Source organism: Tetranychus urticae, chromosome 3 (assembly GCF_039701765.1).
Source record: "Tetranychus urticae isolate SD_2017Ah chromosome 3, NJAU_TeUrti_SD_1.0, whole genome shotgun sequence".
NCBI classification, from domain to species: domain Eukaryota; kingdom Metazoa; phylum Arthropoda; class Arachnida; order Trombidiformes; family Tetranychidae; genus Tetranychus; species Tetranychus urticae.
Window position 1 is genome coordinate 20,848,746 of NC_142960.1, and position 104,833 is coordinate 20,953,578.

At 33.0% G+C, this 104,833-nt stretch overlaps 22 protein-coding genes across 37 annotated transcripts; 11 read left to right on the top strand and 11 right to left on the bottom strand.

Annotated features, from left to right (window-relative positions):
• Positions 1 to 3,249: 3,249 nt before the first annotated feature.
• LOC107364680 (DNA (cytosine-5)-methyltransferase 1-like) lies at positions 3,250 to 4,736 on the bottom strand. Its single transcript, XM_015932105.2, has 3 exons — positions 3,867 to 4,736; positions 3,605 to 3,774; positions 3,250 to 3,377 (listed from the first exon to the last, which is right to left on the bottom strand). Exons 1-3 carry the CDS (start codon positions 4,604 to 4,606, stop codon positions 3,250 to 3,252), a joined length of 1,038 nt encoding a protein of 345 aa, XP_015787591.2. The 5' UTR covers positions 4,607 to 4,736.
• Positions 4,737 to 5,367: 631 nt separating this feature from the next.
• LOC107364864 (ER degradation-enhancing alpha-mannosidase-like protein 1) lies at positions 5,368 to 10,024 on the bottom strand. 5 transcript variants are annotated; one of them, XM_015932305.3, is made up of 7 exons: positions 9,844 to 10,024; positions 8,482 to 8,552; positions 7,292 to 7,660; positions 6,579 to 7,218; positions 6,055 to 6,503; positions 5,874 to 5,970; positions 5,368 to 5,788 (listed from the first exon to the last, which is right to left on the bottom strand). In XM_015932305.3, the coding sequence occupies exons 2-7, from the start codon at positions 8,511 to 8,513 to the stop codon at positions 5,495 to 5,497; spliced, it is 1,881 nt and encodes a 626-aa protein (XP_015787791.1). In that variant the 5' UTR covers positions 8,514 to 8,552; positions 9,844 to 10,024; the 3' UTR covers positions 5,368 to 5,494. The 5 variants fall into 5 exon arrangements, with proteins under 5 accessions (XP_015787791.1, XP_089125621.1, XP_015787793.1 ...); XM_089269495.1 differs by lacking the exon at positions 9,844 to 10,024 and adding an exon at positions 8,728 to 8,763; XM_015932307.3 differs by lacking the exon at positions 8,482 to 8,552 and having other exon boundaries at positions 9,844 to 10,014.
• Positions 10,025 to 10,046: 22 nt separating this feature from the next.
• Positions 10,047 to 13,270, top strand: FIG4 (polyphosphoinositide phosphatase FIG4). The gene is made up of 3 exons (XM_015932303.3): positions 10,047 to 10,318; positions 10,398 to 10,657; positions 10,738 to 13,270. Exons 1-3 carry the CDS (start codon positions 10,271 to 10,273, stop codon positions 13,103 to 13,105), a joined length of 2,676 nt encoding a protein of 891 aa, XP_015787789.1. The 5' UTR covers positions 10,047 to 10,270; the 3' UTR covers positions 13,106 to 13,270.
• A 358-nt stretch (positions 13,271 to 13,628) lies between these two features.
• On the top strand, positions 13,629 to 19,634 carry Xbp1 (X box binding protein 1). 2 transcript variants are annotated; one of them, XM_015932312.3, is made up of 2 exons: positions 13,629 to 13,822; positions 18,233 to 19,634. In XM_015932312.3, exon 2 carries the CDS (start codon positions 18,310 to 18,312, stop codon positions 19,102 to 19,104), a length of 795 nt encoding a protein of 264 aa, XP_015787798.1. In that variant the 5' UTR covers positions 13,629 to 13,822; positions 18,233 to 18,309; the 3' UTR covers positions 19,105 to 19,634. The 2 variants fall into 2 exon arrangements, with proteins under 2 accessions (XP_015787798.1, XP_015787797.1); XM_015932311.3 differs by lacking the exon at positions 13,629 to 13,822 and having other exon boundaries at positions 17,435 to 19,634.
• LOC107364866 (uncharacterized) lies at positions 15,007 to 17,071 on the bottom strand. The gene is made up of 3 exons (XM_015932309.3): positions 16,126 to 17,071; positions 15,525 to 15,676; positions 15,007 to 15,458 (listed from the first exon to the last, which is right to left on the bottom strand). The coding sequence occupies exons 1-3, from the start codon at positions 16,972 to 16,974 to the stop codon at positions 15,287 to 15,289; spliced, it is 1,173 nt and encodes a 390-aa protein (XP_015787795.1). The 5' UTR covers positions 16,975 to 17,071; the 3' UTR covers positions 15,007 to 15,286.
• Positions 19,635 to 20,589: 955 nt separating the features above from the next.
• Positions 20,590 to 23,899, bottom strand: LOC107364865 (all trans-polyprenyl-diphosphate synthase PDSS2). The gene is made up of 3 exons (XM_015932308.3): positions 22,357 to 23,899; positions 20,917 to 21,066; positions 20,590 to 20,845 (listed from the first exon to the last, which is right to left on the bottom strand). Exons 1-3 carry the CDS (start codon positions 23,284 to 23,286, stop codon positions 20,678 to 20,680), a joined length of 1,248 nt encoding a protein of 415 aa, XP_015787794.1. The 5' UTR covers positions 23,287 to 23,899; the 3' UTR covers positions 20,590 to 20,677.
• An 8,067-nt stretch (positions 23,900 to 31,966) lies between these two features.
• Positions 31,967 to 34,114, top strand: LOC112539133 (uncharacterized). The gene is made up of 4 exons (XM_025161386.2): positions 31,967 to 32,807; positions 32,905 to 33,173; positions 33,460 to 33,633; positions 33,704 to 34,114. Coding segments are annotated over exons 1-4 (615 nt in total). The 5' UTR covers positions 31,967 to 32,806; the 3' UTR covers positions 33,875 to 34,114.
• A 2,263-nt stretch (positions 34,115 to 36,377) lies between these two features.
• On the bottom strand, positions 36,378 to 39,953 carry LOC107365018 (uncharacterized). Of its 2 annotated transcripts, XM_015932484.3 has the most exons (3): positions 39,402 to 39,949; positions 39,040 to 39,317; positions 36,378 to 38,189 (listed from the first exon to the last, which is right to left on the bottom strand). In XM_015932484.3, exons 2-3 carry the CDS (start codon positions 39,202 to 39,204, stop codon positions 36,636 to 36,638), a joined length of 1,719 nt encoding a protein of 572 aa, XP_015787970.1. In that variant the 5' UTR covers positions 39,205 to 39,317; positions 39,402 to 39,949; the 3' UTR covers positions 36,378 to 36,635. The 2 variants fall into 2 exon arrangements, with proteins under 2 accessions (XP_015787970.1, XP_015787969.1); XM_015932483.3 differs by having other exon boundaries at positions 39,040 to 39,953.
• A 1,823-nt stretch (positions 39,954 to 41,776) lies between these two features.
• On the bottom strand, positions 41,777 to 43,914 carry Caper (RNA-binding protein 39-like protein Caper). Its single transcript, XM_015932490.3, has one exon. It carries the CDS (start codon positions 43,022 to 43,024, stop codon positions 42,074 to 42,076), a length of 951 nt encoding a protein of 316 aa, XP_015787976.1. The 5' UTR covers positions 43,025 to 43,914; the 3' UTR covers positions 41,777 to 42,073.
• Positions 43,915 to 44,057: 143 nt separating this feature from the next.
• On the bottom strand, positions 44,058 to 46,458 carry LOC107365025 (uncharacterized). Its single transcript, XM_015932489.2, has 2 exons — positions 46,112 to 46,458; positions 44,058 to 45,998 (listed from the first exon to the last, which is right to left on the bottom strand). The coding sequence occupies exons 1-2, from the start codon at positions 46,338 to 46,340 to the stop codon at positions 45,079 to 45,081; spliced, it is 1,149 nt and encodes a 382-aa protein (XP_015787975.2). The 5' UTR covers positions 46,341 to 46,458; the 3' UTR covers positions 44,058 to 45,078.
• Positions 46,459 to 48,458: 2,000 nt separating this feature from the next.
• LOC107365015 (uncharacterized) lies at positions 48,459 to 53,272 on the bottom strand. Of its 6 annotated transcripts, none has more exons than XM_015932477.3 (6): positions 52,900 to 53,272; positions 51,954 to 52,174; positions 51,669 to 51,858; positions 50,393 to 51,588; positions 49,758 to 49,914; positions 48,459 to 49,268 (listed from the first exon to the last, which is right to left on the bottom strand). In XM_015932477.3, exons 4-6 carry the CDS (start codon positions 50,427 to 50,429, stop codon positions 48,596 to 48,598), a joined length of 867 nt encoding a protein of 288 aa, XP_015787963.2. In that variant the 5' UTR covers positions 50,430 to 51,588; positions 51,669 to 51,858; positions 51,954 to 52,174; positions 52,900 to 53,272; the 3' UTR covers positions 48,459 to 48,595. The 6 variants fall into 6 exon arrangements, with proteins under 6 accessions (XP_015787963.2, XP_015787962.2, XP_025017158.2 ...); XM_015932476.3 differs by having other exon boundaries at positions 52,894 to 53,272; XM_025161390.2 differs by lacking the exon at positions 52,900 to 53,272 and adding an exon at positions 52,529 to 52,830.
• A 221-nt stretch (positions 53,273 to 53,493) lies between these two features.
• Positions 53,494 to 54,928, bottom strand: LOC107364681 (uncharacterized). 2 transcript variants are annotated; one of them, XM_015932106.3, is made up of 2 exons: positions 54,640 to 54,928; positions 53,494 to 54,245 (listed from the first exon to the last, which is right to left on the bottom strand). In XM_015932106.3, exons 1-2 carry the CDS (start codon positions 54,770 to 54,772, stop codon positions 53,713 to 53,715), a joined length of 666 nt encoding a protein of 221 aa, XP_015787592.2. In that variant the 5' UTR covers positions 54,773 to 54,928; the 3' UTR covers positions 53,494 to 53,712. The 2 variants fall into 2 exon arrangements, with proteins under 2 accessions (XP_015787592.2, XP_089125624.1); XM_089269498.1 differs by lacking the exon at positions 54,640 to 54,928 and adding an exon at positions 54,330 to 54,494.
• A 783-nt stretch (positions 54,929 to 55,711) lies between these two features.
• Positions 55,712 to 59,129, bottom strand: LOC107365020 (lysosomal-associated transmembrane protein 4A). Its single transcript, XM_015932485.3, has 3 exons — positions 58,811 to 59,129; positions 57,326 to 57,820; positions 55,712 to 56,927 (listed from the first exon to the last, which is right to left on the bottom strand). The coding sequence occupies exons 1-3, from the start codon at positions 58,904 to 58,906 to the stop codon at positions 56,556 to 56,558; spliced, it is 963 nt and encodes a 320-aa protein (XP_015787971.1). The 5' UTR covers positions 58,907 to 59,129; the 3' UTR covers positions 55,712 to 56,555.
• Positions 59,130 to 66,055: 6,926 nt separating this feature from the next.
• LOC107364879 (IST1 homolog) lies at positions 66,056 to 69,134 on the bottom strand. Its single transcript, XM_015932326.3, has 5 exons — positions 68,641 to 69,134; positions 68,227 to 68,546; positions 67,131 to 67,657; positions 66,870 to 67,058; positions 66,056 to 66,812 (listed from the first exon to the last, which is right to left on the bottom strand). The coding sequence occupies exons 3-5, from the start codon at positions 67,621 to 67,623 to the stop codon at positions 66,256 to 66,258; spliced, it is 1,239 nt and encodes a 412-aa protein (XP_015787812.1). The 5' UTR covers positions 67,624 to 67,657; positions 68,227 to 68,546; positions 68,641 to 69,134; the 3' UTR covers positions 66,056 to 66,255.
• A 77-nt stretch (positions 69,135 to 69,211) lies between these two features.
• Positions 69,212 to 71,085, top strand: LOC107364878 (uncharacterized). The gene is made up of 2 exons (XM_015932325.3): positions 69,212 to 69,345; positions 69,551 to 71,085. The coding sequence occupies exons 1-2, from the start codon at positions 69,343 to 69,345 to the stop codon at positions 70,946 to 70,948; spliced, it is 1,401 nt and encodes a 466-aa protein (XP_015787811.2). The 5' UTR covers positions 69,212 to 69,342; the 3' UTR covers positions 70,949 to 71,085.
• A 35-nt stretch (positions 71,086 to 71,120) lies between these two features.
• Positions 71,121 to 74,642, top strand: LOC149093590 (uncharacterized). The gene has a single exon (XM_089269504.1). The coding sequence runs from the start codon at positions 71,429 to 71,431 to the stop codon at positions 74,441 to 74,443; it is 3,015 nt and encodes a 1,004-aa protein (XP_089125630.1). The 5' UTR covers positions 71,121 to 71,428; the 3' UTR covers positions 74,444 to 74,642.
• On the top strand, positions 74,634 to 80,985 carry Kdm2 (Lysine demethylase 2). Of its 2 annotated transcripts, none has more exons than XM_015932323.3 (6): positions 74,634 to 74,848; positions 75,780 to 75,919; positions 75,985 to 76,120; positions 76,206 to 76,611; positions 76,674 to 78,792; positions 78,869 to 80,985. In XM_015932323.3, the coding sequence occupies exons 2-6, from the start codon at positions 75,887 to 75,889 to the stop codon at positions 80,720 to 80,722; spliced, it is 4,548 nt and encodes a 1,515-aa protein (XP_015787809.1). In that variant the 5' UTR covers positions 74,634 to 74,848; positions 75,780 to 75,886; the 3' UTR covers positions 80,723 to 80,985. The 2 variants fall into 2 exon arrangements, with proteins under 2 accessions (XP_015787809.1, XP_089125628.1); XM_089269502.1 differs by lacking the exon at positions 74,634 to 74,848 and adding an exon at positions 74,959 to 75,065.
• Positions 80,986 to 81,126: 141 nt separating this feature from the next.
• On the top strand, positions 81,127 to 83,309 carry LOC107364942 (V-type proton ATPase subunit d-like). The gene is made up of 3 exons (XM_015932397.3): positions 81,127 to 81,418; positions 81,487 to 81,996; positions 82,064 to 83,309. Exons 1-3 carry the CDS (start codon positions 81,295 to 81,297, stop codon positions 82,489 to 82,491), a joined length of 1,062 nt encoding a protein of 353 aa, XP_015787883.1. The 5' UTR covers positions 81,127 to 81,294; the 3' UTR covers positions 82,492 to 83,309.
• Positions 83,310 to 85,694: 2,385 nt separating this feature from the next.
• On the top strand, positions 85,695 to 87,122 carry LOC107364684 (V-type proton ATPase subunit d-like). The gene is made up of 3 exons (XM_025161406.2): positions 85,695 to 85,821; positions 85,890 to 86,399; positions 86,469 to 87,122. Exons 2-3 carry the CDS (start codon positions 85,991 to 85,993, stop codon positions 86,894 to 86,896), a joined length of 837 nt encoding a protein of 278 aa, XP_025017174.1. The 5' UTR covers positions 85,695 to 85,821; positions 85,890 to 85,990; the 3' UTR covers positions 86,897 to 87,122.
• A 123-nt stretch (positions 87,123 to 87,245) lies between these two features.
• On the top strand, positions 87,246 to 90,257 carry LOC107364941 (uncharacterized). 3 transcript variants are annotated; one of them, XM_015932395.3, is made up of 7 exons: positions 87,246 to 87,526; positions 87,988 to 88,127; positions 88,198 to 88,445; positions 88,544 to 88,625; positions 88,704 to 88,823; positions 88,895 to 88,977; positions 89,055 to 90,257. In XM_015932395.3, exons 2-7 carry the CDS (start codon positions 87,991 to 87,993, stop codon positions 90,065 to 90,067), a joined length of 1,683 nt encoding a protein of 560 aa, XP_015787881.1. In that variant the 5' UTR covers positions 87,246 to 87,526; positions 87,988 to 87,990; the 3' UTR covers positions 90,068 to 90,257. The 3 variants fall into 3 exon arrangements, with proteins under 3 accessions (XP_015787881.1, XP_015787882.1, XP_025017173.1); XM_015932396.3 differs by lacking the exon at positions 87,246 to 87,526 and adding an exon at positions 87,559 to 87,911; XM_025161405.2 differs by lacking the exon at positions 87,246 to 87,526 and adding an exon at positions 87,612 to 87,743.
• An 11,191-nt stretch (positions 90,258 to 101,448) lies between these two features.
• LOC107364685 (uncharacterized) lies at positions 101,449 to 102,632 on the top strand. Its single transcript, XM_025161417.2, has 2 exons — positions 101,449 to 102,089; positions 102,155 to 102,632. The coding sequence occupies exons 1-2, from the start codon at positions 101,449 to 101,451 to the stop codon at positions 102,630 to 102,632; spliced, it is 1,119 nt and encodes a 372-aa protein (XP_025017185.2).
• A 22-nt stretch (positions 102,633 to 102,654) lies between these two features.
• Positions 102,655 to 103,752, top strand: LOC149093591 (uncharacterized). Its single transcript, XM_089269506.1, has 2 exons — positions 102,655 to 103,234; positions 103,318 to 103,752. Exons 1-2 carry the CDS (start codon positions 102,705 to 102,707, stop codon positions 103,640 to 103,642), a joined length of 855 nt encoding a protein of 284 aa, XP_089125632.1. The 5' UTR covers positions 102,655 to 102,704; the 3' UTR covers positions 103,643 to 103,752.
• The last annotated feature ends 1,081 nt before the right edge of the window (positions 103,753 to 104,833 follow it).

A 104,833-nucleotide genomic window follows, 5' to 3' on the forward strand; every position in this document is an offset into this window, starting at 1 on the left:
TGAAGTTGAAAAGTGTTATCGGCGGGTTAGCAACATCATTAGAATGAATGGTTATTTCTCGGGAAATCGTTTCCCAATCATCCTTGAAAGTTCGCAACACATCAACTTCTCCTGGATTCTGAGAATCCGTATTTTCACTTGGTATTCTCGGAATACCTGATGTTCCCGGAACATCACCAGTGGATACTCCCGGAGTATCGGTTGTTCCCTGAACATCCCCAACATTAGCTGCATTAACCACAGCGTTTCTTTGTCCTTTTAATTGCAAAGCGTTTGCCCTTGCTTTCGCAGCATCGTATGTATCAGGACAATTTCGCTGGTAATGACCAGTCTTCATACAATTATAACAAGTCACATTCGTTGGATCGCGTCTTCTGAAAAATGGCTTACGTTTTTCTTCAGGAGATTTCTTTTCAGGTTGTGATGGCGTTTTCTGGTTTGGTTTTACATCAGGCTTCTCAATTTTCTTAGGTTTGACAAATGAAGCTAACTCAGGGTTCAGCTTCTCATTGACCGTATCATTAATATCAATGAGTTCTTCGAGGGCTTCCAATGTCCTATTACCACGCAAACCAGTTGCAATAATATTTTTCATACCGGGCTCTAAACCTCTTAGTACACTATCGATGATCTCATCTTGTGACATATCAGGATCATAGTCCATACACAATGATAACATTTGAAAGTAATACAAAGATATCCTTTCGTCTTTTTGTTGAACCCGGTTCATCATCCTCAGAAATGCCAAATGTCTATCTCCAGCTTTATGATAAGTTTTCAAGAATTGCTCTTTGAAGGTCGTCCATGTAAACCCCTTTTCAAAATATTTGGGACCATACGAGTACCAATACCATGTCGACGCAGGACCTTTCATGCATGCACCAACTCCCCTAATTAATTCAGCTTCCGTCCAATAATTTAAAGCAGCAGCTTCTTCATAGGCTCTCAACCAGCTTCTAGCTTTCTCATGTTCTCCATTGAACGTAGGCAAAGGTGCAGGCTTGATAATGGCAGGTCTTACTCTCTCATTTTCAGTGTTCGGTAAGTTATCAAGAAAAGAATGAAACTGAAATCTTGACTTACGAGAATCCGATTCTCTAGACGTAGATTGTTCCGTTGCTGTTAAGTTCGTCGCATTCGCTGTCGTATCGAGTAGATCTGTCACAGTAGCTTCCGATTGAACAGCTTCAGAGTTGCTTTTCCCAGCTTCACTCAACCTAAGTCGATGAATCAAAGTTGCATGATCACCTATTATTGTCCGGATATCTCTTATCTCCATTATATTTTGTTTCTGAGCTTCAACAATCTGGTCCTTAAACGATGTGTACTCTTTCGTATGTTCCATAAATTTTGTAATCAGGAAATTCATTTGTTCTGATAGGGTCTGTGGCGGTGGCCTATTGTCAGTATCACCCATCGAAGCTAACAGCAAAGAATTCTCGGAATTCTATTTCTAATTCACCAATTCCCCCACACTTAGAACAAAACACCAACGAAATAACAGGATAACTCGCTATTCACAAAAGAAAACCAAAATCGAACTTCATCTCCACCAAATGTTGTATAACTAATGGCTCCAAGCCTGAAACACTAATGTCTAAGCTATATTTCCAAAGCCTCAGCTTTATAGCCTTAGAATCTCTATTCCTGACTCAACCCGGTTGAGTCAATTTTACTCACAATTCAACTCGGTTGAATATAAGTTCAGAACTTGAACCAATGTAGCTATAACAATAACTCACAAGTATAACAATTACACTAATAGTCCAAGACTATTGAAACACAATGATTCAACAATAGAATCTTCCAACCAAGTTGGAACACTGAGTATTCCCGGAATACTCTTAACCGATGAGAAGGTTCTCGGAACCTAATGAAGCTTTTAGACACACTTGATTAATCACAAAATATCTTTTACTTAACCAAAGGTCAGCAATCACAGAAGCTTAATTAATTACAATTTAGATTCACTATTTATACAAATTATAAAGGAAATACATTTAAAGGAAATACTTTTTAGAATAAGGAAATACCGAGTATTTCCAGTAGCAACAGCTATTGATGGCAACCGGGTTGCCATCCTCAATAAGCGCGAATCTTAAATCTTACAACAATTTATTAAAGCATATTTTTTCATGACACTCATTTTCCTGACGTAACTTTTTATAATCAACCAGAAAATGAACTTACATTGAAAAATATAACTTTATGTTTCTTGTAAAACAGATCAGTTCGATTTTCAGTTAAACCGAACTATTTCTGTGACCTTAAGAATTAGAGAGCTGAAACTTATTTGGCGTGTGTGGATATTGTTGTTGCAAATCATAACGTGAATAATTTTTTTGATTTAGCGACAGTTCTCTCGATTTTGGACATTTACCTGTAAACTTATCGATATCGATATTTCGAGAATGGTTGTACGGACAAGCATCATTGTTTAGACAATCACTAGATTTTATTATGAACTTTGGTATACTGAAATATCAGATCAATCAAGATCCTGCAAAAAAAGTAATAGCATTTTATTACTTTACTGTCAGATTTGGTTCTTGATTTACAAAAGTAATTGTTTACTTCTGATTTGTTAGAAGAATATTGATTATTAAATAAATTAGCTCAGATTTTCTTCGATATTCGATCATATATTGTTATAACCCATAACAAAATCTAATGATTAGCCAAAGAATAATGATTGTCCGTGCAACCATTCTCGAAATATTGATGTTCAAAGTTTTACGGCCAAAGGCCAAAATCAAGAGAACGGTTGGTAAATTGGAAAAAGTATTCAAGTCATGACCTATGGCAACAATTGCCCTGAACAAATAATAAGTTTCAGCTCATTGATTCTTACGGTCACAGAGAGAGTTCTGTTAAACCTAAAATCGAACTGATCTGTTTTAAAGAGACAGAGAACTTTATTTCATGCAATAAAAGCCACTTTCTGGTTGCTTATCAAAAATCACATCAGGAAAATGAGTTTAATGAAAAAAAACTGCTTCCATTGTTGCACAAAACGCGATCGAAATTTTAGCCGCGAACTCGATTTTCTCGAGAACTATTGATCGGAGAAACTTTTTGATAGCACAAATAGATTCTGTTTTTATGTCTTAACAAACTTACAGAGTCCAAACGTGAAAGAAAATTGTTTTTACCTGTTTTTGCCCATTTGATTTCAGTGTTCGTGTCAATTTGTGCATAAATGCAACAATTGTGTTGCTTGTGTCTTTTTAGTAACAAGTTGTGATGTATTTACCAAAGGAAATCGATGTGAGCAAACTTCTGTCCATCATGAGTCTCGAATAATCCAATGAGCCGTCCAATTCCGGTGTTATCTTCATGTTCACTTCTTTTATTTCTAGCCAAGGTAACAAAGTCGCCTAAATAAAGCTGAAACATTGTAAATTAGAACCACTAAAGTTGAAAATTAAAAACTAAAGATTTACCTCAATCCCATTGATTCTGGTAGACTCATAATAAATCCTTTTTGAAAAAGGATCTTTATGCTTTGCTTTGCTGGTCCAAATGATTTTAGTTGCCATTAAATTGATCTTGGCTTTTCCGTAACCTCGACTTCCAAGTTGTTTGTAAATTGATTTTGATTTACTTGCATCTTGTGTTGTATTCAATGCACCTTTAAACTGTTTCTCGAAAAATGTAGCCACAAGCTCGGTACAAGTAGCATAAGAGTCTCTGTTCATTCCTTTACGAGCACCACGACGAATGATGTTTCTCGATGGCCCGGCCTGTTGAGTCGATTTACCAGCAGATTTCGTTCTGTGAAAAGTTAAAGCATTTGTTAGATTTTATTGGTTTTAGATCAACATAAGTATCGTTTTAACCAGAAGACTTTCTTAGAGATTGCTGACCTTAACTTTAAAGATCCTTGTGATGCTGTTTCAATTAACTGTCTTATGCATGGAGTTTCAAGAATTTTAAGATCACTTGATGTTCCAGCTTCATCATAGCTGAGGATTTGATCAACTATAAATGGTAAACTTTGATATAATCGAGATAGCTCGAGATTTGGACACTTGACTGTTAAATTATGCAGCAATTGGGAACAAGTTGATTGCGGTGAAGATTCAATCCATTCAATGATATATTTGGTTAACGTTATTTTAAATTCCAAGCTTTCACAAATTGCTTTATACTTAAGATGAGGAGTTAACAAATTGTAACAACAAATTGATGATTGAACACCAATTAAAACTCGTTCGCCTCCGTCAAAACCAGAGATCCACCATTGTTCAATCGGTCCAATATCTCGTGCTGGAACAGATTGACTCAAATCATCCTCCAGATCTGTTAGAGGTTTCAAATACCCTTTCATATAAACAGCTTTATCTGATTCAATTAGACCAGAATCAATTGAGATAAAGTGGCCATTTTCATCATACAGACAATAGTTAGTTATATTCAATTCCAATGACTCCTCACATTGTTGGCCCTCAAAAAATTTCGTTAATCTAGAGTCGGATAAGGCAATTGCCTCTTCTAAATAGTCACTATTATCATCATGTAATACACATTTATCAACCGGTTGTCCACACTGATCACAAATTACAAGATCTTGAGAAAGTTGTCGTTTTCTGGATGATGCAGCCATAACATGGATGGTCTTCAAATATTTACAAATCCCAGTGACTTTGGGTAAAGAAATAATTCAGACAATATATTAAACTAAATTATATTTTAATATTATTTTAAATAGTTGAAGTATTACAACAAATCACCGAGAAAAGGTATTTCAAATATACGATGGAAATTATTTACATTGAAAACAGTTCATCGCTTTAAGATGAACAAAAGGTCACCTCGTTTAAAGGTAAAATGTCAACCAATACCTTTACGGGAACAATATGGTAACAAAGGTTCCATTGATCAAAACAAGGTCAGTGACAGTGGCTTACTTTGTAATGTTAAAGGTAAGTTTAAAGCAGAGCGGTCAGGTTAACCGTAAAAAATAAGTATCGATCAAAGATCAAATCTTTAATATCGGTATTAGGCCTGATAATAATTTTGATAGAAAATAGATTTTATTGTGACTACAAGATAATTAACTTTAATGTAATTCTTAGAGACACTTTGTTTAATTTCACGCGAGATTTGACGAGATGATTTGAGTCTTTCGTTGTTTTAATTAGTAACCCATTCGATTTAATTTTATTTTATATCTTACATATATCATACAAATTGTATTGCCTTCGATAGTCAATGAAAAAATAATGTAATGAAATTACAAATGTAATGTCAAATGATCAACGAGTTCAATATTTTATAAAAAATGATATTTTCAAGCTTTTCTTTCATTGAATTTGTGCTGTAACTGGTTTCTATGAAAATAAAGTTGAAAATAATTTCCATGCACTTTGTATTTAAATATGCATATTTGTTAATAGTTAAATAAAACATAGTTGTTGATCATGATAAAGCAACACATTTACATGTTTGAAAGATAAAGAAAAAAACATCATGATTGTTTTGGACAGTTTGGTCAGGCTTCTGAACCCAAGGCATGTATAACTTGGTGAAGGTATTCATTCTTGATTGGCAACATGTAATGTCTCTCTTCGTTAATTTTAAGGCATGATTTAGTTGAATGATTAGTTTCTGCTTGATTTGAATCACTCTTTTTATCTGAAGACAAGTTTGATTCATTTTCTCCCTCAAAATCGTCATCTTTCCAAGTTTTCCTACGATATCTCCATGAAACTGGAAATATATGTCCTTCAGTACTGAAGATAAATTTTGCAGCATCTTTATTCAAAGGATTGTCAACATCAAAAAGCTGGATAAAATAGAATAGAAATTATTAGAATTTATCTAAAATCAATTGAGTTTAGTTGTGATCATAACAACTTGTTTTTACTTACAAGGTAAAGATATTTACAGGTCTCGCTCAAGAAAAAACTTTCCATTCTGTCTTCAAGACTTTTATCTTGAACATTATGGATTGTTGCATAACCGCATCTAAAAATAAAAATTAATTGGAAGAAAATATTAATTTTGGCGAAATTCCGATGACTCGATTATTTAGATAGCGAAATAACTTACTCGGCTTTAGTATGATTGTTAAGACTATAAAGGATATCTCTTCCCACATGAAGATAGAAAGGATTTTTAGTAGCTTGATATAATAAATAGGTTGATTCGATAAGTTCAGGTCGTAGTGGATAAAAATAGAGATCTGGGCTAGAATGTTGCCAGTTAAATCTTTCCGGTAAGGCATCGAAGCGCTTCCAAATAGCATAATAAAGTGCATGAGTGCAAATGGCTTCCTCAATATCACCATTAAGAACTTGTATCCCAGCAAAGGCAGCTTGTAATGAATCAATCCAAAGAGTTGAGGTTCGTCCATCGATCATATTAACATTAACATAGACCGGGTGATTACCGACTCCTTCGTTGCATTCATCTCGTCCTCGACGTAAATAACGTTTAATCAATCGATAACTTTCATTAAACATTCTGAGATCTTCTGCTTTACCAAAGACAATGTATGACTGTAACAGAATAGAATTAAGTTTTAATTATGCTTTGATAAGCAGTTAAATGTAACTGGTTGAAAATAAATTTACCTTTAGCAAGTATTCATAAAATGAATCGAGACCAGCACCAACTCCACTCATTTTACCAATCCATTCGCCAGTCTCTACGTCAATGACATTACCTAATAAGCCAGTATTTTCTGATCGCCGATACCAGAGAGTTCTGGCCGCTCTTCGAGCAACACTTTCAAATACAGGATCACCTAATAGACGACTTAATATTCCAAACTCCAAGAGTAAAGATCCTGCACCGGCAGTACATGTATGAGTGGCACACCAATTACAATCTTGACTTTTTGGAACTCCATGTCTTAAATTAACTCTTGGATATGGTAATCCAGTTGAGCTATTGTCAAAGGCAGGGAGAAGGCGAGTTGCTAAGTCATGAGCAAGTTCCATTAATTGTCCATTGTATCCAAAAGGCCTGATAGGTCCAAATGGCTTCTCTGGATCCATAATAAGTAAATGAGCTGAAAGTAAGCCTCCTAATAATCTAATATTGGCCTCAAAAACTTGAACAATCACATCTTTATCGAATGAAACTTGATCTATCACAAGTTGAACAGCTTTCTGAAACTCAGATACATTGCCCATTATTGCCAAGGTATCCAAGGTATCGACTAGAGTTAAGGAATAGTTACCAAGAACATCATTAATATTGATATTAGATCTGTGGATGAAAAAATATCAGCATTAAATTGACTTTCTATGACTAATAGGCCAAGCTTTGCAAAAAAACTTACGGATTCAAAATATCAGGCCCTCTGCCTGTGCAAAGGATTGGATTAAGTTCGTCCTTCGGGAATGCATGTTTCATGTAATTATCATAGCCAAATTGGAACATTTCACGAGTTTTCTGAAGCATCTCTAAACGCATTGATTCTGAGAAAGTAGCATATTTCCTATCATAAATACCAGGTCGAGATAAAAATATTGATAAACCATTTGTAGTGCATTGATTATTCGTTCGATCAATAGAAACATTGTCATAATCAATTGAGATCACTTGATTAAACTGCTGATCCCTTTGTTGGTAAGCTTGTATCACAATCAAAGGTAAGGCCAACAAAACTAAGCTTAATAGCTTCAACGGTTTACCCTCTTCCATTTGACTTGGCGATGATGTTATTATAACCATGATTTATAGTGAGAACATAAAATATGTAAAAATAGAACAATTGAGTTTGAAAAAAAACAGATGATTAACAAGGTGATAAAGATGATGAATGTTTGTAGATTAGAGGAATTTTAACTTAAATAAAGATAGGTTTTAGGTAAAACAATAAGTCGTTTATTTTATCATTTTACTCTCGGTCAAAGATCAGTTAAACAAGTCAAATATCAGCCAAACGCCATCGTATGTTGAGTTGACCCAACAGAGAGACATGAAAGCATGATTAACACCAAAATTAGGATTACATTATCAATTTCTATTAAACAACTTAATCATATTTGAACAAAGTTTAAAAATTGCAAGTGAATACTGACTAAAAGGTAGAGTTTTCACATTAATAACAGCCAACAGAACATTTTTTTACTGACACAATAACAATGTCACGTGATAGGCGCTTTTTTCAATTGTGATTAACCTAACAAAGATTAACAATTAAGTCTTTTTTAATAAATTTCAATTGAATCTAATTGTTGACTGCAACCTAAAACAATCTAAATAAAAGTAATCATTTCATCAAGTAAATTTCTTGTAAATAAAACACAAATAAACAAAGCTTGACTTTGATACAAGTTTAAATTACAGTGAGTTATTATAATTACATTATTGGTGATTCAGAGCAACAGACATAATAAATCAACTTCTAGTAATGATATGTGATATTTGGATGTTTGGATATTTGGTTACTACTCAATGAATGGTTAGTTAATCAATTAGATTTGGTTAGATGATTTAATGATTAGTTAACCGCTTTTAACATACCCATTATTAGCGGCTTGGTCAAGTATCTCCATTGAATCCTACCGTCTCAAACACTCATGAAACAACGGAGACTGTTAATGGCACCAATAAAGGTAACAACAAAAAATCAAGTTGGATAGATTAAATGAAAGCATGATTATTAAGCATTAAGATTTCCTGATAAACAAGGAAAAATGAAATGATTGTCAAAAGGCTACAGTTCAAATTAAAAGGAACAAACAAGTTCAGCATGAATTGAACACTCACAGTAACAGTTAATAGTAATTTGAATGAAGACAGTATTTATATAAAATGACAATGAAATCAACAATCAATACTCTTGATTGAAAATGAGATTTACATTGATAAATATAAGGACTGTTGGGGTGGACAAAAATATTCAATGGTCCAGCTACAAAGACTATTGGTTTCAATTGGCTGCTTCATTGGTTTTATTGATTAAAATGGTAATCAGTATTAATGATTGGTAATGGACAATATTTCTTGTAATTTATGCAAATCAAGTTATTCAATTAGCCGTTGATGATGAATTAGTAAAAGCCTGAAAAGTGAGGGAAGTTCAATTTTCAATATTTGTTGTTATCTGAATGATCCATATAATCCAACCTACATCAATCAAGAACTGGATTTGTGAGATAAGAATGAATTTTAACTGTTGGGATTACCGAGGCAAAAAATTAAATTGCAGTCGCAGTATAAAGGTCAGTGTTATGGATACTATGTATACAAATATAAATGTTAGAGATCGATTATCATTAAAATTTAATGAGGTGACAAACTTGGATAGATAATGGCTGTTATTTTTTCATTATTTATCTGATTTACATAAAATGGTCCAAAATTTAATAAAGCAATATCATAATGATCAAAATATAGATTAATAACAGGCCTCGATTCTTTGCTAAAACAACTATTGATTGGAAGAGGGCTTCAACATGGATAAACAATATTGTTTACTTGCTTTATGAAGAGTAATGTAACCTGTAAATTATTCCAATATAGCTGGTTACAATTCAACAATCAAATGATAGTTTGTTGTTGTAAAAGAGACCATATTCAACCAGATAAGAGCTATTAAAATAAAATACTAAATCGTTTGGAAGTTTGCTAAACCTTTAAAATCAACATGATGATGGATTCCAAAAACAGGGAATCAGGATGAATGTAAATATTATGTTATTATCTGGTTAGATCGATACTTAGTTAATCTGTTTTGCTAAGTGTTGGCTTTTAATCATGAGATACACATGGTTGGTTTCATAAAAATGTCTTTTCAACATTGAAAAAACTTGGTCAAGCTTTATCTATGGCACCATAACCTTTAGCCAGCAAAGTTAACATATTTTAAGATAGATAACTTACGAGCATATTAATATCGGTTGTCAGGCGACTTTTTCGAGTAGACTAAAATCAAATCCTGATTGAGACCAAAACTGTACAATAATATGAATACAAGTCAGTTATTCTGAAAAAGAAGGGAAAACAAGTATGAAACAGAGTTCAGGATAAATGAAAATAAAATTGTTGAAGTTGTAAAGGAGGAGTTATAATTTTGTCAAAACAGCTGTTTTTGGTTGTTGATTAGCTGATGTTTTTCTGTGTTTTTCTTTGACAGTTGATCAACCAAATCATCCAATTTTGAGTTTTATATTTTAGTGTAATTGACAACAAAAATAAAATCTGCTATTGCAATCTGGTTCACCGTTCTAATGGATAAAATTTTAAATCTAGATGAAACTTATCAGTAAATTCATTTAAGTTTGCTTAAGGCAACTTTAGCTTGAATAACATGATTATCAGTGGAGTTCAAAAGATCGTTCTTTATGAGACCAAAGCGGTAAGTTGACATTCATAGATATGATTTCCGAAGTATATTTGCAATTTTTCATGTTCTGTATTTTCTTGTTGTTATCTAGAGATACTTCATTGTTGGTTCTAATAATGCGGGTACCACATTTAGAGTGATTAAGATTGATCGCACTGAACCTAAAGAGCTTGTCTTGGTTGATGATGGCGTTAAATATAACAAGAAGGAAATTACTGAGTTATTGGCTCGCATCACAAATGGGAACAAGAAAAAAACGCCTCAAACACCGAATCGGATCTCAGCTTATGGAATATTTGGCTTCGTTCGGTTTCTCGAAGGTTATTATATGATTTTGATAACAAAGAGAAGGTAAATACATCAACACTTTACCGTGCAATATGCCACAGGCTTTTAATTGGAAAATCTGTTTCTTACGATTATTATTCTAGAAAAATTGCTCAAATTGGTCACCATAACATCTATAAAATATTGGATACGAGTATGCTTTACATTCCTAATGATATTGAAAGAAACAATCCAGATGAATCAAAATATTTGAAAATGTTTCAAAATGTTGACCTTTCTAGTAATTTTTACTTCAGTTATAGTTATGATTTGACTCATACACTTCAACACAATTTGTTGCCTCTTAATTATAATCACCATTTTGTGCAAAGAGCAGATCAAACAATATGGCAAGGAAAATTAGAACTGGAAAAAGGTCCGTCATTGAATATTGAAGCCATCAGAACCCAGCCTAATTGGAAATTTGTTTGGAACGAATATTTGTTGAGTCGAGTCATTCTGCATCCAGATTGGCTTCTATATGTGATTCATGGTTTTGTGAGTCAGACGGATATCTGTGTTTTTGGTAGACCCATCTATTTGACTTTGATTGCTCGTCGTTCGAAAAAGTTTGCCGGGACTCGTTTTCTAAAGCGTGGAGCAAATTTAGCCGGAGATGTAGCCAATGAAGTTGAAACAGAGCAAATTGCATTCGATGCATCGCTTTCATCTCTTGACGTTGTCAAGTACACATCTTTTGTTCAAATAAGAGGTTCGATTCCATCTCATTGGTCTCAAGACAGTTTCAAAGTTGTTCCAAAGCCACAAATCACGACAGATTTTGTTGATCCATATTTTCAAACAGCAGGTCGACATTTCAATGATCTTCTCCAACGATATGGATCTCCTGTAATTGTTTTAAATTTGGTCAAGAAACGTGAAAAGAAGCCTCATGAAAGTGTTTTATCTAAGGAGATTAAAGAGGCTATTCAATACCTAAATCAATTTGTACCGCAAAAACATGCCATTATCTATATTGGTCTGGATATGGCTCGAATAAACAAGTCCAAAGATGTTAATGTGATGGAAAAATTGTCTAACATTGGATATAGAATGCTCAAATTAACAGGAATTTTTCAAAGCAAACAATCAAATAATCTCCCTAATCCATCATATTTAAGTAAACTTGGCGGTGTTGCTATTTCAACTGGACAAGTAGTACAAACTGGAATTGTTCGAGTTAACTGCGTTGATTGTTTAGATCGAACCAATACAGCTCAATTTGCGCTAGGAAAGTGTGCCTTGGCCTATCAATTATATGTTCTTGGTGTTCTTTCCACTCCTACTTTAGAGTTCGATACTGATGCTATCAGAATGTTGGAAGAGATTTATGAAGATCATGGTGATACATTGGCTCTTCAATACGGCGGATCGCAATTGGTTCATCGTATTAAAACATATCGTAAAATAGCTCCACTCTCATCTCACTCTAGAGACATCATGCAAACCTTATCTCGATATTATAGTAATACATTTTCTGATGCTGATAAACAAGATGCTATAAATTTGTTTCTCGGAGTCTTCAGACCTGAACCAGGTTTACCTTATATTTGGGATTTGAGCACTGATTATTACTTACACAATGGAGAGATACTCGTTAAAACACTGTTCAACCAATCATTAACTCCAATTACACAGTGGTGGGATGACAGAATCGCTCAATGCTTACCTAGATCATCACTAGAAATTTTCAAAGGATCTCCCAACAACATATTTTACGATGCATCTATTAAAGATGTTGACATGATGACTGATGGTTTCTGTGAACAATATCGTCCCCATGAGTTAACAATTTTAGCCAATTATTTTCTCTTCGAAATTAGTCACACGGAGAGACATTTTATGCCCAACTGTACTGTAATTAAAGAACATAGTCCATTTTTTGTTCGTCAAAGGCCTGGAAAACGAAAATCATCTTTACCTACCTCGAACGTTTTGCCTCCTAATCCATCTGTATCTGGACATGTTTCCACTTCTTCCAATTCTACTGATGATGAAGGTGATGACGATTATTCGAGTGATGAAGACATCAGCTTATATGGTTACAAGTATTCAGCTCCATCCGTCTCATCTATCAGCTCCAAGTCAGATTCCTTTGATTACTTTAATCGTGAATGTTTTCAAGTGAATTATGGTGCCTTGTATAAAACTCCAGAACCAAAAGACATTGATTTGTATACAAAATATGTCAATGATGGTATCGCTGCTGGTGAATATGGAATTAAAAAATCAACTTTAATGGAAACTGATAGTAAATCAGTTTTTTCATTGAGATTCGATGGATTCAGTATCTCAAGCATGAAATTTGATTCCAAAATTACTCAAGCTAGTCCAAAAAGTAAATTTATTTATGAAGAATACGTTAAACAAAATGTTATTGGTTATTCAACTCCAACCCCACAAACACTGAATTTTTACCAAGAATATGTTTCTACTGTTACAGATAAATCGTGTGTTTATCAATTTTATTGATAACATTATTATTATGTCAATATTTTATACAAATGTTTTACAAATTTTATAATATTATCAATTATGTATTCTAAGAATTTAGTATCTTTACTAATTTCTATAGCAATCACCATTTATTATTTATAGCATCTTGCCATCTGGAAAATTAAATGATTTGCATGGAAACAGTGTGTTTAAAATTCATTACAAACCTTCGAATCATAATGTTGCAGAAATATTTGCTTCATTGGCAAATCAATACATGTTCTGGTTGAACATCTCACTATCACTTATCAAACTATCAGTCAATAAATGGTCAAACATTGGGTAAAACCTTTGGTCAAAGAAGCGTAATTTTCTAATCTTTAGAATCTTCATAATTTATGATAATAATTTTGTATGTATGCATGTTTAGATCACAAAAAGCCAGAATAAATGATCGCTCGATTAGATGTATTAAACTTGCTTGCATCAACAGAAATTATAATTGCTCTCTAATTGAAACTCTCAAACTGCAAATGATTTTCTCTCTTCATTCTCTACAAGTTATCTCAATTCTCATGTTTCCGTCATTTTCTCGCCTTCACTTTTTTTGTGTGACTTGAGCTTTTGATGTTATTATTGTTTAATCATTCTCTATGAGGGATTATTTTTAAAACGTATTCATTTAAGCCAATTCAACTATAATATATTCAACCATGGTCAACCTTTGTGATTAATATTAAGTCAATTTACTTGGTAAGTCATTAATTATTATTCCTACCACCAGAAACCCGGCTTTGTAGCTTTGTTTACTTGTGACTTTCTGTTTCTTGTTACCTTCATGACCGTTCTTGACTGCTTCATTTGCCAAGTCTCAGATTTAAGTCTATCATATTTTTTAAGGTTCAGTTATTTCGAGATGCTTACATCAACAATTATGTGATCTGCTACTTAATATTTAATAGTCAAGTAGTCATTGACATTCATGTTTATTTCTAGAGTTGGCAGTTTTATTAAAGGTTGGTAACAAGCAACATCTTACATCATAAATACAAGTGCAAGTTGTTAGTTTTACGGATCAAGTTGAGTTATCCAAATTTGACTCCAAACATGTGTTCAATAGCTTATCCAGATTCACTTTTTTTACTGAGATTTGATAAATCCTACTTATCTAATAACTTTTTAGTGATTAGTGGTTAATTTTATTTATATATCTAATTGTTATATCGATAAATTATCTACATAATCCAGTTACTCTTATTTCTCAGCTAAATTACAAGTATGAGAGATTCTAGTGTTTTCTTGCTAGCTGCTAATGCTCTGCACAAGTGTTTTCATTGTTAAACCACAATTCTCATTAAATCAGTCAGTGATTTTTTTGTTGAAAACATTGCGGCTCACAATTAACATTAGATATCATTGTTTTCAATCATATTGACTCTCTTCTACATGAACCTCTCATGACTGTTCATCTTTTACCATTGATTACACAGTATTTCAAGTAAAAGCAATTCAGTTTCCCAGTCCTTTAAGCGTGATTGTCAACTTTAAAGGTACGCACCGAATGGACGTAATATTACAAAATAACAATTTTAATCATCTTGACGAATTAATTAGCTTGGTATGTCAAGACAATCACATATACAATGTGACTAAATCCGGATACAGCATAAAAATAACATCTGATAGTCAGAAACAATACGAAACAATGGCCTATTTTCATCAACTTGATTAACTCTAAGGCTTGACGCCAATCTGCTTGCCAGAGTAACCTTCATAAATATCAGCCTTTTATCACTTTCAGTTGATTATTTTTACATAAGACTAACTTGATTAGCAAAAAAGAGTCTTCCTTTTAATTAGATTCACACTCATTACTGTTTGAGTTGAAATAGATGAAAGCAATCTAACTGAATTTACAATGGAATAAGTTGACATCCTTTCTAGATAATGATTATTTATTAGATTATGAGATCCGTTTAATAAAGCGTTCAATCCAGAATTGTCAAAATCAGATTAAGATTAAGCGATTATGATTGAGCATTGAGTGATTTGCATTCATGACACACAATGGATTTCAAGTAGAATGTAAAAATATGATTTGATTGGGAGATGATTTAAGTAAAACTCTGTCACTTGACATGACGTCGAAATATCGGGTTTTCAAAATACAGTTTCAGCATTTTTTCAGCAATTTGGGTCCATTCGAAGCCAGAAAATCTAATCTTGAATTCGTCTAAATTGTTCAATGTACATCGTCTGCTGTCGTATAATCATGATCTTCTCGATAGTGTAGATCAACTTGTAATGTTCCAGCTTGGCTCGTTCAGCATTGCCTAATGTGTCTTCCAGGAATCTTTTCAATAAATAAATATATGAATATTGTTCAAATCTAGATAATGAGAATGAAGACAATTAGTATAAGCTTAAAATGGAATGAAATAGTTTCAATTTTTACCGAATAAATTCAATTGCTTGCAAATTCACAAGATCTGGATTGTAAATCATGATTGCGACCAAAATACAAAATACAGTAGGGTTAGCGCAAAGGTCATAAAAGGTCGAGTGATCAGATGCAGGGTTTGAAGAATCATGCTTTTGATTTCCATTCTAAATTGCAGTAAAAAGATAAAAACAATCGTTAGCATTTTTCAAGTAATGATGGTGAATAGATTAATTAATAACGATTGTTTTTAATGGACAAAAATTGAATTAAATTCATGACTAATATCAAATTCAAAGTATATTCTGTGATCAGAGCTAATAGTTACATTGTTGCTTGGGTTATGATTAGTGAATGTTTGTTATGCCAAACGCAATAAAGCAAGCTAATAGTCAAGATAAAGGTTAGGTTTACTTTAAGGGATGTAGAAAGGCTGATAACTGATTTAATATTGATTAGAGTCATTAAACTTGATTTATTATTTACTTAGCTCTGAAGTAACTCATTTGTAAAAAAAGTAGTTCCTACTTGAATGAACAGATGAATATATTGAGCATTTCAAAAAATTGAGTCTGAAACAAAAAAGTTAGCTGAAGGTAAATAAATTTTCAATTACTTGCCAAGTGTTAACTCGCGCTAGCTTTAAAAGATGATTTTTAACCGATAGTGCATTTGCCCAGCCATAATTTGCCAACATGTATCGATCTGTGAAAGATAATTTAGAGTGTCCAGGTAGATACATACATGCAGCCATTAATTTTTCACAGCAAAATTGGTTAAATTTGAGAGGAGAGAATTCGGCAGAATTGAGTCCAGCAAGGGATGGCGGCTGGTTCAACCAATTGAATACATTGTACAAACATCTAACGGTTGATTCTTCGAGTTGAGTCAAGTTTAAACCTTCATGGTTACCTTTCTTTAGTGGAAGTGGGGCTAAATCAGTTTCTTGCAATTTCTTAGCAATCCAACCTTTAATAAGAAGTTCTACTTTATTTTCCTCGGCACTGTTTTCGGACGAAAAAGGCATCGATGACCCTGGTAACCCTGGTAAACCAGGAGCCAAATTACTAGATCCAGATTGACTAGCTGGACTGAAAGGAGTTGGTTGGCCTAATGTTGCTGTAGCTGAAGGAACGTTTGGTCTCAACCTTGCAGTTGAATACATATAATCGACAAACCAATCCAATTGCTTGTTTATCTCCTCCATACTTCGATTAAGTCCAAATGGTCCCATATTATATTCTGGCATTCTAGGCATTGATGTGTTCGGTGGAAATTGATTAAGCCTTGGTACCATTGGCATGGAATGAACAGGTTGTCTGTGGTTAAAGACTGATGGGGGTGTTGGTGACATTGGCTGGATTGAAATTGGCTGGATTGAAATTGGCTGCATAGACATTGGCTGGAATGACATAGGCATGAAAGGTGGTCTACGGTCAAAAGGTGTTGAAGGTGTTGATTCCATTGTCACAGAACGAGTTGAAGATGATGATGAAAGTGATTAAAATGATGGAAATAATAAAAGTGTGAAAGTTGAAAAGATCTACACAAACTTAAACTCAAAGTAAAACTAATCTTCTGATCCAAGTTGAAGGGTTCTTATGATCCAGATATTTTACCTAAGAGTTAATCTTAATCTTTTCCGGAAAACTGGAATCCTTTGAACATCCGGAGTTTTCATGTTGACCCTGACCGGGGGAAGGTAGGGGGAAAGTTTAAGGGATTTACATTTTGGACCAATAAGCTGGACAATGTGGTAAAAAAATTAGTGGATATAGTGGATTAATTGGACGACGGATTATCATTTTGAAAGTGTTGTGTGACGTGATTATGTCACATAATTTTCAATTAACTTATCTCAACGATTATTGAAAAATTGATAAAGATGGAAATGGTCAAGATATAGACGGTAGAGGTGAAGAAGTCCATTGGCATCGTTATCATTTTTTAATTATCATTGAAATAGATAATTGTGAAAAGATAAAAAGATAATTGTGAGCTATTTCACGCAACACTTGTTATTTGAAGAGCAAACAAAGCTTTCTTGATGCTATTTATCAATCTGGAAATATTTTGATATTGTTGCCTCATTTTAAGTCTTTTATTCTTTATTTTTTGCATAATTATCATTATTGTTCAGTGTAAACATGGAGAGATAAGACTTTTGTGTATAAGTTTACCGTTTTTTAAGCAACTTTCATTGAAAGTTTCAATGAAACCCAAGCCTTGAATGAATAACCAGCTTCAGCTGACTTCCCTCCTAGTTACTATCCCCAGCATTTCAACCAATCACAAGTTGACAACACAGCAATATGTCTGCATTTGCTTGCTTTGGTTTAAAGGGAAAGTGTGTTGACGTTGATGATTAAAATGATGCAATTGATTAACTTAATTTCTTGTTTTCAAAATTTATCTTGATGCAAGATTTGACCCATTATATCAGTTTGACGAAGTAATCACGACTGTTTAGATGCTATTCTGTTTTATACTTTGTTTATCCACTGTTTCTTATGTTGTTGACCAACACCCTACAACGCATCAAAATGTCTCCACTGTGAACCCTATGTCTATCCCTTTATCTATCCTTAATTCTGATTGTTAATTTATTTACTTCATAAATTTATTCAAATTTATTATTTTAAACATGTTATCTGTAAAAAATTTCAACATCGATTCTAATTTAAATTGTTCACTATCATCTTCACCTATGTCTCCTTCCTCAGATACATCAAATGAGGAAAACTCATTTCAACATAGCTTGGGATTCGGTGTTAATGAAAGCAATCAACATATTAGTCTAATGGGTGATGGTATTACAAGTTTTGCCGGTACCATTACTGGTAATGGTACCTCCAACAGTGGGTCTTCTGGTGTCAAAAGGAAAAGGGAAAAACTCGATCATCTATCTGAAGAGGAAAAGTTGATGAGGAGAAAGTTAAAAAATCGTATTTCTGCTCAAACAGCAAGGGATCGTAAAAAAGAGAAGTTATCTGAATTGGAATGTAAAGTTAATCAAATGAGTAAAGCTAATTGTCTACTCTTAAAAGAAAACGTTGAATTGAAAAAGAAGTTGGATCTCAATAAACTAAGTGAACTTCTAAAGCATAATGAACAATTGCAAGCTGAAAACAAGCAACTCAGAGAAAGGTTGGATGCATTAGAAAGTAGAATCAACAATGATTCTATTCGAGGAACAGCTCAACCATCCGTTCGCAACATGTCTCAAAAATCAAACAAAGTTAAGGTCGAATCTAATAGTGAAAGTTTAGTCACTGAGAAATCAAAAGTTAACTCCATTGAATCTGCAGCATTCATTAGTGGCTCTCTGCCGAAGAACCAGGAGCGAACCAAAGAGATCTCAGCGATTTGGACCAAGCTATTAGTTCCCTTATTAATTTTGATGGGGATGAATGCGAAGAAATCATCAAATGGTTACACCGATGTTCAGAGCAACTATTGGACCAAAATATCGACCAACTATCCGAAGACTCTGGAATTGAAGATGGTGGATCCCATTCTGATGAAGCATCTAACCGATTATCTCCAGCTTCGGAGGAACCAAAAGAGAGAGATTTGGAATCAATCAGGGACTTGATCACATTTGATCACATGTACCATCGAAATGATTTTCTGGTGCAGCCACAAGTAGATGAAATGACAGTCACCACAACGTCCCCTATTACAGTTGAAACTGAATCCATTTTAACAGATAACTGTGTAAAGAATACAACTTCTTTCTCCGAAAACTCCCCAAAACCATCAACATCCAACACAAGCTCTCTCTGCTATCCATCATTACCTCAACCAAATGATAATTTGGTTAACAAGCCTTTAAACTTTTTCAATCCAATAGATTCCAGTATATTATCCAGTGAAAGCGCTTTTTACGAATCAAATCTTAATCTATTTGATGACTTGTTTCCTGAATTGATTTAAATATATTTGCCTATACATTTCCGTACCCTTTATTTTATACCCTGTAATCAATTTTTTTTGGTGTCTCCTTTACTGTTAATTCCCTCTTATATAATTTAACTTATAATCGCATGTCATGAATTTTTCTTGTTCTGTGCTTATAAATCATTCTACAAATCATTCTTAAAGAATGCAAGATTGAAAATCAAATTGACTCTTTTTTTCGGAAAAAATTCTTTCGCGATAAAATATCAAGGTACTTCAAAGAGTAAGGTACTCTGCTCTTTTATAACAGATAATATTTACAATGTGAACATTATCAAGACAAACAGTTGATTTTATGGTTAACTTTCAGGTTTTTTTGCAGATAATTACTTGCTGCGTCAATAAGTAATGACAAGACTGGAATTTTGTTTACCTGAAAAGTATCTAATGTTTTGAGCTATTCAATTAACTCTTCATCATCCAGTTGTTCAATTCCGTGAATTTAGAAACATTGATAAACTTAAATCACCCAATTTGATTGTTACTTCAATTCTGTGGTTGCTTACAGTCGATTATAACTTCGGTGGATGATGAGATGAACCTGGACCAGGACCAGAGCCTTTTAGTCTATTGTTGGTTGGAACCCAAAATTGGTTGACATGCTGCTTGGACTTCATCTTACATGAGAAACCTTAAGAGGTCCAGGAGCTGGATTATGGCTATCGATTTGCACTGATTTTTGCTTTCACTGTACTTGAAGGCTTTGGTCATCCTGATTTAGATTCATCCAGGGAATGAACATTACTGAGGCACATAAATAATATCAAGAAGAAATATTCAACTATGACTTTCGCGGTAAGAGTTGAGAGTTGAGACTCAGTGCGTTTGAAGGAGACCATCAAAATCGAGTCCATTTTTTTAAAATTGAAATAATCATTCTTTCAACAATTTAATATTTACTATGGCTAATAATAACGCAAAATATCGCCAGAGACATTTACAGAGAGATATTTTGAATTTGATATTTATATGAAAAATAAATAATAAATCACACTTAATTTACCATTGAAAGATCACTCTACAAAAAGGGATGGAAAGCGTTTTAACCAATACAATACAACAATTCAAGTAATTTGTAAATTAACAAAAGAGTATGAATTGAAAATAGTGATTCTAAAGATTTAACAGAAAGATTTTATTCCCGGTCTTGTGAATTTAACATGTGAGCTTCTTATGAACAATAATTTAATAAAATACCTTCTCATTGCTTATAATTTGCTGTTAATTAAATTTGTTTCTTGGGCAATCGACTCCAAGACACGTTGACTCGGACAATCAGGAAACAATTGAAGGATCTTCATACATTTGTCCGAGTATTGTTTGGATAGACTTTGGCATTCATCAATAACATCAGTTTGTAAAATAATTTTCTTGATCTGAAACAATTTAAACAGAAAACGAACAATTAGAATTGAGTCATTTAAATACAATAAACAAATATAATTACTTTATTGCTAGTTTCGTCCTTTTCCCAGTCTAGTGCGGCAATAAAATTGATAAAACCAGGATCTCGTTCAATGTATTTGATTATTGGAGCCGAGATTGGACTCAATCCTTTAGCATCTTTCTCCAGGAACATTTGAATGTCTTTTTCCATCTGTGAAAGATAACCAAATTAGTAAATTATATTTGCAAAATCAATAAATATCAATTTCCCTTGGAAACCATTGGTTTTCAAAAAGCTTTCATTTCATTCAATTACATGTTAAACGAGAAACTGTCAGATTGTTCAAAAGACAATAAACATTTTTAAATTGTTTGATGGTTAAAATATGGTATGAAAGTATGCTAATCAAATAGTATTACATGATTTATACCATTTACTTGATAATTGGTGGACATCATTTCAGCCACTACTAAAGTACATACAAAGTTAATAATTGATATTGAATGAAACAAACTAGTCCTTCTTGATTCTATTTATATGATCAACAATAAATAACGATGATTAAGGGCATTCACTTGAAGGAACCAATTGTATATTCATCATCTTCTTCATAAAATTCATTATTTTCAATAATTTTCTCAATCATTATTTTGAAACAAAAATAGAGATTAAACTCAATCATATTCAGCTTCGAGTTTGCTTTCCAAGATTCCTGTTTTTTGTGGACCAAAATCAAATAATCTAGTCTCAATAAAATCAAATTTCAATGTTTTTGACATTCAGTATCAAGACTTGACTGAAGTGGACTTGAACCACAGGAAAAAGACTGCAAAGTAAACAGCTTAAGATCGAATGATTACAATGCAAACAACAATCAACACTAAACAATGAATTATTTGAGAAATAAATGGAAATAGATTGAATCAAAGAGTAAAGAAGAAGAGATAGCTCTCAATAGGATTCAATGAGAAGTTTAGTTAGCGGTCCTCAACGAGAGGCGCTCAAATCAGTCACTTTTTCAATCTCTTTCAATTTAATTTCAATCTTATTTTTTTATCTAATCTATTAAAAATACCTTTAAAGCGCCCTCGCCAGAGCCACTTTGTAAGCTTCACAAAATTGTGTTGAGAGAAACCTCTTCTCCTTTACTCTTTGGATTGAATGTTGAATTGAAACTTCAAAGGCAAATCTAATCTAAGGAGTTAAAAATGAAAAATCTAATTAGATGTTCATACCTTTGGAAATCAATTTAAATTGATTCATTCATTTGTATAAATTGTTCGCTGAACAATATTAAAATACAAAAATTAATGAACATGGAAAGCTACATAGATGTAAATTAAAGTTATTATTGAGTTTTGAAGCTTCACCCGCTAAAGTAGATCATTTGAAAGTGGTGTTTACAAACAGTAAACAGAAGTAATTTGATGATTTTTTTATTCAAATAAAAGCTTTAATTTCAAATGAAACTGATTCTTCTGTTGATTGTAATTTACTTACATTCCATTTGAGCTTTAGATTATATCCAAAATTGAATGCTGCCTGTTCAAATCTGATTGAGGATAGATTTGTCATTACGGTAATGAATTGAGCAGAGTAAGCAGCTAACTTGGCTGAACAATAGCCGCCATACTTTTCCCATGTTTCCATTGTCATTCCTGATTTGGGTAGAATCCAATTATTAATGTCTCTTTGATAATTATCAAAATGGTTAACACAAAATTCATCAATTGAAGCACCAATGAAGTCAAAAACATTTGCACGTCTAACTAAACTAGCGAGCCGAATGATGCCAAATGAGAAAAGATAATCTCCTCCGAGGACAGCAAGTTTATTACCATTGTTGAGTATGTTTAAAGTTCTGGTATCATCCGATTCCAGGGGTAAATTAATTATGGATTTATGATGAATGTACATCGCTTTATCAATCATTTCATAGCATTCAGCGAAAATCTTTTGTTTTTCCCAGACTTCTTGGTTAAAAGTAAATGAAGGTACAGATTCAAGTGACTTAGCGAGAAGAAGAAGCGTAAATCCACCCAAAGAGTCGATCAATTTTGTATCAGAGTCTTGAAATATTTCTTGAGCCACCGAAATGATTGGATGGTGAGTGGAGGAAAGTCCTGATTGAAGAGATGAAACCTTTTCCAAAGCAAATGAGGATAAAATTGTTTCTTCACGAAGTAAATTGCGAATATCAAAATGGCTTATTGAAGTATTAACCAGTTTACCAGCAGACTCAAGATCCAATGGGGTTAATGGGATTGTCCGATAATTCAGATCACTATCACTAGTCCTTGATATTGAGGAGGTCGATGTTGAAAAGATTCTCGTAATATTGGTTGCAAGATTATCCCGATGTTTCGATGACAGCTTAGGCTTGATGACATTTTTAGCCAATTTTATTGACCGGGCAGTTAAGCTCGTCATTGAAGTGAACTGTGTTGAGAGGCGAGAAGGTAAACAATCAAATAACAAAAAAAAAATAAAAGTCACATAAAACAATTCATCGCACAAAATTGACGGAAATAATGGCGCTGAACGATGAACGATGAGGATAAATGAGAAACTATGACCAAAAATTGTTGAACTGGTGGACAGGTTTTCATGTTAGATGTTAGTGTCACAAGTTGAAGAGCTCTTTCATCTTCCTTCTCCTTCAACTCTCTCATCTTTTTACTCTCTCTAAATCTTCTCCACTCCCTACCTTCCTCATCTTTCACCTTTCAGGATTAAGATCGAAGCTAAAAGAGAAAAAACAAGATGAAAAAAAGGTGGAGAAATATCATGTTTTTCAATAAAATGCATGATGTAAATAAAGAAGTTTATTGTTGAAACCAGCCGTTAGGGGCTCCTCTTTGGGTTAACCGTTGTGTCGTCATTGGGTCAACGGTTGTTTTTACCCATCTATGGAATGATTTGTTTTTACAACAATTATCTAACTTTACATTGTCACCTCAATTAAACATTACGATTTTACTGTTTTATATTGACTTATCTTTCATTTAAGGTACCAGCGAAAATTGTGTTGAGGTCAAAATGTGCTTTTAAAGTGGCTTTGAGCTTGTTTTCATCATTTCTTCATCCTACAGTTGTTTCATTTGTTTCACCATCATCATCATTCTTGTTTATTATATCCTATCAGTATCATCTTCATCTCATTCCTTGTCCTCAATAAAAATTTCAGCATCTCCTGGAGGCGATACTATTTCAAGCCAATCTTGATATTAACAGTTAACTTTGAATACTGGCAGAGCCAGCGCAAGGGAAAAAAACAAGCTTCACTCAACTTTACCCAATATTTATCAAACTCGTGTTCATAAGTGATTTTATCTTTAAGGTATCTTCAATGTTATCTAACCCGGAATACATATCTATCATCACTCAAATACAAGTCACTAGTTATTGGATCACTGTTATACATGATTTACTGGACCAGTTAGGAAATGCCAAAATTCAAAGAATTTTTTCATTCTTTTTACCCTTTATTTTCAATTCGCATTCTTTATGCTTTCTCTGTTTTCCAATATAGATTGCTGATCCAAATTGGGCTAATGATGGATTGCTTAGAATCAATGGTCTCTCTTCGTTATTAACATCATTAACTCTCTTTTAATCCGTTTCTCCTTCATCATCAAATCTTGAACATTTACAAAGTTAATCATCCTCATTGCAATTCATTGAACTTCTTCTAACCCAGACTCGCTTATCTTGGATATAAGTCTACTTAAACTACTTTAGAAGCTGTAAATCCATTTTACTTTCTAATTTGTTTTTTAATTTTCATTTTAAATATTTCACTCATAACTCATGTTTAACACCTTTAAAGGTCACTCAAACTATTCGGTTAATTGTGCAGATTGACCTGAATTTAGAGCCATAATCTTCCTACTTCATGTCTAATAAAGACTTCGACCAAGACCTTCGACCATTTTGCCAATTAATACAAAATTTTTACATAATTGGCTCAATATCTTTGACTTGAATCTATTTGATTTGAATTAAAACGATTATATTTGATTGAATATTTGATATCCTTTTAGCTATTCACTTTAATTACCAATCAAATGAATGCTGAATGCATAAATTATTGAATTAATTAAATGGATATTTGTTGTGACTGAACAAATCCAGTCATTCAATTTCATTTCTTCCTGGTTTTCAGGTACAATTGGAATGTTTATATTTCATGTAAAATTTTCAACCATTAAACTTTCGAACTCTTTTATAAGCAAAATCGAGTGGATTTGGCTGATTTATGTTGTCAAAAACTGACACCAAATCCACTCGATTGAACTCGAAAGTTCATTGCAATTGACCTTTTTCCCGATTTTCATACAAACTAGCAAAATTTGCCTTTTACTTTCTCTCTTGATCGCTACTGAATTAACTCAATCATTTTCTGTCTACATGTAATTTCAATTTTAATAACTGGCTACAATTGATTGTATAAATAGATTGGAACAGTTTCCTGACCAATCAAATGAACAGAAAGACGACAAGTTTAAGGATAATTATCAAATTGAAAAAATCACAAGATGAATTTAACATTAATTTGAATACATCATACATGATACATGATTATTGATGAATTTGATAATGTCAAGTTGATGATGAGTTAATGATTATAATTGAGATGGGTCAGATTCGTGTCTTGTGATGCCTTTATTTGTATGTATCATTGATCATTAATAACGATTCATAATCAGGTTTTAACAATATTTTGAATCCGGTTATGAGAAGCAAAGTGAATTAAATTAACAATGTCAGCTGTAACAATCAGATTTATTTCTCTGGACCGTTTCCTGATCCTGATGAAAATATAATTCAGTAGTAAAGGTTGACTATGGACCGGAATGGGAGGAGACTATTTTCCCCCCAAATAGGGGGACATAATGTACAAAATAAACCCAGCGCCCTCTTCATTTTAAAATGTTAAGTACTTACTCTACAGCAATAAGTTCTTGTTGTGAGATCAATACTAATGACTAACAAGGGATGTGACCTTGCTTGTACGATTATTTTCGATTTTTTTCCACTTTATTTTGTAGAGGACAAAAAATAATTAGACACGTATTTTTGCTTTTTTTACGCCGGTGCGCGGTTTTTGATATTTAGGTACTTTTAATTGAAAATAGTAATGAATTGCAGTCACTGAGAAGCAAGTAAAACAATGAAAAACAGAAAAATGAAAAAATCTTAATAAAAATTGTGAAACACTTTTCAGTGACTCCAATAGATTTCAATGCAATATCCTCACTTAAAAGTACCTAAATATCAAAAACCGCGCACCGGCGTAAAAAAAGCAAAAATACGTGTCTAATTATTTTTTGTCCTCTACAAAATAAAGTGGAAAAAAATCGAAAATGATCGTACAAGCAAGGTCACTTCCCTTGTAAGTTAATTTGAAATTATTTTAATCATTTTCATTATACCATATCAGACTTCATAAATATTGGTTACAGAGATTTATTTTAGTGAACTGTTTCCAGAAGAACAACTTAGGCTAACTTTTTACTTCAATGTTAGGTTTATATTTGTTGCAATAAAGCAAGACATATTCACAAAATGCATCTCCTCTAGATATGAACTGCTTTAAGTTGTTTCCTCTTGACGTAAAGTCACATCTATCGAATTCTTTTGACCTCAATTCTTTGTCTTCATATGATCCAGCCACTTCAAAACAAAGTTCTCGCAGTTTATAAACGTAAATTTCCTCTCCATTAGCACAACTGGTACGCGGGGTTGGTCCTAATTTGAGAAGCCGGTCTTTTGAATCACACTGGCGTACTCCAGTTGTTCCATTAAATGAGTAAACTGGTGAATTCCGATCGAAAACTGAAGAATCACAATATCGCTCGGCGTATATACAATAAATTCTAGCAGATTGAAGTTCTATATCTACACCACGACCGGTAAAAATTTTAGTAAAAGATGAACGAACCTCTTGGTAAGTAGGTTTATGTCCATCTTCACATGTGTAAGTACGTGGATCAATACAGTAATTGTAACCATAATTACTTTCAGTAAATATTATAATGATTGCTAAGAGGATGTAAATAAAGTTGCACCATAACATTTTGCTTATAGATTTATAACTGAGCAATTAGTATCAATATCGAACCGTTTGAATGAATTGAATTGTTTCAAATTAGTTGCTTTTATCCAATTTTATCATCGATGAACCCACCCTTTTGCCTTCAATTTATGCTTTTCAACACTCTGTGAAAATAAATGATTAGTATACGACATGAGACATACAATGTGCGTAAATATTTGTAATTATAGTAGTAATTGATCAAATTTCTACCGCTGATGTTGCAATGCAGTTAAAAAACAAGAACTTGTAAATTGAACTTTTCCACATTGTAATCTCTTTCGTCGCATTGAGATATTTTATTGCAAATGATTAAATCAATTTAAAAAAGTCATACTTCAATAATCAAGACCAATTGATTTTTAATACATTCATGCGCTTTATATTTATAAAATATGCAAGTTGATTATTTAAGTATGGAAACGGAAATAACAGAATTTGTTTGATCACATTATCATTTACTGTCATTGAACAAATAAAACTTACTTTCTGATATTTGCAGATCTTTTGACAATTCAGCAATGCATTTCTAGTGTAAACGAAAAGATAAAATTCTTAGTGCCAACCACTGAATTACTGTGGCCTTAACGTCAAATATTGAGAAAAGGTGATGAATCTATCGGAATTAACGCTTGTCAGAAATCATATGCAACTCTAACATGGGAACTTAACGAGATGCCTAGAGCCGATTTCAATCAATGAGATTTCAACCAATAGAAAGCATCGAGTTATGAAAAACTGTAGAGGCCTTCCGTGCAAACGAAGTGGTTCCTAAGATATTTGAGTATAAAATTCGGGCAATAATAATAATTTTGTAATAATCGTATCTAAAATTAGTGAAAATGTGAATTGGAGCTTAGCTCAGTGGTTAAAGGTGTGAGGGTAACAATGTAGGTTTTGGTAGCCTCACTCCTTTTATTGAATTTTATTTTCTCATTTAATGCATTCACTTTAATTATTTTTTGGCAAAAATTAAGAAATAAATGATCTTTAAATGAATCAATTAAAATGAAAAATATTGATAAATATTTCTTGATTTTTACCCATTTTTATCAATTTTAGATATGATTATAACAAAAATCCCCGAATTTTATACTCAAATATCTTAGGAACCACTTCGTTTGCACGGAAAAGCCTTGGCAGTTTTTCATAACTCGATGCCCTCTATCGATTGACACCTCATTCCTCGGCTCTAGACATCTAGTTTAGTTCCCTTGTAAAAGGGTTTTGTTCACTGAAACTATGTTAAGAGTGTTAAACGTGAGATATACAGTGATGTGCCAGATAATGAGAATAGGTGGAAATAGCTTATTTCCACTATTCGTCGGGCACTTGAATCTTGCTTAATAGATTGATTTCGCATAAAATTATCATTGCTATCTGCCCTCTTGAGTTTTTTGATTGATATTTCCCGAAAGAAAATCAAATTAAGTTAATTAATAACTGAAAAATTCTAAATAAAATTTAACTCTTCTTCAATAGGGACCGTTGAAAAAATTATTCTCATTATCTGGCATTCTCATTATCTGGCACATCACTGTAGTGCAATTGCATTAATAGTCCATACCGTAAAGTAATATATTTATACCCCCGACCATATAGTAAAATTTGTTTTCAGAGCTGGTCATAAGTTGTCAGGTGTTTCAGGTAAGTTGTCATAAAATGATCTTTTCTATTGAAATAAGAAAGTTTGTTTTGATAAATTACTACCGCCATGAGCTATCTATAGCAAATGTCACCAACTTGCTTGACCAGAGAAAGGTTCGATGTCACCGTCAGTTGTCGTATATCAGTGTGTAGAGTTGGTGCAAGAGTTAGGAATGGTGAAAGTGTTTCTAATTATTCTAATTGTGGCCTAAAGTCCGTAAAAATGGACGACAAAAATTGAGAAAGTTTAAAAAAGTTGCTGCGAATTGGAGTGGCTCTCAACGTGAATTGGCCTCTAAGTTCAACATTTCTCATCCGTATTGTCGAAAGCTACTGTAACAATTTGGAATCAAAACTTACAAGCGGATTGATGTCCCAAAATCGACACCCGAACAGGTATGCCGCCAGATGGCGCGACTAAAAAATATGAAAGAAAATTTGGTGCCCGTTAACGGTATTATTGACCTGATTGAGGATGATGAAAGCTATTTTTCATTATCTGGCAAAGGTAATAAGCATTATTTGGCCAGTTGTAGGGAAAATATTCCCATTGAAGTAAAATGTAAACCCAGGGCTAAGTTCGAGAGGAGATTGTGCGTTTAGATTGCCATTTCAAAACGAGGCCACTCAGAGCCATTTTTTGTGCCAGCAAATTGTGCTGTTAACTCTGAAATTTATCGATCTGAGTGTATCGAGAAAAGATTGGTACCATTTATCCAAAAAAATTACTGGAACCATAGGTATTTGTTTTGGCCAGATGGCGCTTCTTGCCATTACGCCAAAGACACAATAGAGGTTCTCGAAAAATTCGAGATAAATTATGTCAAAAAAGATTTGAACCCGCCAAATGTACCACAATTGAGGTGCATTGAAAAGTTCTGGGCCCATCTCAAACAAAAAGTTTACTCTGACAATTGGAAGGCTGACAATTTCGCACAATTAGAGCGAAGAATAAAATCGAAGCTATCTGAGTTCGATAGCGATTATTTTGTTAAACTATTTCAAAATGAAAAGAAAAAAATTGCTCAAGCTGCCGAACAAGGTCCTTTTTCAGTAATTATCTCAAATAAATGATTAATTTCCCCATAAATATGTGTTTAATTCAAATATTATTTTACTGACAAACTTTAGTGCCCATACCTTGCTTAAATTCATTAAAGTTTTTCTGAAAATTAAACAAGATGCTTTGATTGTCATGAACTGAATTGACTCAACTATTTCATTTAGTTTGCAATTTTTTCATTCTTTCATTCAAATCTATACCAATAGAATTGTTTCCGCAATCATTCCTAATTACGAACTGATTAAAAAAAGAAAAATGAAATCTTTGCTTTTATATAGCAATATGCGCATCGATATTTTTCGCGGATTCGACTTTCTCTATTTTGCTTTCGCTATTTCTTCTTTCACTGTTTTGTCCTTCTCGGTTTTGAGCCCAAACCGTATTAAAGCTATCGTATTTTTATCAATTTCAATTTTTCTCAATTTTTCAATGTTTCATATTAGTTATATAGTTTAAATTTTTGTAAAGGCTTTACGTTCAGTAGCAACATTCAAGAAAATTTTAGTTCTTACAGGAAATTGAAAATCTTTTAGGGTTGCTGAGTTATGTTAGAAAAAACTGTTTTTAGGTGGGGGCGTTTTGTTTTGGATAACCTTTCAAAGCGTTATCTGTTGGTGTATCATTTGTTTCAAGACTGGAAAAATAAAAAATATTCATGAGTTCAATTTTTCGTTTCTCATGCGGCCTACGGGGAGCATGTTATTACTTCGACTTACTTTCTAGTTATCATGAAGTGTTCATTTAGACGACAGAGATACACTCAATTTGCAAATCGTGCAGCGTAGCTAATACAAAATTGTACAGTTTTTTGCGTGTGTCTGTAAATTTTTTTTGTATTTAAAGTCATATTTTTATGGCTATAATGATAAAATAATTAACCTATTTGAGAGGGATTAGAACGAACCTTCAAATGAACTTTGAAAATCTTCAGCAATGAACTTTGATGGCCTTAATTCAAGTTTCAATTCTTAAATCAGGCACTTTTGAAATATTCGTGTTTCGGGCCAGATTTGTAGATATTCGGTCAAGTCGTTTAGGCGCTGCCCGTCAAGAAAGAAGACAAAAAGTGGATTTTCAAAATGGCTAAGCTAAATTGCAATCTTCATTTTGTGTAAGATTAAGCATAAGATAAAGCACAGATCGATATAGTAAGATCATTTAGGATAGCATTTTGATGATAGTAAGGGACAATGTCCACTTCAAAGGCTAGTAGATGGATATTTAGCAAAGAGTAAAGTAATAAGAGACAACCGAAAGGTGGTAAAAGGAAAGTTCTGTCTTATCTCACTGGAGGCATAAATTGCGAAAAATCAACAACAATAAACAACAAATCAAGTTAAAGCTTTTTCCTATTCCACCAACTTTCGCTACACCCGATAAATACCAGGAGTACAATGTACTTTCCACGTGTTTTGAAGGCATCTAAGTGAGCACCTTTGAGGTAGTGTAGCCAATCAAGCAATTTAAGCTTGATCGATGCTTCAGAACAGAAAATTACAGTGGACTGATTTCAGTCATATCATTTCAAATCGATGAAATCAACGTTCAAACGTTACGAAATACACAAAAAATACTAGAATGCAACTTTTTTGCGAACGTCTCTTTTCCATCACTTATATCTCTTAATTCAAAACAAAACAGATCGTAAAAAGTTAAAGTGATGAAGGTGAAATAATTTTAAAACTAATTTCCGGAAACGTTCGCAAAATTGCTTTGAGTCCTCAAATCTTTCAATAACTTATGCAACTTTGCTTTACTCTTAAATGATCCAAAACTGAGCTAACAGAGATGGTAAAGTTCCAAAATAGCAAAACCGAAACAGCAAAGTCAAGTTAAGCAAAATCCATTTCAGCCAAAGGCATTTCAATCGTGCTGGTGATAAAGAAAATCGCATTTCTCATGCTAGTCCAACGTGTTTAAGTTTTGCTATTTTTCATTTTGCTGTTTTGGAACCAAATCAACAGAAATGTATCCGTCAAAATATTAATATGAATTGAAAAAACAAATTTGCATTTAGTTTCTATGAAAACTTTTTTAAAGTTTCCTTTCAAGAAAATTTGGTAAAAGTCTAGTTACACAAGACTTTTAAATCAGTAACCAATCAAGACTGTCAATCTGTTTGAATTTAGTATCAATCAATTAAATGTAAAAATCGAGAATAGCTCAATAGATAGATATTAAAGCTAATTCTGGAGCGGCTTGCTGGTCAATTTGTTTGTCCACTAATTCAACAATTGAATATTAGTTAAAATATCATTGTATCATTGTTATGTAAAAATTATTAAACCAACACATACGTACCTTTACTGCGATCGGTTTAAATCGTGTGTTAAATTAACGCTCTTCCTTGTGTCCGTGTAACTAGACTGTTACCGAAAATTTTCTTCATCAAATCGATTTTTCCCAATTTCTGATCGATTTACAACCGATTTACAATTGAATACCAACGCTTTTGAGTGTTATTATGAATATTAGTAACGCATGCGAATATTGAACACTGAATGGAAAATAAGAAAACAATTCAATAATGTTACTATTTCCTGAATTATCGTTTCAATTTTTCTTTGTTTTTCAGATGAAGCCTCTTTTCAGTTGGAATCAAGATTGATGAACTGATTGGAATGATATCCATTAGATTCTAGTTTTTGGACTGTTGATTTACAAACAACTTGATTTACAGCAAAAAAGACGACACAAGCTGAGATGACCTTCTCTGGAAGATTATCTGACTTCAAGCCAGTTGGCATGGACCACTGAAGGTGGTCTGTAATTGCCCATCTTAAGGGTTAAAGTGTAAACACAAGCTAAGATGACCCTTTACAGGAGAAAATGCAATCCAGAGCTCTGAAGCTTAAAGAAGTCTGTTATTACGCATCTTGAAGGAAGGACACGCGAATCAATGTAAATAAACAATCGATTTGATCGCATGCAGGAAAATGTTTACCTTAATTGTTTACCATTTTCATCTTATCCTCTTGGCTCTTAATCTTCATCATCTATCTTAAAATTGTTAACCTCAAGGAAGCGGTAAAAACCAAAGACGATAATACCAAAGTAGGATTTCGAGGCTTTGTGGTAAGGCAAGTATAAAAGTCATTCATGTCAGCACAGACGACTGACAGAGAGACAGAGAGACTAATAAAAGTGAGAATATATTTAAAACAATTCAATTGACAATTAATGGTTATTTTTAGTCAAGTCTTTGATTCTAACGTTTAGTTTTTCGTTTCTTTCATCACAGTGAATATCTCTAGTGATCCCATCATGATTGAGCTCAATTCATCTTATTGCTATTCCACCTATGATGTTGATATCTCTTTAATATCACTGGACCCGTTTTTATCAGTAATATCACCATCACAATCATCATCATCTCCACAGTCATCAACGTATTCAAGTACAGACTCCAAATTAATGGTTAAAAGACGATTAGTTGGCTCCAAGAAATCATTTGACGGACGAAAAACTGCCAATGCAAGGGAACGTGCTCGGATGAAAGTCCTTAGTAAGGTTAGTAAATCAGTTTTTTCAAACTTTACAACTCATCAAACAAATCATCAATCAAATGTTTTGTAGTTACCTAAATTTATAAATTGTCGTGGACTTACATGTGTTTTTTGAAACCTTTGCTCAACTTGAAGACATTTTGATAAGCTCAAGCAGTTAATGAAACGTTTATTGAAAGACAAATGAGCTGAAAATCATGTGTTTTGTCCATTCATCATGTTATACAATTTATTGAAATCAGAAGTCAATATTTGAATTTGAATCTCATTGTTTTTTTTACTCGATTCAGGCCTTTTCAAGATTAAAAAGCTCATTGCCTTGGGTACCAAATGATACTAAACTGTCCAAACTAGATACCTTGCGATTGGCATTGAGATATATTAATTATTTGGCTTTGCTGCTTAAAGATGGCCAAGATAAAACTTTTACATCAAATGGAGAGTCCAATTGCTTCACATTTACTGTAAGTCAATTTCAATGTGATTTCATTAACATAACTAATTGTTTTTGATTTTTATTATGTTCTTTGCTAGAATTGGTCAACTATTCAACAACATGAAAGCTATCAATATCAGATTAACTCTGAATCTACCACAATTGAACACACAGATCTACAAGAGCTATCAACCTCGTGTCCATCAACATCACCAAACAACATTGACCAGGATGTATATAACTTTGAATACAATTTTTATCAACCATAAAATATCTGTGGCCTTAATCACCCAAATGGCAGCTGTTGAACTATTGAATTGGTTTGTAACGATTGATGAACCAAGAAGCTTGAAAGTGCCATTGCAGACAAATTGGATTCCAATAACAAAATTAGCTGATTGCGAACAACTAATTTTATTCTTATTTTCTTACATTGTATTATAGTTATATTGAATTTTGATAATATGATAGCTTGTTTCAATAAACGTTCAATGAAATGTACAAACAAAGATGATGTAAATGAAATGAAAATTGCTTTTCTGTGTGATGACATTTTGGTATATTTTACAAAACAAGGATTGACCTTTAATCCCGGAGGTAATGGTTCATTCACGTTGACAATCAAGGTGATCAATAATACACTAATAGGAAGGACCAGTTTCAAGGTTTACCTTAAAATCCAAATCCATTAATGGATGAAGCAAAATAATACAAGTTTGTGACTAATGATGTTGATATATTGGTTGTGATCTCAAAAAATGTGGATAAATACCAATAGAAAACATGTAAATCAGAAAGGCACTATTTTAAAAATGACAGTATCAACAGATTGTTGCTTGTTTTCAATGGAAAGATTGTAGGAAATGAAGAGCGAAAACTAGATTTAGTCTTGAATAAGCTTGACCCATCAATTGAAAAATCCTTGTTTTTCTTCCGGTGTTAACTGAAAAGAGGAGAAATGAACAGAAACTGATTATAATACTGGATCGACTGGATCATCTCACTTTAAATCTCTACTGGCCTTAGGGTCGATGGTATTTTCAGTGAGCACTGAGAGAGTTTCTGTTAAAAATGGACAACCTAAGCAGTTTAAGTTTATTTAGCTTTGTAAATTCAAACACTCTGTTTTGTCCACTTTACATTTGACCTTTATATTTTGTTATTGAATATTGAAAAGCAGAATGTCTTCATTATCTTGTTTCATAGGCCTAAGTTTAATTTGTTTAATCAATTGTGCTTCAATCTCACAGTCTAACGTGGCCGATCGTTTTGGCCTTCCATCTGGAAATGATTTAACTTCGTTGTCATCATCGTCCAATGCTGATCCACTCGGTGATTTAGCTCTTAACTCACCAAGTTCCAGCTTGATTGGTCGATCATCGCTTTCATCAGGAAGCTCCTCAGACTCTAAAAAACAAGATCCTTTGGGTGATTTTGCTATTCGCTCAGCATTGTCTCATCGATCAGCCTCAACTCCTGCACCAACCTCGTTGTCACCTTTATCCTCTTTATCACCTTCTCGACTCATTCCCATGATTTCATCAGCAACTTCACGGGTTACAGCAGCTTTGCCTGTACATGCTTTTGCCATGAGACCAATCAACAGATTATTGGATCTTTTACCAAGATATGATTATGACGATTCCGCGCTTACAGGAAGAAACTCTATTTCATCGCCTGGTTCTAGAGGACACGAGTTTCATGGTGAACGTAGACAAGACCAATTCAATAACTTTCCAAATGGACACGGTTTGACCTCATTGAGCGCAAATGATCCTTTGCCTGATTTGATGAAACAAGGCACAGTGGCCAAAGCACCATGGCTTCCAAATAGATTCCAAGGAACCAATCATCAAAACAATAATAGACGATCAACTTTACGGAATATTGTCAACAGAATTTTCGGATAAACATTTTAATATCTAATAGTGTTTTTTCAAGGGGTAAACTCATTTTGTACACATTGTTTTGTATCAATTTAGCAATAAAATAGCGCTTGAATTACCGACAAATCAACGAGTTGAGTTAATTTTCACAAACCAAACCGAATCGAGTTTGTGATATCAAGATAGGGAACTGGAAGAATCAGATTTTAAAATTGATTGTATTTTTAGCTGTTTAGATATAAGATTGTTTACTTGTGATTTAATTGTCAAAAGATACAAGATTACGATCGTTCCAAGTATTGTAGATGATTTAATGGTTTTTGTTTGGGTATAGCAGCCATCGTGAATTCAAATTTCATTGATTAAAATTAACGTACGCTATTACAGATGAACTTATCTGTTCTTTATTTGTTTGCTTCAAGACGATTTTAGTTTATTTAATTTTGCAGGGGGATTGGAAAACAAATAATTACAGTAAATTGAGAGAATTGTAACAATTTTAGTTGATTGTTTGAAGTATTCTGGATGGTTAACAAGAGTTAACTTGAGATATAATGGTGATTTAAATTGTATTCAATAATCACAGGTTTTGAGGAACATTCTTAGGAGAAATTATTTGGCCAAATCAAGTAACATTTGGATACAATTTTTTTTGACAAGTTCAATTGTGATTAAACATGAGGATTAGTGATTTAGTAGCATATTAGGGAAGTAAATTAGAGAGAGAGACCAATTCAAAAGTCAAACTAAATTAGTAAATTTGCTGACTGAAAATGTTACCTCGAGTATTCAAGAGGAGTATTGGGAATTTTACTGCCTTGATATTGTCTCGATAGATTCTGATTGAACCACATGATCAATGTTTTTAGATATTAATAGACTTAGAGTTTTTCACTTTTTTCAATGGACTAGTCAAATTTAATAACAGTTGAGGGCACAAATTTTAATATCTTTGTGCAAATTATTGATCAACTTATTTTGATCAAAAATATGTCATTACAAGAGACTGAGCTGGTGAAAAAAGGTGTATTACTTGAATTGGTTTTCACAGTTGTCAAAATTAAAGATTAGGTTACGTATAACAATACAAATATCAATAACTAACATGAAACGGTCAATAACGAGTGCGATTTCAGAATGTTAGCTAATTAGAGCCATGATGAGGTGAATTTGATATAATATCGCGTCCAAGAAAAGAGAGTTCAGAATTAGCTGAGCAATCAGATGTTGATCGATTTGAAGTATGGTTGATGTATGGTGAACCTTTTTGTATTATATTTGAACCTAATGAACCAAAATTAGGGGTCATTGAGAGATACGAGAAAGGGTATGGAGAGCATCCAGTTGAAGAGAAAGCTTCACAGAAGGATTCGTTTGTAAGACCATTTGTTCCGTCATTGGCGCCGTGAATTTGACCATTAACATTATTTTCCACTTCAGATGCATTACCATTGATTGATCCAGACATTTGACGACGATCCAGCGAGCTATGACCATTAGATGATATAGGGGTTGAACAATGGTCAAATCCATCAGAAATATTTTCATAACAATTTTCACTCGATGTTTGTGATTCAGACGATTCCGATCCTAACCAGCCATTCAAAGTGTACCCATTTGACTTGGCGGGAAAAAAATAACAAGAAGAGGAAGAAGAAGAGGAAGATGATGATGATGATGTACCAGGGACTGGATGACGATTGTAGCCTTTGGTTGTTGAAAAAAGGGAGATAGGCATAGCACCCATTGATGAATCAGTTGAGGGTGACCAACGACGATGAGGTGGAGGAAAAGTAGGATTATGAGAAGGGTAAGGTTGCTGGGAAATCTGGTCTTTGCTTGCTGGGTGGACATAGTTGGATAACCCATTTGAAAAAGAGGATGATTCGTCCGTATTTATAGACATTTCTGGTCCAGAGGGGATTGGACTGTTGACCATTAAATCATTGGCCATTCCATTTGATCCATGGTTAACTCCATTGGTTAGCTCAATATTTTGATTATAGTTTGTTGGTGAAGAAAAAGCGGGATCAGATTCATTCACTCCATTTGTTTTCCATGGTCCTGTTAAATTTGTTACATGGTTTGTTGCTGCGATTATTGTTTTGAGTTCATTAGTATAGTAATCAGATCGGTCTGAAGTGATTGGGGTTTGTCTATTTAATGGTGTTAAATTGTTGGAGTAATCTGAAGAGTCAAGTGTATTTGAATTGTTGTGGCTGGTACTTACAGTGATTGGTACAACAGCTGGTGATTTATTTAATGGAGTCAAAGAGGATCCATGTGATGGCGACGGTATTTTATCAATATTTTCATTTACTTCTTGTTTGACCGTCCGTGGTTCAGATGAAGATTCAGAGCAACACCGTCCACCATTATAATTATTAATATCACCATTGATTGAACTCTTTTCAGATCCGGCTGTTGACCATAAATTACCAAAAGCATTGGAGCTATTCATAGATAGACATCTCGATAGGTCATCAATAGAGGTTGGATCATTTTGTTCTTGATTTGATCGAGCACTCGTCGAAAAGACTGATGTGGTTGAGGCTCTCTTTGAGCTACTGGAAAATGACGATGATGATGATGAAGACGATGAAGATACATTTTTGTCTGAATGGAAGAAACGGTTTTTAATTTCATCACAGTCGCGGCGTAAAGCCAGCAGCTCTTCCCATTGATTGAAAGCCAATTCCTATGGAAAATAATAGAGATGAAAAGATAAAAATATAACAAAAATCAAAACATAAAACATCAATAATAATAAATAAACTTAATTTGACGAATCATATTTTGATAGAAGAAAAAGAAATGTGATTAGTCAAAATGAAAGCAAGTTTAAAAATAACAAAAAATAAAGCCACCAAAAGCACATTCATTTGGCTTTCAAGCTACACTTTCACGGCTGACGACTTTTTCAATCAACAGGTGATGCAGCTGAAAATTATGCTTTATTTTAATCCAATGTTTTTTAATTTGCTTAATTCAAGTTGATTATAAACTGCCATACCTATATAAATGATACAATATGATTGCGTTGAATAGGAAAAATAATCATCAAATGTCTGCGATTAAACATAACGTGACTTCAGCTTAATGTTATTAACAACGTGATTTAAGCTTTTCATCAACGCATGATAACAATAGGTCAATATATTGTTATTGAAATCAGTAAATCAATGTAAATTGAAAAATAGATCTGAAAAAAATGAGAAAATTATCAATTTTCCAATTACATAATGGACCATTTGACCATTTATGCAAAAACAAAGTGATTTTATTCAAATTTTTGTATAATTTTATATTTTCCAAGTAAACATTTGTGATTTAACACTAATTTTTTAGTCGATTCCATCATCTTAAGTCAAATTAGTTGATTATCTTTCGATTTTTTGTATCGGAAATTGAGTTTTACCGATTAAACAGACAAAAAGAAACGGCAATTTTTAGATTTCAATGTAAATCAGGATTGATTCATCGTTCAAAATATAAGGTAAAACTTGATTTCTGATTTTGTCTAATTTTGAAATTAGCGGTTGTCTTACCTTTAATGAGGGTATCTGTTGAATCCAATCCGATTTGGATAGGTCAAAGTAAATTAGTTGATTATGAATCGTTGTCAGCTGTCTTTTTTGATTCTCCAATTTGTTTGCAAGACTTCGATGTTTAACTTTTAATTGTGACAACCAAACTTTTTGATCATTAGACATTTGATTGGTTCCCGATTGGCGTTGTTGATCCCTAGAGTTGTCACCATAGAAAGACCTTTTCCGTTGAATAACAGAATGCCGAGTTGCAGTTTTTTGTGAATGATCTGAACCATCTTTATCATCCAAAGAATAATTAGATATCATCAGAATAGTTAAGATCAAGAGTTTTAAGGATAATTAAGTAAGAGTTAGGTTACCAGAACCAGAAAATCGCAGCAATTAAAATTATTGTTACCAAGATTTCACTTAACACAGCTTGTAGAGTATAAAAACAGAAATAAATAGTCAAAGATTGTAAACATTGAAGTGTTTAAATTTTGAGAGGAAATTGTTGATATATTTTTTGTATTATTATTACAATATGATACAATTATGTTGATGATTATTACTAGTTTATTGTTGCTATTTAACACTTAAATTAATATTAAAATTACTATTGTTATTGTTGTTTGGATTAAAGTTTGAAATAAAGCAAACTAGTCATGGCAATGTTTCTTGCTGTTTGTGTTGGAAAGGGTCAAAAGATGATGATATTATGGAAGTACCAATGGTGATAATGATGATAAGGATGATTTTGTCACTGAACGTGATGATGAGTGTGATGGTGAAGGTGAACAAAAAGTAAGAGAGAAAAGAAAGAGATGATGAATACAATAAGGTAAAAGGTATAAACTGATACAAATCAATCTGTATATCAACCAATATGTATTGACAGGGAATCTTTTCAGTTGATCAAAATAGTGAGCATGACCAGGCTATTGATTGATTGATTTTAATGATGATAAGGATGATGATGATGATCAAAAAAGCTGATGATTGTTCAGCAACTAAAATTAATTTAAATGAGAGTGTATTTGATAGGCTTTGGGGCTCTCAAATATCATCTTAAATTTTTGATTCAACCTACGACTGTTAATCAATGTACTTGAGTTACAATTGGCAGCAATCTTTTACCTCCAAACAACAACAAATTAAAAATGCCTGTGACCATTAAACGTGCAATTGGTAATTGTTGCCTTAGTAAACATATTAACCAGAGTGAGTTGATTGACTTGAATTAACTCAACACTTGACCCAATTGTTATGATTAAGATTTACTGTTTACTCTACATATATTAATAACTTGTTGACATTGGTAAAGATTAGCCGATTTTTATTGTGAATGTCACTGAATATGAATATTACTTAATTGTTTCAAAGATTGATCCCTCAAATCGAAGGGTAAATTCAGATTTTTATCAGGTTATCAAGATTGATCAACTTTAACAGCCTATAAGGTTTGATGCTAATCACGCGTTCAAATCAACGTGACAATTAGATCAACATTGATTATTTGCTTTTTTCCTTCTCATCATCATAGTCGATATTATTATTAACATTACCATCAGGTTGCACTTTTTATTGACTATTTGCTTGCTCTGACAATAAGCTCGATTAACCAGATAACAATGATCATTTAACCAGACTGTCAGGGTAAACTTGCACGTGAGGTTTAACTGGATACAATGCTGTGACTATCAAATTATCAAACAAAGCTAATCAATTGTGGTGCTATGAATTGTAACAAAATACCCAAAAAAGAAGTCTAAAGGATCCAATGATTGACAATTTTTTCACTTGAATCGTGTTATTGAAGTTTTTTGATGATCAATAGTAAATCAATTGAACCATTATTACCACTGAATATCACGGTGCATGTTCAAATGAAAGTAAATACGAAATAGAAAACGTTTTAAATTTAAAAGCGTTTCAGATAAACCTCATGATTGAATCATGAAAACTAATTCCAAGAAGCACGTTTAACTATCCAAAATTTTCATAGTTGGATGTGATTCCTGTCCAATTGTTGGTTACATGACTAGCAAAGGATTGAAAGCAAAATATAAAGGGCTAAAAATTAAGCCTTATTCACAAGCAATTGGGTTGATTTAGTTCGCTCAAGAATAGTTAAAGTTGTAAAAAAACACTGGTAAATCTGTAGTGCATCAGACAAAATTATTTATCACATTTAAATTGTCTTTTTTTGTATTCTGGTAAACCTAATAAATCTTATCAAATCAGGGAATCTTTTTGCATCACATTGACGATCATTATTATATCAGCAAACTGTCAGATTTTCATAATCTTGATATGCCACTTGTTGTTGTAAAGTCTCAGGCCTGAGCTTTCAAATGTTTTAATACACTTGTTTGAAAATCGAAAGGCTGGATTCAATTGTTGGGAATTCAATTAAACCATTTCCAATTTAAATGATGTTCATTTCATCCTGATGGGGGATTGATTTTCTTCCTTCAAGATGGGAGTCAAGTTTGACTTGATGCATGATGTTGATTCCTCTAGTTATTAAACCGACTGTTATGGCTTTTATTTGATCTCTTTTTTAATAGTCGCATTCAATTGATGGAAGCCAGTTAAAATCAATTGAGTCGTTAATTAATGGTATTTCGTTTTGATTTAATTCATGTTTGTTACAGATTACCTCAACTAATCATTTGTTTTATAAAAACAGATAGAAAAAGCCTTCTAAAATATTCATTAAATGGTTTCATATCTAATAAGATGCCAATTATGGTTTAATTTTTATGGTAATCTTTATTTAATTATTATCTTTTGCTTTGAAAGATTTAAAAGCAGTCATAATTATCAATCGTAATTAGCAATCATAATTATTACTGAGTAATTGATCGATTAAATTGATCAATTGATCGAGAGCTTTTTTTAACAGCTTCAGCTCTACTGACAGCAATGCAGAGTTGTTACTGCTTAAACAAACCATCAGATTGATCAATAAGTTAAAGATGAGTTAAACAAGCCATTGACCATTGGTGGTTGATTAGAGACACAATCGGATGATATTTATGACTGAATCTCAATTAACGTGAGAAAGTTGAACTTCAAGTTGACCCATTTGAAGAACAGAAACAGCTGCTTTGGGCAGTTCTATTCCAGTACCCTCAGCTAGTTTAGCCATAAGTTGAAGTCTTCCAGTTGTCCCTAGATCGATTCCTGTCCTATCGAGCTCATCACTGTCCAGGATGGAGGGACCTTGAATGAGTCCATCGGTGCGCTCTGTGACATGATTTACTTTCATTGGTCTACCAGCTAGCTCGAAGCCATTTAATTGTTCAAGTGCTTTTTTGCCGTCTTCGGCGTCATGAAACGTAATGAAACCATAGCCTTTAGAACGACCAGTTTCGGGATCTTTCATTAATTCTATTTTATCGATTCTGCCGAAAGGCTCGAAAATGCCTCTCAACATGTCTTCGGTTATGTTAAAGTGGAGTGAACCTACATAGAGTCTCATAGGACCAGAGACTCCTCTTTGTACTGAGGCAGCGGCGCGATTTTTTTCAGCTTGTGTAGGCTGAATGATGATAGGATAATCACAAAGTTTGTGCCCATTCAAGGCTAAAGCCAAGGGAACAGAGCTGATATCATAAAACTCAATGTAGGCAATACCCTTGTGTCGTCTAGTTTTATTATCCATTATCAATCTCACTTCTCTGACTTTACCAACCGCAGAAAAAAATTCTTCCAAATCACGAGACCGGACTCGAGCAGCGAGTTGCATAACAAAAATAGTACGCTGATCCCTCTCTTCTGGAGGTAATTCATCATTATATTTTCTTGGACTTCTTGAACGAGACCTATCACCATATCTGTCACGTCGACCATTACTCCATCGATCCGACCAACGAGGTGGAGATCTCCAAGGTCTTCCATGGTGTCTGCTTCTATCCCAGCTTCTACTTCTGGATCTACGTCTTCGGCGAGGACTTTTACTACGGGAGCTTTTTGAGCTACTGTGATCCTTACTCATACTGAGATTCCAGCTATTAGAGGCTTTCCAGTGTTAGATATAGGCTCTGTTTCGCTGAAGTTGGCTGGGAATGGTGAATGATTGTTGATGTTGTAGGGATGTTCGTGTAATTAGGGACAAATCAAAATAATATATTTTTAATCACAATAAGAAAATTTTAGATCACCTTGTTGAAAAAACGAGTTACCTGTGAATGCGTCAGGCTGCCATCTTAATCAGGCTTGCGTTTGTATTGTTAAGTGAGCTTAATTTGAAAGTCGCTAGATGGCAATAACTAAATATAAACTAAGCTAAACTCCCCCCAAAACCTAATAAACCGGGAAAAACAATTTTTCAATTAAAAGTACGGAAATTGATTTATTTAAGGAATTACTAAAAGGAATTTAATTATTTACAATTTAAAGCACTTTTAATAACATTTTAATGAGGAAAATCTTACTTGCTAATTACGATATCAACAATAGATACAAAAATAACGTGAAATTTTCACCAATATTCCTATACATAAATGCATATTGATTATTGACGATTAAACTACAGGATGTGGAAAACAAAATGACTATAATAATAACCCTTAATGTACTAATAACAAAAGATGATCGGTTGATAATAATAATATCAACAACTCTAATTGGTAAATTGGTTTAAATTTAAGACTGGTTGAACAAATACATCTACATTATACAAAAAGGGTGACTAAAACATTAACTAACGTGTTTGTTGTTGTACTAAGGAGTTGAGACTGATTTTGACTTAAAAATAATCACTCCAATAATCATAACAGAATATGTTACGCTTGTTTGATCACTGATCATCATTATTCTCATTGCTTTATAATCATCATTTAATCTAATTCCTAAAAAGTAAAATCAAATTGTTCCGAGTAATTGGTTTTTACTTTCATTTTTGTGTATCTCCTTCTTAAAATCAAATCTCAATATACCAGGATTGTCTTCTGATGTATTCAAATGCCTAAACATGAACAGCTAACAAATCATTCGTAAATGTTTTAGGAAAAAAAAGTGTAAGTTAATTTAAATTGTTGATAATTTAATATGAACAAAAGAGATGACCTTTAATCTTTTTGCTTTCCGTGAAAAGCAAATTACTCTCAAATTAGATGTATGGTTATAATAACAATATACCTACTCTAGTCATCAAGTGATTTAGTTGACACTTATTAATATTGATTTCCGATTTTCGTGTGGCTTATTAAGCGTTGTGTTAACATGAATGTAATCAATTGTTTCCATCAAATTATCATCAAACCCGTTGATTAGCCCGGTAGATTAGAAGGGATAAGGGAAAAGCACAGCAAAGAAGGTTGGACATGGTTTAATTAGTTAAATTTTAAAGTTAGTATTTAAAGGCTGCTGATGCCTCTGTCAAACCATCATTTCCAATCAGTTCATTCTCCAGGTAAGTTGTTTATTGAACAAAACTGAACCAACTTTCGATTTATAACGATACTAATCAACAATCCTTTTTCCGTTTCTTTCAACAGTTCAACATTTGTTTATCTTTTGCTAAATCGCTCAAACACCAACCAAAATCAAAATGAATACCAAATTCTTTTGCGGTCTTTTAATTGTTCTCCTCATCGTTTCATCAAATGTTGAAGCTGGTGACAAAGGAGGTGATAATATTGTCCTTCAAGGTAAATGTGGTTCAACCATCTTGTCCAGTGGAAAGAAGGGTAAAGGTGAAAACATAATCATCAAAGACCATTGTGGATGTGATCATTGGGATGAATGGGGAGGCTGGTAAAGAATTTGATTCTTCCTTCCAATCATCTAAATCATTTTAGCTCATCATTTATCTAGCAAAATTTTTCCCTCTTCCAATCCATGGATTTTTAACTTTTCTTGATACACTAATTTACAAGTTAAACATCATGTAACGTAATGTTCAACTATTAAATATTTTCCAAAACAAAAATATAATTTAATCTTCTTTTCGGTCCGTGTTTATAACAATTTAAATTAAACGGTTTATCGGTTTATCACAGATCGATGAAACCTCTATCTCCGAAATTAGAGGTGGAATTGAGTAAATTAATTGGCTCGTCTTCGTTTGAACACCTTATCATCCATCACATGCAAAGGTAATCGAAAGATGAAAACTCTGTCAGTCTTAGTTTTGTTTACATCAACATGACATCCAACAATATTTCCCAATTTTCTCATCTTGAGTGCTGAAGTCAGGAAAACTTTAGATAATGCTGAAATGAGCAGTGGCTTGAAATGGTTAAGATAAATTGATAAAATTAAACCATGAATAATAATCTTGTCTTTGCATTTCTCTGTCATGGTTCGAACGGGTTTTTTATTTTCATGTAACGAGACTGTATAATTTTCCAAGATGTGTTGTTGAAGCACCATGCTTTGTAAACCAAGTAGCCCATGAGATTCAACCCTTTTCAAGTCGTGAGAACGAAAATTTTTAAGCTTGATCAAAGTATCCAAGAAAATACAGCAAACTTTTTCCAGATTACTTTTAGCGCTGCCAGCAAAATGTTGAACCAGTGGAGAGTTGATACATTTCAAGAAATCTTCTAGGTCATAAGATGATTCAACAGAGGTTACCATGCTTTCCGAAACAATGTCGTTAATATTGTAGACTTCTCTTGCTGAAGTAGCACTCTGGTTACGAGCAGGCATTAAAAAGGCGTCATTAAGAATGTCTGTTGAATCAGCTTTGGTTTTTGTGACTTCAGTTGTTGGTGCAGACGATTTGCTGGCTATCAAAGCTGTCTTGTCTTTCATTTCCTCGTAATCTTCCTCTCCAAAAGCAATTGCAAATTTTTTCTTTTCCGCTAACCGTTTGATGGTCCTCTTTGATCCAAATTTTTCATTGTATTCATCCATTTGCTCTTTTATAGATAGAGATGACAAGTTACCCGATTTACGATTAGGCATATTTATCTGTGGTTTCATGCGAAAATAAGCACATGGCTTGAGATGAGCCTTGCCTTCTGTTGAGAAAAGGATAAAGATTATAAATAAAAATGCCAAAAAAACATAATAACCAACTTAAGATTGCTATTTATAAAGTTATGACTATTAAGGTTATAAAAAAAACACTTACCTTCAATTTCAAGAATCATGTATTTCCGATAATTTGGAATAAACTGTTTCCCAAAATATTGAACATCACTTAGAGGATCTTTACACTCTAATAGTAACTCTTTCCCCTCTGTTTTGAGAGCTGTATCAATTTTGCTACCCCAATCAGGTAGACCGTTAGAAGACCATTCAGTAACACAAATGGGTTCATAGATTGGCTTATATTTCACTTTAATTGATTCTGATTTCATTTTAAATTATTTACAGTAAATTAAAAAATAAAATATGTTTAACAAATCTAATTGATTAAAGGAAACTAAAAATTAATTGAAAGTAAGCTGGGTAAACAAAGACATGCATTAACGTCGAACCTTTAATTAATGTTGATACAATTTTGATGCATCGATCAATCAAATCGATGAGAAAAGTGTTATCGATAATCGTAGAGTACTCGTTCGATGATCAGCCCAACGATAATTAGCCAATTGAGCCAATTGAATTGCCTTCGACTTCATAATTTGACTATTAGACACCAAATGTTCAAGCAATCTTGAATTGATTTTTACTGAAAAACTTCATGCTTTATCATGTTCACTCTATCAAGTTTATATCGATATCCAAAACAATTTTGGGTTTGATTGATCATGATTAAGATCGAGATCATCCAACACTAGTCGAGTCGCTAACCATTACAGTTCTATCAGTCACATTGCTAAAGGACAGTTGAGAGGGAATGAAAGTTCAATGAGTTTTTCAGTGAAAAGCATAAAAAACCTGAGAAAACGAAAGGTTAATAATTTTTTAATTACATCCAAATTGGTTAACACTTTCTAATAATAAATAGATGATCATGATGGTGATTATATTAGCTACTATTAAATGTTAAATTTGACGTTTAAACTAATCAAAACATTTATGAATTATACATTTCTTCATGGCTAGTTGCACCTATTATACCATCTTCAACACCTTACATTATTGACTTGATTGATGTAACTTATGAAAAAACACACACAAACACCCTTGATAACATCAACAATAAGATGAACACAAAAAGTTAATCAATGTTAATGTTAACCATTTAACAAATGTTGGCCGTGTTTATGACCTACTAATGATTAGTGTGTCTACAGATGAAAGTATTATTAAAGCATTTTTTCCACTTTTGCTGGTTCGACTTTTCTTCTCACTGATTTTCACCCAAATTTGAAATCAACAATCAAAGCCTAATTCACTTAAGTGAAACATGTTAACAAAATAGTTGCCTGGTAAGGACAATAGATATTAAAAGAGCCCCATAGAAAAGAGAATCAATTTAATGGAAATGATTAAAAGAAACGAATCGTAAGAAATACGATAAAATGGTTTGAAATGAAAAGGGCAACAATAAGATTGAAAATTTGTGTAAATCTCACTTTAAAAGTGAATTTACATCATTTGATTGTCATCAGATGATTGTAAATTAGTGAACAAGTTAGATCACATTGAGTTTGAACCAGCAAAAGTCAACTTTATAATGTTGAAAATGTGCTCATATTTTGTCTTGTAAACACCTTTAATTGTAAAATCTGTGCATCAAGTGGACATTAGATTGAACCCAAAGAAGCGACATTTCATCTTGGTTAATCAGTTAATCGTTAACAATGAAATCTTTAATTCATTTCTTAACCTTTTGGATGGTCATCAATGGTGTATCCAGTAAATTGGTTACATTGAAAAAGCCATTGGCCAACACATCAGATGTACCATCACATGGCTACTTGAAAATGGCTTCCTTTCCTGGTCACCAATTGCGCCCTCAATTTAATCACCAATCTCAATCGCCATTAGCTTTACATCCTTCACCAATTAGTGCACAGTTACCCGTCGGTTCATCATTATCACCCGATCTTTACTGGATCCCAACCTTAGGTAATGGAGTCGTTGTTGATGGCCATCGAAGGGAAGGTTTTTTCGGTAAAATAAGATCGTTTTTCAATGAATTAAGAGTTGATCCATCAAGAGCCTTTATTAACACCTTTGACGGGTTCCTGGGTCGTTTAGGAGATGCCATTTTCCATGCTTTGGTTGAAATAATTCTTGATTTTATCCTTGGTTTCAATCGGGGTTAACAATGTCCATCTAAATTGTAAATTGACTTTCATTATGTTTTGTTGTCACAACTCCATTTTATCACATCTTAATTATATCCATCTTCAAATAATTATTTGTAATTGTTTAAGTTTATAACTTGTTATCCAAAACCTGAAAAATTCAATTAAATTGAAATAAAAATGCAATAAAATTTGACACGATTCAATGATAATTGACCGTTAATTTTTTATGATCACCATTTTAATGTATCATATGAAATGGTTCGGAATCAGCTGTAATGTTTTGTTATCCTTGCTTTAATATAAAAATATGAAACTATCGCATCAATATAAAAAGGTAACAAACAGTGAGATGACAATAAATCAAATTGTAAATTACAATCAACGTTTTACATTGTAATTGGAAAAATAAATCAAAATCTTCCTTTGTTGATATTTTTGACAAAATTTGCCATCTCTGGACTGTTTATGTAGATTAACTCGGCACATTTACGCCGAGTTGCTATTCGAGCCATATTTACACTTAAGTTGATCAGGAAATTAATGAATCCCCAAGTCAATAGCAGGAATCCAGTAAAGGTAAGTATTAAATAAAGGTAAAGACTTGAAATGTAATCGATGCAAAGTTTTTTCAATCGATGTCCTTTGAAAAGTAGAAGTGAAGTTTCATTTGATCGAACGGACAATAATGAGCCAAAAATTTTGAGATTCAATGATTGGTTGAGGTCAACTGTTTCCTCAGGAAGGTTATTTGTTGTTAATGGTGAAGACGATGATGAAGGTAAAGATGAGTCTGTTGAATAAGCCAGTCCATCGTTACATAGACGGGACATAACATAGCAGTTGAATAAAGCTATGGATCCAATCAAGGTAAGAATCAAGATGATCAAGAAGAGTAAGTAATTCAATCCAAAGATCATTTTGAGAAGAATTGTGGTCAATTTTCCGCAAAAACCACATGAACTGACTGATCCATAACGAGTGATTCTACGGCCTGTTGTCATGCATCCAATCAATAAGTTGATTAGAATGGTTATAGAGACGAGAATTGAAAACGATGAGTAAATCCATTGAGCTTCTTGGTACCTTAAAAAAGATTGAAAGGAAACATTAGTATTGAAAGTACAATTTCAAATATAATAAAGAAAGTGAATTGTGTTTAATCAAGAAAATTTTTCATGTTGGGAAGTTTTTTCTCAGAACTAGTCAAGCTTGGATTTTTAAGGTGAAACTGAAATCTAAGAATAAGCCTATTTTCAAATGAAAACCTATTAAAATCAAATTGCAACTGATGACAATTGCTAACAATTTAAGTAAATTACAAAGCAGCACAATCACAATTTGTCTAGCGTTAAAGCTGTGACAGTTTTTTGGCTAAATCAAGGTAACACATTGGAGAGTCTGAGGTTTGTTTTGGATGAATTGGTTTAGCAAATTATAGTGATTTTTTACATGGGATGCTTTTTCTGACGCTGATGTCTAGGTGTTAGCAAAAAATGATAGTTTCCAAGCTTGAAGTCATGATGAAACTGATAGAGCGTTGAAGTTTGGTAATAATAGTTTGATATATAATACCAGATATGTTTTCGGTGAAGTAGTTCATTTAAGAGTCGATCGGTTATCATGGTTGACTGTCCCAATGAAACCATTGCAATAACCAGTCCACAAATGGCGATGAGGGTTGCCAAAATGGATGCATAAGGAAGGCGAAGAAAACATGACCTGTAAAGTACTGGGGATGATAAAGGAAAGGTAAGGAAAAAGGATGTTCAAGAAAGAAATGGTTTGATTAATAGAAGTAAAATTGAAAAAAAAGAAGCATCAAATTGTTGAAATACAATGAAAAAGAAGTGAATAAAATAATGAATTATAGCTCAAACAAAAGCAATGTTTACTTTGTAATAGCATGGGTTAAACATATTAAGCAAAGATAAATAAGGGTTTTCATTATATTGTCTTGGCTTAAATAATGAACTTTAACATGATATACATTTTGATTCAGGTAAACTTAAGATCAAGATTTACAATACATTCATAAGCAAGTAAATGATGAACGGGTTTGGTTGGTTTAATGGTTTAGGATATCATTAAAATGGACTAAACTCAATAAAATATCACATACACATTGATTGTTAACCTCTTCACTGAAAATATGAATTCCTGGATAAATTGTGCTGATCATGAAAAGCATATTAAAGTATAAAATTTACCTGGATTAACGTTTTGATGTCTCTTTGATCTAATCATGACTTGAGATGAAACAATCACTTGTAATTCGGCTTGAGTATCATAGAAGCAACATTGAAATATCCGTTGGTTTATTTCTCATTAAAGGGAAATACGAAAGGTTATCATGACGATGGCTGTCCTTTGGTCACTTTGGTTAGAGAGTTTTGGGGAAAAATTCCAAAAAATTGTTGTTACATTTGTTTGAACACTAAATAAGAAACGTCCTTTATTCAATTTGTAACAATCTTTGATGGTAGGAAGAGGAAGAACAGTTAGAGATGCAAAAAGTAAGATCACAGATTACAACGTGTGAAATGATAGGAATTGTTTCGCTGTGTTGATGCCAAGTAAATGATGTAAGCCGTTTTAATCAGTGGAGGTCATTGCCAGGTCCTAAGTGAGAAGGATAAACGATCTTAACTCTTTTGATTCTTTTTCATCTTTAACATTCTTCAAAATCATCAATAGATGGCAAAAAAAAACTTGATTAAGGAACGGAGAAAAATAGATGAAAATAGAGGAAAAGATCACAACACAAATGAAAAAAAAGAGCAAGAGATTCACAGAAGCAACAGATGAAAAGGTAGGAAAAAAAGATGTGATAATGTTCACGATTCAATAGGCTGGACAATAAATAACAGTTGATTGGTGATAACAGTCTGAAGGATTCATCCTTTTTGCCAACATTTTACCAATTGTCACTTGTTTGATTGTTTTTTTTATTGTAACTTTGTTGTGGTTTCTTGTAATAACTGGCAAGATGTGAACGATGATTCCGAAGTAAAATCACACCATGAAGCTAATCAACTGGCTGATATTTGATTCCAACTGATCAAAGGAAATTAAAAGTTGCACACAGTTGAGAAGATGATGATTGATTTTGAGCAGTAAAACGATTAATTTGTGAAGGTGAGGCTCAAATGAAATGATAATTTGAATTAGAAAGAAATATTAAAATCTATAAATAATAATATTCAATAAGAGGGATTCAAATTAATAGATCACTTGAGTTGAAGGGATGAGAGTTTGATGATGAGCTTGAGAAACAGGTAAGTAATGCTTGGTGTAGAAGGAAATGGTTGAGAATCTTTAATGATGTTCCAAGTGTTCAGACCAAAATTGGCTTTAAAGTGGATTGATTTAATATCGCCAAGTGAAAGAGTTGAGAAATGAGATGCTGGTGAAAAAAAGAGAGAGGAAAAGATGGAATTAAAAAGAGGATGAAAATGATGATTTTTGTTCAAGTTTCAAATATACGGTTATTTAAAGAAGAACAGGTTTTTCATGACCAATAGAGAGAAAAGGTTGAAAGTTTTGAGTGAAGGTGAATCCAGAATAATTGAACATCAAAGTAAAGATGAAAGCTTGGTAGCAATAATAATTTACGGGTTCCCATTGAAGCGATCAAAAAACGTTAATGATAATCTTCATCACCATGATAATTATACTGCATTGAAATTAATAATGATGATAATAGCAATCAAAATAATATAAACAAAAAATGAGTGTATTGATGGTCAGGCAATTGTTTAGGCTTCTCACCAAAAGAGTTATGTTGTTGTTAATTTGCTGTTACTTTTCAACTTGGGTATGGACGGTGGTTAATCAGATGCTGAGAGGTTGAAGAAACAGGTAAATATGGTTGATGTTAGGTCATCCTTGATTGGTAGTCCATCAAATGATTGTTTCATTATTTATCTTTTTGATATAAATAAAATTTTTACTGCTCCAATTCAAATCCACAGTGAAAATGCAGCAGATAACTATAAAAAAAAGTAGAAAGCAAATGATGATGGTCAATTGTTGGTCAAGTTTTAGGTCATATCAATAATAATAGCAAACAGGGTAACTATCAAATGGACCAAACTGAATCACGAAAGTTAAATATAAATGTATTTTAAATTGAAGATAATGGGAAAAATTGTTAATGAAATAAATTCACTTGAAAGATGAAATTTTAGCAACTAATGGATATCGTAAAATGGCAATTGAAAGATTAAGGGAAAATAACGTTAAAGATCACCAATAGATCAATAAATTTCCGATTAACGGTTGAAATTTGTTGATTAAACTTGTTAATAATCACTACTAAACACTAATTTAATAATAAAATTTACTCTGACTTGTGAGTGTTGAGCCTGAAAGTGTTGAGACTTGTGAGTCAAGAGTACATTGGAAAGCAGCTGACAATATCAAATAAGCGCGGGTTGAACAAGAACACCAATAAATGCACATTGATTTAAATTTAAAATCGAAATGAAGGGGAGATTTTCAACAATTTAGATGAAAGATAGGTTTGTTAATTCAGTTATTGTGTTGGTAGTAGTGATTATTATTATGATGTTGGTGATACTTTAACAATCGGACAGGTTTACACTACCGGTCCAAGAAAAATCATGTCAACAGGCATTGAAGTGGTGAGAGGCTTTTGATAGAGAAGCAAAATGATACAAAATTTAATTTGAAGGGACAATCAACTTACCCTTACTTTATTAACTTTGTCCTTTAACTACGATTGAAATGATAAAGGTGTTTGCCAGTCAGTTAATTGAATTAGTTTAAAATAATGATGAGAAAGAATCAGATACAAAAAAAGAGACAATTTCTGGTTATAATAGGTTTCAATAGGTTAAATGTAGGTGGATAAAAGTGCTGTCAAGTGTAATCTTAACAATGGCAACCTTTTTTTTGTGTTAAAGCACATTGAAAAGGGAAAATAGTTTTTCCGTTTTACATGTTAATAACCAATTGAATAAAGAAGATGGTGAAATTGAGGAATTAAATGAATCAAACATGGCGAAATAGTGTAATGAATCTAAATTATCATCATTACCAGGTTAAAAGTATTACACAATGAATTTTTAGATGGGCAACAGAATCACTTTTTTTTGTCAATAATAATAGATTGTGAATGTTTGTCCGCCTAACCATTAAATTAGTTTGCTCATTATCATCAATTAATAGCGAACTCAGTCAGAGCATGGATGAAATTGAAATGTTAAAGGATGAATGAAACGATTGTTGGCACCAATTTCAACAATCTATTAGTATTTGCAATGAATAAAGTCAAAGATAATTTGAATTTTGAGAGAGAAATGGTTGAAATTTGGATTTATTGAATTTCTATATCAAACAGTATTAAATTAAATGATGTATTTTACATCCAATGAGCTTGCAAATGAGATTAATAAATAAATAAATAGATGAAGTATGAAATTTACAAAATGAATTTCAATTTACTTGGTAAATTGAAAGCGTTGGGTGATTTGTTCAGAGTTGGGTTCCAATCAGAAAAACTAGACTAAAACATGGCTCGTGCACCCATCATTTGATTGTATCCACCATACGTTGGGTATTGTGGATAGGCACCCATTGAGGTCATTCCCATTGGATTCATGCCCATTGGGTTCATTCCCATTGAGTTCATTCCCATTCCCATAGGCATTCCTCCTCCAGAATTCATTTTTCCTGATCGAGCAAGTTCAGCGTACCCTGACTTTGCAGGAGTCCCACTTGAGGCTGAAACTTGATGCCTTTTTTGTGCTTTCAAAACATTTTCCAATAACTTTCCAGCATTATCGCCTTGAAGTACAATAGCAATGGGTCCTTTGCTGCCTATCTTTCCGCTACTCACATTTTGCTCTTCCTTTTGCTCTGGTTTTTGATTAGATTTACTAGATTTATGTTCATGGTGATCATCATGTTCATCGTGGTCATCATGATGATGACCGTGTCCATGTCCACCTCCTGTATGATGATGGTGATGATGATTCTGGTGATGGTGACCGTGCTTGTGTCCGTGACCATGAGCATGTTTGTGGTGAACCTTGTGACCTGCGAAAACGAAAAATACATTATTAATTTTCTTATTTCAATCACAAAATAAATAAACTAAATTTTGAAAATTTTACACTTAACATTTCTGAATATTTATATTTTTAGCTGAAAAAACACAATTTAAAATAACCGTTAAATTCAATTCTGCTCTCCACATGAGACTTTAAACAACTTACAGCTTTTGATATTTTTTGTTAGCGTCTGATAGGTTTCGAGAGTGTGAGATTTAGCAAATCGTCCAATTAATTTGTCTATTTATCTCATCTGATTAACACTATGTTTTCAAAGGATTATTGAAACATCTGACCGATAAATCGAAATGTAATGATATGGTTTGAGTAAATCAATTAAACTTGTTTTGTGTGAAATTTGGACCAGAATATCTACATACCTTCATGTTCATGATGATGATGAACTTCCTTTTTACAACATTGGTGTTTCCTCTCACGGTGGCAACGGTGGTGATGAGCAACGACTAAAAGTATAACACTGAATAGTGTTAAGGTGAATAATAATGATCTCATGGTTACAAATGAAAAGAAGGTTTAGTTGAAAGTAAAGGATTTTAAATGATGAAAATAAATTAACACTTTTCCTTATGGTTATGGATGGAATCGATGGAGAGTTATATATTAACTTAATGCTTATAAATTTAATCCTAATGGTTAAGACGAATGTTGATCACTGAATGATTGGGATATCAGGATAAACCATTTTATATAAGTTAGTAAGATCGACAATTTTCTTTCGACAATTTCTTCTTTTCTAGTCACATTTCATAACAAATCAAGTTCAAGTTTGCCAAGAATCTTGTCTACCTTTTTACTTAATTGCTGATGTCTAAGTTCACCAATAATTTATCGTATCAAAAGTTTAATCAGTCAATTGTCGAACATTTTCTCGGGCCTTTTTTTAGTATATTTGACAATTGTTGTAACTCAATGAACAACCTAACTTTGGTATAACTGTCATGTATTGGCAATTTTGTCTGTTTAATTTATTGTTTTTTGGGTTCAGTTTGTTTACTTTTTACACTTCTTTCTATTCTTTTAACTGACTGATTACTTGATTGATTAAAAAAACAGAATTAAATGTTTCAATTTATAAGATCAAAGGTTGTGAGGTCAATGTTGACGGTTTGCTTAATTGAAAAAGCTTGAAAGTGAATTGAAAAGATTGCTAATGAATGAACATTTGCTGTTAATATCACTGTCTGGTCAAGTTATAAAAGGTTCATTGTTGGCATATTTCAATGGTTTACAGTTAATTTACCATAAATCAATGAATCACGAAAATTCAGTCTTAAAATATTCACGATTCAATATGAATTGTGGATAATTGAGAAACATTGATTGGTTCAAATTGAATTGGAATCGTAAGCTCTTGAGTACCATAAAGATAATTTTAAATTTGGTTTCGTGATTACCGTCAGCGAAGAGTAATATTTATTAAAAGATCAAATAAGCCAAAAAAGAGGTTTAATTTTAATTCAGTGATCATCTTTATTTATAATACATAAAAGCATCGTTAATATTGATATTGTCATTGGTAAACTAGAATCGATAGACTAGAACAATTAAAAATGTTTGTTGAGTTTTTATGTTGAAACACGATAAACCTTTGAATAGTGATGAATAAAAAAATATACACAATTATAATAATAGGTAAATTAGCTTTCAATTTTCATCTGAATTAAATAAAGAAACAATTTTGTTTGTTTATTTACTAGAAAAAAAACCTTTTGCCTTTCAGAATAAAAGTTGATGAAATTTCTTTCACAAATAATCCATTTAGCATAAAACTTATACATTTTTCTGTACATGATAATGATTTAGATAATTCTGTTATAATTATAATCAACAATTTTTTCCAGTTTCTTCTGAATAATAGCTTGAATAAAATCGTCTCTAACTAAAGTAGAAACGGCATAAACTAGATTTTAGGTTTGTCATCTTTATCCTTCCCTTTTATGGAGGAGTGATGATAAAAGTTTGAACTCTACTTGAATAAATCGGCAGAAAACAATTGTGTGCTGAAATGTGCTCTTAAAATCGTAAGAGGATGAAACTTTCGAGTTTCATTGAATGATTAAAGGAAACTCTCGTTTAGTTGATTCCTCTTGTCAGTAATTTATCCTCTAATCAAGAGGAAAAAGCTAAGTAGAAAAACTAAGGAAGATGAATTCAAGTGAATGGGATGATGAAAATGACGATGATGAATTAGGTGGGAAGAAGACTCGATTCCTGTGAACAAGTAATTAGCGTGATTAAATTAACTTTCGTTAGGACCAAGATCATCTCGTCAAATTTAGCTGTTATTTTGATCCGTTTTGTTGGCTGTATCACAGTGACTATTGTTATGGGAACTTGAATCGTTAATATGACTAGCATCGCTTGTTGTGCTCTTTTCATCGCTCTTTCCCGAGGCCTTGGATTCATCACTTACACACCATGATCCGGATCGAGGTAGTTCAGCGACATTAATATTATCATTGCTGTCTGGATTCTCCCTGCATGATTCGACTGGTTCAGTTACAGTGACCTGGTCAGGAGCAGGTATCCCTTGATAATTTTTTAAAGCTGATTCATAATCAGGCGGTGGATTCAATTTTGTTGCTGTCTCATAGTCGGGTGGAGCCATAGTACTAGGTGTTGTGGCAATCTCAGAGGGAACTGTTATCTGTTGGAAGAAAAGTAGAGAATAAAAGATTAATAAATTGTCAAAATTACTAGTTGGAGCCAGAAATAGGAAAGCAGACATGATAACCGGATAAAAGCATTATTAGAGTTTTTTTTAACTATTTTTTCTAACAAAATTGATTTAGCTTTTGTCATGATGAATTTGGACTCTGTATTTAGTTTTCTGACTGTCTTAACACATGATGAAGAAGATAAATAAATTTTCTCCTGTCAAAATCTGAGACTACTTCAACCACGTCTTAACAGTTATGAAAGTTATTTCAATTTTACACTCATTAATTATCTTAGCTAATCTGGTTATGGATTCATTGTTTCCTTGGTTTCTCATTTATCTGGTTTCCTATTGTCTTGCGTTTATTTCTGGTCTCAGAAACTTACCTCAACTCCTCTAAGATGGTAAGGTATGTGTAAGGGAATGACCGATTCTTTAAGCTTTAAATAACGATAACATTTCCAAATAACACATATGAAATAGGATTGATAGAGGAATTCAATGAGTGCCATGAAAACGGAGGAAGTGTATGCAGTGGTGAGATCAGATGAAGACCAGAGACGCTTCATTTCCCCTCCCCAGGTTCGTCCATTGGAATCGTATTGAGATGAAAGGTGAGGTGAAAAACAGAGCATTGAAATGGATGCCGGAAGCGAGAAAAAAAAGATGTATAATTTGATTCCAAAGAAGGGCATCAAGTAAGATGGACGTGATTTGGTTACTCCATAGATTAACAAGGCCGATACAGTGGCCATCATCAGGCTAACCATCATGTTTAAGGAGGTTGTTGTTGATCGATGAAGATCAACCATACGTTTCTCTTCATCGTGGTATTGAGTGTAATCCTCGAAGTGAAGAACGATGTTCAAAAGAGATGAAATCTAATTCATAATCGGCCATTGCATTAAAGAGAAAAACAAAATCAGATTAGTTTTATGATCATTTAGATTCATGCTTTGTAATATATGGGATAAGGCAAGAAATTTGAGCAATAAGTGTGTTTGTTTTTAGCCGCCAAAAATTGAAACCAGCCAAAGTCCCTATTTGACTGATTTGCACCTTTATCTGGTTTAGTTTGCCTTAACTCGGTTAGGTACAAAGAGTAACGAAAAGGTATACAATTGAAGCCATAGCAACTTAAAAGGTAAAACGAGAGAAATGCAAGAGATATTGATAGATATTACAAATCTGATAATAAATAAGAGCCTTGCGTCAATCAGAATAATAAAGAGACATTTTCTTGTAAAGGCTTGTAAATATTGCAAGGAAATCTCTATTCTAACAAAACCATTATTTTATGACGCATAGAGACACTTTAGTGAAATTAATATTAGTAGTCACACATGAAATGCCATCTTTGTAACCGTCTGCACAATAATTAAGTCTAGATAAAGAGTGAGGAAAATGATAATTTTTTGGTCGATTACGGTTATATAATATATAAAATTTTGTACCGTTTCAAAAATGAACAGAGTTACCATTCATAGGCATAATTTGCACAGGCTGCCATGTTACTTTCAGTAACAAGCAATTTGTTAAAAAAAAGAGTTGAGTCTAATTTTAATCGGCTGAAAACCAAGAGCAGTTTTTTGATGGGCTAGAATCACACACGTAATTGACTCAAATTATACAGGCATTTATCAATTTTTTAACTTCATGATTGATTATGGAATGTTTTTGGAGTCTAACAAAGAATTTATTGTTACAAAAATTGATAAATAGCTGACAATTGTGAGCTATAAAATGAAAAAGGGATTTGAAAGCAAAATAGGATTAAAGATTAACTTGGAAGGTTATGGAAAGAAAATAATGGATAAGAAAAGGCACGATCTAACTTGAAACAATGTTTTGAATTAAAAGGGTCAACTTACCAAATGAATGAAACCAATAATGAGCGAGGTTGGTTGAACATGAAGACACAAGCAGTGGGAATAACGTTCAACACTACGACTATCAATATTCATCATTTTGAATCGCAATTTAAACTAAATTAATTAAGAAACAAGGTAAACAGAGAAATAGAAATAGACAAAAGTGCAAGATTAGGTTGTTTCCAGTGGAAAAGCTTCACAAAATTCATTTAGTAACCAATCCCATTGGTAAATACATTACAATAATTGAATTGATACAATTAAATGCAGATTGAACAGTATGAACAGAAATAAATAGATAAAGATTCATTAAAACCTGAATCTATTGTGAATAGAAAGCAAAAATAAAACGTTTGTTTACAGTTACTTTCCTCTGGATAAATAGCAATCACTTTGAACCGTTAAACATACACAAAATGTAGTGAGTTTAGCCTTGCCTAGTAGAGTAACAAAACTCTTGTTACAGAGAGAGAATTGAAAAACATAATCTTCTTCCCAATCAAAAAGCAAAACAATTCATCAGAATTACCTGTTCAAAGGGAGATATAAATAATGATTATCACGAATTAAAACATGAGCCAGCAATTGCAAGGATTACATTGTTTTCATGCAAGAAAATAAAACATTTCAAAGCCCCTAAAGTGGTCTTGGATGAAAACGGTAATACTTGAGTGAATTGAGATTTGCAAATGTCATCGCAAATCATGAGACAAATTATAGAGGTAGATCGACGACCAAGAATTCAGTTATATGTATATTTCTAGAGCTAGGGCAAGTGTTTGAGAATTAACGCCAAATTTATGCAAATTGTCGTCGCAGGGAATCAAATTTATGACACTAGAGGTAAACATGATTTACTGAAAATTTTCACTTTTTGGCATAAATTACTTATTTTAATAAATTTGCACATGATGTAAACATTTAAGGTGATCTCAGCATCGCTCGAGAAGTTATCTTACCAGTTTTTGGGTATCTACTCTTAACTGTTATTACTGCAAGAAAAAATTAACACAATCATCACATTTATTCACGAACTGGCAAAAACGGGTAAAAATTAATTTCTTTCAAATTTAGCCGATGTTAATTTGCAGGGACATAAAAACTGAATCCATCTGTGCTAGTAAAAAACTTCTATGATCAATAGTTTTCGAGAAAATTGAGGTCAAAGTTGAAACTTCGATCGCTTTTTGTACAATTATGGAAGCAAATTTTTCTATGAAACTCATAATACTGATGCAACTTTTGATTATAAACCAGAAAATGTACTTATTTTAAGAGATAGAGCTTTTCTTTTTCTATAAAACCGATTAGTTCGATTTTCGATTAAACCGATCGTCTTCTGTGGCCGTAAGAGTTTAAGAGCTGAAACTTATTATTTGTCCATAAAAATTAATGGAACACATCATGGCTTGAATCCTTTTTTCAATTTATCAGCTTTTCTCTTGATTTTGACCATTGGCCTTAAAACTTTTAGCCTCGATATTTCGATTATGGCATCATCTACAAATATCATCCTTCCACCAAATTATCTCTTTACTAATTAATGATTTAATTCAATTTAATAACTCTCCATTAGTGCATTTGGTTCATGATGTTCGGCATGAGAAACAACTCATTCAACAAAATAAACTAATCTCAACCCATTTCTTGGTAAACAAACCAATTTTCTGGTTAATCTTACAAGTTTAATGCAAAAAGTACTGCTAAAGGCTCAAACATCTTAGCTAAGAGTTGAGACTTGGTGGGTCAGTAGGGACACAAGAACTGAATCCATTGATGCTATTAAATAATTCATCTGATGGACAGTTTTCTAGAAAATCGAGTCCAAAGTTTAAACTTCGATCGTGTTTTGTGCAGCTTTGGAAACAGGTTTTTTCATAGAACTTCTTTTAACTTTGCAACTTTTGATGATCAACCAGAAAATGGTCTTATTTTGATGAATAACATTTTCTGTTTCTGATAAATAGATCAAGTTCAATCGCTAGTTAAACCGAACTCTTTCTGTGACCGTTAGAATTAGTTAGTAGAATCAGAAGAGTTAGAATGCTGAAACTTATTATACGTGTGTAGATATTGTTGGTACAGATCATGGCTTGAATAATTTTTATGATTTAGCGGCAGTTCTCTTGATTTTGAACATTAACCTAAAAATTTTGAGCATCAATATTTGATGAACTGCATCACCTACAATCATCATTCTTTCACCAAACATCAGATTTCACTATGGGCTATAACAGTATACCGAAAAAAATCTGAGCTAATTCATTTATTGATGAAGATCCTTCTAACGCAAAAGTTTTGTGGCTTTCAACTTTTTATCAAATGTTAAAATGATAATTAAATGTTAATTATGTTGATCTAAAATGAATAAAATCTAACAATTGCTTTAACTTTTCACAGAACGAAATCTACTGGTAAATCGACTCAACAGGCCGGGCCATCGAGAAACATCATTCGTCGTGGTGCTCGTAAAGGAATGAACAGAGACTCTTATGCTACTTGTACCGAGCTTGTGGCTACATTTTTCGAGAAACAGTTTAAAGGTGCATTGAACACAACACAAGATGCAAGTAAATCAAAATCAATTTACAAACAACTTGGAAGTCGAGGTTACGGAAAAGCCAAGATCAATTTAATGGCAACTAAAATCATTTGGGCCAGCAAAGCAAAGCATAAAGATCCTTTTTCAAAAAGGATTTATTATGAGTCCACCAGAATCAATGGGATTGAGGTACATCTTTAGTTTTTAATTTTCAACTTTAGTGGTTCTAATTTACAATGTTTCAGCTTTATTTAGGCGACTTTGTTACCTTGGCTAGAAATAAAAGAAGTGAAAATGAAGATAACACCGGAATTGGACGGATCATTGGATTATTCGAGACTCATGATGGACAGAAGTTTGCTCACATCGATTTCCTTTGGTAAATACATCATAACTTGTTACTTAAAAGACACAAGCAACACAATTGTTGCATTTATGCACAAATTGATACAAGTACTGGAAACAAATGGCCAAAAACGGGTAAAAATGCATTTCTTTAAAGTTTAAACTCTGTAAGTTTGTAAAGACATAAAAACAGAACCTATTTGTGCTATTCAAAAGTTTCTCCGATCAATAGGCCTCGAGAAAATCGAGTTAGCGGCTAAAATTTCGATCGCGTTTTGTGCAATAATGGGAGCAGGTTTTTGTATTAAACTCATTTTCCTGATATAAATTCTGATGAGCAACAAGAAAGTGCCTTTTATTACATGAAATAAAGTCCTGTGTTTCTTTAAAACAGATCAGTTCGATTTTCAGTTAAACCGAACTCTTTCTGTGACCGTGCGAGTCAATGAGCTGAAACTTATTATTTGTTCAGGGCAATTGTTGCCACAGGTCATGACTTGAATACTTTTTTCAATTTACCAGCCGTTCTCTTGATTTTGGCCTTTGGCCATAAAACCTTGAACATCGATATTTCGAGAATGGTTGAACAGACAATCATCATTCTTTGGCTAATCATTAGATTTTGTTATGGGTTATAACAATATATGATCGAATACCGAAGAAGATCTGAGCTAATTTATTTAATTATCAATATTCTTCTAACACAGCATAAGTAAACTATTATCTTTGTAAATCAAGAACCAAATCTGACAGCAAAGTAATAAATGCTATAGCTTTTTTTGTAGGATCTTGATTGATCTGATATTTCAGTATAACATAGTTCATAATAAAATCTTGCGATTGTTCTAACAATGATGCTTGTCCGTACAGCTATTCTAGAAATATCGGTTTCGATAAGTTTTTAGTTAAATACCCAAAATCAAGAGAAATGTCGCTAAATCACAAAAATTATTGACGTTATGATTTGTACCAACAATATTTGCACACTCAAAACAAGTTTCAGTTCTCTAATTCTTAAGGTGACAGAAATAGTTCGGTTTAACTGAAAATCGAACTGATCTGTTTTACAAGAAACATAAAGTTATATTTTTCAATATAAGTTCATTTCCTAGTTGATTATCAAAAGTTACGTCAGGAAAATGAGTGGCATGAAAAAATAAGCTTTAATAAAGGTACAAAAAGCGATCGAAGTTCCAACTTTGACCTTTATTTTCTCGAAAAGTGTTCATCAGATAAATTATTTAATAGCAAGAATAGACACAATTTTTATGTCCCTACAAACCCACCAAGTCTCAACTATTTACTCAAATTTTTGAGCCTTTTGCAGTACTTTTTGCATTTCCTTTGCAAGTTTAACCAGAAAACTGGTTCATTTACCAAGAAATGGGTTGAGATGATTTTGTTTTGTTAAATAAGTTGTTGTTTGTACATTTACAACCCGAATATCATGAACCAAATGTGCTGATGAAAAGTTATTAAATTGCATCCAATTACTAACAAGTAAGGGATTAAATTGATGCAAGAATGACGATCGTAGGTGATGCCATTCGTGAAATATCGAAGCTCAAAGTTTTAAGGCCAATGCCCAAAATAACGAAAACTATTTTCGAATTGAAAAAAGTATTTAATCCATGATGTTAACCCCCAGTTTTTATGGACAAATAATAAGTTTCATGAAAAAATCTACTTCCATAGTCGGACAAAAAGCGATCAAAGTTTTAACTTTGAACTCGATTTTCTAGAGAACTATTCATCGAAGATACTTTTTGATAGCACAAATGGATTCAGTTGTTTATATCCTTACAAACCTACAGAGTTTAAACTTGCAAGAAATTTGTTTTTGCTCGGTTTTGGCCATTTTTTTCAGTACTTGTGTCAATTTTAGCTTAAATGTAACAATTGTGTTGTTTTTGTATCTTTCAAACATAACTTGAGGCATTGACATACCATTAATATAAATCGTTTGTTTCAGTTTCAGTGAAAGTACAATTCTTGAAGAAACTGGTTCACCCGATTTCGTGATTCTAATTTACAATGTTTCAGCAATATTTAGGCGACTTTGTTACTTTATTAAAAATACAAAAACAACACAATTGTTACATTTATGCACAAATTGACACAAGCACTGAAAAACAAATGGACAAAAACGAGGAAAAACAAATTTCTTTCAAGTTTAAACTCTGTAGGTCTGTCAGTAAATAGAAACAGAATCCATTTGTGCTATTTAAAAACTTCTATGATCAATAGTTTTCGAGAAAATCGAGTTCGGGGCTGAAATTTCGATAGCTTTTTGTTCAATAATGGAAGCAGGATTTTTCATTAAACTCATTTTACTGATGTAATTTTTGATGAGCAAACAGAGAATGTCCTTTATTATATGGAACAAAGTTTTTTGTCACTTTGAAACAGATCAGTTCGATTTTCAGTTAAACCGAACTCTTTCTGTTACCATACGTGTTAGAGAGCTTAAATGAATTATTCCGCCATGAAAATTGTTGGTATGCATCAAGAATCGAATACTTTTTTCAATTAATTGACCGTTCTCTTGATTTTGGCCATTGGCCTAAAAACTTTGAACATTAATATTTCGAGAATGGTAGCCTCTACAACCATCGTTTTTCGGCGAATCATTAGATTTTGTTATGTGTTACAACAATTTACTATCAAATATCGAAGAAAATCCGAGCTAATTTATTCAATAATCAATATTCTTCTAACAAAACAGAAGTAAACAATTACTTTTGTAAATCAATAACCAAATCTGACAGCAAAGTAAAAATGCTATAGCTTTTTTTGTAGGATCTTGATTGATCTGATATTTCAGTGTACCATAGTTGATAATAAAATCTAGTGATTGTTCAAACAATGATGCTTGTCTGTACAACCATTCTCGAAATATCGATATCGATAGGTTTCAGGTAAATGTCCAAAATCAAGAGAAATGTCGCTAAATCATAAAAATTATTCAAGCCATGACTTGTACCAACAATATCTACACTCGTATAATAAGTTTCGGCATTCTAACTCTTACGGTCACAGAAAGAGTTCGGTTTGACTAGCGATTGAACTTGATCTATTTAACAGAAACAGAAAATGTTATTCATCAAAATAAGACCATTTTCTGGTTGGTCATCAAAAGTTGCATCGTTAAAATGGGTTTAATGAAAAAATCTCCTTCCTTAAAGATGAAAAAAGCGGTCGAAGTTTAAACTTTGGACTCGATTTTCTAGAAAACTGTTCATCGGATGAATTATTTAATAGCATCAATGGATTCAGTTCTTGTATTCCTATTGACCCACCAAGTCTCAACTATTAACTCAAATGTTCAAGCCTTTTGCAGTACTTTTTGCATTAAGCTTGTAATTTTAACCAGAAAATTGGTTTGTTTACCAAGAAATGGGTTGAGATTAGTTTATTTTGTTGAATGAGTTGTTGCTCATGCATTTACAACCCGAACATCATGAACCAAATGCACTAATGGAAAGTTACTAAATTGAATTGAATTATTAATAAGTACAGAGATAATTTGGTGAAAGAATGATGATCGTAGATGATGCCATTCTTAAAATGTCGAGGCTAAAAGTTTTTAGGTCAATGACCAAAATCAAGTGAACTGCTGATAAATTGCTGAGAGTATTCAATCCAAGATGTGAGCCAACAGTTTTATGTACAAATAACAAGTTTCAGCTCGTTAACGTTTACGGCAACAGAAAACGATCGGTTTAATCGAAAATCAGAAAGAAATCAATTTTTACCCGTTTTCGTCCATTTGTTTCAATTTCTGAATAAATTTTGTCTTCGCAGTAACAACCACCCTTAACTGATTTTATGAATTGCATGTCAATAGAAATTTTCTTGATTTAATTATCAAAAAGATCACTTATTTCGCTTCGATTGGGATTGTTCGCCGTCAACCTCAAACTTTCTTGAATTAATAATTGTATTTCAAAATCAATGATTCATCAAACAATACAATTTATCAAAAGTTTAATCAGTCAATTGTTGAACATTTTCTCGGACCTTTTTTTAGTATATTTGACAATTGTTGTAACTCAATGAACAACCTAACTTTGGTATAACTGTCATGTATTGGCAATTTTGTCTGTTTAATTTATTGTTTTTTGGGTTCAATTTGTTTACTTTTTACACTTCTTTCTATTCTTTTAACTGACTGATTACTTGATTGATTAAAAAACAGAATTAAATGTTTCAATTTATAAGATCAAAGGTTGTGAGGTCAGTGTTGACGGTTTGCTCAATTGAAAGTGAATTGAAAAGATTGCTAATGAATGAACATTTGCTGTTAATATCACTGTCTGGTCAAGTTACAAAAGGAAAGGATATTGAGAAACATTGAATGATTTGATTAAATTTTTATTAAATAAAAATATTCATTGGATTGAAATTGTATGCTTGATAATATAAAAAATTTAGGCAGCAATCAAATTTTCAATAAACTCTTTAAAGATGGTCATAACTAATAACATGTAAATATAGATTTATTTAATAATTTTAAATCAAAAATAGATCGTATTTAGTCCCAAAAAAATCCATTAGTTTATTTTTTCTTCTTTAGAGCTTCAAATCGTGCGGCCAAATCGTCAAGATCAATATCATCATCATTTTTATCACTTCCTTCGATATCTGGCAAAGAGTTAGGAATACTTGGTAAGTCAGGCAAGTCACCATGTTCGTCATTGTTGGACGTCTTTGACTTTCGAGGAGCTGGAGGAGGAGGTGTTAATTTGTCTTCCGATTTATGAATGGGTTTTGACTCAGGAAACATACTGTGGTAATTGGGTGGATCATAATTAGGAATTATTAGTGACAGATCAAAATCAGATGAATCAGGAGGAGCTTTAGGTGAACATCCAAAGTTAGAAGGAGAAACGAATTGAGAAATATCTTTATCTTTATCAACAGGGCCTTTCTCAGAACCTTGATTCGGATAGTGTGATGTAGGCATTGTTTGAATGCTTGAATTTGGTGATGGTCCTAATGATCTGAATGATTCTGATGGTCCTGGTGGTCCTGGTGGTCCTGACGGATGTGTTGGACCTCCTGAACCTGGCGGCCCTGATGGTCCTGGTGGGTAAGGCGGTCCATATTGAAATCCTAAAAATGATTAGATAAATTAGATTTGGTACATTTCTTTAAATTTATTTTCATTACCTAGAGGGGGTCCAGCATAAGGATCACTGGGATTAAGTAATGGAAGAGGTGGCGGACCAAGACTAGGCCCTAAATCGATTAGAAAACCAGGCCTCTTATTGGCGATGGCTTCTTCAGCTAAATAAAGATCATCCTGTAACATGACTTCAATATCGGGAATGTATTGTACATTCTGGTCTCTAGCAATTTCTGTAAAAATAAAAATAAAAGTAAATAAGAGGAAAGAAAGCAAAAATTTTTAAATTGGAATGCCAAACTTACCAATCAAATAACGTTCAATCATGATTTTGGGCAATTCTTCTATGCTCATTTTTTTCTTTAAATTTGTACCAACGGTATTGATACCACCTTCCTTCACTGCCATAACATATTGTTTCCCATATTTTTTAGTAAACAATTCAACAATCACTGAGAGCTCTTGAATGTCTGTAATCCTAGGGGCTGCCCAGATGACTGAACTAACGGCTTCGGCAATTCCATCATCTAAGGTGTTCATTTGTTCAATCAAACCAAATCGGGTTAAAAGTAAATCACAGTACATTTCAATAGTTTCCAATGCCTCAACCAGATAATCCTCTCTGATAATGGCCTCAACACGAATCTTGGCTCGATCAATTTTATTTGCAGCAATATACGAAGCAATTTCCCTTCTAGCTTTCAAGGCATTTTCTGTCTTCTTTTTCTCTAACATTTTGAGTCTCTGGATGACCAGTTTAAGGTTAGTCTTTAATTTATTATAATTTGGCTTGAACATTTTGCAGCAGTTGATTTAGTTTTGCGATAGAAACCTGTAGTGAAAGAGACAAAATACATTAAAATGTGTCCAACAAAGTTTAAACGATTTCAGATCCGAACTTTGAGACTTTTGAAAAATAATTTTATGAAAAATTACAAGTAAATCCTTTATTATCCGATTAATCTAATGACAAATTTTTGATTTAGGAAGTAGGAGTTGTATTCAGCTTTATACTACTGCAAATGACAAAGCAATATGACTAAAAATAACTAATATTGCTTATTAATCGAGAAAATAATTCAGTGATAGTAAATACATGTAAAAGGTATCAATAAAGGATTAGATCTTGCATAAACCTACCGATTATAACATCACAAGCGAAGTACCGCAGGTCATCCGACTAAAAGTTAATATTTTTATCATAGATCAATTGGAATTGTGAGTATTTAATTCCCTCAAAATATTTAGGATAGCAAATTAAAGAGAAACACTAGAAGAGCAGATTCAAAAATCAATTTTTATATGTAGAAATGGTGAAATCGGTTCGGATGACCTGGAGAGCTCCACTTATCAGAAAGAAAATTGTAAACATTTAAAAATACAAATAAGAAAATATCTGACCTTTTTCTTTGGTTATAGTTAAGGTGATTTAACAGGTGTTTGTTGATGATATGTTATCCATGAAATAAGCGAATTTGACGAGAGATTCGACCAAGAAATAAAAATCAGCAGATGAACAGAATAATGGAATAATGTTCATTTAATAGGAACAAAGCTTCAAAAAAGGCACTCAAAAGAAGCAGAGAATTGAAATGGGGAGCTTTGATTAGTAATCTTTATCGTGAGTTAAACAAATAAATTGAGAGCCAAAATTTAACCAAAGCCATTATGAATGTGATTCTGATCTTGACAATAGCAAGTGATCATGGTAGAGGGAGAAACTGGAAATAAAAGAATGACTCAGATTATCTCACATAATTGATAATATTTTTTGTTTAAACAGCAATGTGCTAATAGATAATAAATGTAACTTACATTGTTTTCATGCAAGAAATTGAACATTTTCAAAGCCTCTAAAAATGGTCTTGGATGAAGAACGGTAGCAATAAGTGAGTGGATTGAAATTTTCAAATGTCATCGCAATTTATAAGACAAACTATAGAGGTTGATCGACGACCAAGAATTTCAGCTACAATAATAATTCCGAGTTGGTAGTGTTTGAGAATCAACCCAAATCGATGCTTTGCCGTCGATGTAACAATTTGATAGAGCATCATATTTATGTCGCTCGAGGTAAACATGATATTATTCACTTAAATTTTTCACTGGTCAACTTAAACTAGACTTTTTTAAGTAAATTCACATATGAAATATCATTAAACGAACTGAAATTAAGATGACGATTGTTCATAAATCAAACAGTAACATCGCACAAAAACCATAACAAGTTTTTTTCAATTGCTTTCAATGAGCTACGCTATTCATACAGCAAAATATGCTATTCTCACTAACATTTTGTCTTCTTCCGGAGTAGTCACCTGAATTTTACCTCCTGTGATTAACCAACTAATTTAACTATTTTAATTATCCTACAATCTTAATTTTGTGATTATTGTGTTTAACTACCGACAAGGCATCCAACGATACCTAAATTTCCATCTTTACATCAATAAAACATCATAATTACACCTTAACCACTTTTTGCTCACAAACACGTGCTTCATACAAGCATCCAACATGGTAAGTCTCACACCATTGTTTTAATTAAACTCAATTACTGAACAAATTTGGTGTAAATTACACCAGTCATACATACAAAACTTGAATGATACAAATTACTATAAATACAAACTCAAAAAATATACAATTTTAAAAACAAACAAAAATGAACCAACTAATCCGCTTACACATCATATCTTATCTATATTTTTTATCCACCACACAGTCAACTGATAACACCAATGACAAACAAACCATCAAACTTTTGGATGAATGGAATATAAATCAAAACGCCACTATCGACCTGGCATACGAAGCAATTAATGATCCGACCAAATATATTGCCTTCAAAGACAAATACACCATAGGTGATATCAACAAAACCGTCCTCGCCATGGCAAGCATGGTCAAGAAAGATAAGGAGGAAACTGATCTGACCTTAAAAAAGCCAACTGAATTGATTGAAAAAGCCACGAAAGTATCAATACATTTTGCCGAAATTGCTAAACTCAGCAAGAGTACCAATAAAAGAACTAACAATGGTGGAGAAAACAACAACAAAACAGGCAGCAAAAGAAACACCAGATCAAAGAAGAATACAGGGAGTGAAAATGACACCGACAATCCTGAAACAGCCTCAACCAACAACCTTGCTACAATTAATGATGATGATATGATCGAGATTGACACTGAAACACTCAACGCCATAGTTGATGAAGACAATGTTGCTCCATCAAAAAGACGAAAAGTGATCAGCAAAACCTACATGGAAGATGAAGACGAAGAAGGTCTACAACCAGGCTGGTATGCTATACAGCACAACAACTCCAAGCCAATAATTAATCTAAAACACAAAACCAAAGAAAACATAACAGCTGAGGAATTCAAAAATGAAGTTGAAAACACTCTAGTAGATGAAGATCTTGAATATGGTGACATAGAAAAAATCACCAAAGGAAACAAGGTAATAACAATTCACTTTGAAGACATAAAAAGCAGAGACAAATTTGTTAAATATGTCAAGAGCAAACAGAGTAATTGGGTCCATGAAATACCTACACTTAGGAATCCTTGTGTTCGTATTAATGGGGTTATCAACAGAAACATAGACAATAATGGTGAAACAGACTGGGATCTATGGTCACAAAAAATCCTAAACAAGAACAAATGGATACCAAAAAATAAGGGCTCTATCTTTATGGTAAACAAAAAATCAGTCGTAGCCAAAGGTGAAAAGTTTAATGTAGTAATTGAAGTCTCTCCTAATGTACGCCAAGCAATTGTTAAGAAAAGAGGTAAAATCTTCTCAGGTATCTGCAAATATGATGTGTACGACAATTTCAATGTACTGGCGTGTTACCAATGTGCTTCTTACGGTCACACTACCAACACATGTGGACAACAACCAGTATGTAACTTTTGCAGTCGTCAACACATTCATGCCTGTCCAATATATGGACAAACAAATAAATACAAATGCCCAGGTTGTAAGAAAAATGGTCACTCTTTCAACGACCCAAATTGCACTGAATTCATCTGGCGTCTACAATACGAGCTTCAATTCATTAACATGAATTACAGCATGATAATGACACCTAAAACCAAAACAAATCAAAACAACTAACACATAACATGACACACACATTACTCTGACAAGCATGTAACAAACATTTACCTGCAAAATTTGTACTCTGCTCCTCACATGTACAATCAGACACAAACAATCTGACTTACTAATAAAATAAAAATAAAACACACAAATCTCACTCTCTCATTTATTTCTTTTTAACAGAATAAGACAAATCACTTAGCTGATCACAACTATGCACTTAAAATTAATACCATTCAAGAGATAAAAGTCATATCACACAACTGCTACAGAAACTCCAGCCTTACCAAGGAATACCTAGAAAGTTCATTCAAAGACAGCATCTTATGTTTACAAGAAATCAACATCAATACGTTAATACAAGCTGAAATAACCAACAAAATTATAACCAATGAAGACAACGCGATAATTATACCTAAAGATTTCAGTATAATTAATACTTGCAAATTCAACAACAAAATAATCACAACAAAAATAAGAATCAAACACCTTATCATGGTAATTATCAATGTACACATCTTTCCAACGAAAGTAATTGAAACAAGACGAACCCTGAATACGATAGAGGCCATCATAAATGAGCATAAACACACACCAACAGTCCTAGCCGGTGACTTCAACATGGAAACATATCTTTGGGCTCCAACAAGAAAAATAACAAATGGACAAGGTATTACTTACAGAAAGAAGCTTGAGACATGGATCTCATCACTTGAAGTAAAACTAACATCAGTACTTGAACCCAATGAACAAAACTACACAAGAATTCAAAGGAATCCTTACGCCATCTCATACATTGATGCTATTTTAATCAATGAAAACGTTATAAAGAAAGATGCACATATTGAAGATACCTCATTATCAGATCACAGAAAGATCTCAGCCCACTTAGAGATAAGAGGGACTAAAAAACCTTTCACTCAAGATAAAATCATCAAATTCAAAAACTACAAAACCAAACAATACAACCTTGATCACGACATTACCGCAAACAAACTAAACCTAGCAGTCAAACACATTATAAAACACCCAAACAAAGTAGGAAAAAGAATCAAACAACCAACTCAAACCAGAAGATTTCAAAAACTAAGAAAAAGAGAAAAGGAAAACAATGCTAAAGCCTACGCTATTATCAAACACAAACAAAAACTTTTCAACATCAGTCAAATTCTCAAAGAAAGCAAATGCTCCAAGAAAAAATGGAACATCATCAACAAATATATAATACAGAAAAGTGAAAGACAAAGCATTGAAGAAATATCACAAAATAACCAAAAAGTACAACAAAGCATCGAAGAAACACTCAGTACCTACAAATATCACAAAATAAAGACCAAAGAAGACCGAGAAATACAAATAACAAACAACGGACTTACCATGAATGAAATAAAACTCATTGAAAAATGGAAATCAAAGACATCATCAGGCTTTGCCGATGATTTTACCAAACGCTCTTGGAATCAACTCATTAATAACAACAAATATTATATCATCAAACTAATAAACACCATCTTCAAAGCAGGATACATACCAAAAATAGCCAAAATCTCTGGAGTCACTTTCCTAATCAAACCCGACGGCTTCTCAATCAGACAAATTAGGCTACAACCCCATCTAATGAAAATAATAGACAAAATATTAACCATGAGGGTACAAAATAGGATTGAGGAAATGATTAAAAACAATCAATTTGCCTACATGGAAAACAAATGCTCAGTGGACGCCATAATAACACTTAATGAACTAATAACCAAACAAGATGCTGTCATCAAAATGGACATTACAAAAGCATTTGACAACATTGATCGAACAGCCATCTACAAAACCGTTGAAAAACACCTTGATGAACAGACAGTCATACTCATCAAATCATTCTGCGAAGACAGATGGGTGAAAACCAGATTCGACAATTGCAACTACTTCAAAAAAGATGATCGAGGAGTACCTCAAGGATCAAGTCTTGGACCATTGCTATACATCATAGGAATGGAAAAAGCACTCAACAACTTAAAATGGAAAAGATACAGATTCGTGGCTTATGCCGACGATCTCGCCATCATTCATCCTATTGACAGAATCAAAAAAAGTTTTCACTTCATCATCAAAGATGTTGAAAACGCATTCAATACTATAAATTTAGAAATTAATCAAACCAAAACCTCGATTCATACACACACAAAACAACAAGCCAACGAACTTAAACAACATCTCCCAAATATAAAGATTGATCATGAAATAAACTTCTTGGGATACTCATTCAACTCCAAAATTGATGAAATCAAAATTGAAAAACTCTTTGAAAAAGCAATTAGACCCATCAAATACTCAACTAACATCATACAAAGACTTGACCATAAAAACCAACAAATGATAATGAACGCTTTCACTGCATCAGCCTTCGACAATATTGTCTTCCAAACAGTAAAAGAGTACAGCACCCAAGGACTCAATAAAATGTATCAAGTAATAAAATGGGCGAACACACAAATCAATAATCTACTCGGCTACAAACGGACAGGATCCTGGACCAGTCTATACATCAAAGGCTTCCAGAATCCACTACTCAACAAAATCACCTTCATTCTGTCAAGAATCTTTGAACACGAACTACAAGAAAAATACCTACTGACAAGAGAACTGAATATTCAAAAAAGACTCATCTTCAACGAGACAATACCCAAATCAGACTTTGAAAAGAGAATGAAAATCTCAAATCCTGCCACACATAAAATCATCAACCACAGAGGCAGCAAAATGAACATTATCATGAACAATGAAATTAAAACATTTGACATTAAAAACAGCAAATCACTACAACAAAAACTAACCACCGGAATTTTCATTATCACTGAATCGATATACAACAACACCATTGAAAAAGCTCACATACACATTCCAATCACTATAACCAGCAAACTTCAGATCAAAATTATTAGAATCATTCTTAATAAAATTAAAAATCTTGGTTGGACCTGGGAACCCTTGGAATTGGAATGGAGTGATGGCGAGATGAGCAGGAATCCGGAGGAACACGAAGCCATAAAGAGAATGACAGACATCACGAAAGAAATACAAGAGAAATTGGAGACCTTACTCAGCTTTAAAATTCGAGAGGAAAAACCTTCCATCATCATCTTTAACCCCTTTCTCACGATTGAAGACAGACCATCGATAGGAGGAAAGTCAATAAGATTTTTTGTCGAAATGACCAAAACCATACTAATGAACATACATCAAATCAAATGCTGCGATAAAGGAAATGGAACTCTAAAACATCTCCTAGAAGAATGCTCAAACACAAATCGACTCTTAGAGACAGATAACTTCAACATCATATCAACGACGAACAATCAAAAGAAAATTCTCGCCTCACTCATCAACATTATAAAAAACTTACCCAACCTCATCCCCAACACACTCAAAACATACATAACATCATATACAACATATCAACTTAACTTAATTAATAACTCTAATTTTATTACAGATCCAAATGAACCATCGGAATAACCATCTTCTAATTAATCCTCATCATTTAATCTACTTCTTCTTCTCTAATAATACATCGCAATACTTTATTTCTCTATCTGTATAAGGCGGCGATGCCTTTAAAATGGGAAGCTTAAATGCCTTCCTGGTTGCTTTTCTCATCCAGAGAAAGTTAACACCCCTGTATAAGACAGGCTCTTCTGGGAAATAGTACTTCTTTCTTTATTCACTCAATCTAGTAAATTTATAAGGTCTTTAAATAATGATTATGATCTACTCAAATTAATAATTTGTTTAAATTTCGTTTCTGTCAATCAATTCAGCCATCTATTGTGTCTAATCAATTATTTAATAAAACTAAATATCCACAAAGTCATACTAACTTCACATTTACTGTTTGGCAAAGCCTATCACCTTAAACTTCAGGTAAGAAATCTCTAAAATTACTTAGATTTTCTCAATCTCGTATTGATTTAATATTTAATTAAATTGTAGAAATGTCAGATTCATGTATTAGTCGATGCTATATTTGTATATTTGTAATCCGTCCATGCAAGGTGATATAGTGTTTCTTATCCCTTACAGTTACCGAGTTGTAAGTATTATACTTGGAATGCTATGTATGTGCTATTCACATTCTCAGGTATTAATTGTTTATTCTCTCTTTGTTGTCGTTCTTTTACTTGTTGAGTGTACTAATTTCCGGTGACCAATTTATAAATTTACTCTCAATTAGATTCTCCAGTCCATAAAACTTGGAAATCATTCATACTAAACACAAAAATTAGGTTCATGTTCCAAGTAAATGTTTTTTTCAATCCAACCTTTAAAAAATTTTCCTTTGTAGCCTCTTGCTCTGTTTACTTCTTTATCCTTAATGAATTTAATAGCCAAACGTATCTATTTCTATTTTTTTATCATGAGCTGGTCAAATTTTCTTATAATCAAGCCATAATAATAATAAGATGATTTAAATATTTTTAATATAATGATATAATGAGCTTTTGTGTTCCATCAGATGATAACCAAGTTATGCTATTGAAATGGAACAAAGAGATGAGAAAGTGATCGTTAGTAGACTCATTCAATCAAAGATAGACGTAACGAAGAAATTTCACATGTTTTAATAGTCACTCCATTCTAAAGATGATCTAATTTCATTTGATTCAAGATGATTGAAAGTTTAATTTCGAAGAGTATTAAATGAAAATTATCAAGGGAATGTTGCTAGTAGCATATGCGTCGCTAGTGTCGTACTCTCTGTAGCATTTTATTTGTTTCACTTTTTTACCGACAACTTTTTTTATTAACAATATATAAATGTAATTAATTTTGTTTTAATTTCTCTCTATTTCAGATTAAGATGTGATCTTATACAGTTTAATGCACATCTTAACTCTCCTTGGTCATTATGCGTGATTATATTATTTATACTTTGCACTAAAATCATCTAAAGGCCAAAAAATGAGTAAATCCGAGAGAATGGTACGAAAATTGGTAAGTAATTTATTTGTTTACTGATTTTTGCATATCTAATTTTAAATCTTGTTTGGAATTTTCAGAGAGCCCGTGAAAGGCGGCGCTATACAGAAGAGTTTGGGGATGAAGAGATCGAAGGAGCTCGAATGTTTGATGTGGAGGAAAAATTGGTGTCCGATAAATTTGACAAGTTATTTGTCAAAGAGATGAAAGGTGAAGGTATGTGGTGAAATATTTTAATTCATATTTTATGAAATTGTAAACTTTAGCATATTTTATATTTTAATTTTCCTCATTATTTCAGAGCTTAATTTAAAGTATATTCAAGAGCATGGATTTGATAGCCCAATTGTTATAAAAAATACAAAAGGTCTGGGACTGAAAATGCCTGACACAAATTTTACGGTGTCTGATGTGCGACAATGTGTTGGCAGTCGTCGAATTCTGGATGTAATGGATGTAACTACTCAAAAGGATTTCGAAATGACCATGAAAGAATGGTGTCAATATTATGAAAATCCGGTTCGGGATAGACTTCTCAACGTGATTAGCCTGGAGTTCAGTCACACAAAGCTTGATTCAATGGTTGAATCTCCAACAATTGTCCGTCAGGTTGACTGGGTTGATTGGGTTTGGCCAAGACATCTTAAACTTCAGCAAACTGTTTCCACCAATTCAATTGGTGATATGAAATACCCTAAAGTACAAAAGTAATTATGATGCTATATTATATTGAATGTTTCCTTTTACTAATCGATCTCATCTTTTTTAGATATTGTCTCATGAGTGTCAAAGGCTGCTATACAGATTTTCACATTGATTTCGGAGGTACTTCAGTTTGGTATCACATACTGAAAGGTCAAAAAGTTTTTTGGCTCATTCCTCCCAGTGAAAGAAACATTCAACTTTTCGAGCAATGGGTCCTATCTGGTAAACAAAGTGATATATTTTTTGGAGATACTGTTGAACAATGTGCTCGTATCAGATTATATGATGGTTATACATTTTTCATACCAACTGGATGGATTCATGCTGTTTATACAACCGAAGATTCGCTTGTTTTTGGTGGAAATTTTCTACACAGCTTTGCAATTGAAAAACAACTTCGGATAGCACAAGTTGAAGATATAACTAAAGTTCCTGCAAAATTTCGTTATCCATTTTACCACGAAATGCTTTGGTATGTTCTTCAAAGATATGTTTATTGTTTAACTGGTAAATCACATTTGACGGTTGATGTCGATGGTAATCCTCTAAGTGAGGGCTCATCAGCTAACACCAACAATTTATCATTATATAGTAATAGTTTGATTAAATCTAAAAATGGTCAGCATGCTCATTTAACATCTTTTGAGTTGAATGGATTGAAAGCTATTATAATGTGGCTTGGTCGATTAACCGGAAATAAACGTGCAGTACCAGAACTCATTCAGAATCCCGAAGCTCTTTTAAACGATGCCAAATTATTGGTAGATGACCATGGAAATGATAATCATAAATTGGCTGTTACTGGTCATCCTTTGTTATTTTGGAACTATGGTAGAAATAAATCGAATGTAAATCCAATTGATAATTTAAGCAGTCATCTAAATTCAAGTCTATCTTTTCCCGCAATTTCATCTTCGTCACCTTTTTCATCGACATTAATTTCAAATTCATCTTCACCCCTGTCTACATCGACATCTTCATCCTCATTGCTATCATCGTCTCATACCACAACACCCTCATCAACTTTACCGACATCAACTTCTATTTCATCTTCATCGAACCTTTCTATCACAGCCCAATTAAGACAGATTAAAAATACATCTTTTACATCAGCATTCCACTTATCAAAATCAACTTCAACAACTTCTCAATCAGAAACTTCCACCCGACCTGAATCTCCTCCGACTCGACCTCTCTCTTCCAATCAGTACTCTATAAATTTAACACAACTTACTAAGCCACTTGATCAAATTCCACAATCATTTGCCCAATTAATTGCAGCTACCGGAGTTGGCAACCAAAATCGATTCAATTCCCCATCTCTTGTACCATCAAACAACAATAATGTTAATAATAATTTATTGATGGGTTTTAATAACAGCGCGAGTTCAACATTACCCACTGCAACCATCTCTAGCACATCGATTAATGTCGTGAATACTCAAGCCTCGGAATTAATTGTCCAAAAACCTAATACAGACACATATGTTGTAGCTATTGATTCATCAGATTTTTCAAGTGGTGATATGTCTAAAGTCGATCTGGCCGGAGGTAAAAACAATCCATTAAATGACTCGGCTCGCAGACGACGTACTCGCTGTAAGAAATGTGAAGCTTGTTTAAGAGCTGATTGTGGTGATTGCCATTTTTGTCGAGATATGAAAAAATTTGGCGGTCCAGGGCGGATGAAACAATCTTGTATTGCTCGTCAATGTTTAGCTCCTGTGCTACCTCACACTGCATGCTGTATTATTTGTGGACGTGATGGATGGGAAAAAATGATGCCAACCTCAATCGATTCAGAGGCTCAATCAAGTCTTCTCGAGTGTTCAAAATGCTGGGAAATTGTCCATCCATCTTGTTTGAAGGAAAAAAATCCTTCTCTCAATATTGAAGGTGTTATGAGTGATGAGCTTCCCAATAGTTGGGAATGTCCTAAATGTATTGCTTCCATCAAATTTATGACCAACGCTATAAAGTTTAACGCCTCTAATAAACTGACAACAGTAACAACATCAACATCGATAACAGGAACAAGTTCAAAACCAGCCAATCTTTCCGTCTCTATTGAGAAACCATTTATTCAACAAAATTCATCAACCTTGAAAACTCAAGCTCCACCAAGCCAAGATGTTTATGATTTTCATACCGGTGACGTTTTACCTGAAGCTACATGTAAAAGGGTAAGTTCAAACGACACTGGTTTATAAACGATGAGTTGATGATCATTGATTAATTATTTGATATTGTCATTCACAGGCTCGTTTTGATGAAGCAATGGAACGGAGACATCTCTTTGAAGAAAATAATAATAGTGTCAAAAACTCGGAAACGACTGATGAGGAAAGTGATAGTACAATTACAAGTAACAGTAATAGTGCCTCAAATAATGGAAGTATCAGTGGAAAGGATAAATTATCAATTATATCATCTACACCTTCATTGACCAATACTTCAAAGAAAACAAATGACTCTCATGTACGATCGTGTGCTCGTTTCCCACTTTTACAAGAAGCCATCAAAAAACAGAGTCAAGAAAAGAAAGCCTCAGAATCTGAAAAGAAAACATCATCAAAGTCATTATCTGAATCATCATCTACCTCAAAAGGCTCACGGGCCAATAAAAAGCATCACCAAAGTGCTCGAGATCGTCTTTTCAAGAGTCTTAAAGGACTCAAAAAGAATTCCGAAATGGTCAGATATTCTTCAAATTACAATGGAATGTCATCATTAAATAAAAAACTACCCTTCAAAACCGGATCACCCTCTAATGGCATGAGCTCTTCTGCCTCGAATGGACCTTCCAATACTCCAAGTCCTATATTATCTCGATCAACTGTAGATTCTCCAGCATCGACATCAACTCCACCACCATCTGGACTGAAAGCCACCAACAGTACAGATGTTATCATGAAAGAATCCACAAAAGAATCTGAAGACTTAAAGTACAAAAAAGCTGATCAATATATGTTTGACGACGATACTGATAATGAAATTGAAGAGAAGGAAAATTCAATGGCAACCTCGGATGATGCCAGCTCAATTATTGAACAAGATTTCCGGCCAAATGATCCACCCAAGATTGTTGTGGGAACCAAAAGTGATGGTGAAAATTTAATCAAACCAAAATACGTTGTTAGACCAGCACCATTACCGGAAGATTTATCGGATGATGATGAAACCGAGGAAGGGACTGATGTGGATGATACAAGTGAAGATGAAAGTGAACGGTCTAAAGTAAAGAAAAAATTTGTCAAAAAATTAAATCGTAAAGTCCAAGGTGATCTGAACATCGCTCGAGAAGTTATCTTACCAGTTTTCAGGTATTTACCCTTAACTGATCTCATGAATTGCATGTATGTTTGCCGAAAATGGAATACTTGGTCAATGGATCCCGTTCTTTGGAAATTTCTTGACTTAACTCGTAAAAAGATCACTTATTTTGCTTTAATTGGAATTGTTCGCCGTCAACCTTTACATCTCAACCTTTCTTGGACTAATATTTCAAAACGACAATTAGCTTGGCTGATGGCGCGTCTTCCGCAACTGCAAACCCTCAATTTAACCGGATCATCAGCTGCATCAATTTCAGCTCTTTGTTCCTGTAACTGTCCACTTTTACGGAAAATCGATCTTTCTTGGGTTGATTCGCTTAATGATAATCTTATAAAAGATCTTCTCTCATATCCAAGTGACTCAAGACCAGGTCTTCTGGAGACCAAAACTCGATTACGCCTTTTAACTGATATTTCAGTCGCTGGCTCAGATATTAGTGACGTTTCTATCCGATTGCTGTGCAATCATTTGCCCCAACTCACTCGAATCGATTTAAGTAACTGTCAAAAGGTGACAGACATGGGAGTTGGATTTCTAGGAGCGTCAAAAGCGTCCAAGCTTGTAGCTTTGAACCTTTCTTCGTGTTCAAATATTTCTGATGCAAGTTTGGACGCTCTTAAAAGATGCACAAATATTGTACATCTTGATGTTCGTGACTGTAGTCAAGTATCCACAATTGCTTGTCAAAAATTTATTGCCACTTCATCCTCTAAAACAAGGCTAATGATGAAACAAACGAAGCTCATAGTTGCTCGTAATCAACGTAATCCACTTTAATTTATTGGTATAATTTTGAAATTATATTTAAATCAACTCTTTATCTGAAATTACTTTCTTATATTTACAGCTGTATTTAAATAAGCGATCTCAAAATGAATTGAATATAATTTTTCTTTGTAATCCTCTTCTCTTTTTTTTGATTAAATTCAAAAGCTTGATTGTAAATCATTCAATTTGTACATCATGAATATATTTAGGTAGATAGTGTACCTCATTACCCAAACAAATAGTTAATACATTAAACATTTATTGTTATAAAATCTTATTGCGTTTAATATCAAATTAATTTAAATACAATTTTCAAAGCTTGACATTCATTCAATAGATTAAAAGCTGAATAAGAAGTGAATCAGAATAAACTTGCTCCGTCGAGTCTTGTCCTATTCATGTGTAAAGACTGAAAACCTTATATTTTACATTTCCTTCAAACATAATCTCCTTAGTACAATAATGGGAATTAAACCATTTTTAATCTAGAATAATATATCTGTTGATTAAATTGAACTTGTTTTGAATTTGACTGAAAAATATCGCAGTAATTAATATCAATAATAAAACATTATTCAAAAATGTTTATATCTGCTCTATTTAATGTGGACAATGGTTATTTGGAAGGTTTGCTTCGTGGATTTAAATGCGGTATATTGAAACAATCAGATTATATTAATTTGGTTCAGTGTGACTCTTTAGATGGTAAGTAAATAATTATCATTGTAAATATTATCATTAATAATTTTTTATCATATTTTGTCTGTTACTAGATCTTAAGATTCATTTACAAAGCACTGATTATGGCAGCTTTTTGGCCAATGAACCATCACCTTTGGCTGTTTCAGTGATTGAAGATAAATTGAGGGAAAAAATGGTCACTGAATTTCACCATATTCGCAATCAAGCTGTTGAACCTTTGGCTACATTCCTTGATTATATCACTTATTCCTACATGATTGACAATATAATTCTTCTGATAACTGGAACACTCCATCAACGACCAATACCTGAATTAATTGATAAATGTCATCCTCTTGGACGCTTCGATCAAATGGAGGCAATTAATGTGGCAACTACTCCTGCTGATTTGTACAATGCTATTCTTGTTGATACACCATTGGCTCCATTTTTTGTTGATTGTCTCTCCGAACAAGATATGGATGAAATGAATATTGAAATTATCCGAAATACACTATACAAAGCATATCTTGAAAGCTTCTACAAATTTTGTCAAGATGAGATTGGAGGTACAACTGGGGAAGTTATGTGTGAAATTTTAGGTAAAATAATCTCTTTTCTTATTTAAATTCATTGTATTAAATTTTATGTTTTATTTGATTATTATAGCATTTGAAGCAGATAGACGAGCTTTTATCATAACCATAAATTCATTTGGAACTGAATTAAGTAGAGAAGATCGAACTAAATTGTACCCTCGATGTGGTAAACTAAATCCTGATGGTTTAGCAGCTTTGGGTAGATGCGATGATTATGATCAGGTCCATGCGGTTGCTGACTTTTATTCAGATTATCATTCAATATTTGAATCAGGGGCAGGACAAGGAGATGTCGATGAGAAAACATTGGAAGATAAATTCTTTGAATATGAAGTTAAACTAAATGTTAATGCATTTATGCTTCAATTTCATTTTGGTGTCTTCTATTCTTATCTTAAATTGAAAGAACAAGAATGCCGGAATATTATTTGGATTGCTGAATGTATCGCCCAACGCATACATACAATTAAACGCGAACATTACATTCCAATATTTTAAACAAGTAAAAATGTATTTAAGTAAAGATCATCTTGTGTTTGGATCGTTTGCTGTATCAACTAACCATCTTATCCAAAGAGTAAATGCAGAGAGTTATCCTCTTTGATCTTATCTGGAATTCTGCAAAATCAGCTAAAACTGTTGGCTGAATCATCGATTCATATTATTACCGATGTTTTGGTTTCGACGTGTCTTTAAATAAAAAATGTTGATAGATTTAAGTTAACGATTATTAAATAATATAGCTAAATATATCGGAAAAACTGACTCAAGTTAAAAATCAAAATACAAAGCAAACTAATTCGGTGATTAATTCGGATTCATTCAAGGAAACACTTTTTGCTTTTTATTCTTTATTGTATGAGAAAGTAGCCAAATTTGAAAAAGACCCATCAAAGCATCCTTTGGTTTACCAAAAATTATGCAGATATCTAGGATTATCACAAGCGCTCGTAATTTTTCCACAAATGGATACAGTCCGACAATCAGGAAAAGTGTATTGTTCCTATATAGATCAAATTATACCTCACATCTCTTTGGAATTGATAAAAAAAATGGAACTGTTTCCCATTCAAGCAAGAGCTGGAAACGGAAATCTAACCTTACCTTTCAAATCAACAAGCAGAGAAAATTTCTGCACTAAACTCAACACTCATCATCACGAAATAATGAATGGTCGACTCTTGGATGTTTTCAAAGACAATCGTTTGAAAGACTTTGTAAATTATGGGCTGATCGAAAGAGGTGGCTTTGGTCGTGTATATGCCATGCAAAATTTAACAGACAGATGTTTTTATGCCATTAAACTAATTCCTTTCAAGAGTAGAGACCAAATTCAGGCCGCAAAGATTGTGCAAGAAGTTATCCTTTTTGCTAATCTGCCAACCCACCAAAACATAGTCAGCTACAAAGGTTCTTGGGTGGAAAGTTATGTGAAAAGCTTTGTTCTTCCAGAAAATTCACCTCAAAGTAAAGGGCGACCTGTTAATAGAGTCCGCATTTTTGAAGCTTAATTGCAATATGATAGAATTATTTAATCTAATTTTTTTAAGAAAATTGAATAGATACAAGTCTAAAAATTAGAATTTTTCATTCGGTGCATAAAAATATTCTTTTTCTACTGAATAATCTGAGTTCTTGCTTGAGTCCGGAAAAAAACTTTTGCGCAAATGTTTTTTTCGATTTTATTGAATAAATTCTGCAAAATTTTTCTAATGAATCCAAATTTTTGCTCAATTGTGTCTTTTTTAATGCTGATTCTTATGTTGTGTCCTAATCAGTCCAAAACTTTTAATTGACCTTGCTATCGGTGAAATAGGTTGCGAGAGTTTCAGCTTTTTGTCGTTACTCATTTTCTCTATGTGTTTTTAACATGGGTTTGGCAAACTATTTTTAAAAAGAGCTAATTTAAAGCCCATTTAAGAAAAGACGTCGTATTTAATTACGATTAATTATATATTAAATTAAAGAGCATAAATTTGTGATTAAAATGCTGTATTATTTGTCTGGGTACGACATCCCTAACTTGCTGAAATTGCCGAATCCTCAAGAGGACTTTACTAACAGGTCGCCCTTTACTAAAAATATAGAGAAATTAGTTCCATTTGATTCATCGTCATCTTCATCATCTTCAGAATCTCATAATTCAAATTTAAGCTTATCAAAATTACCATTAGCAGCATTGACAAAAAAGCACGAATTATCAGTCCAGTCATCTAATTCAGCTTTTTTCAGATACTCACCCACTCCAAAGATTATCCCATCGAAATCCTATGACTCTTTACTAGCAGAACTTCCATCCAGATTTTCATCGGAACTTTTACCCGAGACTTCCTCGCCATTTTCGGAATTTTCAACTCACTATGAAGAATCTGAAGAATCTGAATATTCCGAATATCCAACTCAATCTGAACAATCTGAACAACCAATTCAATCTGAAGTGATACCAGAACTTAAAGTTGAAAAGGGATCAAAGAAAAGCTCAGATATTACAAAAGCTCCTGTGTTATATTGTGTTTTATTCATCCAAATGGAACTTTGTAAATTTAACTTAAGAACTTGGATCGACAAACGGAATGCTGAACTAATAAATAGTACTTCTGTAGATTATGATGCTGCAATTGATATAATGATTCAAATTTTAAGAGGTGTTCAACATCTTCATGAGCATAATTTAATTCATCGTGATATTAAGCCCCAAAATATTCTTTTTTCTTCTGCTGGAGTAGTTAAAATTGCTGACTTCGGACTAACCACCATTAACGATCTTCCGGAAAGTATTGCAGATGTAGCCAAGAAAGGTCAAGGAAAAAAACGAAAGCGTACTCAAGGATTAGGTACGAAAACCTACTCTGCCCCTGAACAACTCAAGAGTACTTCGTATGGTCGTAAAGCAGATATCTATAGCTTTGGTCTGATCGCTTTTGAGTTACTCTATCCCTTTTCACGGATATGGAAAGAGCAGACCGATTTGAGCAGCTTAAAGCTTTACAAATTTTACCCGATGAATTGACTAAACACAAGTGCCTTGCTGATCTAATCTTAAAAACTGTACAAAATGACCCAGATGCCAGACCTGAAGCATCAGAAATATTAGATAACGAAGAGATTATACGTTATGGTTGGAAAATTAATCTTAATCAACCATCGTACTCAGATTTGGTAATCCTAGTCAAAAATTTGAGCAACAAAGTGACTGAACTGACGGATATTGTCAAATCTCAAGATGAAGAGATAAAAGAATTGAAGAAACAGTTGAATCTCAGTGAAACTGATTCAAGTAAAGAGAAAGCACAAGGAGAGGAATGAAATCAAAGAGATTAATCACTAGTTTTTAATTATTAAATGTCGATTTATATGTACATATTTTTGGTCTGACACCAAATGATTAGTAAATGAACATGAATAATTTTTGTTCAAACATTTTGACATGAAAACTTCTGTCTCAATTTTATTCCTTTTACTTCGTAAGATTGTTTAACATTTGTGTTGAAAAATTAATTTAAAAAATTCAAGTTTAGAATTTGCAAATCACAAGTATTTGGTATTGAATGTTCAGCATAAATCCAAAAATACCATCATGTCGTATCAAGCTTGAATAATCTGTGTCTAAAAAATTGGACAATTTTTAATTCTATTAAAAATTTGGAATTTTAAGCACAGAATCCATCAAACACAAGCTCTAGGCTCAATCTAACCGAAACATCATATCTATATATTGAGCAAGCTTTAGGAACGAAAAATTTCAACTAGATTGGAATTGTTGATTTAGATTCGGTATATTGAAACAATCAGATTATATTAATTTGGTTCAGTGTGACTCTTTAGATGGTAAGTAAATAATTATCATTGTAAATATTATCATTAATAATTTTTTATCATATTTTGTCTGTTACTAGATCTTAAGATTCATTTACAAAGCACTGATTATGACAGCTTTTTGGCCAATGAACCATCACCTTTGGCTGTTTCAGTGATTGAAGATAAACTGAGGGAAAAAATGGTCACTGAATTTCACCATATTCGCAATCAAGCTGTTGAACCTTTGGCTACATTCCTTGATTATATCACTTATTCCTACATGATTGATAATATAATTCTTCTGATAACTGGAACACTCCATCAACGACCAATACCTGAATTAATTGATAAATGTCATCCTCTTGGACGCTTCGATCAAATGGAGGCAATTAATGTGGCAACTACTCCTGCTGATTTGTACAATGCTATTCTTGTTGATACACCATTGGCTCCATTTTTTGTTGATTGTCTCTCTGAACAAGATATGGATGAAATGAATATTGAAATTATCCGAAATACACTATACAAAGCATATCTTGAAAGCTTTTACAAATTTTGTCAAGATGAGATTGGAGGTACAACTGGGGAAGTTATGTGTGAAATTTTAGGTAAAATAATCTCTTTTCTTATTTAAATTCATTGTATTAAATTTTATATGTTTTATTTGATTATTATAGCATTTGAAGCAGATAGACGAGCTTTTATCATAACTATAAATTCATTTGGAACTGAATTAAGCAGAGAAGATCGAACTAAATTGTATCCTCGATGTGGTAAACTAAATCCTGATGGTTTAGCAGCTTTGGGTAGATGCGATGATTATGATCAGGTCCATGCGGTTGCTGACTTTTATTCAGATTATCATTCAATATTTGAATCAGGGGGAGGACAAGGAGATGTCGATGAGAAAACATTGGAAGATAAATTCTTTGAATATGAAGTTAAACTAAATGTTAATGCATTTATGCTTCAATTTCATTTTGGTGTCTTCTATTCTTATCTTAAATTGAAAGAACAAGAATGCCGGAATATTATTTGGATTGCTGAATGTATCGCCCAACGCATACATACAATTAAACGCGAACATTACATTCCAATATTTTAAACAAGTAAAAATGTATTTAAGTAAAGATCATCTTGTGTTTGGATCGTTTGCTGTATCAACTAACCATCTTATCCAAAGAGTAAATGCAGAGAGTTATCCTCTTTGATCTTATCTGAAATTCTGCAAAATCAGCTAAAACTGTTGGCTGAATCATCGATTCATATTATTACCGATGTTTTGGTTTCGACGTGTCTTTAAATAAAAAATGTTGATAGATTTAAGAAAACGATTATTAATTAATATAGCTAAATATATCGGAAAAACTGACTCAAGTTAAAAATCAAAATACAAAGTAAAATATACACGAGATTTAAATGATTGACTGCAGCGAATTGCTTGAAGCAGTTTGCTTTTGACAGGCGATGCTATTTATACAGCAAAAATAGTCTATTCTTACTCACCGTTTGCATCTGATTTCTTTCTGCATTTTGTCAATCTATTAATTAAACAAGGTTTTAATTTCAAGACTTTGACTGCTTTGTATTTATATTTAAAATTAATTTTTGTTAAACCAGTTTAGTCATCTATTGTGAATTAATATTTATAAAATATTGCTATTTTCATCAAGTTCTAAAATAATCTTTTACTTTACTGTTGACTGAGAGCCTATCATCTTGAACTTAATTTGAGGTAAGAAACGACTACATTGGTTGAAAATTATTTCAATTTCTTCATTGATTAGACATTTTTAATGAATAATTTTAAATATTGCAAACACGTAAAACTGCAAAAAGTATTTACATAGCTGTAATCCATCTATTAGAAAGGATAGGCTATTTTTTTGTACTGCAAACTAGTTCCGACTTTGATGCTTTTATACATTCCGAAATATTGATTTTTTAAATGGGTGATTATTGTATTCATTATTATTACATCATACTTTTACAGTTTTTGATTTTGATGTTGCAGTACTAACATTTAATGATCAAACAATTTGTGTTGCCAATTATTTATCATCAAATGTCAAAGCTATAACCCAACTTGCTAGCAAATTTTTCTATATCCTTAACATTTTGTGAGTTAGCTTTCATTTGAATATTTTCTTCTGGCAATGTATTAATATATCAGTTTAATATTGTTTAATCTTACAGAAAATGGGCAAATCAGTTGGAAGAAGCAGGGGTCGAAGCCGAAGTCCTTCCGCCCGAGGTCCATATGGTAGACCTTCTAGATTCGGAAGCGGCTCACGATCACCATCCAGAGGTCGATTTGATGGTCCTCGTCAGTCAAGGTTTGTTATACCTAATCATATTTATTATCTCAATTCTAACTTCTGTCAATTATAATCATTTTCAATTTAGATTTGATAGTCCTCCCCGGTTTGATGGTCCACCTGGATCGAGATTCGATGGACCACCTCACAGGTTCGATGGACCTCCAGGAAGGTTTGATGGTCCCCCAGGAAGGTTCGATGGTCCGCCACCCATGCCAGGAAGATTTGATGGACCTCATCATGGAAGGTTTGATGGACCTCCGAAATCGCGATTTGATATGCCACCACAATCCCGTTTCGATGGCCCTCCTCCTCCTTTCGACCATCCAGGTCCAGGTACATTCCATTTCTAGTTTACTAAATCTAACAGAAATACCGAATACCAATGTACCGGAATATTCATCATTCATATTTTTGTTTTAATTTCTTACTAGGAATGGAGATACCTCCACCTCCACCGCTTCCTGAAGGACCTGGTAATGATATTGAAATTATAGTCGTAAATCGAGAACAATGGTAAGTTTTTTAGTTAATGTTTAGACAGATTAAAATGCTTATTGCTAATGACTAATGGCTCTTGTTTCTATTCATTAGGCGCTACGCAGAGATGATAGAAAAAAGACTAAAGGACGAAACTCCAGTAAAGTTCATTGATTTACTATTTCTACATTCTCCCCAGCACATCTCGATGACGCTCAATGATCTTTTCGAAAGGTAAAGCTAAATTTTCTAGGATAACGATTTGAGTAACCTGAGTAACTAAAAATAATTTTATTTGTACACAGACGAACCCTTTATGCTATTGTGGTGACACCCGCCAATGAAGAAAAAAGATCTTGTACATTGCATGTTCTACACAATCAAGAAGGTATGTGTAACATTTGTTCAGTCATTAGTATCTTATATAACTAAATTTACTCATTTTAAATTTAATTTTTTGAAAAGAACATCGGAATATACCAATTGACGAAGCAATACCGCTGATTTCAAGGGATTTCGCTGTTTATAATGGACAACAACCACCGAGTGAGGGCTTTAGTGAAAATTTTGAGACGCCAAAGCCACCAGAAGTACCTAATTATAGTAGTGTCACTGGCTCAACACCATTGTTTCCAGCGGCAGCTGCTGTAGCAGCTACATCTTCCTCTAATGGTTCTAACCCAACCAATAAGCCAACTAATATTCCACCAAGTAACCCCAGTGCGGGAGCCAGCCAGGCTTCTGGCAAACGGCTACCCGATGATATTGCATATCTTTTACGTACTACCCTTTCTGAAGGAGGTATACAATTTTTAAGCCTTCCCCAGATAGACTCGATAATTGATTATTTCAAACGAGAACGGGATCGGTTAACCTCTTCAGTACCTACGCGACGTGTGAATCCCATTACAACGGGATCTGAATTCCAATCATCAACCGGGGTCTCGGGTTATTCATCAACTTCCTCAGCGGCTACCGGTTCTATTACCGGTGCTGGTTCGTCGACATTAAACAATGTCCCAACCGACCCAAATACATTGTTAGAAAACCCTCAGGTTAAAGCAGCTCTTAACTCTTTGCTGCAAATTGGAGCCATTACTAGTGCTTCGGGTAGTAATTCAGGTGCTACTTCGGCTTCTGGAATATCGACAAACAATATTTCGACGAGCTCTTATTCAACTAGTAACTCATACTCAACACCCTCTTATTTGAGTACCTCATCTTCAAACAATAATAATTCATCCTCCTCCTCTATGCCACTCCATTTTTCTAACTCAGCATCAGCTTCTTCACCATACCAGCAATCATTAACATCATCTGGATCAGCTAATCAACCACCTCGTAGGCATCCTCTAATGGGTACAGAAATATCTGGACCCATGGGGGCTTCGAGTTACTCTTCTTATGGGATGAGAAATAATAATAATTCATCCAATAACCCGTCTAATCGTGGTTATGCCACTGGCTCGCGATACTGAGAACATATTTATTATTCTCACTATTATTTCTTTCTCGAAACTTTCTTTTCTCTTTGTTTTCTTTTTGTTTCATTTTCTTTTTTCTTCACTTTTTGGTGAAGAAAAAATGTAAATTAGACTAAACCACATTCTTTTGTTTTCGTGCGTACCAATAAATACAGTTCTCATCATATTTATAAGAAAGCATAAATTTTTAGTAGATTTATTCAAAAAAAACTCTAAGGCACAATTTTATGGCTTATTTAGCTATTTAACAGAACAGAGAGCGGAGATGTGGTGAATAGATGGAATTAATTGGAACCAATGGGCTTATCGCTGAGAAAGATCACACTGGAAACAGATAAGCGTGTTTAAAACGGAATTTATCTTGAAATTTATCTTTTAATTGGAAAAATACAATAAAAATACTGTAAATTTTGATCGAAAATCAAGCGATCAAAATTTTATGATAACCAAACTCCAAGCAACTGTTTCAAATGTACTGTGAATATCCAAATATTAGCTCGCATTCCATTCGAAAGTATATATGGTTCATGGACGGACTAATATTTTTTATTCGAACTAGAGTTAAAGTCGCTATTGTTGATATTATGCGAAAAGTTTTTTCGATGAAATGCTAATATAATTTGTGATATAATTGCCTAATGATATAGAATTGGAATTTGGCAGAATCATTTCTCGCTTTCAAAGAACAAAATTTACGTGATTCAGTAATTTCACCAGTTCAATACTGACTTGAAATCAGTCTTCAATATTTTATTGAAAAAAGGACGAGGACCAAAAGAATAGGGAAAAGTGCCTAAAAATAGAATTTCTTCAAAGTCTCGTATTAGATGTAAAATTTTATGCCAATTCCAAAAATTGATTGTATTTCGATATGATTTATAGTTTTTGAGTTATCAGGTAAAAAATCTGACTTTGAAAGTTCTATGACTTTTTTGATAACGCTTGTACTTGTTGCGGTTTTTAGTCATTTGCCCCCTTTAGTCATTTGGCCACTTAAGTCATTTGCGTGACAAAGTATTTCGTATGTGTAACACACCCAAAGTAATTTGTAGTTGATTATGTTAGAAACATATTACACTGTTACACCCTTATTGATTTTACATGTTTGAGATTTGTGTAGATGTAATAATAGTATATAAAATGTAAACCATTGTCTAATAAAAGTTAGTTCGAATAGAACTCTCAGTTGGTAAAGTCAACATCTTTACAATTGGTAGCAGAGCGTGGTTCGCTTAAAAAACCTAGTGCTGTTTATATACAATTCTCAACCAGTAAATCAATCTTGAATATTCCGATGAATTAGTGATTAGTGAAATAAAATGATTAAAAATCCATATTTAAATGGTTTAATAATAAATTTGTTTGATCTATTATAATCTTCAGTCATCAACACTGATAACAAATCTTCTTAATATAAATCTAAACATTGTGTCAACATATCTTACCATTATTCTGGTCATCTTTCTGTGCTTATTTATAATTGTGATCAACTAATAACCAACTTGTGCATCAAGTTTAATTGTTATCCTGAATTATAAATTGACTAATATCACCAATATTAATAATAAATTTTCAACAACAATTCTCCTTAATCCAACCTAAATAAGGATCTCATCTTATAAAGATATTCTGTTTGTTTAAAAAACATACTCATCCTTGCTTACTGTTTCTTTGTCTTCTGAAATATTTACACCTATATTATCTTGAAATCACATCATAAACTTTAACCGTTTATCATTACTAAGAAAACAACCTAATTTGCTTTTCAAATAATCACCTTACCTTTCAACCAATAATTGAAGAACGATAAATTCAATATAATCGTAAGTAAATTACTGAATATTACGCATGTTAAGTCTAAAATAATATTAAGTTATCTCGAATCTATTATCATAGTATAATTGATAAATATTTTAGTCTACTTGATAAATACTTAAATTCATCATAATTTTGTTTGGCAACGGTTATCAATCGATTTTAGGGCCCAGCTCGATATTTTCTGTCTCTAACCGTACGTTAATACTAAACCTAGTTCATAATTCAAATACGAGTCAATAACTAACTAATTACAACCTACCATCTAATCATTTACTTCTACTCTCTTAATCTAAAATTACTCTTCATTAAGTTCCCTTTTGACGTCATCGACTGATAGATTAAGAACTTTTCAGTTCGCCATCTTGCATACATTTCCGATCTATATTCCTAATTTACCTGAAAAACAATTCCATTTTAATAACTTAATTGTATCGATTCATGGTTTAAGAACTTTACAGTTCGCCATCTTTCATACATTTTCAGTTTATATTCCTAATTTACCTAAAAATAATTGCATCTTAATTCCTAAATTGTATCGATTCATGGTTTAAGAACTCTCCAGTTCGCCATCTTTCATACATTTCGATTAACCCAATATAGAACGCTTTAGCTAGGTATCTGAGTTCTAATTCAATTCATCCTAAATCTTACCAATTTATTACGTTTACTGCTTGCATAATTTAAGATATTTACAATAACTGATTTTTTAGCTGTTTTCTTGATTTAACTCTAAATTAGTTACATTTATTCTACGATTGGCTAAAATAATCTTTAACAGAAATATCTAAGATATAAAACAATCAACCGATATTATAGAGAACTATCGATAAAATATTTGGATCCTATCCTCATATCACTAATAATATATAAATTAATCAACATAATTAATCAAATTAATAAATCTATAAAAACAAAATCAATAAATCAAGTTTGAAAAGACAAATTGGATCTAATAAAATCACATTGTACCTAGATAAATTAACTTCGTGAAAGTTGACCATTATTCAAATAGTTGAGTCGATAAAAGACTACACCTTACTTAGATAAATAGAATCTAGAAAAGATTGATATTGACAAATTAAATCTTGACAAGATTATTACTTACTAAAATAGATTAAGTCTATAAAAGACTACACCTTACTTAGATAAATTAAATCTAGAAAATATTAATACTTGCTAAAATAAATTACGTCTACAAAAGACTACACCTTACATAGATAAATTGATCTAGAAAAGATTAATACTTAAAATAGATTGAGTCTGCAAAAGGCTACACCTTACTTAAATAAATTTCACTTGAAAAGGATTGATCCTTACTTAAATAAATTAAGTCAGAAAAAAGACTACACCTTAATTGGTAAATTACATTTGAAAGAGATAAAGCTCTACTTATAATCTATATCGTCACGAATTGACTGATTAATAACCTAACTCTTAATAAAAAATTCTAATTTTAACTCAAAAAAAAAACGATTGCTAAATGGTTTAAGAGTTCAGCTCCCATTCTAATCGCACTCATTCATTATTGATTCTAGTCATTAAAGTTGGCCATATGCTGAGTTCCACTCGCACTATTGAATATTTCCTGATAAATTCCAATAAGTATAAATAAAATAAATTAAATAAATAAATAAAATTCAACAGATACCAGTAATTGATCGATTGGTTAGAAGCTTAGCTCGCCATCTTTCTTCACTGTCACAAAATTTAACAAAATAACTCTTAACTTACACGAATATTCAGCTCGTAATTTCTAGTATTAAATATAAAAGTTAATCATTTTAACAATTCAAAGAATCAAATATAATAACTAAAACTTGAATTTTTGCAAATCTATTGATCAGGAGATAATATAATAATAATCAAATCAGATAATAATAATAATAAAATCTTACCATAAGTCCTAGTGATTCTACAATATACAGCAATAATAGTCAGTTTAATCTGAAAATAATAAATCAAAGCGAAAAAGGTTACACTTGAATAATCTATTGTATTTATGATAACATAAATACAATGGATTATTAAAGTCTAGAGTGACTACACCTTAAATTGCTAGAAAGTTATCTTAGTCAAATTAGCTAATAAATCACTTAATTAGATTTAGTCTCAAGAGATAACACCTTACTAGAATAATAAGTTGCAAGAAACTACACCACAAAATGATTAAACATTATATACAATAATCATAACTTACCTAGATTAATCTAACTATACCATAGATAAAGAGAAATTATAAAAGAATTAATAACAATAATCCATTAAAATAATTGCATACTTCAAATTTAATATTGAATAGAAATACTTTACTTAATTAAAAATTAATTAAAAATTTGAATTACGAATACCTCAAAACCTTAAGAAAATTTTATTAAATTAGATACTAGATAATTAAATTAAGGATTAAATACTTGACGCATAAAGAATGGTAGAAGAAGAAGATAACTTATTTTACGTGACCGAAATCAAACTCGTAAATCAACTACTCAAAATAGGTACAACAAAAGAAAAATTAATTAAATTGTACGACATCTTGTATGCTGACAGCCCAAGGGCAAACGTCGACGCAGATAATGAAGAAGAATGGAAGAATGACGCTCTTGTAGGCCTTAGTCCCATTCATTACAAACCTAAGCTAGCACAAGAATTACAGGCAAACAAACAACAAGTTGGTCAATCTACAATCGCTTTTATTTACCAAATATATGGTTTATGTAAAATCATAGATAGAACAACGCCTGAGAGTTTTATCGTCAGTCTAATAAAAGGGAAATTACTACCACAAATCAAATATGAGATTGTTTTAAGAAATCCAAAAACAATTAATGAATTAATTATAGCAGCTAGATTGGCCGAACGCGAAGTCAACAACTACTCATCACTTCTCGAAACCGTAAATGAATCAGTTAAAGAAACGGACAAATAGAGAAAGAAAGATTAAAACTTATTCAAAACATAGAAATTAGAGAACCTTAAATAAAGAAAAATAAATAATAAACAGAAAACAAAATAAATAATCACAAAAAATAGAGTTTAGTATAAAACTTTGAGTTAGTATAAAACATAGGAAACAAATAATAATTTATTCCAGATTAACACTTGGATTGAAACCATGGATGGCAGCCTATCACCTCAAATTTGAGTAGTGACAAATTTAATTGAACAGAGACTGTTCAGATTGGCGGCCGGTATATTGCATTAGACCCATTCACACAAAACCTGATCCTATTCCTCATTCCTAAAATATTTTGATTGATTCGATCGATGGTTTAAGAAAACTTAGTTTTCGCCATCTTTCATTCATCTCTATTAACTCTTTATTATCTCTAATTGTAATTCTCCCAATCCTAAATACTGAAAAATCTGTTTGAGTCCCGAAATGACGGATAAACCTTACAATGCCCTCATCCCATTTTGTAGTCAAAATAGACAAAGCGTGGTATTCTGGCAATATATAATACACTATGCTAGTGATTTGGGTGTCAAGAATACAGTTTGGGACGGAATCATCCAGTATGTTGGTATTATTGGTGGTGCCTCCTATTCCTTTTGTTGTCCTTTTCGAGGTGGACTTAAGAAAACTTCTTATGAAACATTTGCAGATAATGCGGACTACGCTGCCTTAGGACTCTTTATTAGTATGGACCATGCAATTGACGGTTCATCCCATGATGCTAATGAGTCTGCATTTGCCCGATCCATACGATCCCAATGCTATATCAAACACGCATATGTTGAACCTGAATCCGACTACCTTGAAGATTGCAGTGACCCACCAGAGCCTTATAACTTTGCTCTTATCGATGTTGTTCCCTTCTCCCCAGTCAGTTTGTTTGAAAAATCTTGGATAAAGTATTCCATGGCGAGAATTCCTTGTCATAGAGGTACTCCGACAAACCATAATCAGAGACAGTTTATTCTGGCTAGTGACGCAAAGATAAGTGAATTTTATAAATATTACTTCCAAATTGCTCGTACTGCTGTCTCAATACACCCTCTTGATTTCGAAGATTATCCTACCTCTTTTGAACTACGGGACAGTCCATTTTATCGGCTCCGTAGTCAGTTTTTAATTATTTGTAAATGGTGTTGCGATGATTGGAACACTGAATACAACTGTATACCAAACCACAAGTCTGATTACAAGGGATGCTGCAAGAAATTCCGACCAGACAACCCAAAAAGAAACAAAGGATGTTGTTTTGGCCCTCCCCTCACAGAGGAAGAAATTTGTCAACCTGAATTCTGTGGGATTGGACCCAATTGCTGCCGTAATTGCGGGAGCGAAGACCCTAGAAGTTTAAGACAAATAATGCTCCATAGTAAATCTTCTAACGGTCAAATCTCATATACTGTAGGGGCTGAAATGGAATCTCCCCTTAAAGAGATTGAAGGATGGAACATATCTTCGAAAATAAGAACCAAGTTAACTTAAATTTACCCGAAAAGTGAACTAATGGCTGAAAGAAAATTGATATCTTACTAATTAACTCCACATTCCTTTAAACTTATTCAACATTATATCATACTTACAAACCTGTTATTACTAAATATGATTCAAGATCTGAATCAAACAACTAAAACTCAACATATTGCAATTCTAGTCCTAATTCTATTTCTACATTACCTTCTATTATAATGTTATATAGAACTAATGTATCCTCTAGACCTAAGACATTACTTACTGTTCTAATTGTATGTCAACTCTAATTAATTCGCAGGTTCATCAATAAGCAAGCCCAGAAAATGACACGAGCACAGGAGGAAGAATTCAAAAGAGACTGGGTCGACCAAGAAGCATTGAGGGATTTTGAATGTATATCATGCTTAAAACTTATCCCAGACCCTTACCAAAACCACACCTGTAAACATTGTAAACATTGCATGTGCCCAAATTGTCAAGTAATGTACGCATTAACGTATAAACTTAAAAAACCCCATCCATTAGAATGTCAAGCATGTAGAAAACCATGGAGTTATGGTTGTAGACGCCAAAATGGCATAAAGTCAGTAAAAATATGGGACAAATTGAAAGTATATTGTAAGTTCCCATCCTGTAGGAAAATTATAACTAATGAGGACTACAAATGGCATACAAATATCTGCCCACATAATGTTAATAATTGTTCCATATGTATAACATATAAATTACCGCAAGAATTTCATTCAAGATTTTGCATGACCCTTAGTTCTACCCAGAAAGAACTACAATTGAAAACTCAAGAATTAAGGAGAATGGCTTCGGAATTGGAAGATACTAAAGAAATGTTAAAGGAAGCTGAAAATAAGTTGAAAGCATTGCAACAATGAATCCTTTGCAGAATACAAGCTTACTATCAACGGAACCCGCGTAATTATTGTAACTGAACAGTGGCTGTTCAGAATGGCGGCCGGTATATGTAACACACCCAAAGTAATTTGTAGTTGATTATGTTAGAAACATATTACACTGTTACACCCTTATTGATTTTACATGTTTGAGATTTGTGTAGATGTAATAATAGTATATAAAATGTAAACCATTGTCTAATAAAAGTTAGTTCGAATAGAACTCTCAGTTGGTAAAGTCAACATCTTTACATTTGGCCACTTAAGTCATTTGCGTGACAAAGTATTTCGTATGTATACCATACATTGAACATCTCTCTCTGCAAAAGTGTATCAGTTTATCTGTATCATCGGGAGGTGTATACTATTTTCAAGATAGCAAAAGTCGAAAAAAGATTTTCTTGAAAAAGAGCATTTACACCCCGACGATACCAATATCCTGATAGATTTGTTAAAGGATAAAGGTTGATCTAATGTATGATGGATATTCAAAATATCAACATATACATTTATATCAATATCAGATTGTCACTCAAATCATTTAAGTAGCCAAATAGAAGGGATAACTTTATTTTAACATTAGGTTTAGTTTGACGGTAGGATACATCGAATTTCTTGATCAACATGTAGTTCCATACATTTATGAAATTTGCGGGATCGATAAAATCTTCCAATACACAGCGCCAGAATAGCTAAAGTAAATATTAGTGCTAATGTCTCGAAAGCAATGACTTGCTATAAATCCTATTGAAATGTTTGGGGTATTTATAATCTTGCCTTTTGTAATTATCGGAGCGTAATGAAACGAAGTGAAGATTTATACTTCAGTTTAGCCAATTCGCAAATCCACTTTTTTAATTTTATTAAACAGATATACAGCCATAGCAGATTTTGGCAGGCATTTGTTGGGAATTTGACTTTTGACCTTGCGACGTCAATCGAATTTCATTTCATCACAAGCAAATCCATTCATCATGTTAACGTCAAAAATCGTAAAAATAGGGCTTTAAATGTGCAAAACTTAGTACAAAGACGAAAAAGTAAATTCGGATGTCAGATTAGTAGCAACTCTACTAGGGCAGATAATCGCTGGCAAAAACCAGTGAACTTAACGTATTTTTTATTGTTTATCGTGATATCTTATCAAGTCATTTGACTAAATGAACAGCTGGCAAATATTTTTTCTCTAAAATGCAAGTAAACAATTCAGCACAAAATGCGAAAACAAAAAAGTACCATGTGTTTAATCATTCGATTTTTTATTTTTTATTGACTATGATTAGTTTTTATTTACTTACAGTTACATTGATCAACCTGATAAAAGACCAAATGACTTTGCTCAAAGTCAAGATTAGAAGCATAATTTAACTGAGCCATCATTCTAAATATGAAACCAAATTAAAACGGTACTTTTGATTATATTCAACAAAGAAAGGATACTGAAATAATAGACTAACTTTAATATTAGATAAAACCTTAATATGATGAAAAACTACATTCATATTTGCGCGCTTAAATTATTTGCCACATTTTGTTCACCAGACAAGAATTAATTATTATTCCTACAATTGTATTTACTCAGTTGGCTTTAAATATTAAGCTATACAACCATTTCGGCATCAAAAAAGTATAAAAGTCAAGTTTTTTAGAAAGAAAAAAATAGTGAAGCTTGTAGTGGAGCTTAAAAATTTCTCTTTAACGATAGAATTGTTAACTTCATGCTAAATACCTACAAAAGTTAAAATGAAATCGAATGTATTTGTGTTATCTGTTGGGATTCTCTGTATGACCATCATTACTATCCTCGGTTCTGTTCCAGCTCAGAGCCAACTGGTCGGTGTTGATCCACCAGGAGTTAATCCACCAGGAGTTAATCCACCAGGAGTTGATCCACCAAAAGTTGATCCACCAAAAGTTGATGCACCAAAAGTTGATGCACCAGGAGTTAATCCACCAGGAGTTGATCCACCAAAAGTTGATGCACCAAAAGTTGATCCACCAAAAGTTGATGCACCAAAAGTTGATGCACCAAAAGTTGATGCACCAAAAGTTGATCCACCAAAAGTTGATCCACCAAAAGTTGATCCACCAAAAGATGATCCACCAAAAGTTGATGCACCAAAAGTTGATGCACCAGGAATTTATCCACCAGGAGTTGATCCACCAGGAGTTGATCCACCAGGAGAGAATCCACCAGGAGGTAATCAACCATCACCAATTTCTAAATAGCGCAATTCAGCGAAACAAATACTCTGGAAATCGACTCATCAGTGACAAAGACTTAGTAAACACATGAAAAGTCAATCGTTCATCATGAAAAGTTTGAATTGTAGTAAATAAATAATCCATTGATTCTAATTCTTTTATTCTTAATTTTTTACGTAGCGAATCAAAATTATGATACACATGTTTAAAACAATGGCATATCAATGCGTATCTCTCTCATCGATGATGTTATTAGTTAACCAAGAAAGTTTTTTCGTTTTTTGTGCTCTAGTTTCCTTTCTATTTTTCGAGGAAAATTCATCTTTACATAACACAGAGCCAGTGTTTTGGATTTCTTTCTGTGTATTTTTTCGTAACAAATTTTGTGATTCTCTTTCAACAATTGAGAACTTTTGCTTGAACCGTCTTATCTAAGGTTCGCTACATATGGCACTTCGGTTGCTTTCATGACGCTTTCATGGTTGGTTTGGTTTATACGCAGGGGGAAATGTGTTTTTGCCTCCTACACGAACTTTCGCTACACCCTGTATGGTGATAAAACGCTGGTTGGTGAAAGAAGAGTGAAATTGAGCGGACGTTAACCAGCAAGAGTCAATCTCGCAAGGTTTAAACCGAATTAAAGTATTTTTGCTTAAGAAAATCTGAGGAATAAACATGTTCTACAGTTCTCCCATGTGAATTGTATAAACGAGCCACTGCATTCAGTGCAATGATGACAGTTCTTATATCAATATTTAATCTATCAGGTTGGACCAAGCTATTTTAGGTGACTGCACTTAGCGCGTTTTTTGCTAGACAAACTAGATTGACCTGACCTCTAGCATTTCAAAGAGTGACCTTTTAGAAATATTAGACATAGTTTTTGATCACGCGTCCAAAATGGATTATCAAGAAATTTTAACTGAAAGTGTTTCAGACGAGGATCAACGTGTTTTTCTCAAATTTTGTGCTATTGAAGGTTGTTCAAACAGTGTAGCGCATTCAAACTTGGTAAAAAAGTTGCAACTAAAGCGCTTAAGCGATCTGCAGTTGATTATTGGATGGGCAAATTCCGTTCTGGAGTTACATCATGCAAGGACAGCAGAGGAAGTGACTTTACAGATATAGAAAAAAAGCTGAAAGAATCGAAAAGATCCAAGCTGAGTTGGCTACAACGAGACATTGGAACACAAAGGCTTTAGCGAGCAAAACAGTAATTCCGGAACCAACTGTTAAGAGGATCCTCAAGAACGATTTAAAGTTGAAGAAGCTAGCTAAAACCAGATGCGTGAGTGGAGGAGATCCGATGAGTCACCAATGAAAGCACCAAAACAAAACATTCACGGGGAAAAAGAATGCTAATAATGGCCATGGATTTTACCGGGATAGCCGGGAGCTGTTGCCTGAAAAAACAACTGTAACTGGTGACAGGAAGCTAGAGCTCCAAACAATCCCTCCAATAGAAATAGAGCTTACCTAACAAATAGAAGTCATGGTAACAGTTGACATAGAAACACACATGTTTATTTTAATTCAATGTTCAAATTCAAAATGGACTTAAGTCCAAAACCCGTTTCTTTTTTATGTAATTTATGTCAAAAGAGTTTTTCTAACAACCAAAACCTACGACGGCATGAATCAATTTTCCACGGACGTGTTGGAAACCGTGTTTTGTGTTGTTTTTGTGATGTAAGCTGTAACAGTAATACGTTGTATTGTGAACATTTGAAGGATAAACATCAAATTAATATTGAAATTGTAAATTTACATTTTAATGATTATTCAGGTATGTTTTTTGATCATTTTACGTCTTTCGAACAATCTTTTGAAAACCATAAATTAAACCTTGCAGTCTTTGGATACCCCTACCAACCCCTACATTTCTTTATTAAGATGTGATCAAGCTTAAACTTATCTATTCACGAAACGATAACAAATAATCTTTTTTTGCGATTTACATAGAGTTTCAAACATGGAAAAATCAGATAGAGAAGGAAACTCATTCTTTCTACATTAAAAGAACCATGTTGAAAGATAAGAAAATATGGTTCACCTGTAATCGTTCAGGAAATTTTGTGTCCAAAGCTACTGGCAAAAGACATATCAAAATTCAGGGTTCAAGAAAGACTGGAAAGAACTGTCCATCTTCAATCTTTCTTTCCGAACTAAATGATGGTCGTTTGTCAGTTCGTTTTGTTAAAACTCATGTTGGACACAATCAAGAGCTCAAACACCTTGATATCCCAAAAGAAGACAAGATTCAAATTGCAAGTCTTCTCAGTGATGGTATTCCAAAACAGGTTGTGTTGGAAAAGATAAGAAATACTTGGAATGAAGACGATTCTCAGCGAGTTCATCTTACCACCAACAAGGACTTAGTAAACATTGCAAATCAGATGGGACTTGCATCTAACATCAAAAGAGACAAAAACGATTTGGTTAGTGTTGAATCATGGATAGAAGAAATGCATTCGTTTGACATTGATCCAATCATTATTTATGAATGTGACGATGAAAATAAAACTTTCATGCTTGGCATTTCGACATTGGCACAAAGATATATGCTTGAGAAGTTTGGTAAGGATATAGTTGCGATTGATTCGACACATGGCACCAACAACTATGACTTCCAACTAACAACTTTGATGGTTGTTGATGAGAATCGGTGAGTTATGTCGGGGTATGTAGGGGTTAGAATAATTTCTCATCATTGCTTTTTATATTTCATAGAAATGGCTTCCCAGTCGCTTTTTTCTACTCATCTCATGTTGACGCTTCAAGTTGCATTACTTTCTTTGAGTCCTTGAAAAAAGTATGCAACGTCCAAAGACCAAACGTTTTTATGTCGGATGATTTTCCTGGTTACTACAATGCTTGGGTTGAAGTCTTCGAACAGCCTAATCATCATCTTCTTTGTACCTGGCATGTGTTTAGAAACTGGAATAAACATCTGACTGGAATAAGAGACCTTGCTTTGAGACAGAAAGTCAAATCTGATATCTTTCATTTGCAAAAAGTTTTAGACAATGATGAATTCAATCGACTGTTCACATTTTTCAAAACTGAATATGTCAAAAACGATAATACTAAACCTTTTGTTGAGTATATCAAGGCATATTATGAGAACCGTGTCGAGCAATGGGCTGCCTGCTATCGTAAAAATCTGGGTATTAATACGAACATGTACCTGGAGAACTTGCATAGGTAAGTTGAATTGTGAATATCAGTAATGAACTAAGATTAATTTGAGAAAAATTTTAGGAACTTGAAACACATATATATGGGTGGAAAAAAGGTCAGGAGGATGGATGAATCGATTTCCAATATTATGCGATTGATAAAAAACATGCAGTTTGAGAGGATAATAAGACAAGAGAAAGGATACGTACCTAAAAAACTTACCGAACTGCGTGAAAAGCATAAAATCGCCATTGAATCAAACTTTCAATTCACATGTGATCCAGATGATACTAGCAAATATACTGTTGTTTCACAAAACGGCTCTGAATTTAATTTATACACTGTTGAGTTCGTAAATTTACTGAATCCATGTTCATGCAATCTTGTTTGTGAGGACTGCAAAATCTGTGCACATAGCGTAAATTGTGATTGTTATGATTCAACAATAAAAAATAATCTATGCAAGCACAGTCATTTTATTGCCATGAAGAGGAATGTGAACGAGCCCAAAGAAAGTGTTGACAATGAAGAAATGCAAAATTTGATAGTCGAAGAGGATCTAATGAGAAATCAAATTGAAGAAGAGAAAAGCATTTTCTTATCACAAAAAATTGATAAAACGCCAAGCAAGTGAGTTATACAAACGTTCCGAGTATACCCCTACATACCCCAACATGTATGAAAATATTGATGCTATTGCCTCTTACTTTCAGCTTCAATATACAAACCAAGAAGGAGCAGTTTATGAATGCATTTGCAAATATTCTTGATGAATGCGTCAATCAAAAGCAACTGGCAGCTGTTGAGAAATTCTTAACTCCGATGATACCAACATTGAGAGCCATTGCTCGAGGTGAAAGAGGTGCGAGTTCATTCGATGATGTTAGCACACATAAGAACTCTCAAGGTTCTGGAAGACGAGCTGAACATCAAAGAAGATTTTCGACTAAGAACAAGTCACGACGAACGAGAAAAAAACAATTAAGACCGGCAACTATTGATTTCGACGCTTTTGTTAATCAAATGGAGCAAGAATAACATTGAAATATTTGCCCGAATAAATATCCATAGTTTCTCGAATTGAAACTTTTATTCATAACATAAACTTATTCATTTCATAAAAAACAAACTCATCAATTCAAATCAAAACATTTATTCATTACAAAACAATTTATTTATAAAAAACAAACTCATTTTTTGCTTCTCCTTCCACGAGGGAGTGGACGTGGAGGCTCGTAAGGAGGATAGCTCTCACAATCATCTGGACAACTATCGTCACAGAGATGGTTAGGGGCGCCTGGATCCGTGCATGTGTCCCTCTCGCGGCGGATCTGGGTGTCCCGGGTCGAATAAAGCTCCTTACAGAAGCGACAGTTGCGAGGGATTTGGACCCCTCTTTTGCGCCTCTCAGCCGTCATTTCCTCTGGAGCGCAGCTAGCCCAATGATACTCCTCGTTGGAGCCTGGTGCGTTGATTGGACCCTGCAACGAAACAGAAAAAAGAAAAAGAGCAATGGTTAGTGACAGTTCAACATGAATTGGTATGTAGGGGTATGTAGGGGTATGTAGGGGTTTAAAAAATTTCACTTACTCTTGCTTCAGGAACGAGGTCGCAGTCGAGCTCTTCATCAAAATAGATGAGGTGCTCGTGCTCGACGAGATTGCCGACCATCTTCTTCTTGGTAACGGGGTGGTACGCTACCCCGCGTCTGATTATCCTTTTAATAGGATAATCACCCTCCTTTGCCTTGGAGGTTGAAAGCTGAAAAAAACAAATAAATATTAGAAAACATTCAAAAAATGATGATAATAATGAATAACAAAGATTATAATTATCGATATTACCATTGGACCATTGGCTGATGGCTGCTCATCAGAATCTGAGTTCTAGAAAGATACAAATGAAAAAGCGCTTATTAATAAATCAGTAAATAACTACTTTTGTATCAGTTTGCTTCAAATTATTGACTATCATTTATCTTAATGTTGTTTCATTAAGTATGTTTTTCATCATCTCAATTACAAATTCAATTTTATTTAAAATCAAGTGCAAATCTTATCAATAAATTGAAATAGAATGTATGTTGGGGTATGTTGGGGTTTAACAATTTGATCAAAAACATTTAAAATACCTGTGAGTTAGAGGACAAATTTTCCTCTGAATTTTCAGGTTCCTCAGGGACATGTAAGACCAGATGCATTGGCGAATTCTGAAATGAAAATATCGAAG

Bases quoted from the DNA above. Each gene is read 5' to 3' on its own strand.
- LOC107364680 (XM_015932105.2), bottom strand. From the start codon at position 4,606: ATGGCTGCATCATCCAGAAAACGACAACTTTCTCAAGATCTTGTAATT. The intron at 3,775-3,866 runs GTCAGCAATCTC...AACTTTTCACAG, and splicing joins CAAGGATCTTTAAAGTTAAG to AACGAAATCTGCTGGTAAAT. The intron at 3,378-3,604 runs GTAAATCAAAAT...AGCTTTATTTAG, and splicing joins GAATACAACACAAGATGCAA to GCGACTTTGTTACCTTGGCT.
- LOC107364864 (XM_015932305.3), bottom strand. From the start codon at position 8,513: ATGGAGATACTTGACCAAGCCGCTAATAATGG. The intron at 6,504-6,578 runs GTAAATTTATTT...ATTCTGTTACAG, and splicing joins TTTATGAATACTTGCTAAAG to TCATACATTGTCTTTGGTAA. The intron at 5,971-6,054 runs GTAAGTTATTTC...TTTTATTTTTAG, and splicing joins AACAATCATACTAAAGCCGA to ATGCGGTTATGCAACAATCC.
- FIG4 (XM_015932303.3), top strand. From the start codon at position 10,271: ATGATTATCAGTGGAGTTCAAAAGATCGTTCTTTATGAGACCAAAGCG. The intron at 10,319-10,397 runs GTAAGTTGACAT...GTTGTTATCTAG, and splicing joins TTCTTTATGAGACCAAAGCG to AGATACTTCATTGTTGGTTC. The intron at 10,658-10,737 runs GTAAATACATCA...TTATTATTCTAG, and splicing joins ATTTTGATAACAAAGAGAAG to AAAAATTGCTCAAATTGGTC.
- LOC107364866 (XM_015932309.3), bottom strand. From the start codon at position 16,974: ATGGAATCAACACCTTCAACACCTTTTGACCGTAGACCACCTTTCATG. The intron at 15,677-16,125 runs GTAATTGAAAAT...ACTGCAATTTAG, and splicing joins CGCGAGTTAACACTTGGCAA to AATGGAAATCAAAAGCATGA. The intron at 15,459-15,524 runs GTAAAAATTGAA...CTCATTATCTAG, and splicing joins CAAGCAATTGAATTTATTCG to ATTTGAACAATATTCATATA.
- Xbp1 (XM_015932311.3), top strand. From the start codon at position 18,154: ATGTTATCTGTAAAAAATTTCAACATCGATTCTAATTTAAATTGTTCA.
- LOC107364865 (XM_015932308.3), bottom strand. From the start codon at position 23,286: ATGACGAGCTTAACTGCCCGGTCAATAAAATTGGCTAAAAATGTCATC. The intron at 21,067-22,356 runs GTAAGTAAATTA...TATCTTTCACAG, and splicing joins ATCTAAAGCTCAAATGGAAT to ATGGAAAAAGACATTCAAAT. The intron at 20,846-20,916 runs GTAATTATATTT...AAATTGTTTCAG, and splicing joins AGGACGAAACTAGCAATAAA to ATCAAGAAAATTATTTTACA.
- LOC112539133 (XM_025161386.2), top strand. The intron at 33,174-33,459 runs GTTAGTAAATCA...TACTCGATTCAG, and splicing joins GGATGAAAGTCCTTAGTAAG to GCCTTTTCAAGATTAAAAAG. The intron at 33,634-33,703 runs GTAAGTCAATTT...GTTCTTTGCTAG, and splicing joins CCAATTGCTTCACATTTACT to AATTGGTCAACTATTCAACA.
- LOC107365018 (XM_015932483.3), bottom strand. From the start codon at position 39,348: ATGATATCTAATTATTCTTTGGATGATAAAGATGGTTCAGATCATTCA. The intron at 38,190-39,039 runs GTAAGACAACCG...TATTTTCCATAG, and splicing joins AACAGATACCCTCATTAAAG to GAATTGGCTTTCAATCAATG.
- Caper (XM_015932490.3), bottom strand. From the start codon at position 43,024: ATGAGTAAGGATCACAGTAGCTCAAAAAGCTCCCGTAGTAAAAGTCCT.
- LOC107365025 (XM_015932489.2), bottom strand. From the start codon at position 46,340: ATGAAATCAGAATCAATTAAAGTGAAATATAAGCCAATCTATGAACCC. The intron at 45,999-46,111 runs GTAAGTGTTTTT...TTTTCTCAACAG, and splicing joins CATGATTCTTGAAATTGAAG to AAGGCAAGGCTCATCTCAAG.
- LOC107365015 (XM_015932477.3), bottom strand. From the start codon at position 50,429: ATGATTAGATCAAAGAGACATCAAAACGTTAATCCAG. The intron at 49,915-50,392 runs GTAAATTTTATA...TATCATCCCCAG, and splicing joins ACATCAAAACGTTAATCCAG to TACTTTACAGGTCATGTTTT. The intron at 49,269-49,757 runs GTATTATATATC...ATCTTTTTTAAG, and splicing joins CTTCACCGAAAACATATCTG to GTACCAAGAAGCTCAATGGA.
- LOC107364681 (XM_015932106.3), bottom strand. From the start codon at position 54,772: ATGAGATCATTATTATTCACCTTAACACTATTCAGTGTTATACTTTTA. The intron at 54,246-54,639 runs GTATGTAGATAT...TCGTTTTCGCAG, and splicing joins TCATCATCATGAACATGAAG to GTCACAAGGTTCACCACAAA.
- LOC107365020 (XM_015932485.3), bottom strand. From the start codon at position 58,906: ATGATGAATATTGATAGTCGTAGTGTTGAACGTTATTCCCACTGCTTG. The intron at 57,821-58,810 runs GTAAGTTGACCC...ATTATGAATTAG, and splicing joins TTATTGGTTTCATTCATTTG to ATTTCATCTCTTTTGAACAT. The intron at 56,928-57,325 runs GTAAGTTTCTGA...TTCTTCCAACAG, and splicing joins ACCATCTTAGAGGAGTTGAG to ATAACAGTTCCCTCTGAGAT.
- LOC107364879 (XM_015932326.3), bottom strand. From the start codon at position 67,623: ATGTTCAAGCCAAATTATAATAAATTAAAGACTAACCTTAAACTGGTC. The intron at 67,059-67,130 runs GTAAGTTTGGCA...TTATTTTTACAG, and splicing joins GATTGAACGTTATTTGATTG to AAATTGCTAGAGACCAGAAT. The intron at 66,813-66,869 runs GTAATGAAAATA...AATCATTTTTAG, and splicing joins TTATGCTGGACCCCCTCTAG to GATTTCAATATGGACCGCCT.
- LOC149093590 (XM_089269504.1), top strand. From the start codon at position 71,429: ATGGTAATTATCAATGTACACATCTTTCCAACGAAAGTAATTGAAACA.
- Kdm2 (XM_015932323.3), top strand. From the start codon at position 75,887: ATGAGTAAATCCGAGAGAATGGTACGAAAATTG. The intron at 76,612-76,673 runs GTAATTATGATG...CATCTTTTTTAG, and splicing joins AAATACCCTAAAGTACAAAA to ATATTGTCTCATGAGTGTCA. The intron at 78,793-78,868 runs GTAAGTTCAAAC...TGTCATTCACAG, and splicing joins CTGAAGCTACATGTAAAAGG to GCTCGTTTTGATGAAGCAAT.
- LOC107364942 (XM_015932397.3), top strand. From the start codon at position 81,295: ATGTTTATATCTGCTCTATTTAATGTGGACAATGGTTATTTGGAAGGT. The intron at 81,419-81,486 runs GTAAGTAAATAA...GTCTGTTACTAG, and splicing joins TCAGTGTGACTCTTTAGATG to ATCTTAAGATTCATTTACAA. The intron at 81,997-82,063 runs GTAAAATAATCT...TGATTATTATAG, and splicing joins AGTTATGTGTGAAATTTTAG to CATTTGAAGCAGATAGACGA.
- LOC107364684 (XM_025161406.2), top strand. From the start codon at position 85,991: ATGGTCACTGAATTTCACCATATTCGCAATCAAGCTGTTGAACCTTTG. The intron at 86,400-86,468 runs GTAAAATAATCT...TGATTATTATAG, and splicing joins AGTTATGTGTGAAATTTTAG to CATTTGAAGCAGATAGACGA.
- LOC107364941 (XM_015932395.3), top strand. From the start codon at position 87,991: ATGGGCAAATCAGTTGGAAGAAGCAGGGGTCGAAGCCGAAGTCCTTCC. The intron at 88,824-88,894 runs GTAAAGCTAAAT...ATTTGTACACAG, and splicing joins CTCAATGATCTTTTCGAAAG to ACGAACCCTTTATGCTATTG. The intron at 88,978-89,054 runs GTATGTGTAACA...TTTTTTGAAAAG, and splicing joins TGTTCTACACAATCAAGAAG to AACATCGGAATATACCAATT.
- LOC107364685 (XM_025161417.2), top strand. From the start codon at position 101,449: ATGTTGAAAGATAAGAAAATATGGTTCACCTGTAATCGTTCAGGAAAT. The intron at 102,090-102,154 runs GTGAGTTATGTC...TATATTTCATAG, and splicing joins ATGGTTGTTGATGAGAATCG to AAATGGCTTCCCAGTCGCTT.
- LOC149093591 (XM_089269506.1), top strand. From the start codon at position 102,705: ATGGGTGGAAAAAAGGTCAGGAGGATGGATGAATCGATTTCCAATATT. The intron at 103,235-103,317 runs GTGAGTTATACA...TCTTACTTTCAG, and splicing joins ATTGATAAAACGCCAAGCAA to CTTCAATATACAAACCAAGA.